General features: G+C 43.3%; 1 protein-coding gene across 1 annotated transcript; it reads left to right on the forward strand.

The window, feature by feature from the left end:
• The first annotated feature begins 10,957 nt into the window (after window positions 1-10,957).
• BEND7 (BEN domain containing 7) lies at window positions 10,958-99,324 on the forward strand. The gene is made up of 8 exons (XM_054715653.1): window positions 10,958-11,018; window positions 13,209-13,292; window positions 38,351-38,653; window positions 43,352-43,474; window positions 47,869-48,134; window positions 59,377-59,602; window positions 82,360-82,479; window positions 99,206-99,324. The coding sequence occupies exons 1-8, from the start codon at window positions 10,958-10,960 to the stop codon at window positions 99,322-99,324; spliced, it is 1,302 nt and encodes a 433-aa protein (XP_054571628.1).
• The last annotated feature ends 44,855 nt before the right edge of the window (window positions 99,325-144,179 follow it).

Raw genomic sequence — 144,179 nt, forward strand, 5'->3', positions numbered from 1 at the left:
AAGCCGTTAGTTGGACATCCCCTGAGGACTCCCAGGCTTCCAGAGGGATGTCTGACTGCCGGTTTAGGCCCGATCCCCCAGGAAGCAGGTCTAAGCTGTCAGTCGGACATCCCCTGAGAGGTCGCGGACTGTGAGAAGGCACAGGCTGGGCTGAGGGACCCCCTTGAGTGCATGAATTTTCATGCACTGGGCCTCTAGTTAGTTATAATGTTATAGAATGTTGGGTTTTACAGAAAGGACAACATTCCATGTCATCTGCATTATAATAAAATCCATAACCGTGTCATTTTAAATTTCTTGTCATTTGGAGACAGTTACTGTTTTGTTATAATGCATTTGGAAAAAATATTACATCTTCTGAAGAGTTCATGGAAAGGACTGGCAAGGAAAATCAGAAGATCATAAAGCAAGTTAGTGTATTTTTCTCCCTATATGATCACGCCGAAATTTGGCAATTCTTAATGAATGAATCATGGCAATGCATTTCTTTGAATAAATTCAATAAGACCGGTTTCAAATGGTGGTTTTATTGACCAAAAACTTTGACTGGAGTGTCATATTTTAAGAGTCCTGTCTGGACTCTGAAGACTTGTAGCCAGTAAGAGTGCCATGGAGAAAGCCTGGTATTTTGCTTGGTAGCCCTGAAAATGGATAGCGCTGGAGAGTCAGGCCCATACTCTGCCAGGCGGTTGGTCAGAGTGGAAGGGGAGCAACGAGGGCGCCTCTGCGTCCCTGCAGAACCCCCGCGCACTCTAGGCCATGACGAGTAGGAGGGCTGTTGAGATGGGCCTTGAAGCCTAGGGCGTGGCCCGGGGGGAGCCGCTGCAGGTGAGGAATTCACCTAACCCAGCAGATACTGCAGGCAGGCCTAACAGCAGCTGGATGGCTTGACTTCCCTGTCCTACGGGGCACATTGAGACTCAATCATGAAATTCTGGCAAAGGCGGTCAGTTACCATTCTTGTTGTGTTTATGCAAACAATCAGGCCAAATTGAATACAATAGATAAATTGGTCTTAATTTGGCTCTGCAATAAACATAGGGTGATTTTAAGGAGAAAAATTCTATTTCAATAGGAGTTATTAGAACTGAAATGTTTTCTTTCCCTTCCACCAGACCATTTGTTGTAACTCTTGCTGTTCTAATTGCTCAATAATACTAAATTTTATAATACAGTTTGTCTCTGCCAGGTCACAAGCCCACCTCCTTCTGTGCCCAGGCCTCATCGTCCCTCTGACAGACAGCAAGGATCTCTTGGCTCTGAAAGAAAACTTCGTCCCTCCTCAGCATGGAAGTAGCCAGAGGAGTCCACCGACTCCCACTTTCCTTGAGGGGATGTGTTAGGCAGTTAGTCAGACATGAGCAGAGCAAGGACTATGGGCCAACTGGAGAAGAAATAGATGGGGCCCTGAGACGTGCTTCTCACCACTCCAAATGCTCTGAAGCCAGAAATGAAAAAACCTCTATAGACTCCCTCTCCCTTCCTCTAAGAAAGCCAACAGGTTTTAGAACAGCTAATAGAGAGAATCAGTAATCCCTGAAGCCCCAGATGTTACTCCAGACCAGATCTCTGGACTGCCATTACAATCCCTCGGGTAATGAAGATGAAAAAGACTCAAGCTGCTGAACACCCTACTCTCTAGCTTTGAGTCTTCTATTGAATCCCCCACAAAGATAAAAATCACCTTGAGGATCAAGAGGTGGGGGTGGGGGGTGGGGAATGATGAGGAAAAGAAGACATTTTCTTAGGGGGAGACCAGCAGCTGGATTCTGTACCTAGTTATTAGTAGCCCTAATGCACATTCCTGTTAGCCTATAGCAGTGATGGGCAACCTTTTGAGCTTGGTATGTCAAACTTCGCCAAAAAACTGAGCATAACTCGGGTAGTGTGTCACTTTGAGGAAAAAACTAACTCCAAGACTCTAGTTGCAAATGTTTCATCCTCAGGAGCAGCAAACGTTTCATCCTCGGCATGCGGCCGCGTGTCATCAGAAATGGCTACGCGTGTCAGTGCTGACACGCGTGTCATAGGTTCGCCATCACTGGCCTATAGTCTAGTCACTGCCCCTTCCTTAATTATCTGGTCTTGCAAGACCTGTTTACCTAAATACTCACATTTTACAGAGGCCATAAACCATGAACAGTACACAACCCCCAGAGGGGGTTATCAGTGCTGGCGCCAGGCCAGGCCTTCAGGTGTGGTCTCACATCCCCCATCCCAACACACAGGGCTTTTTGCAAAGCCCTCGAAAGGTCCGGAAGTCTGATCCTTATTTGGGGGACAAGGAAACCAAAGGGTATAAAGAGAAAGCTTCCTCCATATTAGTTTGCTCAGGATTTGGAAACAGGCTCCCCTGAGTCACGGTACTAGTACATCTGGAAATAAATGGGGTTTTTCCTGTATCTCTGAGTACTCCTGTGTGTGTATTTTCCGGTCACCTGGTAAATTCTGTAACAATTCCATGTGAGGGGTACATTATGATCCCTCGTTTTCAGATAAAGAACACAAGGCATAAGGGAATAAATAACTGTTAGTTATCAATGTATTGCCTCTCAGCTCCAAACCCACCCCTCTTTGCCCTTTGTACTCTGGAGCAGGCGGGATGTTAGGCTGTGTCAGAGGGCACCAGAGGGACACTGCAAGGCTGCATCCCCAGGCAGACCCTCCCTTACAGGTTCTGACCCTCCAAGGTCTTTATTCAATGTGGGAGCCCAGATGCCAGCTTGGGGGAGTCCCAGCTACACCGTTGGCCACCCTCTCCTCACTGGTTACTGCTTCTGCAGACCAACGCTGGCCCCATTTCTTGAAAGTCTTTTGCTACCAGCCAGCTACCTGTCCTTCTAGTAGCCACAGCTTCTCTGAAAAGGACTGAATCCCAGCCTGGGGATGGGGGGTGGACCCTCCCCTCGTCCACAGGTCCTTTATTGTTCCTTCTCCCTCAGCCAAGCGGTAGAGGCTATACTATGCCTCTGTACCCCTTAGACACCTTTACGCCTTTTAGCACTAACCCCCTTTGTACTAGTTAACAATTCTTTCTATTAATCATCCCTGGATATAGTGCTGGGAGGGTAACTCATTTATATCAGTCCCTGAATTGCCCAAGATTGTGCCAGTAGGAAGCAATCATGCTGGGCTTCAAACCCAGGAAGTCTGATACCAGAGGACACACTCCAAACTATGTTGCTACACTGTCTTAAACATTTGGGATAAAATCCAGGCTGATTTCCCCTATGCCCTGGATACCTCTAATGGCACAGGAAGTATTCACCTACCTAGGAATTTCATTCATTGGCAAAAATGTGAATTTTGATAGCTAGGTAAGATACTCAATTTCATCTTCTCAAGTATGGCATGGAGTAATACCACATGACCCTAAATTTTAATATTTCAAATCACTTTTACATGCAGGATTTCACTGAAAGAACTTTGTAGAATTGATAAGGCATGCTATTATTTTTACAGATAAAGAAACTGAGACCCACAGATATTAAAATTTTGACTGAGTAGTTGCACTCATTTCCAAACTCCCAGCCAGAATTTGTCTATAATATAACTATCTTGCCTTGAGATTTAGTTAATCTGGAGACAATCTGACTAGGAGACTTAAACATGGATCTCCAAAACACCCACATCCTAATCCTTAGAGCCTGTGATATAACCTTATATGGAAAAGGGTCATTGTAGAAGTGATTAAATTAAGGATCTTGAGATGGGGAGATTATTCTGGATAATCAAGTGGGCCCTAAATGCCATTGTAAGAGTTCTTACGAGAGAAGCACAGGGAGACTTCACACGCATAGAGGAGGGGTATTGTGAAGAAAGAGGCAGAGATTGGAGTGATGTGGCCACAAGCCAAGGAATGCCTGCAGCCTCCAGAAGCTAAATGAAGCAAGGCAGAGAAAGAGGCAAGGAACGAATTCTTCTCTAGAGCCTCTGGTGATAGCACAGTTCTGCTACCACCTTGATTTTTTTTTTAATATATATTTTATTGATTTTTTACAGAGAGGAAGAGAGAGAGATAGAGAGTTAGAAACATCGATGAGAGAGAAACATCGATCAGCTGCCTCCTGCACACCCCCCACTGGGGATGTGCCCACAACCAAGGTACACGCCCCCGACCAGAATCGAACCTGGGACCCTTGAGTCCGCAGGCCGACGCTCTATCCACTAAGCCAAACTGATCTCGGATACTACCACCTTGATTTTGGCCCAGTGACAGTGATCTCTGACTTCTGGCTTCTAGAACTGTGAGAGAATAAATTTCTATTGTTTTAAACCACCAAGTTTGTGGTAATTTGTTATGGAAGCCTTAGGATACTATTACACTGACAAATTCAAGTTTTTTAAAAAAGTATGCAGGCCCTGGTCAGGTAGCTCCGTTAGTTAGTGTGTCATCCTGATACATCAAGTTTTCGGGTTCCATCCCCAGTCAGGGCACATACAAGAATCAACCAAGAAATGCATAAGTAAGTGGAACCAAAGATCAATGGTTTCTCTCTCTCTCTCTCTCTCTCTCTCTCTCTCTCTCTCTCCTCTCCCTCCCTCCCTCCATCCCTCCCCTCCCTCCCTTCTCTCTCTAAAAATTAAAAAAAATTAAAGTATGCAGATAGCCCTGGCTGGTGTGGCTAAATGGTTAGAGTGTCAGCCCGCACACTGAAGTCTCGGGTTCAGTTTCAGTTCCAGTCAAAGGTACATACCTGAGTTTCAGGTTCAATCCCCAGCCCTGGTTGAGATGCGTGCGGGAGGCAACCAATTGATGTGTGTCTCTTACATTGACGTCTCTCTCTCTCTCTCTCTCTCTCTCTCTCTGTCTCTCTCTCTTCTCTCTCTCTCTCTCTCTCTTTCTCCCTCCTCCTCCCTCCGTCCCTTCCATTCTCTCTAAAAATCAATGGAAAAAATATCCCCCGGTGAGGGCTAACAAAAAATAAAATAAAAAGAAGTATGCAGATAGAAAATAATTTATTGAACATGACATAAAACAATCTATAAGCCCAGCTTCATAAAAATTCAGAACTTTAAGAACATTGAGAATGAAAATACAAGTTACAGATTGGAAGAAGATGCAATACAAATATCCTACAAAGGACTTATATCCAGAACCCAGAATATAGAAAGAAATAACTTCAAATTAATAAAAAAGACCAACAATGTAAAAATTTTAAAGGGGCAAAAGACTTGAAAAGGCCCATTACAATGAGGATGAGCAATAATCAATAAGCATATGAAAATGTGCTTACCATCACTGGTGAATCGGGGCATCACATTAAAATCCCAAATGAGACAGTGATCTACCATTACACCCCTAGTGTAGCTGAAAATATGGAATAGCTGGAACTTTCATACACTGCTGGTGGGAGTGTAAATTGCCATAAGTACTTAAGAAAACTATTTGACAGTATCTTCTAAAGCTAAACATATATATACATATATATATATATATATATATATATATATATATACGCACACACACACACACACACACACACACACACTGAGTGGCCAGATTATGATGATCTCTGAATGCATAATAATCTGGCCACTCAGTGTACTTCTCTTGAGTACCTCATTTATTTGATATCAAAGATACTATAAATCGTGCACCTAATCAGTTTTCCCCTTTGCACTGGCTGATAGAAAGCTCAGGGCAAATAGGTGGTTGATCTCCAGCAAGAGTCTAGAATACTTTTGGTACCCATTTGAGATACAAATACACTGAGTGGCCAGATTATTATGCATTCATAGATCATAATAATCTGGCCACTCAGTGTATATATACAGTAAATATATATATACACACACATACATACATATATATATATATATATATATATATATATATATATATGCTATAATTCAGAAATTCCACTCATGAATATATAACAAGATTAAGTATGTTTATGTCCACCAAAAGAAATGAACTAAAATACACAAGGATATCCATCAACAAAATGAATGAAAGCTTGTGGTATATTTCTAGAATAAAACTATAGCAATGAAAAAGAATGAACTACTACTATACCCAACAACATGAATGACTCTCATAGACATAATTTGAACAAAAGAAACTCAACACAAAGTAGTACACACTGTATAATTCCATTTATATGAAGTTCAAGAACAGGCAAAACCAAACTATGGTGGTAGACATTAGAACTGTGGTTTCCTTGGGGAGTTATCTCCTGGGGGGGACCACAGGGGAGCCTGCTGGTGTGCTGGAAATGTTCCCTTTCTTAGGAGTAAAGGGGGTACATGGATGTGCACATAAGCAAAAGAAATTGATCGTGCTGTACACTTAAGATTTATGTTCTTTACAATATATAAGTTAGATCTTAATAAAAAAAGAACATTAAAAAGTTATGTTAAAGAAAGAACAGAAATGTATTAAGGTTAATGCATCACATTTAAGATAGTGAGAAAACCAGTGTGCCATTCAAGTTTTGTTTAAAAATCATCTTGTGAAAACTGATTTTCCTTATTTGCAAAACTGGAATATTAGTATCTAGCAACCTCATATAGTAATTAAACGAACGTATTAGGTAATGTATAAATATCCTCATGTTTCTTTAAGAATAGCCCCACATAAATATAAAGTAATATCATTTTGAAGCATTCCAAGATCTCATTTTTACTTATGTAATCTCATTATAAATACTGCTCCCTTTTTAAAAAATTACAAACACTGAAACCCATAAAGCAAATGAAAGTGAAAACTTGAGTTAGGCCAAAAACAAATTAATAAATTGGGACTAAAGTAGGGATAGCTATTCTTTCCACGAGCCTTATGATGGACTACTGTCATAAAACTGAAAAGTTAATATTTATAATTATTAAATCTCCCAGAAGGATACTAGAATCTACTTAGTAACAGGATTCTCATCTCCACAGACTCCAAAGATTTATAAACAGCCTCATGCCCAATAAATACCATACAGCTTATCTCCTCCATTTTGAGAGTTATTGACAAAACAATTAAACAATAATCTGGTTCAAATATCTATGGATCAAATCACAGAATTCTTTTAAATCTTAGCTGTCTAATATGGTAGCCATTAGACACGTGTGGCTATTTAGCACTTGAAATATGGCTAATCTGGCCCAGCCAGTGTGGCTCAGTGGGTTAGAGCATCATCTTGTGCACCAGAAGGTCTCTGGTTCAATTCCTGGTCAGGACACATACATGGGTTGCATGCACCCCTGCCCCAGTCGGCAACCAATCAATGTGTTTCTCTCTCTCTCTCTCTCCCCTCCTCCTCCTTCTTCCCTCCTCCCTCCCTCCCTTACACTCTCCCTGAAATCAATGGGAAAAAAAAAAAAAGAAACATGGCTAATCTGAATAGATGTATTCTCTAAGTATAAAATACACACCATTTTCAAGCCTTCATAACAGAAAAAGAATGTAAAAGATCTCATTAATATTTTATATTTATGACATGTCAAAATAATATTTTAAATATACTGATTAAGTAAGATATATTATTAAAATGAATTTAACCTGATTATAATTACTCTTTTTTAATGAGGCTAATAGAAAACTTTGAATTCCATATATGGCTTGGATTATATTTCTATTGGACAGATCTCTAAATAAAGGTAGAAATTTTCATAATGCTATTTCTTTCAAGACAGTTTTCAGAAAGAGAGTTTAAAGAATGAGGGTTAAGATTACTTAATGTTTTCTGGCCAAATTACCTGTCGTTGTCCAAGATTAAAACCTACATTGAAACTTTATCTACAATCAGCTGAGTTTTAGAATGGTCATATGATACAAAGTTTGGCTTACATGAAGTCACAGAATATTTGACATATATATTGACATGAATATTTAATAACATGCAAACCTACAGTTCTAAAACGTTTGAGGGCTTTGAACTATAGAAGCAGAGAAATGACCTTAGTACATCTTTTACAGGGCTTCCCAGACATCCCAACACAAAAACTAGATTCAATTACAAAAACAATACTGATATGGACTGAATTGTGTCCACCCAAAATTCACTTTGAAGCCCTTCTTCCCAATAGGATAGTATTTAGAAATGGGACCACTTGGAGGGAATTAGGTTTAGATAAAGTCATGAGGATGGGGCACTGATCATGGGATTAGTGTCTTTATCAAAAGAGAGAGATCAGAACTCTTTCTCTTTCTCTTTCTCTCTGCCATGTGAAGACACGATGAGAAGTGGCCATCTAAAAGCTAGGGAGGGAGCCCTCAGCAGAAACTGAAACTGCTAGAGCTTGATCTGGACCTTCGCACTTTCAGAACTATGAGAAAAGTAACTTCCTATTGCTTAAGCCACAGTCTATTGTGTTTTGTTATGACAGCTCAAGCAACTAATACAGATCCCTACCACTTGAAACAATCTTTTTTTATTAAATATCATAATTAACATTTACTTAATGCTTATTATGAATACAAACATTTTTGCTATAGTCAGGTAATGTGGTTTGCAAAATGTGGAGAATAAATAAATATCTGTTGATATGTATTCTCTATATGTCAATAGTGCAAACCTGACCCATGGCCTCTGGAAATCAACTGGCTCATAGACCATCTTTGGAGAGCCAGGAAAAAGATTCAAGGAAAATGATTATTACTTTAAAACATTACTAATTTGAAATATTTTCTTAACTATATCACAAATATTTTCTTCAGTAAATGAAATTCATATTCTCATTTGAACTGAAAATGCTAAGTTGTTAATATCTCCCCTAGGGATGTGCTTCTTGGTACGGCACCTTCAATCATTTCATCCTAGTTTAAGCACAATAAAAGCTCATTTATGCTCTAATGCATGAATGACCCTAAATGTTCCTCAATCAGCATAGTACTCAGCCTTATGGCTTTTGGAATAACATTTTTAAAAACATTACAAAAAAGGAAGAAAGAAAGAAAGAAAGAAAGAAAGAAAGAAAGAAAGGAAGGAAGGAAGAAAGAAAGAGAGAGAGAGAGAAAGCGAGTTTAAAGAATGAGGGTTAAGATTACTTAGAAAGAGTAAAGAGTCCCAGAACAAAAGAGCCTGGGGAACAAAATTCTATGCTTTTTTCTTTAGAAATATTCAAAACCTCTTCGAATTTTTAACTGCCTGATTTTAAAGAATGAAAGCAAAAAAAGAGGAAGAGAACCAAATAGGGTAATCCCTCCTACCCCCTTTCGGAGGTCTTCGAACTCCAAGAAATCTATACAACATTTTGCTTGTCCTATACATATTTTCTAGGGAAAAGGCCCTGAGCTTTGAATATAATCTCCAAGGAGACAGTGACCAAAAAGGTTAAGAACCTCCTGTTCAAGGGTTTGCTTTAAGGAACTGAAGGAACAGTTCCCGCGGCACCTAGCAGCATAGCACCTAAGACCTCAGGATGCGTACCAGGCCCAGCTTCTGCTCCTGGGTTGGCTACCTTGTTCCTTAGTTTGGTTTCCCAGTTTGTGTATGGTTTGCTAGTTGCCTTCAACTTCCCCCTTTCTCCCAGTTGTCCTACTCTGAATATCCCTGTTCACTACGTGGACCCTGAGTGGCTGTCTCATTTCAGTACCTACCCCATTTATCAACATACCCTTTCCCCTTATTCCCCTTTACTCTTTGGGGGCCGCCTGAATTTGCCACAGTGGTGGATGTGTTTGTTGTCCATTTCTTGACTCTCTGTATTTGGGTCTAGACATGATCAGTTTGGCCGGGTACTGTTAATGATCACTTTGGCTTGTTGTATCCTGTACTGCCATTCCCAGGTGGTGTAAAATTCTTCCCCATTCCCACCTTAAAGGTATTAGCTCCCCAGAAAAGAATATTATATAAAACTGCCAAAGCATTTCTGTTTATGCCAATGATTGTGGCACTATTACATCGAGTGGCAGCGTCCCATGCACCTGCCTTGCCGGTTTCTTCCCTAAGAGACAGTAGGGCGACCAAGTACCCAACACACTTTGCACTTCACCCTTCCACCCGCTCCAAGTTCTCTACTTAAATATAACTCTGGATTTTCCTACATCCCTCCTTGCATTGGGGTGAAGAATTGAAGCTCACTTTCTATACGCTTCTCACCAATAAATTCTAAAATCTCTTCGTTTCCTTGCAGAGCACAGATGGGTTAGTTTCCGGTACTTGTTTTTCCTAAAACTTGCCTAAAACCAGTGAGTCTCGCCCTTGGACATCCTGGATCTGAAGGCAAGGAGGGGCTGGCCAGGAGGATCCCAGACACCCAGGACTGTTTATAACAAGACCGACCCCAGGGAGCGGCAGCCACAGGCCGGCGAGCGGCAGCGCCACGACCCCTCGCGCCCCCCTCCCCAGCCCGCGCCGGCTTAAGGACCCCGGGGGAGCCGGCGGGGCCGGGCCGAGGGGGCCGCGGCCTCCGGCTCCGCCTCGGGGCGCGCGCGGCCAGGTGGGTGGGTGGGTGCGTGGCGGCGGCCCGGGCCCCGGGGATGGCCGCGGCCGCGCTCCGCCAGCAGGTGGCCCCGGGGTCCCGGCGGCGCCGCCCCCTCCCGGCGCCCCTCCTCCCGCGGGGGCGGTCAGCGCCCCGACCCGGCTCGCACCCGCCGCCGCCGCCGCCGCCGCCTCCGGCCCGCCCGCCGCGTCCCCGGGGCCGCGCTCGCCGTCGCCGCCGCCCCCGCCGCGCCCCGAGCTGCGCCCAGGCCGGCCCGCGGCGACACCCCGGGGCGCCCGCCGCCCCCGCCCCCAACTCGCTCCCCCACGGAAAGTTCGGCTCCGGCCGCGTTTTCCCCGGAGCCGGGAAGGAGCCGGGGTCGGGGGGCGTGCGGAGGGGGCCCGGGCGGCGGCCGGGAGGGGGGCAACTTCTCCCGGGAAAGCGCTTCCCGCCGAGCCCCGCGCGCCGCAGCCCCCGCGCGGGTTCCAGGCGGCTCTTCCCTTCCCCCGGCCTCCCCCCTGCGGATCCCGGAGACGGACCTTGGTCCCGGCGCCCCCGCCGCCGGTGACCCGCCGCCCGGCCGCAGCGCTGCCCCCGCACCATGGAGTTCTCCGAGAGGAAGAGGAGCAGGAAATCCCAGAGCTTCAAACTGCCCAGCGGAGGTGAGCGCGCCGGGCGGGCAAGGACGTGGCGCCGCGTCCACAGCCCCGCGCGGCCCGCGCCCCTGCCGGGCTCCGGGACCCCCGAGTTCCCGCCCGCGGGGGCCGCGGCCGCGCACCCCGGGAGGCGAGCAAAGTTGTCCGGGGGAGGCGGGAGGCTGTTATTCCAGGTAAACAAGTCGGAGGCCACTAAGGAAATTAGCAAACAATGACACTTGGGGAGCGGGGAGCCCTCTTTGGTATTCCACTCCCGCGGCCAGGCTGGGGGCTGGGGGCTGGGGGCGAACTGCCTTTCACCAGGCCGTGCGGACACCGGTCCCGACCAGTGATTGTGGGCTTGGGGTGTTTTTTTTACCCCCAAAGAGAAAAAGGAAGAGGGTGGAGGTGATTCTTTTAAGAACGAGCAAGAAGCTCAGGAGCCGTACAAACCCATACAAGAATTGTCGATTTCCGAAATCGTTCCAAATAACCGGACGTTATTTGAGTTGCAAAGGTATCTTAGAATAGATCACTTATCAGTCAGATAAGTATCATTAAAAAAAAAAAAACAAAAAAAAAACCACCAGTCAGTTCCTGATGATTTAACAGGTGTGCACCGCAGTGTCTGGGCTTGGCTGGTTTTATCAGGGGAGGGGAAAGTTGAATCCTGTCACCATTGAACAGTGTGTTCAGTTACTTGTTAGAGTCTTTATTTTCCTGATTTGACCTTCTTTAAAAAAAAATGGTCAGAACTTAAGAATAGATGTAACACATGTCTATGGAAATGCATCGTGTCACTTTAAATGAGAGAGAGGCAGGTGACTTTTTTTCATGGCAATGTCACAAGTCCTAATATTGAGTTTAGAACCACTCGGTTTAAATATCTTTGAATCAACTTGAGGCCAAAACCAAACCACAGAACCTGTCCATTTTTCCTTGGTTGCTTTGTCTAACTTTGGTATCAGAGTAGAGAGCAAGGCAATTGTTTTAACCATCTGGGGGAGGCACGTATAAGCTGGTGAAAATTAGAGGGCAATTGCAAGCTATCCTAACTATCATGTAAAGTCAATAAAGTTTGCTTTCAGTTGGTCTGAAAATGGTTTTCTTACAGATTTTGAAGATCTACTTGTATCTGTTTCCCCTGCTTTAGTTTGACGCTTCTTAATGAAATAGTTTTATGAATTCAAAATATTTGGCTCTGTCCTCTTTCTATGTACATTTTTTTTTCCTAGCAGTGTTGATTGCTCAGTCATTTGTACTTTAAAAATCTCTCCATGTATGATTGGCCTATTTGTCTGATTCATTCAGGAATGTAGGCTGCCTACTTATTTATGACCTCAGGGAACTTACTACTTTATCTTAAAAGTGAGAGTACTTCTGTAGACCTTGTCCTGTGAGGTTCAAGGCCATAAAAATAGCTGTTAAGAAGGAACATCTCTCTGCTTACCTAGTTGATCCTTGTGAAAGCACAGTAGCCTCTATAGAGAAACTTGTAAAGTATGGTATTTTAAAGTTGACTGACATAGCAAGTTTTTCTTCCTTTTTTTTTTCTTTTCCCCCCTAAATTATGGGTCTGATTCTTATCTCTGCAGGTGCTTTTTAGAAAATAAACTATTGCATATTAAAGCACAGTAGCTGAATGCAGAAGACTCACTTGTGTGAAAGATGTAAATCTTGCTTTCTTATTCCAATTATACTATATTTGAAATAACAAGTCAGTATTTTTCCAGTGTGATTGCCTCTAAGCTGCTTAAAGGTGGGGATTTTTCTGGGTAAACTGAGAGTACCAGGTAATTAAAGCATACTGTTATTCATATGCTCAGGAAAATGGGTTGTGGACATCCATTTGGAACCCTCCCCTGGCCTATGCTTGGGCATGGTTTTCTTCTCCCTGTAAACATCCTTGTCGTTGGAAAGAAAAGAAGCCTAGTAATTGGCATCTGTGGGCCAAATTTACTCTGAAAACCGTGTGGTCAAGCAAAGCTGTTTTCTAAAGTCAAAGTAATATTTCCAGTTTGTGTACTTCAGAGTAAGCAAAATTTTAGATATTATTAGTAACTACAAGTTCTGTGATTGACCGAGTTCTGGAAAATTATATCTGTAAAATAAAGTATAGATTACCCATCCTAGATAGAATGAGGTTCTAGTCTATATTGTTTATTCATATTGTGTAGGTCATTAGAATTCTAATTTTTGGTTGTTTTCTCATCCCAGATTATCACCATGAGGTATATAAGATGTCAGAATTCAGCAGTGATGTCAATGGGGAGGCCAAAGAGACACAACCCATTTTTTTAGGTAGGTTCTTAAGTCAGTTAATTCCTCAGTGAAACAAGGTGGCCGTTTGCAATTAGCGGGGGAACGGGGCTGTGCCCGAATGGGGAATGTCCGCCATTGCTTAATGTTATGCCATTCTTTTCAAGACCTTTTATTTTACAGATTGCCAATATATCCCTTATTAACATTGGTGGAAGTTGTAATTTCAGACATAAATGTTTATTAGTGTCTACACACAGCGCTAATTATCACTCACTTCCAGAGCCAGATGCTGACGGGGCAGTTTTGTCGCTCTGTGCTCACCCCATTTACATTGCATATTCGCTGGCACGCTTCACTGGCAATAGTTTGTGTAATTGGGGTATTACATCTTTGACATCTGGATAACAGAAATTCAATTTCCAGGAAGCCGCTATTTGTTTGGTTTCGCTCCTGCCTTGGGTGGGATAGAGGATTAATATGCTGTCTTATTATTATGTCCCTTCACCTTTGTGGCCTGGTTGCTAATCCTGCCATGACAAAATTAAATTAAATCTACAGTCAAAAAGCGCAAGGAAAATAAAAGTGTGATTGTCTGCCTAACCCCCTCTTGATAGTGCGAGTTATCATTGCGCAGCTCCTCATTTTCCTGGCTTTGTGTTCTTTTCATGACAACATCTGGGGTCAGAGACTGGCCATGCTTTGCTTTCACTGTCCTCATTCCTAGCTCAGCTCCGGGACAGAGAGCAAAAGCAGCATCTCTGAGACCTTTTGACAAATGTAGCTGCATGGTGAATGAGTAGGTAGCCCAAAATGTTGCCACTCTTTCCACGTGCAGTTTTTGGTACCTGGCATGTGCAGTTCCTTATCTGCAGACCTGGAGCCCAAAATTAGGATTCTGCCTCTAGGAGTGAAGGATCTGTAAAATCAGAGTGGAGAGTAAATGGTGGCATTTGGCTATGACCTTGCCCATCCTGGACGCCTCTCTACCGCTGGTAGGGAGAGGACTGGATGCTGCACAATAAGGAAGCAGAGAATGGGGGAAAGTGTGGGCAAGCGTGAATAAAAGCAAAGGTCAGAATAGGGGAGAGTTGACAGAGTTTAAGGAAGCAGATTGCTGCTCAGACCCAGGGTGATTAGTACTACAAATTAAAACAACGTGAAAGCCAGGTGGCATAGTGGTCTGTCGCCAGGATCTCTCTTTTTTGCTTTGAGGAAGAGAAAGGGTGGGTGACAAAGGACCGAGAAATCGAACTGACACTTAATAGAGGTAAAATAGGAGGGACATAGCATTTCTTACACGAGTGGTCATTGAAGGCACATGGATCTTTCCATCGAGGGAGAGAATATTACTGAGGCTAGCATTGCTCTCAGCACCTGTTTACTCTTAAGAGAACTAAAAACCAAAAGGTTAATAGTCAAGTGAAATGCTATGACCCAGAGAGAGAATATTCTGGAATTGTACTCTTTCCAGTTTCTTAAACTTAATCGGATGGAATTCTGTATTTTCGTTTCCCTCAACTTGATCGGTTGTAATTTTATATCTAGATACCACTCGATTTATCCATTTGAAACGAAGAATTTGCCTATTAGTAAAAAACTTACATTTATCATGAAAATGGAGCAGCATGACTTTGGTTTAGTATGCTCCAGTGAAGCAGGCTTCTCCCCCTGTCTGCTGTGTACTTGGCAAATAGTAAGGATGCTTTACAGTAGGTTAATTCTGGTTATGAGAGAGTGGAGGATGAAGAACAAGAAGATACTAGTGCTCAAAATTCAGTAAAATGTACACTCTTGAAGGGGGAGTAATTGCTGCTTTCATTTTTCCTACCTCGAGTCTAGGAAGATTTTTGCTACCCTGGTCAGTGACAGACCAGGGTTGGGATAAGCTTTCCAGATTGGGCAGGAAGGCCTCAGACATCAGGAGACGAAAGACGGAACAGCATGAAAGTGTGCCTGGGTTACTTTTCAGTCTTTCATTCATTCTGGGCAAGAATTGATATAGTTCCTAAGAACATTTTTATTTTATCTCCAGGTCAGTATTTTAAGTGGAAAAGCAAGTGATTATACAAGCATAATTTCTAGGGCAATTGGGAATAGTTATGGATAGCATGTAAAATTAAGAATTTTGTTGTGGACGTTGTTATAAAATGGACCTTTTTTTTAGTTTGTAATTACTCTTCTGAAAACATAGAGTTAAATCATGTTTGTTTTGTCAGTCACCAGCATCTATCCATAATATTACTTACTACGGTAAAGAGATCGGCGGGAGGTTTATGACATCCAAGGAAGTTTGTTAGCAAAACACCAGAAGAACTGTTTCACCCATAATGCAGCCCTAAAACATGGCCCTCAGGTTGCTGCTCAGCATTTTCCGTGTTCACACGTGTGTCACCCATGATTAAAGTCATGTCTTGGGAAAAGAGAGTGCTCAGAATTTTGCAGAGGTCCCCACAGGAAATCTATTTCTCTGCAATATCTTTAGGCTGTTGACTATGTAGGGTGTCCGACATGGGAGGACAACTCAGCAGTGGGAATAGCTGGGCTGTGTGCTTTGGGTATCACACATTTTAGTGTGATAGTAGGACTAGCATAAGTAAGTTCCTTTACCCTGAGCGCATTGACTTTGTCGAGCTGGCTGTGATGGACCATTGTAAAGATTTGAGCACTGTTTAGAGAACAACTTAATTCACTTTAATCAATTCAACAGGTGTTTGTAGGGGAAAACTGTGAACTGAGCACTTTTCTGAAATGGAAGTGGGTTTGGGGGTAACAAAATTAATGGATAGGACAGGGTCCCTGCTCTCAAGGATAAAAATTCAGTTGGGGAGATAGGACAAATTCAGGACACAGTGAAGGAACAAGACTAAGTAGTCCTAACACCTACAGTTGTTTGAGCACTTACTGTATGCACAGCCTTGAGTTGAGTACGTTATGAGAATGATGTCATTTCCTCTGAGAGCAAATCTGTAAGAGTCATTATCGTCCCGGTTTTGTCGATGAGACTTAGAGATGCTAGGTAGGCACTAGAGGTTTCAAATAGCAAATGCTATAGCCGGGATCCCCTGCAGGTCCGCCTGAGCTACAAACACCCCACTGTACTACCTTTCTGTGTGACGGATAATTGAATGACAGTTGTGAACCATTAAGGCAGCGGGCAAAGGCAGAGTTGGAAGGGAAGGATCCAGTTCCGGTTCTGGTGGAGAGTTACTGAGAAGCTAGACCTTGAACTGTGGAGAGATTTGGATGATGGGGATTTGGACAAGATTGCAGGTGGGAGGGGTGATGTGAGCCACAGCAGAGGATAAGGGTCATTATAACCAGACTTTCAGTGTGGGCTGCACTTTGCAGTTCAGATCCTGCTTTCATATCTGTCATCTCATGATTTTTACAGTGTTCTTGCAAGGTAGTTAGGGTGGGTGTTATCAGTCCTGCTACCCAGCAGAGGAAACAAGCTCAGAGTTAAAGTGAGTTGCTCATAAACAGCAGAACCTGGAGCAAACCCAAATCTCCTGTCCAAAGATCTGTTTCCTCCAGCAAGTTGAGCCAGGCAAGTTCAAGGATCATTGAAGAAACCTTAGCTGGTAGCAAGGCACTTTTAAAAAGTATTTTAATGAGGCAGTTAATGAACTTATTATTCAGAACAATAACAGAAACACTTAATAAAATCTCTTTGTTGACACTGAATGTTGTTGTTTTTTTATTGTAGTATATAAATTTGAACCGTATATTTTTCAAGTGTTCAATGTCAGTCATTTATTCATTTAACAAATATTTTTTTTGGTTGATCCTCATCCAAGGATATTTTTCCATTGATTTTTAGAGAGAGTGGAAGAGAAGGGGAGAGACAGAGACAGATAATATCGATGTGAGAGAGAGACACACACACATCAATTGGTTGCCTCCAGGGCCGGGGATCAATTGAACCTTGAATCCTTCCCTTTAGTCAGTGGGACAACTCTCTATCCACTGAGCCAAACTGGCGAGGGCGGCCTGTTCTTTTTACTATTTGGTTCAGCTCTACAACTTTCAGAAAATGAAGTGCAGGTGTAGTAGCCATGCCAAGTGAGCAGGGTTGAGATCTCTGAACTTTTTAAAAAAATACTTTTATTGATTTCAGAGAGGAAGGGAGACAGAGAGAGAAAAATATTGATGAGGCAGAATCATTGATGGGCTGCCTCCTGCACGTGCCCCCCACACTGGGGATCGAGCCCACAACTCGGTCATGTGCCCTGACCAGGAATCGAACCATGAACTCTGGTTCATAGGTCGATGCTCAACCACTGTGCCACGCCTGGCCAGGCTAGATCTCTGAACTTTTGAGTCTGTTTTCAGTGGCTTTCCTGAGAACAGCTGCCCCCTCAAGGGCCCCCAGAGTCTCCTCAGAAATGACACACTTGAAAAATTCCTTCCCACTTTCCCAAGTGAGAGAATTAGGCCCTGGTCACAGGGTGATTCTCCTTCCTGAGAAGTGGATGGGTCCGTGTTTGAGATGGGGAGCTCTCCCCCTAGAGCCCCCTTGCCTGGGTACCTTCCTGTTCTTGTTTGGCCTCAAAGGGCTTGGGAGCTGGGCCTCCTTCCAAGCTCTAATGTTTCCACTGTCTCTGTGGCCGGAGTTCTCGGAGTGGGAAGAAGCCTCCAATAAAATGAAGGCCCAAGCCTTAGCTGGGTTGCTTAGTCGGTTAGAACATCGTCCTGTACACCAAAGGATTGCAGGCCTGATCCCCGGTTGGGGTTACTGGAGGCAACGGATTGATGTTTCTCTCTCTCTCTCTCTCTCTTCTCTCTCTCTCTCTCTCTCTCTCTCTAAAATCGGCAAAAAACATATGCTCTGGAGAGGATTAAAAAAAAATGGAAGGTCCAATAGAGAGTAAAAGAAAGACACGCGCACACACACACCCCACGCCCGCAAAAAAGCACATCATTTGGAAATAAGAGTGTTTCTTCTCTGCTTCTCTCTAAAGCTCCACGCTCAGCACCATGGCCCACTATGTCCCCATGTCCCTGAGCTTTCATGTCAGTTCTCACCTTTTTTGGTGGTGGAGTGAAGGAGACAGTACAGTAAGAGTGGCTCTTGAGGTTAGGAATGTGGCCAATAATAGTAGGTGTCATTTATGGAGAGCTAGCTGTGTGTCAGGCACTATGTTACCAACTTCCTGTATGTTGTCCCATTAATTGTCCCAAGAAAGTTATTATCGTTTCCCATTTATGGATGAGGAATTTGAGGAGTTCACCTAGTTACTCAGTGACAGAACCAGGATAAAACCAGGGTTTGTCTGTCTCCAGAATCATGCCCTTAGCCCCATGAAATGCTTTGTTTAATGCACTCCCCTGTGGAACCCCCAATATGTTTAACAGGTAAAAGAGGGTGGGGCTGCTTGAAGCAGGTCGGGGAGACCCAGAGCACCTGGTGCCATGTCCCACATTCCCTGCCTCCCCATCCCTGCGGGCCTCTGCAGAACTTTTAGGGTGCCCTCATCACAATTTTAAAACCTCCATCTAGATTATTTCCAAAGTTTCCTGCAGCGCTAAAAGTATATCTGGTTGTACTATGGATCCAAAACATGGCTTCAAAACTATTCTAGGGTTAGCATACATTTTCTCCTTTCAAAAAAGGATGTAAGTCTTAATTTTTATGCCATCTGTTAACTTACTAACTAGTTACCTTGTAAATGCGAAGTCATGATAGCTCTCAATGTTTAGTTTTGCTTTATAAGTTTTTACTTTATTTGTTTAAAAGGCATTTAGAGCTCCAAGAGTGATTTTTATATACAATGTTGTTTTAAAGTTTGACTAATCTCAGAAAATTGCAGTACTCTTCATTATAAGACAACCTGAAAGTCCGTTGGATGTTGTTCAACACATAGACAGGCTGGCTTGGGTCCCTTTTCACTTTGCCTGTTTTTAAGAATAGGACCTATTGTTTTGGATTACTACCTGAGAATGCAATGAATTCACTCCTGGATGCAGGAGATACGAAAACATTTAATTCATAACTTATATTAACCAATGTAGTAAAAAAAATAAAGTCCCCCCCCCTTCACTCACACACACACACACACACACACACACACACACACACACACAGATTGCAAGCAAAGTGAAAGATGAGCCTCTTGAGGAAACTTCAGCACTGATGGCATCTTTGAACATACTAGTAAGTGCACAGATTCACGTGTTTCTGTAGTTACAGATGCAGACTTAGTCATTCTTAGATATTACTTACTGCCCAGAGTTTGGGAGGCATTTGCAGTTAGGCCTGTCTTACTATCACTTAGTTAATATCGCAACTACATCATAAGGTCTGTGTTATATCTGTTATAGCCGAGCTCAGAAATGGAAGTGATTTGCCCAAGGTCACACAGTAATTAGTTGTTACATCCAGTTCTTCACTCCTCACTTTGTCAGAGCTGCCTGCAGTCCTGACGCCTCCCTCCCCTTCTAACCAAGCGGACTGATCTTAATCATAACCCCTCATCTTCTCCTCAACAGAATGGGGAACCATAGATAGAGGTTCCATAGATAGGGGAACCATCGATAGAGGGAGAAGGGTGGACATGGGAAAGCCCCAGGACCCATTTGGGAAGAGAAAAACTGAGGTTTGTTTAACATCTGTTGTATGCTGGGCACTTCCCATTCTGTATCTTATTTACCCTTTGCACCAATTCTGAGAAGATATTGTTATGTTCATTTTCAGATGAAATGTCAGTTTGCCTAAGGTCAGATAGCTCGTAGCTAGGAGCCTGGATTTGGACTTGGCTTGCCACATTTCTTTGTACTTGGCCATACAGCCTTTGAGGAAGTGAAGTCCCACTCACCTCCCTCCTTTGCCGTTGGCTATTTCTAACCGTCTAGCCTTATTTCCCTCCTCCTCCTTACTAAAAAACAGTTGCTTATGCCCAACTGGTCTCTCATCACTCCTTCCTGACCATCTTTTCTGTTCTCACCTTGGTTCCTTTCACCATCGAAGTTTCTCCATACCAGTCTCCTCCCATGTCTTACCTCAGTCTGCACTTCATCGATTACAAACCTGTCTCTCCTATCAGTCTTTAAAGCCCAGTTCAAACATCACCCAGGAGCCTTTTCCAGTTATAAAGCATAGTAGAGAGAAGTCAGGTTTAAAGTCAGAAAACCTTGGTTGGGATCTCAGGTGAACATGTAATAAAACCTTGGACAAAAAACTCTTGAAGGTTTTATCTTCTATGATAGTAACATTGGCCCTACCCCCTCATCAGGTTTCCCTACAGCATATGGGAAATCCTATATGGTAAAACACTTTTTCAAAGTAGAAAATGCTATCTTCTTGTTATTATCCCCTTCTCTTTCTTCTTCTGAATAGGAAGGTATCAAGAAAAAGTTCAAATCTTCGTTACCTAAATGCATGAATATATTGGACTCTGTTGTATAGCATTCTGAAGATTTGTTTCAAAATATAATGTTATGTTGAGACTTTAATGACATTTAGTGAGCCAAACTAAAATGTGCTGTATTTAACTGGAAGAAGCTTTTTAAAGATACTCAACTAACATAGAAATTTGGGGTTTCTGATGTTGATTTGTGAGATTCAACTTGAAATCTTTTTGAAAGCCAGCTACATGTTGAAAAGCAAAATTGAAAAATAGCATATGCTCTGTCGGTTCAGAATTCTGCTATAATATTAAGGTGCTTAACATAATATTGGCCTGTTTATAACTTGATTTTGGCATTGTCTAGTTCTCCGGTCCACAGGAGGCAAGCATTTCTTAAATTTCCCACATTAATTTAAGAAAACAAAGCCATGCATTAACCAAGATAACTTGGCAGAAGTCACGTTTGTGTGGGAACAGTCTCTGCATACAGCTGCACGGAGTGGGGCCTGCTCCCCAAGGCAGTGTCTTGAGGGAAAGCTGTCTCCTTCTGTCTCTCATAAAGGCTGGTGTGGTTTAGCCCCACCCCATGATTGATACGTGTGATACATTGTGATAGTTTGCTTTTCCTCCACCAATTTTGACCAAAGCATTAAAAAATCCCCAAGAAGGACAGACTGTAAGGAGATATGTTAACAATTTAGCCTTCCTGGTTCCCATGGGAATATGGATTTTTACTTTTGGAAGAGAATAACATGGCCATCTATAAGATAAAATAAAGATTTGGGAACAGTGTGTTTTGCATCTTAAGGTTAAAAATAGATCTAGTAGTTTACATGGCAAGTCTGTTGTTCTTATAAGTCAGCAGATGATTCAAGAGAACAGTCCCTGGAAAGGTGTGTAACAGCAGTGGCAGGGGTGGGCTGTGGGTGGGGAGAGGAGCAGACGGGACCTGCAGTGGTTTATCTGGTTGCCTTTAGCTCCTGGTGCACGTGCACGACTCTGAGGGTTGCTCTCCTGCCTGAGCTTCTTGGTCGCCTGTGGCTTTCAGATTAGGACCCGGACTCGCAGGCATAACCTATAAGACGGTGCTTGCACTGCCGCCTGTCTGCTTGGAGCTTTCCTGTGACACTTCCCTTCTGCCCCCTGGGCTTCAGCCACACCTAACCTCTTTTCCTGCCCGCAGTGGCCCTCCTTCCTCTCTTTAGGCCGTCACTTTCTCACCTCAGTGGCTGCACATGCCACCTCCTCTGTTTGGATACCACACTTGCACCTTCCTCCCTCTCCTTTTCCTGGCCCTCTGTTAATCCCTAAAGCCTCCAAGTTGAGGTAATCTCCTCCAGGTAGTCTTCTCTGATTCCCTCTCATCTGCCCTTCCACAGCATCCTGAGCATGTCTCTCACAAAGTGACATACCTCTGTCACTGGGTTGGAAACTCCGTAGATCATCTCAGTGTCCACACTGCCCAGCACCATGTTGGTCACATAACAAACATCAACAGATGCTCAGTGAATGAGTGAGGAGTCCAACTTTCAATTTAAAACGAAGTGGCCAAGTCATCCACTTTTAAACTTTATCATCCAACGCTTATCCCTAAGCTCCCACCCTGGCTTTCAAGGTGAAAATTTATACATCCTCTTACTAGCTTACTGGACCTCACAAATCAGGAGTAAAATATGTCAACCCTGACAAGGGAATGTTTATTTTTCGTCACGTATTTTTTTCTTTTTCATTTGGTTAATGGCAGACCCTTTCTAAACTTGAGCTCTGAAATAGGATGCACCAATGTGCCCTTGTGTGCCAGCCCCGCTAGGGCCGGGCAGAGTCCCTGCACGAAGCGAAGGTGCCTCTGGACTGGCGCAGTGCTGTGACCCTGGCATCTGCTCTGCTGGTCTCTCCTGAGGACCCTTCATGTCCCTCAGGTCTTCGCTTGAATTCCTGTAGGGCAAGACCTTGAGTTTACTGTGTTCTTAGTGCACAATACTTGGCACAGAGTAGACTCCGAATAAGTAATTTTGAATAAATTAATGAGTACCATTTAAAACATGTTAAAATTGCCCTGGCTGGTGTGTCTTGATTTAACAATTTACTTCTATGGAAGAAGTTGATGCAACGTAATAGCCTATGACGTTGCTTGTATGGCTTGGTTGGTGGACTCTTGTCTCTAGCACCAAAAGGTTACCAGTTTGATTCTCCGTCGGGGCACATACTCGGTTTTTAGCTCAATCCCCAGTAGAGAGTGTATAGAAGGCAGTCAATCCATGTTCAGCTCTCACATCAATGTTTCTCTTTCTCTCTCCCTCTCCCTTCCTCTCTTAAAAAAAAAATCAGTAAAGATATTTTTTAAAAACCATATTAAAATGTAATTTGCCACCAGTTAGCTGATCTGAGCGGGATGGTCTGTTGAGTCGAGATAGTTTTGTGCAGGACTGTCACACATTGCAGGAGGTCTTGATTCCAGCCTCTGAGTATTGGCAGTACACACACACACACACAAATGTTGGGAGCACCCATCTAGTCATTGTGACAATCAGAAACACCCCTACATATGTGAGCTAGAGCGTGGTCCTTAGCAAGCCAAGGTTGTGGGGTCATTTAGCTTTGAATACAAAAAAAAACTATTGCATTGTCGTAGACCTGAGACCCTACCCTCATGTGTTGTCTCTCAGATGCCCATATGACTGGGAAACAAAGGAGAGATTGTGATGGATCAGTTGAACCCACAACCATACCCAAAAGAGACAGACCAAAGGGCACATTCCATTCATGGTCAGGTTATTGTGCCTCCTTTCTCTACAAGGACAGCTTATTACATGCACATTTGATCATATATTATAAAATCATTAAGAAATTTAGACAGATTTTATTTCAGTATTCCAGACAATCAGTATCCTTATATATAATAATCCATAAAATTATTTTTTTAGTATTGCCTGTTTTTTCCAAACGTGTACAAATATACTGTGCTATTTGAATTCCAAGGGTTTTACAATGTTTTTTTTACTTGGAAATCAAATTTTATATCTGAAAGGTTAATGGAGAAAACTAATTATGCTATCTGGTAACCAAATGTGTGATGAGACATTTGTCTCTGTAATTAACAGCAAGGAACTTTTATAGTTTCATAAAATTGAATGCTACATAGGATATTCTGTGAGCATTTGTTTGGACGAGGTGTCCAAAACAGAGATGTTTATGGGTGATATAAAGTTGAACCGAAATGTAATGCAGGTGTCTGTGCATCTCCCAGCATTTCTCATTGTTGAAATGGAAGCCAGAAGATTAATAACTTTAGTTTGTCATGATAAAATAAGTAATGTGTTCTTGGAACAGTGGTACAGCACATAAGTTACTCAGTAATTCCAAGAATTTATTCTGTTCCAGGAATAATATCTTTAACAATTTATTTCTATGGAAGAAGTTGATGCAACATAATAGCCTATGAAGTTGCTTGTATGGCTAATGGAATTATATCTCAAATACGACTTTATACCTACATATAAAATGTAAAGAACCCCTAAAAAATGCAAGGTCAAGGTACAACATAAAAGTAAAAAGTCAGGAGATGCAAAAGTTAAAGTTCTTCTGTTAACATTAATTCATCCTCATTGCACATATATAATTTTTCAATTACTAGCAAGACTTTAATGGGCACCTTAATAAGTACTGCATGAAATACGGTTCAGAAAAAGTTGCTACAGGAATGTTAGCTTCAGCATTCTATAAGTCTGCTGTTCCACTGTTTGCTCTGGAAGAGAGAACATGATGCCTGGAGCAACAGCAGATGTGTGGCCAGATCTGATGTCTTCCTCTGCTTTATGTTGGTCATTTTGGGCAAGCGACTTAGTCTTCTCATTTGTCAAATGGGTGAAACCACTTTCTATCTAGCCTCTTTGATGAACTAAGAAGACAATGATGAGACATGCTCCTTTGGGAAAGCTTTCATGAGAAGACATGATAAATATAGGCACCACGTGGCCTCTGCTTGCCACCACCACACAATTCCATGGAAATGAGAAATTCTTTCAGAGGTGTCACAGGTGTTGGTTTATGACTTGTGCATCATTGTTTTTTGCACATAGTTTTTTTTTTCTTTAGCTTCCCTCAACTGGCTTCCTGTCATATCTGATACTAGAATTAACTTATTCTTGTATTAATTTTGTAGTTATTTATTGAGTAGCCATTATTGAGTGGCAGGCTAGGATGATTTAAAGCCTACTAGGTTGTCATAAGAGAAAATTAAGGATTCTACGGGAACATGGAATGGGGGGCCTCCCTAGGCCTGGGGATTAATGGATATGACCCTTGAAAACATGACATTTAAGCCGAGTGTTGAAGGATAAGTCTGGGGGGTTGGGGCTGAGGATGTGTGTGAATCCAGGAAGTAAGACCACTTCTGAGACCTTGCTATACGTAAAGCAGAGCGCCCTCTGGCAGTCCATTCTAGTCACTAATTAGATTCGGGTTTAATTGTCATGAAGTAAGGCCTGGGTACTGGTGTTTTAAAGTTGTCCCCATGATCCAAATGTGCAGCCAGACCTGAGAGCCACTAATTTAGGATAAGGCGGGATGTGGCCAGAGCCAAGGCTGCAGAAAGAGGCGAGGGAGGCCTGATGCGGAGGGCCACTGGGAAAGCTGGATGAGGAGCAGGGCTCCATCCTGAGTTATTGGCATTCTGCTGAGGTAAGTCATGTACTGAGATTTGCATGTTTGAGAGATCACTCTGACTTCAGGGGGAAGCAACACTGAAGGCCTTTGGCAGTAGCCCCATCAAGTGATAATGGGAGAGTGGAGAGAAATGGAAGGATTCACAGTACTTCACAAGCTATAATAAACAGAACTCGGTGATTGTCTATGACAGGGGTCCTCAAACTACGGCCCGCGGGCCACAGGCGGCCCCGAGGACATTTATCCGGCCCGCCGGGTGTTTTTGCCGCCGCTGCCTGTCCTGCTTAGCAGCCCACTTAGCAGTGTGCATAGGAATTTGTTCATAGTTTTTTTTTTAAACTATAGTCCGGCCCTCCAACGGTCTGAGGGACAGTGAACTGGCCCCCTGTTTAAAAAGTTTGAGGACCCCTGGTCTATGAGAAGGAGAGGAGGAGACAGGTAAGTCCAGTGTTTCTGGCTTGGACAGCAGAGTAAGTGCTATTTATTAAGGCTTGTAAATGATTGTCATAAAATAAATTTTGAGCCTTGGCTGGGTGTCTCTGTTGGTGGAGTGTCGTCCTGTCCACTAACAGGTTTGATTCCCAGTCAGGGTACATCCTAGATTGTGGGTTCAATCGCTGGTCAGGGCACATACGGGAGGCAGCCAATCGATGTTTCTCTCTTTCTCTCTCTCTAAAATCAATACATATATCTTCGCATGAGAATTTTTAAAAAATACATTTTGAACATAATTTTAAGATTGCTTTTAAATGTCCAAGTGGGTTGTCCAGTAGGCAATTGGATGTACAGGCCTGAGCCCCGAAGTGGGGTCAGGACTAGAGTCCTCACATAGAGAAATAGTCACTGGAGCCAGAAGAGAGGACCCAGAAAGAGTGTGGAGGGCAGAGTCCTAAAAAACTTTGATATTTAAGGCAGTGCTTTTCACAACAGTTGTTGAACAATGTTTGGATTGATCCCAGTGTTTCCATAGTAAAATGATGATGCAGTAAATATCCTTGTACATATTTCTGTAGGATAAATTCCTCCAAGTGGGATTGCTGATTTTCTCTCCGAATAAGTTCCCCACCAACAACATATGAAAGTGACTATAACCCTACACTTTCACCAAAAATGGGCTTTATGAATCTACTAGAGGCCCGGTGCATGAAATTCATGCATGGGGGCGGGGGGGGGGGGTCCTCAGCCCAGCCTGCACCCTCTCCAATCTGGGACCCCTCGAGGGATGTCCGACTGCCCGTTTAGGCCCATTCCCGCTAAATGGGCAGTCAGACATCCCTCTCACAATCCAGGACTGCTGGCTCCCAACCGCTTGCCTGCCTGCCTGCCTGATTGCCCCTAACTGCTTCTGTCTGCCAGCCTGATCGACGCCTAACTGCTCCCCTGCCAGCCTGATTGCCCCTAACTGCCCTCCCCTGCAGGCCTGGGTCCCCCCCAACTGCCCTCCTCTGCCACCCAGTCACCCCTAACTGCCCTCCCCTGCAGGCCTGATTGCCCACAATTGCCCTCCCCTGCTGGCCATCTTGTGCCAGCCATCTTTGACTACATGGGGCGGCCATCTTGTGTGTTGGAATGATGGTCAATTTGCATATTACCTCTTTATTAGATAGGATGGTCTTTGCCAAATTAATAGACAAAGAATTATTTAATTTTTATTATATTAATAATTAGGGAGGTTAAGAGGTTTAAACTGCTTATCTATACATATAAAGAGGTAATATGCTAATTGCCATTACAGTGTGCCTGTAATGACAAATTGCATATTGATGTGTGCGCAGCAGGGGGTGGGCAGCTGGATCCAAGTTCCCAGGGGTCTGAGGAGAGTGCCTGACAGGAGCCCGGACTGCAAAGAAGGAAGAGGAAGCAGCCACAGGGAGCTCTTCCAATCCCCCTGCACGGACACCCTACCCCAGCCCCCGCACTCCTGGGGGACGGACGGACACCCTAACCCAGCCCCTGCACCCCTAGGGGGACGGGGAGGCTGACCATAGGGGGAGAAGACCCAGCCTAAAGGGTAGCTGCAGCCTGCACCTCAGACTCCTGATCTCTTCCCCACCACTCCTGCCAGGGGCACCCACAACAATAGCACGCCGGTGACCACCTGTCAGTGCCCCCGAGGCACCCGGGGCCGAGCACGCCTCTCCTCCCTACAACTCCAGACCTGGGTGGAGGCAGGCCTGAGCAGCCCCCCAGGGTCAAACCCTTCCCCCTGCCTCCCCGACAGCAGCAGTGCCATCTCTGCAGAAAGCGCGTTGAACCTCACTGGGGGCATGGCTAAACCCACCCTCCTAGCCCACCTGGCTCCGCCTGGCCTGGCCCCCACCCAGCCCCAGGAGATTGGAGCCCCGCCCTGAGCAGGTACAGCTTCGAAACAGCCACGTACAATTTAAAGAATGGCACCAAGCGGGAAGGTTTGACAGTTACTCCCCCTTCGGCCTCGCCGCCCCCCCTAGCGTCCCCCTAACTCCCTGCCTCCCCCCCAGCGCCTCCAGGGACGACCTTCACTACAGGGCTGCTGGCCAGAGCCCCCCCTCCAAGGCCTGTGGAACCCTCTGCAAAGCTTCGATAGCTACGGTCCCAGGAAACAATCATGCCCTCCTCCCCTAATCAGGTACCGGTGAGCTTAAAAATAACAATCCCTTCCTGTTTAGACATCACTTACTTGATGAAACATTTCTAGGTTTATTAGCTCAGAACCTGCTCATGACAACCCAGTGAGGTAGGCGGAGAAGAGATTACAATTCCTGTGGTATATGCGTATGTATTCAGAAATGAAGCTCAGAGAGGAAAAGTGTCAAGCCCAGTGGTTCCCAAGGTGCAGCACACACCCCACAGGGGGGCAATTTGATTTTAAGTGGGGGCAATTCGAGAATGAGTTAACAGTGAATTTTTTGCATTTTTTATGGTTCTAGGGGGCCTCATCTACAGTGTATCCTACATAATAAAAGGCTAATATGCACATGATGTAATGGTGGAATGACTGGTCACTATGATGCGTGCTGACCACCAGGGGGCAGACACTCAACACAGGAGCTGCCCCCTGGTGGTCATTGTGCTCCCACAGGGGGAGCGCCGCTCAGCCAGAAGCCGGGCTCATGGCTGGCGAGCACAGCGGCAGTGGTGGGAGCCTCTCCCAACTCCATGGCAGTGCTAAGGATGTCCGACTGATGGCTTAGGTCCACTAAGCCATCAGTCGGACATCCCCCAGGGCTCCCGGACTGCTAGAGGGCGCAGGCCAGGCTGAGAAACCCCACCCCCAAGTGCACGAATTCGTGCACTGGGCCTCTAGTTTCTCCGATAAATTACATGTTCATGTCCTTTGCCCATTTTTCCATTGTTAGTATTTGTCTTCTTTGATTTATAACACCTCTCCTCTATATTTGGGATTTTAACTCTTTGGCCCTGTTACTCCTGAACATTATTTGAAGTGGTGGCTTCTGACCTAGTCACTTAATGATGAGTTACACATGAAAGGAACATTCGGTAGGGCAACCATGTTATCCTATCTAATAAAGAGGGAATATGCTAATTGACCATCACTCCGTCACAAATATGGATGCACCCACAGCTGAGGCCAAGTTCCCATAAGGAGCCTTAACGAGCAATCAGCAGGGACCTGAAGCTATGCCCTCCTCCGCCTCCGTGGGGCTTGACAGGGGACCTCAGGCTGTGTCCCCCACCCAGCAGGGCTTGACAGGGGATCTCAGGCTGTGTCCCACACCTGACAGGGCACAAGGTGCGCTTCCCATCCTGGTGCTGGGTTATGGGACCTCAGGCTGCTCCCCCCGCCCCAGTGCCAGGCCGGGGGACCTCAGGCCACGCCCCCACCCAGCAGGGCTTGACAGGGGACCTCAAGGTGCACCCCCAGTGCTGGGCTTGATGGGGGACCTGAGGCTGCACCCCCCTGCTGGTGGGGCTTGATGGGGGACCTCAGGCTGCGACCCCCACCCAGCAGGGCTTGACAGGGGACCTCAAGGCATGCCCCCCGTCCTGGCACCAGGCCAAGGGACCTGAGGCTATGTCCCCTGCCCACTGGGGCTTGACAAGGTGGGACTGGCCGGGTCTGGATCTAGCCCAATGGGGGTGGGAGGGCGGGTCTGGGTTTCACGCGATTTTGAGGCACATGTGGGTAGGCAGGGACTTGACTCTGGGTCCCGTGGTGCGCCCCAGACTCTGATAGGAGGAAGATTTTCATATACATTTTACTAATTTTCTTTCATCTCTGACACTTTTATTATAGAGAAAGGGCAAATAGCAATATTAAATTATTTCCTTTAACCCCCTTTTAATGTGCACGAAGTTTGTGCACTGGGCCACTAGTAGTTATTATAAAATAAAAGTTAGTTGTTCATGATATAAGAACATTTGGAGGAGGGATAGTAGATACACTGAATTAGTTGGGTAGTTCTAGCTGTGTCATACCATTCTCTTATGAAAAACCTTCATTGATATCCTGTTATTTTTCAAGATAAAGTAAAATCATCAAAGTCCTTCTGTCTCTGACTTTGCCCATTCAATGCCTTTACTTCAACAAAACTTATTCACCATCACCCTCTTTGTTTTCCTCTGCCCTCAGTGTTACTCCCTTTTTCCAAAACTGCCCATGGAAATGCTGACCATCTTTTATTGACTAACTCACATCTTACCAGCTTCCTGAAGCAGGCTTTCATCCTCCCAGTTTAAATGCTCTCTTCCTCTCTGATTTCTGAAACACTCGTAATTTATGCAATGCCCAAGGAATTTATCATACATCCTCTTGATTTGCCTGTTTCATTATGGGAACAGGCACATGTGTTCCTAGAAAGTGTAGCTGGGGGACATTTAAAAGCCCAACTTAAAAGCAGCAGCCCTTTGCTGTCTCTGACAGTCCAGCCCACCCTTCCGTTGGCCAGTGCATCTCAACTGGCAGGTGTGTAACTGTGGTGCCCTGTGTTGTTTCATGGGCTACGGGAATCTGCACATCTTGGTGGGTAGAGAGCAGGGTATAATATTGGCATTAATTTTTAAAGGTAAAACAAAGACATCAAAGAAAATTAATTGTTCTTTATTCCCCTCTCAGGACGTTGCCCCCAGACTTTTCATGGATGTTTATTTTTCTTTAAAGTGTTCTTTGAGGAGCACATTTGAGAAGCAGGTTGACAGCCCATTTGAATCGCTGGTCCTTGATTCATTTCCAGGTATTTCTCTGCTCCTTTGGCCCTTAATACAGGTCTCAAAGTTTTTAGCCCCTTTTTGCTTTGAAGACCTATTTTTCAGCTAGGATCCATTCCCTCTTGTACCTGTCCTGGCCTGGCTTCACCTTCGTAGCCTGCTTAAAGAGCTCCAGCCTCCCGCTCTGGCAGCAGGCAGCCCATACTGGGTAAGCCTGCCCATGTGTTTGAAGAGAGGCATTGTATTCTTAGGATTATTTGTGCATTCATTTGTCTTCCATGTTAGACTGCAAACCCTGAAGGGGAGAGCCTGTGTTTCTTTTTCTTTTTTGTCATGGTATCTTATATTTAGTAATCCTCTCTAATAAAAGGGTAATATGCAAATTAACCATCACTCTGCTACATAAACCACGCCCATCAGCCAAGCCACGCCCACCAGCCAATCAGGGCGAGTATGCAAATTAACCCCAGCCAAGATGGCTACAGCCACAGAGAGCAAGGTTTCCCAGGTAACAGAGCAAGCCAAGCTTTCCGATAGCCGTTGCAGGCCTAAGCCTCCACTCAAGCTACAAAGTTTCAATTATAGAAGGTAAACAAATTCAAACAGAAATGGGGGCAGAACGGAGCTTTAGAGAGCAGGCCAGGGTTGCCGGCAGCAACAGGGGAAGCAAAGCTTTCCGCACACCCTAGCCGGGCCCAGGCCTCTGCTTAAGGCTACAAAGTTTCAATTGTAGAAGGTGAATTAACTGCAACAGAAATGGCTGCCGCCCCGGAGGGAGCAGCAGGCTTGGCTCTGCTCCAGGCTACAAAGTTTCAATTGTAGAAGGAAAATAAATTCCAGATACCAGGGCCTCTGCTTTGGTTGCCAGGGGGCGTGGCTGGCCTGCAAACCACCACAGGCCCCTCGCTCAGGCCGCCCCATGCCCCAAGGGAACCCCCACCCTGATCCGGGACACCCTTCAGGGCAAACCAGCTGGCCCTCACCCGTGCACCAGGCCTCTATCCTATCTAACAAAAGAGTAATATGCAGATTGACCATCACTCCAACACTAAGGTGACCAGATCGTCCCGCTTTTGGTGGGACAGTCCTGATTTTTAACAATTTGTCCCGCGTCCCACAGCGTTTTAAAAAAGTCCCTATTTTTGGAAAAATCGGGACTGTCCCGCCAAAAGCAGGACGATCTGGTCACCTTATCCAACACACAATATGTCTGTCCCCATGTGGTCAAAGATCCTGCCCCCATGTGGACACAAGATGGCCACCACAAGATGGCCAGCAGGGGAGGGCAGTTGGGAGGCACCCGGCCTGCAAGGGAGGGCAGTTGAGAGGGACCAGGCTTGCAAGGGAGGGCAGTTGAGAGGGACCAGGCTTGCAAGGGAGGGCAGTTGGAGGTGATCAACCCTGCAGGAGAGGGCAGTTAGGGGTGACCAGGCCGGCAGAGGAGGAAAGTTGGGGGCAAACAGGGTGGCAGGGGAGCAGTTAAGCATCAACCAGGCTGGCAGCGGAGTGGTTAGGGGGTGATCAGCTGGCAGGCAGAAGCGGTTAGGGGCAATCAGGAAGGCAGGCAGGCGAGCAGTTGGGAGCCAGCAGTCATGGATTGTAAGAGGGATGTCCGGCTGCCCGTTTAGGCCCGATCCCACCAGGATCGGGCCTAAACGGGCAGCCGGACATCCCTCTAGGAGTCCCAGATTGGAGAGGGTACAGGCTGGGCTGAGGGACAACCCACCTCCGTGCACGAATTTCGTGCACCGGGCTTCTAGTAGTACAATAAATATTGATTGAATGGATGAATGAACCGAATATTATCTAAATAGATTTGAAAGGAATTTGGTTGTCCTTTAAATAAAAATGCCATGTATATATTGGCCTACTTAATTATTCTCTAGCTATAACTTTCAGTTTAACAGTGCTCTCAAACACGTGGCAATAAATTCGCAGTCTAGATGCTCCTAATCATAGTATTTGGTCCAACGGACTAAATGATTCCTTAGCCACTTTTTTGCCTCTTTCATTCTCAGTGACATTTAGACTGTGTTGTGTAGTATACTTGGAATTCTTGAATGTATTGCAAGCACTGACTCAGGAATGTGTGTTCTAGCATGTTCTCTTCAGCAGAACTTTGCTCCTCTTCATTTATTGGGATTCTGCTTAACATTGCATTGGAAAAAAAGGTCTCACTTAGAAACCATTGCCCTGTTCTACAAACTAATGCTTTTCAGACCATTTTTGCTGAGTTAGAATCCTAGTCTTGTCTCTTAAAGCATGGCTGTTGCCCGTAAGGGCGGCCAGGTGGGTCCTTGATAGCATCTGTGTGTCAACATGGGTTTGGAATCAGCGCACCAACTCCAGGGCCTCTCATAGCGCGGAGTCTTCAAATTCCTTTGTTTGTAGACTCGTTGGCTGAGATTTCTAGTGAAGGCTGCTGCACAGGCAAGAAGACCCTGTCTCCTTTCTCCTACTCCTCCTCTTGCTATCATGCGACGGGCCGTAGTTCGGTTTCTACACCATGGCTCCATAATCAACTTCTAGTATTTGAGAGGAGATATTTGAACCATTTACTACAAGTCCTGATTATCTTAGTATTTCTCACTGGTACACTCAACTTTTTGTGCTTATTTTAGCATGTCAGTACCTGAAAAAAATGTAAGGAGTTTTAAAGCATTCTTTTTTTTTTTTTAAGTAGATTCACAGGTTGTGCAATCATCACCACTATCCATTTCCAGAACTTTTTCCTCATCCCAATCAGAAAAGCATTCTTATTGTCACTTCTGCACATCTTCTCGGGTGCTTCCACACAGTTTCTAGTATTTGTGAACCGGAAGGGTTCAGCTCTTGAAAATCATATGTTGCCCAGCCTCCTGCCTGGAAGCCAGTTTCAATCAGTTTTTTCCTTGTTGGTACAGAACACCGTCCTACCCATAATAACCCTTAGTATACTTGAAGATAATGAAGTCATTCAATAACTATTTATTCCTCAGTGAAACAACTCATTGCCTTTCATCTTTCCTTGTTCCTGTAATCTTTTTGTTGACTTTTTCATTATCTCCTTAAGATTCTCAGCAGCCTCTTTAAAATAATACAGAACCAGACATGATACTATAATAAAGTCGACCAATACTGAATATAGTGGAGGAATTGTCCCTTGGGTTTTTAAGATTCTGTCAGTCCTTCTGTTGAGGTGGGTTACCAAGTGTAAGTGTGGCGCCCCTAGGTGAAGGATTGGGTGTCGGGTCAGGAAAGCAACGAGTTGGAGATGATCTGTACTGACTAAGGCGATTGCTGCTTGTCACAGTGATAGGAAGTCAGGAGGGGGAGGTTGACTCTCTTTGCCAGCCTTGAAACAAATGAGGTCACAGCTTTTTAAATATTGAAATGGGGGTATTGAGCTCCTCATGTTGGATTAATAAGAAATCTGTATCTCCATATAAGATGTCTTTTCATCCCCTGAATTGTTAGTGACCCAGGGCCTCTCAGTTCAGAAACTAGCTACTACTGGTAGTAATAGCAGTAGCAACTACTACTGACAGTAGTTTTAGAGTGCTACTTCATCAGCAGCTTTAAGTACCACACAACTGTATTTCGAATTGCCTGCTCATTACTTAAAGTTTCCTTGTCAAAATTAGGCTCATTCTATCCTGCTCCCCTACAGTCCTTTTTTCCTAATTTTCTGACTGGTATTAGTATCCATCCGTCACCTCAGCTAGAAATGTTGGAGTTATCTTTAGTAGATTCTTACTCCTCACCACCCCAACCCCCAGCCCAGTGTCCAGTTAATCACCAGGTCTGCGTGATGAAATTTCTTAAGTGTCTCTCTCTCCAGTCCCACCCCCAGCATCCTGGTACAGACCTCACATCACTCATGTAACCTTTAACAGTGATGTTCTAACTGGTTTTCTCTCCTACACCACTTCACCGTAGTTTTGCCAGAATTGTTCATGTAAAGGATAGATCTGATTATTTACTATCCTTATATTAAAAGAGATAATGAATTTAAAATTACCCAGAGTAATAGGCCAATATCTCCAGTGTAAAATCACTCTTCCTTCGGCTGGCAGGTAAGGCCCTTAATGAGATGACCTTCCTGTATGTTTCAGCTTCATCACCTGCCACTGCCCCTTAAGAATCTTAAACTCCAGCCAAAACCGGTTTGGCTCAGTGGATAGAGTGTCGGCCTGCGGACTGAAAGGTCCCAGGTTCGATTCCGGTCAAGGGCATGTACCTTGGTTGCGGGCACATCCCCTGTGGGGGGTGTGCAGGAGGCAGCTGATTGATGTTTCTCTCTCATTGATGTTTCTAGCTTTCTATCCCTCTCCCTTCCTCTCTGTAAAAATTCAATAAAATATTAAAAAAAAAAAAAGAATCTTAAACTCCAGCGCACAGAACTGCAGGAAGAAGAGCAGGAGATGGTACAACTCTGTGGCATCGACTTCGGCAACTCCAAGCTTGCTCCTGGGGTGGGAAGAATGACGTTTTGGGGAGCCACCCTTCCCAGCCCCAAGGGAATGGGAGGTGAATAGCTTTCACACAGGGGCTGCCGGAAAGAAGGCTCCTCAGGGCAGGTCTGTCAGCTCTAGCAAGAAAGCAGAGTCCCCTGCAAATAGTCCGGCATTTTGCTCACTGGAGTTCTGGGAGCCACAGTTAAAGAGGTAGGGATCAGCAGGCTGGGAAAATCAGGCCCATTTCTCAGGATTAATATAAGTGGATTTAGGTAAAAGATGTTGAGAAATTTGGGTGCCTTTTAAATTGTACCAGATGAGCTTTGTATCTCAGGGGCCTAGAACGCGTTTAATAATTGTTTGTTGAACAATTTATTTCTGCTACTTCTTTACTCCATTCTATGAAGATACTGTTTGTTTATAACCTTATATTATATTGAATTCTATTAGATTCATTTCAGTTCTGGTCAGCCATTTCTTTTATTAACTTAAGAAAGGTTTACTGATGAATACCTACTATGCCTCAACACTAGATCATTTGTAAGGCAAAGATATGATGGCTGTTCTTCATGAGCCTTCTAAGAAGACATGCATAGCTGGACATAGATCTTTACATTCAGCCACTCACTTTTTGTATGTTGCCGTCTTTTTCTTTTATAATCCCAGACCATGAATAATCAAACATGTTCTGTGTGATATATCTTTCTCTCCTGGCCAAGTGAAGGGAGATCCTATATGATGACTTCTCTGTTACAAAACTCTGTATGTATTTAATAAATTCTTTGTGTGAAGGAAAGTGATCTGGTAGAGTCTTGAAATTTAGGGAAGGGTAGAATTCAGCCTGCAATCTTTTTTAGAACTTGTCCAAGGAGCACAGTTACTAACTCGCAACAGGATTTCAGTTAAGGTTGTTTTACCTATAAAGGGAGCCACATAGCGTAGATCCAGTTTAGTAAGATTTCTTTTTGTTGGCTTTTCTAGAAAGATTCCACCTCCTAGAGTTGAGTATAAGCAAAGACATAGAGAGGTGTGGAAAGACATCAGGAAAGTGCATAGATTTCTGTATGGAATCACGCTGCTTTGGATAGCCCACGGCCCCTAACAGCTTCCTCTCCCTGGCATTTATCCCCGGACGAGGTATTGACTAATTAGAACTGGAAAGACAGTAGAGGATGGCTAAGGCTTCAAATGTCAATCTCTTACATACCTCGCACCATTTTTTAAAAATCAAAGAACTTGGACTCCCTCAATTGAAAAACAAACACACAACTTAAGCTTCAGTAATACCGAACAGACCTGCCCAGGCCCCAGCCAGCATCTGGGGGCTGAACTTCTGCGGGCTCACTTACTCACCTGCGGTCAGTTTATGTGGGTGGACTCGGCTTTCTTGGTCATCCCTACTTACCATCTTCAGGTCTCCTTTCTGACCCTCTGCTCTTTCTGTCCCAAATATGCAAGGAGACCCTGCCAGAGCCCATGTACTCTCAGGCTCCAGGACCTGTCCCCACAGGTGGTATTTTCAGGGTTGCTCCCTGCTTCTTTGGCTAAAGGTAGGACAATTCAGTTATCCTAGAGATCATTCATACACATCCAGTTGTCCTGAGGGACACCAGCCTGTCTCCTCTAAGAAGCTGTCCCCCAGTAAGCCCTTCCTCCACCTTCCCCACATCTCTTCACTTTCCTCTCATTGGCATCTGCCTTTTTCTATTTTCTGCCCTCTAAAAGGTCCTCGCAGTCAGATAGACTGTGGCTCTCTGCGGAGTGAAGTCCGTCAGGGGGGCCTTGGCCGCTTCTGTCCTTCACAGCACCCTCTCTTCCTCCATGGTGCCCCAGGTCCCGATTTGTTGTTTGGTTTTTGTTTTTCCTTTGGAAGAAATGTTTTTAAACATTGCAGGGGCAGGCCACAGCCAGAACCTCCCTTTTCCACTTTTCCCTTCTTTCCTCCACTCAACCTGCATCAGGAATCTGGTCTTCCACAAAGTATGCAAAACTCACATTGTATTTTCAGTCTCGTGATTTTCAGAGGTATAACTTCTGGAACTAGGAGACTAAGGTCCTAACAAAGCAGATGTGCCCTTAGAAAGTTCCAGATTCCTCCGGACCCCTCCACCCCGGCAGTGCTTTATCATAGCATTCGATCACCTTTGCAAAGAGTGTATCCCTTGTGCTGGGATGTGCAGGGCTCCTGCGGAGAAGCAAGCTGGCACTGACCCAACCAGGGGGAGAGTGGCCTCGCCATGCAGCTCTTGCCAGGGAACCAGGAGGGAGGGGAGTGGCAGCCACCAGGCAGTGCCAGCCAAGACCGGTGTGCTGCAGCCTCTGGGGGGTGCATAACGTCCCTGATCTAGAAGATTGAGGACAAGACCCCTGCAGGAAAGAAGCTTCCTCTTGCTGCTAACTAGCCAGGAAAGTGTGTGCTTGGGTGCTGGAACTAACACCACGTTCGGCCTGTAGATTTCTCTGCCAGAATTCCTCCGGGAGCGCCTCCAGACACACCCTGTTCTGGACATCTCGAAGCGGTTGTAAATCCTGCTGGCTGCGTCCTTTAAATCGTGCTTGGTCATTCCCATAAAGTCTGGAACAGGATTTATTGTTCCTATACTGTGATCTTTACAGGTGTTTGATATAAAAATGGTTCTGTTACAAATTAAAGTATTTCTCCTCTCAAGCATATAGCAGCACATAACAATACTGTAAGTTTGGAAATCTATGTAATGTCTGTGTTCACCCATGATAGATATTAAAAGGAGAATTAATATTCTTATTGCCATTTTTAAAAAGGAAGATACTTATTTCCAAACAGTACATAAAAGTTTCCTTAAACCCCTGGGCAGCGCTGGGCTGAGTCCCCGTTCTAGGGGCATCTCCCCTGTGAGTTGGGCTGAGAAAGACAAAGCCTTCCTCCTGTGCCTCGATGTCTCTCTGCTCCTGCACTGTCACCTCTGAGGGCGATGTCTCCACCGACTGTGTCCTACGGGCACTGCTGTTGTGCCAACAGCCTCAGAAAGCTCTGCATCTCACCAAGTGCCACACATTCTCCCTGGCGTCTGCACCTGACTGCCGCCAGGTGGGCAGGCTGCCCGCAGGCGTGGCCCTTGCCAGGGGATGGCTGCAGCAGCTCCAAGGAGGGGATTTCAGGCTTGTAGTCCCATCCTCCCACCTTCTGCCTCAGCTGCTTTCTTACGATGCCGTCACCCAGAAAACGCTCCCAAGAAGGAATTTAAAGTGTGCCCCAGATGAAATGCACTCAGGATATCTTTTACCATAAGGAAATTTGTCCAGAAAGAGATTAAACTGAGATGCATCAGGAATATAATCGGTTTCTTCAGGCCATAGCCAATTTCTTTGCCTTTAATTTTTATGGATTATTTCGTGTCTAGAAGCTTGTATCTGGAAGCAGTAATCTTTGCCGTTTCCAGAGAAGGGGTGGTGGCGTTTTTGATAGTGGAGTATTTTTTCTTTTGCTAATTTACAGTGCTCTCTTTTGCCCTGTTCCCATTAGGAGGTGAAAGCATGGAAATTAAAAAACAAATTACAGGAATGAGAAGATTACTGAATGACAGCACTGGGAGGATCTATCAGCGTGTTGGCAAGGAAGGAGAGAAGTTAAAAGAAGAACCCCAGGATTTGGACTTGGTCTGGCCTCAGCGTTTGAACTCCTCTGCTGAGGCCCCACAGAGCCTCCACCCTTCTTCTCGGGGTGCTTGGAGTGAGTTCCCAGCCCAGAGCGGCCCGTTCTCAGGGCAGTCTGGCCCCCGCTCGAGAACCTTCCAGAGTCAGCCCCTCCCTGCTGGGAGCTCCAACGGTAGGTATGGCTGTTAACAGACATTCAGAATGCCCTTATGGGGGGCGGTCCGAATGTTGTTTTATTCCTAAATGTTCACTTAAGGTTTTCAGTAGGTTCTTGGCAACTGCAACTTTTAAGCATAAGAAATGAAATCAGTTTTACTATAGACTGATATAAACAAGAGATAAGTTCCTATGACCTATTTCTTATCACAAAAGCACCACCAAACTTGTAAATAAAGGCCCAAAACACTTCTAATATTAAACATTGAAGTAAATATAAGCTATTCCATACATTTAAGAAAGATTATTAAAAACAAGTAAGAGGGTTCTTTGCCAACCCCCTGACTACAGATCAGGGTCACCGGTGGCCAGAGCCCTTCCCAGCAGCTCAGGGCACAAAGCAAGGATTCAGGACACCATTGATCCTAGGGCCTCACACAGCCCACTCTCACTCAGACTAGGACAATGTCAACACGCCGGTGAACTTCAGGTGCTGCACATCTTTGAGATGTGGGTGGAAACAAGTCCCTGGAAAAACCCACACAGATACTGGGAGAACATGCCAACTCCACACAGATAGTGGCCCAGACCTGGAATCAATTTCTTTCTCATCAACATTATAAGAAAACTAGAGGCCCGGTGCACAAAACTCGTGCACATGGCTGGGAGGGGCGGGGGGAGAGGTTTATGCTGCAGCCGGACATCCTTAGTGCTGCCGCAGAGGTGGGAGAGATTCCCACCACTGCTGCTGCGCTAGCCAGCCTTGAGCCAGGCTTCTGGCTGACCGGCGCTCTCCTTGTGGGAGTGCACTGACCACCAGGGGGCAGCTCCTGCATTGAGCGTCTGCTCCCTGGTGGTCAGTGTGCATCATAGCGACCAGTCATTCCGCTGTTCGGTCGATTTGCATATTAGCCTTTTATTATATAGGATGGTCTTAGGTTGATTACCTCTGACCCACCCACCCACCCACGATCAGGGCCGGGGAGGGACGCAGGATGTTGGCTAGCCAGGGAGGGACCACAGGAGGGATCCAGGGCATGTCCGGCCCATCTCGCTCAGTCCAGGTCTGCCGGACCCCAGCAGCAAGCTAACCTACTGGTCAGAGAGTCTGCCCCCAGTGGTCAGTGCACGTCATAGCAACTGGTCAACTGGTCTACTGTCTGCCCCCTGGTTGTCAGTGCACATCATAGCAACTGGTCGACCTGTCAACAGTCTGCCCCCTAGATGTCAGTGCACGTCATAGCAAGCAGTTGAGCAGCCTTAGCATATCATTAGCATATTATGCTTTGGTTGGTTGAATGGATGACCAGACGACTAGACACTTAGCATATTAGGCTTTTATTATATAGGATGACATTCTTTGAGGACCTGCTGTACTTTAAGCCCTCCCTTAATCACCTGCCTTAGCTCTGTTATTTCAAAAGACAGGGAAGACATAGTGGAAAAGTTTCAGAGTATAGAATACCAGAATTGAGAAGCAGGGAAGACTGGGGGTTCTGTAGTAGAAGTGGTGATTTCTTAGTAGAGAATTTAGCCCATTGTTGATGGATCAATATTGTCACAAAAGACTGAACATTAGGGCAGAAAGAGCTCCCTTTTGTCATTAAAAGAAGCTTCCTGGTCATATGGTGTATTATTCATATATCCTCTTGCTGACATGGTTGCTTTTCTTCATTATCAGAGGAGTCATAGCTATAGGGAGGACTGATAACCTAACACCCTAGTACCTTCATTTTAACTTCACATTCCAGCTACTGAACCAAATGATTCATAGTTCATAACTTGTTTCATTAGAGTTGAAATGTAGCCCTTTAAAGTAACATTTTCTTAATTTAAATTTTTAATGGTTTACAAAAAAATCAAATGGGAGTGTTTCAAAGCTTAAGAGAAAAAAATGGGTGATTTTTTTCAGTTATGTTCATTTCTATCCATTGATATTGGATGTAACTTTTTCTATAAATTATTTATAGATGAGCAGTTCTATAGTTCAGTTCACACAAAGAAAACAAGAAAAAGTAATGCATTTTTCCTTTCCTTAATAAAGGATTTTTCCTCATCTATTATCCTTCAAGATTAAGAGAACTGTTTTGATTGTTGTTTTTTAAACACAATTTCCAGTAACCAGTTCAGATGCATGAAAAGCCACCCTGAGACACTGCTGATGAGATAGCAAGGGACCCCACGAGATGTACTGGTGTCTTCTGTTTCCCTCAATATTACATAAGTCAGTATCAGATTCACAGGCTGGCATGCTTCCAGGTTGGAGAGAGATGACTCTTGAAAGACTCCTCCATAAAAATAAAAAGGCAGTTCTCTTTCAAATTTGAAAATGATTTATAACACACTGAAAAGAGTTGGTTTGTCCTCTAAAAAGGATAAAGACAGTACTTAAAATAGTGACTAGGAATATTCTACAAGGCCCTCCTGATTCTTCAGCCATGGAAGAAACGAGAAGAGAAATAAGATGCCCTCAGGTGTGGATAGAGTTAGTACACCTCACATCAGTACATTTTGGGCTAACAGAGTTTGGTTTCCAGTACACAACAAGGAAGGTGCATTTACTATGGAAAATATGTTAAAAGCTGCAAACATAAATTCCCTCATATTCATTTGAAAATAGAGCTTTTGTGTTTATTTTCATATTATTATATATAACTGTGACTGGTATGTCATTAAAATTATTTGCAATTTTAAGGTGTTATAACATCTCACTTTGCTACAACTTTGAATGTAAATAATTGTGCTATTCCAAACATTAAGTTATCCTTTAAGTATTTCATGGTTTTGCTGTAGTGAATTTTTCTTTTGTATCCACATGTTATAGGATTTAACCTTTTGCACTCAGATGTCGAGTGTGACTCGACACGGTTAGCATCGGTAGCAGCTCGTATGTCAAGCCACACTCGACACGTAGTTTCTCCGCGGGGGGACGGGGGATTTTTGTCTATTTTTCCAGTATCTTTTCTTGTTTTCATTAGCATGAAAGGACAAGTAAAATGTAAATGCCATCTCAACTGATGCCAAAAAAGAAAAAATGAAAAACCGATAACGCATGTGAAATTTATTAGGAAACTAGTACATGATCTTGTTGGAGAATTCAGAGATGGTATACTAACTTCCAGGGGTAGATTATTATCCACTAACTTAGAGCAACGCTTAGATGGAAAGCTCCATATAATCACACCTCACCCTAACAAAAAACACAAAGATTGTGTTGTTTGTTCTAACAGAAAAATCAAAGGAGGAAGAAGAGAGAGACGATTTATATTTGCGAAACATGTGAATGTAAACCAGGTCTTCATGTGGGTGAATGTTTCAAAAAATATCACACCATGAAAAATTATAGAGATTAAAATTACTCTTTGAATGTATCAATAATTTGAAATATAAAAAAATCCAAATAAATAAGTTTGTATGAAAAGAAACTCCAGTTTTTTTTTGTGTGTGTTTTTTTTAAATATATTTTATTGATTTTTTTACAGAGAGGAAGAGAGAGGGATAGAGAGTTAGAAACATCGATGAGAGAGAAACATCGATCAGCTGCCCCTTGCACACCCCCCACTGGGGATGTGCCCGCAACCAAGGTACATGCCCTTGACCGGCATCGAACCTGGGACCCTTGAGTCAGCAGGCCGACGCTCTATCCACTGAGCCAAACCGGTTTCGGCGAAACTCCAGTTTTTTATTCTATTGCCGCGCTTTGTAAAATCTGGGGTATTTAAAAAATTAAATCTCGAGTAGAATAAAGGAATCGAGAAAAAAGCAAGCGAGTGCAAAGGGTTAAATTACATGTAGTGTATAATAAAAGATGTAACTGACCAAAACCTACCTTAGAACTTACCTCTTCCAACCATGAAAAACCCCGAAGTGATAGTAGTGTCTTACACAGTCCACTTTATGGTAGTGGGTTGGATACTGATGCAGCGGGAACACCACTGAAACAGTGGTTTTCCAAACGTTCCATTTTATTCTAAGGAGAATAAAAAATAATTTTTTTACTCCTAAGGGAAACAGAATAGGGTTGATATTTTAAGGAAATTGTATTAGATTTAAACAGTTAAAATAGTCTAAAATGAGGGAAATCTAAGAAATGGGAATGGAAAAAATATATAGGATCATTGCCTTTATTAAGATGGAGAAAAGCCAGTACAGGTTCAAATATCCTCCCATACTCTGCTCCCCTACTCTTCCCCACCCCCACACACCGCACTCAGAGAGGGCCTAAAAGTTTTAATGTGTTGACAGTTCTTAATTTTTGAAATAGCATGCTTAATACTAAGACTATTTTTTAATAGTTAGACACATTTAATTCTTAACCGGAACCTTTATAACACATGTAGCTACCAGGTTTTTTGTAAGGCGGTCCTCAGATCTAGATTTTTGTGCAGAATAGCGTGAGCATGTTTTAAGCTATTGTTATCTGAGATGAACTGGTGTGACAAGAGGGAGGCCTGCTGTGACAGCGCGTGGTATGCAGATGTTCCTGCGGCTCCACCACCCGTGAAACCGCAGGAACCTTATAATACAGAGAAGCCTGGATAATTAGATAAAGTCAGACCCCCAAATTTAAGGTGTGAAAATTATTGGGTAGATTTTCCTTAGGCGCAGTCTCGTAATTGCACAGGCTTCAAAGTCCTGTCGAGATGCCTTTTTTCTCTCTCTTTATAATTTTGGTATTGTTTGGAGTATGTCATTCTTTCCTTTCGTGCTTTAGGAGAACTTCCAGGGGTAAATTCATCAGTTGGATCAAACTGCTGCACTTGTAACTGCCAGTCAACATTGCAGGCCATTCTCCAAGAACTCAAGACCATGCGGAAATTAATGCAACTTCAAGCAGGTACAATGATTACACATCAGATCAAGTCCTCTGATTCTTAATGCCTGTCTGACATCTTCAGTTGGGATGTTTTTTATTGTGCTTTTATTGTTGAGTTCTTCCCTCTGCCGTCTTGCTATTATTTTTTAAGTATCCATTTTCTCAGCCTTTCTTCCAACCTATTTTCCTTTTAGAACATCTAACAAAATTTGTATTGCCAAGAATACGAATCCTTTACTTAGGCACATGTGCTCTGTATACCTCATCCCCTGATCTCCTAGCACCTCACCTGTCAGTTCATTACTTTTTTTTTTTTTTTTTTAGTTCATTATATTTTGAAACAGTTCTACATGAAGGTGGGCAGAGTTCTTCAGCTCATTGTCCGAATGTGAACGGACAGAGAGGTTCCGATCAGGAGAGAAAAGGAGCTGCCTTCTCTGGCCCCTTGAGGTGCTCAGTTTGGCGGCTGCCTGCATCTTGACCTCCACTCCTGCACAAGTCCCTTTGGGGCTTGGCCTGACAGTGTGGAAGCCACACGGTCCGGTAGGTGTGGAGGAGGCCTTTGGGAAGCATGGGCCCTGCTGCTGGCTTTTCTCCCTAACATTCGGGACATAGGAGCTCAGGCACGGCTTACCTTCTTCATTTACATGATGCCTTTTTTGTCCTCACTCCTCTGAGGCTGAAGAACTCCTGTGCGACTTCTCTGAGCCTCAGATTTCTCACCCGTCTCTGGACTACTAACCTCTCACTCTCAGGGTGGTTTTCAAAGGGAAATGAGATAGTAAATGAATTCAGTACGGCATGGCACGAGTGTAAGCAATTTGTTAGTGTTGTTATAAAGACCACAGAGTATTTTATAGAAGTCTAGATCTTGATGATAGCGGCTCTGTTTTCTAATCTTCACAATTAGGGGGGGAAAACAGAACTTTTTTGCTACAGGTACCAAAAATAATAGATCATTTCATTAAGCTTTTCCTCTGGTCAGGGAAAAGCTTAATGAAAGCTCCTTGGCCTTGGCCTAAAGCAGGAAATAGTACAGTCATGTGTGACTAGCATTCCCCTCCTTTCATTGTAAAGGTATTCATGAAGGTCATGGTTCAGAAATTGTACATGGTGCCTTTTAGTGAATTCTAGTAGAATTTTAATATTTAATGTATGGTTTTGATATTAAAAAGCTTACTAGTACTTAAGACATCTCAGTCACCCAAGATCACATAAAAGTAAGGTGAGCACCCAGCCCAGTGTGACCCAGTGTTTGAGCATTGGCCCACGCACCTAAGGGTTGCGGGTTTGATTCCTGGTCAAGGGGATGTACCTGGGCTGCAGATTTGATCCCTGGCCCCGGTTAGGGCACATGCGGAGGCAGCCAATGTGTCTCTTTGTCATCGATGTTTCTCGCTCTTCTCTCTCTCTCTCTTTTTTCCCCTCTCCCTCCCTTCCACTCTCTAAAAATCAATGCAAAGAATATCCTTGGGTGAGGATTAACAAAACAAATAACAACAAAAAATGTGTGCTGTGTGGCTAGAGTTTATTGCCTTTAAGAAAGATTTAAATTATATATATTTAGAAAGTTTTACATATTTAGAAAGTTTTACATTTACTTTAAGGTACTAGGATCAAGGATAAGATCTGGATGCAAGAAACTTTGGTTATGTCTAGACTTGCAAAAGGAGAAGAAAACTGATAGTCCCTGTGTTGAAACCAAAAATATTTTCACTTTTAATTTAGAATAGTGAGACTTGGAGAGGCGTGTGTTCTAGACTATCTTTATAATGGCTTTAATAGTCCACTTGACTTTGGGGAAAATTCAGAGAGAAGAGAGAAAAGTTCTCCACTCTGGCTTGCACATTAGAATTTCTTGAGGAGCTTTAGAAAAATCTCAGTGCGTGGGTACCACCCTGGAAATTCTGATTTGATTAGTCTGGGGTGGTAAGGCTGAGGCACTGACATTTTTTTCAAGCTCCAGGGTGATTCTAATGTACAGCCAAGGTCAAGAAACTATAAGCTCGAAGAATTAATGCATGGGTGATTAAAAACTTTTCAGTTTATATGCAGTGTAAGTAGTTTGTTTCCAACAGTTAAAAATTTCTTTATAGGCTGGAGATGAAAATATCAAATTTAAAGTGTAATTATTGTTTATTTGTAAGCTGATAGGAAATGATCTATATTTATTTGCATTTAAAGATCTTCAGTTTTCATTTGACATATTTATAGGTATATTTCTACAAAAAGGCAGGCATATTCTATGGTCACATTTAGTAAGCCATATTAACACATGAAAATTTCATATTTTTCCTTTAAATTTTCCATGAGAGTATTTTTAAATGGTTAACAGACATTACTTCTCAAAGTGCACCTGTAAAAACTATAATTACCATCCTTGTTTCTTTAAGTATATTTTCAGTATTAGTACTTAGTTCTTGTTCAGTGCTTTTTGTCTTTGGAACGCAAACTATTTCTGGATTTTACTCATTTGCTTGACGCGTGTAGGACTCTATTATTTCTATTTTTCAGCCGCATAAAACTGAGGTGTGGAGAAGTGGCCAGTCTGAACCAGTGTAGTGCTGTGGAGGTAGTTGATGTCTGTGAGGAAGGAGTCACAGGACCTGACAAGTGACTAGCAGGCTTTGCCCACATGCTTACTGGTACATGCGTACTGGTCATTCCAGACTATTCATTTGCTCAGACTTACCCAAGTGATTGTCCTTGTCCAGTCTTTGTCCATTTTAGTGCTAGCAACTGATCAGTTTAACTCCAAATGACAATTGAATATTCCTGAGACTGGCTTCCCAGAAAATATGGATATCTACACTTCAGTTGAAGTTCTGGAGTTCTCATTTATATAACAGCTAGAGGCCTGGTGCACGAAATTTGTGCAGAGGGAGAGGGGGAGTCCCTCAGCCCGGCCTGCACCCTCTCGCAATCTGGGACCACTGGCTTCTAACCACCTGCTTGTCCCCAACTGCCCCCCCTGTGCGTGGGTACCACCCTGGAAATTCTGATTTGATTAGTCTGGGGTGGTAAGGCTGAGGCACTGACATTTTTTTCAAGCTCCAGGGTGATTCTAATGTACAGCCAAGGTCAAGAAACTATAAACTCGAAGAATTAATGCATGGGTAATTAAAAACTTTTCAGTTTATATGCAGTGTAAGCCTGCTTGCCCCCAACTGCCCCCCCCCCGCCTGCCTGCCTGCCTGATAGCCCCTAACCACTAACCACTCACCTGCCTGCCTCATCGCCCCTAACCACTCGCCTGCCTGCCTCATTGTCCCTAACTGCCTCTGCCTGCCTGATAGCCCCTAACCACTAACCACTCACCTGCCTGCCTCATCGCCCCTAACCACTCGCCTGCCTGCCTCATTGTCCCTAACTGCCTCTGGCTGCCTGCCTCATCGCCCCTAACCATCACGCCTAATTGCTCGCCTGCCTGCCTCATCGCCCCTAACTGCTCACCTACCTGCCTGATCACCCCTAACCACCTCTGCCTTGGCCCCCGCCGCCACGGCTTTGTACAGAAGGACATCCGGAATGATGTCTGGAAGGTCATTTGGCTGTCCGGTCTAGACTAGTGGCCCGGTACACGAAACTCATGCACGGAGGGGGCTGTCCCTCAGCCCAGCCTGCACCCTCTCCAATCTGGGACCCCTCAGGATCAGGCCTAAACCGGCAGTCAGACATCTCCCTCGCAATCCGGGACCACTGGCTCCTAACTGCTCACCTGCAAGCCTGCTCACTCCCAACTGTCCCCCCCCCCTGCCGGCCTGATCACCCCCAACTGCCCCCACTCTACCAGCCTGCTCACCCCCAACTGCCCCCACTCTACCAGCCTGCTCACCCCCAACTGCACGCCCTGCTGGCCTGTTCGCCCCCAACTGCCCCCACCCTACCTGCCTGCTTGCTCCCAACTGCCCCCCCTGCTGGCCTACTCGCCCCCAACTTCCCCCCCCGCACCAGCCTGATCACCCCCAACTGCCCTCCCCTCCTGGCCTGATCACCCCTAACCACCTCTGCCTTGGCCCCGCCACCATGGCATTGTCCAGAAGGTCTCCTGTAAGGTCTCCCTGTCTAATTAGCATATAACCCTTTTATTAGTATAGATGCCATATGATTTGTAAAATCATGCTCAGATGTTTCCTCATAGCTCATCATTGAACCCAGCAGTAGCAGTACGATCCGATTATTCACCAGCATCTGCAGCAGAGTTCTCTCTTGGGTGTTTTTCTGCTTGTAGAACTTTAAGGTGCTCCAGAGCCTTTATTTGGTAAAGCCAGGTCCTGCGTGCTTTATGTGGTGTGCTTCATCCTTGAGTGAGCCCCGTTAAAGTCTCAGCCAGTGGAGCATGCAGATAGACGGGTGATACATTTTCCTAAGTTGGACACAAGTGCCTGTACCATGTTTTTGTTTATTGTTCACAGTTGGAACCCCAAACCGACAACAACCCCCAATTTCCCTTATATGCTCCCAGCGAACTGCTGTCTCACGCAAGAGAAATAAAAAGAAAAAAGTGCCCCCAAAGACTGTTGAACCTCTTCCTGTGAAGCAGAAGCCCAGTGTGTTAGAGACTGAGAAGAAGACAGGTGTGGCCTCAGAGCAGGCGGCCCTGCAGGCAGCTGAGCGCACTTCCACGGGGGAGAACCACGTCCTAGGATTTGGCATTGTTCTGGAATCACCTTCCTCAGATGTAAGTTGATGTTTTCTGGCTGCTGACGCTAATGTGATATAACTGTTAGGAATTTTCTCAAATACTACGCTTTCCCCTTAACTCATGCTGCCCAGGCAAACTGGGAAAAACTTGCAGAATACATGTGGGAAAGAGGAAAGGAAGACAATGAATAATTTCCTTGCCTAGAATTTTCTCTTCGGAAAATCTTATGCCTTATTTATTTAAACATGTTTTCATTCTGTACCTCTGAAAGAAGGGTGAGGGAGTAATCTACTCACTAATTTCTTTAACATTTTTAATTTTAAAGTGGCCATTTTCAATTTCCTCAGTGTGGAGCTAAAAGAACATAATTAAATCCTTTGTAGATGGGCATAAATGAACCAGACCTTACAGATAAGGTCACACCTTTCTAGAAACACAAACTAATAATAAAAAAGGAGCAGTAGTGCTAATTCTATTTTATAGATGCAAGCGGCACTGCTAATTAGGCTGCAGTGCCATGCCATTTACTCTGTGTAATGATAGGTTAATGCTCTGCAAAGGTTTCCTATTTTAATATCATAGCCAGAATATTGTTACAAGTCCAAAATGTTGGATGACATCTGAGATATCTATCTGACTTGCCATTTTATATTCAATGACCATAAACTAATTTTGTTAATAGTGTGCTAAATGTGCAATTGCATACTCTCTTTGTAATATCTAAGAACATTGGTGTTTCCAACCCCAACTTATTGGGAGAGTTCTTAAAATAAACAAGAGTGAGTGATCTATTATTATCAGATTGCATAGAATGAGAATCCTGCTGAGAACTCCCACAGGCGTATATGGGATTGGAGTTTGGCCCCACCTTTTAAGTAAGAAATAAATTGCTGTTTTTAAAAAGTGTTCTCTTTCACATTGCACAGGAAGACAGTTTGCTAGCATGTATCCATGTTGGGTCTTAATAAAGCGGAGGTGGGGGGGCAACAAAAATCATCTTGTGACTTTTTTAGAGTAGAAAATCATTCGAACTTTTATTCAGTCCTCAGTGTCAGAGGTTTTTTGTTTATGAGCACATGCTATATTTGTTAAGAAATTTTTCTAGACTAAAACTTAATTTTAAAATATTAATGATGATAATGTTATACTCTGGACCAGTCAGCTGCTTTGATTAGAGCATACTGTTTTGAAACTAAAGCTCTGGTCAAAACCCATGTAGATCACATATTTGGAAACAGAGGTACATTATTCCATAACACAAAATATATTCAATCATAAGTTTTCTTATTACCTTTATTTTTTAGCATTCTTTTCTGATAGGCTTTGATGTATCAAGAGCAGTCAATTAAGTTGTATAAATCATCTCCTAATGCTAATAACTGAACCTTCTCCTTTTTTAATATTTATGCTCCAAATGTACTTCAGGGATAAATTGAGGACTAGCTGATAAAGGCCTTATGTACATTGGTGAAATCGAGTTTTTATCTTTATCAGTATTATCATTTTATTTATATGCCACATAAATATAATTTGCTTTTTATTTATAATTTTTTTTGCTAATAAGAGCAATTAAATTTAATAATGCACACTTAGAATTGTCCATGAAAACTTAGGTGCGCATTACCTTGATGAAAGAATAACATACTTGTAAAGAAAAGCAAAATTAGCCCTGACTGGTTTGGCTCAGTGGATAGGGCGTCGGCCTGCAGACTAAAAGGTCCCAGGTTCGATTCCAGTCTAGGGCATGTACCTTGGTTGCGGGCACATCCCTGGTAGGAGGTGTGCAGGAAGCAGCTGATCAATGTTTCTCTCTCATAGATGTTTCTAACTCCCCCTCTACGTTCCTCTCTGTAAAAAAAAAAAAAAAAATCAACAACATATATTTTTTTAAAAAGAAAAACAAATATATATATATTAGAGGCCCGGTGCACGAATTCGTGCATGGGTGGGGTCCATTGGGGTGGCCTGTGGGGATCCGGCCGAAACCCACAATCCAATGCCGCCTACAGCTCCTATCTGCTGCTCCTGCTCATCCTGTCCCTACTGCGCCTGCCACAGGCTCATGCCCAATCGGGAGAGGCTTGCACCACTGCAGCAGCGCTCGCCAGCCATGAGCCCTGCCTCTGGCACCCTCTGGAGGGGAGTGACTCTTTGACATCCCCCAAGGGGTCCCAGATTACAAGAGGGCGCAGGCCAGGTCAAGGGACCCCACCGATGCACGATTGGGGCCAGGGAGGGATGTGGGAGGTTGGCCAGCCTGGGAGGGGCTGTGGAAGGACTTCAGGGTGTGTCTGGCTCATCTCACTCAGTCCTAATCGGCCGTACCCCAGCAGCAAGCTAACCTACCAGTAGGAGCGTCTGCCCCCTGGTGGTCAGTGCACATCACAGCAAGGTGTTGAGCGGCCTTAGCATATCATTAGCATATTTTATTTTGATTGGTTGAACAGTCAAGAGGTCACTGGATGACCGGACACTTAGCATATTAGGCTTTTATTATATGCGATATTTCATTTATATATATATATATACACACACACACACACACACACACACACACACACACATATATATAAATATTAGAGGCCCGGTGCACGAAAATCGTGAACTGGGGGGGGGGGGGGTCCCTCAGCCCGGCCTGCGCCCTCTCACAGTCCAGGACCCCTTGGGGGGTGTCTGACTGCTGGCTTAGGCCCACTCCCGCCTAAGCCAGCAGGTGGACATCCCCCGAGGGGTCCTTAACGCAATCTCGGAGGTAGGAGGGGCTCCCGTCACCACCGCTGCACTCGCCAGCTATGAGCCCGACTTCTGACTAAGCGGTGCTCCCCCTGTGGGAGCGCACTGACCACCAGGGGCAGCTCCTGCATTGAGCATCTGCCCCCTGGTGGTCAGTGAGCGTCATAGCGACCGGTCGTTCTGCCATTTGGTCAAATTGCATATTAGCTTTTTACTATATAGGATGGATATTACATTATTCAGCTAAGCCATTGTTCAACAGAAACGCACTGCACCTGTGCAATGAGTCCCATCAGTGGATAAAGAAATTCTGTCCACAGATAGTGCTCAGTGGCATTCATGGTTGGAGGAGATTAACTCCCTTTGGTGTTGGGACCATCAATGCTAAGGCATCCGAACTTAGTGCCTCTTAGTCTTACTATTTCTTAGCCATGAACCTTTTAAAATTTGGTGAAAGTCCAGAGGAAAAAAACAATTATATAATAATCTTACAGGAATCTTTCTATAAAACAGATTGGAGAAAATATAATTAGATATATATAAGTGGGTGGGAAATGTGCATTTAAAGATGGACTCTGAAAAGTACACAGCATTGGGAGAAGTAGATCCAAAGTGGTAGCAGATGATGATATAAAAGTAGGGCAGGGCCAGATAGTGAAGGGCATATAATGTCTTGCCAATGCCCGTGGTCTTAATCTCATGGGCATAGGGAACTATTGCAAGTTTCAAGCAGAGACAGAATCATACCTGTGTTTCAGAATGGGAAGTGGAACAACGTTGTGGATGGAGAGAAGATACTAGACACAAAGAGACCAGAGGCAGGTAATTACGGTCAGCCAGGCAAGAGATTGGGAGGGTCAGTACCCAAGCAGTGAGCCTGAAGAGGAAACATGAGAGACATTTAGGAGCTACCCGTCTTGGTAACTCAGTAGGAAGTAACCCCCAGTTTCTGTCTTGGAAAACTGGGTTGCTTACATGCTTACTGGATGGTCCTGACTTCTTTCATTGAGATAGGGAAAGAAAGCAGAAGCAGCCTTCCGCTCTGCCTGGGAAGTAAAAGTTTGGAGCGCAGGAGAAAGATTAGAGCTAGAAGCAATGAAATACGACACATAAAGCCTATGCTTTATTACCTTTTTAAGTGTAAAAAATACTGTACATTTTTTAAAATTAATAATGTATTAAGTTTTTTATGCTGTGACTTTTAGAGTGACCCAAATATAAATTTGTATCTCTATGCACAAACACAAACCTAAGCACACATGTGGGGCCTTAGACGGTTGCAGACAGTGATAATGATTATCTGTGTTCAAAGGTAGAAAAAACAGTGAGCTCTAATCACAGCCAACTGCAGTGTCAATGCCTCAGTCTTGGGAACACTAAATGATATAGAGTATGTGGGAAAATCCTATTGCTGTGCCTTGCGTATAAAAGGTACTTAGTAAATGTTACTTAGTCTACAGGTGATGAAACATCTGCATTTGCATTAAGCACAATATCTATCTATATAAAAGGCTAATACGCAAAGTGTCCCCTTGGGAGTTTGACTGGGAGACCAAGAGTTTGATCGCTTGCTATGACGTGTGCTGACCACCAGGGGTCGGCACGGAACCATGGAAGGCCCCGGCCAGCAGCCCTGATTGTCGGTCAGACCTAGGGCCCCTACCTGTGCACGAATTTCATGCACTGGGCCTCTAGTATAAAATAAACATATGAAACTTTGGGTCTAGGACTTGGCTTTAATTTAGAACCCTCCCCTCAATTTAACTCCCATTTTTAATTCTTTCCTTGTTACCACCCTCCCCCTCCCCCTCCCCCCAACCCCCAAAGGCACCAATATAATTTCAGCAGTCCTTCCTTCTAGAACTTTCTATACTGGTTTGTAATATTTGTTTACTATCCTTTGCTAAATAATTTCTCACATTTCTTCCTTACTCTGAGACATGATTATTATAGATAAGGACACCGTGTCATAAAAGACTTAAAGCACAAGTTCACACGTCCAGAAGGGTGGAGCTGGTTCTCAAACCCAGGTCTGCAGTGAGCCCTTATCTGAGTGAGACTCAGGCACCTGCCCTAGCACATTTCTTGTACATGCCCAACACTTAGTAGCTGTTCACGGGATGATTGCTACACGAAGGGGAACTGGAAGGTTAGACTACAACTGTGTATTCTCTTTACTTAGGAGTTTCTGGGTAGGAGAACTTAATGGTTAAGGGTACAGCCTCTGAGATCAGGCTCCCTGGGCTAGAAGCTCAGCTGTGTGACCCTGAGCAAGCACACCTACCTTCACCTTCCTCAGCTTTCCCTCCATAAAATGGGCATAGTGATACTGCTGACCTTATAGAGTTGGCCTGTTGGAAGAGTTAAATGAAGTAATCTATGTAAAATTCTTTGAATAGTACCTGGTAAATTTCAAGCTCCCAGTAAATACTGATTCTTTTTAAACTTTAGTAGTCCTAGCTAAGTATCTTTAGAGGGATGAGTATAAATATTTGTTAAGTAAATTTATGTTTACATATAAATGAACAACTATACATGAACAAATTGTGTTTTTTTAAAATGAACGGCCAGAAATGTTTCTCTTTGGGGGCAGGATTATGTGACCCATATTAATTAGCTCATTAAACAAAATTGAAACCTAAATTATACCAACACAAAAGCAGAAACCCCAAACCAAATTTTAGATTTAAGTATAATAATTAATTCTTTTTTGACGCATGTAGTACAACCCAATAATCTAGTGGTATTCAGACAAGACAGTTGTGAATTTTTTACAGTTCCTTTTTTTCCTGCTTAGTTGGATATATTGGTTTGTGATTTTTAGGGCAGATGTACATGGCTTAGGTTTGTTCCATTGTTGTTGCTTCTTGTTTGGCTTGTTTTTTGGCTTTGGTGAAACACTAGGATCAGTGTTTTTAAATACTTTTAAATGTTTTTTAAAAACATAAAAAACACTTTTCTATTTTTTGTAACAATGAATATTTTCCAGTAAATCCTAAATTATACAAAAGTTATCAGAGGATAAATCTAAAGACAGCCATCAATTTAAGATATTTTTGTTAGTGTTTCTTTTATGTCATTATTAAGTAATTTAAAATGCATTGGTGCTTTCAATAGAAGTGACTTCTGAATTCAGAATCTGTTTTCTTAACTTCTTCTTAGCACAATAAATAAAGCAATTCACTGGGAACTAGTAAAGCAAATCAACCAGGCAAGCCATTTTTAAATTTATTCAGTGACACATTGAATTAAGGCAGTATATGCTTGTTAGTGTAAGTTCCAGCCTAGACTGCCTGGGTTCGAATCCTTACCTCATTACTTATTAGTTGGGTAATTTTTATAAGTTACCTAATGTCTCTAAACTTTAGTTTTTGCATCTGAAAGTTGGGGATAATAATAGTAGCCACTTCATAGGATGAGAGTTAAGTTAGGAAACCCGTGGAATGTGTGTTACTAGGGCCTGGAATATAGTAAGTAGCAAATAGTAAGCCAGTCTGAAACTTGCCTAGCTGGCCTGCCAAGTATGCAAACTATTGTGTCTAATTTATTAACTTACAATTGAAAATCTGGGGCTAGTGCCCACTCTGAATATTCATACATTTATTTTTACTCTTTTAACCTGTGATCACATAAAGCTTTTTACATATCTTATTAAAATTTGGTATCGATAATCCTACCTAATAAAGAGGGAATATGCTAATTGACCATCACACCCTCACAAAGATGGTGGCAGCCGCAGCCAATAAGGAGGGAATATGCTAATTGACTGTCACTCCCACAAAGATGGCGGTGCCCACAGCCACAAGATGGCGGCACCCAGTACCCTCAGCCCCCACCAGGGCAGCAGGCACACGGCATAGCTGGGCCCGCCCCTAGGCAGGTCCAGCCGCTCCACGCGCCTGCCTCCGGAGTCCTCCAGTCCCCTCAGCCCCCCAGCCGCCCAGGGCTGGCCTGAGGCACAGGCAAGCCTCGGATGTCAGCTGCCCAGCCGCCCAGGGCCGCCCAAGGCTCAGGTAACCAGGGCCGGCCGAGGCTTGCGCTGCCGGCAGTGGCAGCAGCAGAGGTGTGATGGGGGCGTCACCCTCCCCTGATCGCCGGGTTGCCTCCCACCCCTGAGGGCTCCTGGACTGTGAGAAGGGGGCAGGCCGGGCTGAGGGACCCACCTCCAGTGCATGAATTTTCATGTATCAGGCCTCTAGTACCTTATATAAAAAGCCTGTATCAGAAATGTTCCCTCTGTGATTAACTTGTATAATTTCTTTCAAATTATTTTACATATTTTTCTTTAGATTATACAGGGAAGTCACATGATATTCTCAGAGGGCCTTAAGGAAGAAAAAATTTAATTTACCTGGTCAGAGGATCTCTTATCCACAGTAGGTTTTGACCCAAACTACAGTTGCCAACCCCCCACATAGTAAAAAATCCACATGTAACTCTTGACTTCCCCAGAATTTAACTACACAGTTGTTTCTCAGTACCTGAGGGGGACTGGTTCCAGGACCCCCTGTGGATACCAAAACCCACAGATACTCAAGTCCCCTATGTAAAATGGCAGAGAACAATACATGCGGTAAGCTCTTCACATCCTAGGACTCCCAACCATAGATCAAAAACAGTACAGGGATTTGTGAAAAAAAAATCCATGTGTAAGTTGACCCGCACAGTTTCAAACCCTGATATTCAAGGGTCATCTTACTTCTAAGCAGAGGGAGACCACAACTGAAATGGAAAGAGAAACAAGATAATTAATGTTCACAAACCTGGGTCCAGGAGCATTTTCAAGAGTCCTTATGACTACATGCAGTTTTTGCCTCCAGAACTTCACTCAGTGTCAAAATGTAATGCCACTGGATAAGGAAAATTCAACATGTGATACATTATTGTGCTGAGTGGCTGAGGTACATGGGATGCATGAGAATCCAAATTTATAGTGGGAATTCAGACTCTTAGCTCTTAAAATAATGACTATAAGTGTCATAAATTATGCCCCACACTTTGGATGTCACCATTCAAAGATCTTAAGTACTCAATAGAATATAGTGAAACTTATTACTTCAGTAATGAATAGAGTCTGAAAATTGGTGTGCTAACTATCTGTCTTCATGGGAGTATCAAATAGTGGTTCTGTCCAAGGAAGTCTAGTTTTTAAAAGGATATTCATTTGGAATGCTGGTTTCCGTCATAGCCATGATTAGTAAGCAGAGAGAGCTCATTTAAACTAGAGACAGTAAACAAAAAAGAGATTCAAAGATACAATTAAAGAGTTTAGCCTGTTTTTAAATATATATACAAAGATGTGGGTCATTAGATCGTATTAATCCACTGTGTGGTTATATTTATAAAATGGAGAAAATAAAAAGATTTCATGTGAAAATTTGAGATTATCTTTTCATCATTATCTCAGAAAGCGAAGCTATTTTTAAGAAATTGGTTTGCATTGTGTTGTGTTGTAGATATAATGTTAGTGTTCATTCACCGCCAGCTAAGAAATCTGCATAAGAGAAAGGACCTGAAGAGCAAGAAGGGGGCAGAGATTCGTCACCTTTGCTCTGGCTGCTGCTGGCTGCTGCCTCAACTAGCAAAACTGACTCCCTTATACAGGGTGCATAACGGGGCGAGTTCATGTTCCTTGATCTGGAAAGAATGCTGCAAAAAACATTTTTCTGGCAATAGAAAGTGGAACAGGAAGCATTGACAACTTCTGTTTTGGGATAGTGTCTCAGAAATCAAAATACTATTATGATCTCACAGGGAGTCTCTTGGCTCCATAGAAACTTCCAGATATTTAGATTTAGGACTCACAGCAGATGGCAGAATCAGCAACCATATCTCTGCCCCCTAAATCCTATATCCAGGGCCTGATGAAATGCTATCCTGTCCCCTCCTGTACTCCTTCACTCCTCACCAGTCAAATGCTGCCTAATGCTCTGTACCTCTCGCATACGTAGCACTTAGCACTTTCTACTTTGCAGGCAGGGTAGGTATTTGTGTATGTGTCTCATCTGCTGAGTCCGACCTTAAACTCCTTACACACGGAGGGTGCTCAATAAATAGATACTGATTCAGGCAGGTCCGTGTTCTCTGGGTACTCTGCTCTGAGTTAGTGCAGGTACTATTAGGAAAGGACTGGGATACTGAACCACGATTCAGACTTTCAAACCCACTTCTTCATTTATACAGGGATAAAAAATTGCTAAATACTAGTCACTTTGAGTGAATTTCTACATAGCTTTTTTTGTGTGTTCTAACAAATATCTATCAGGCACTAACTGGAGGGTTGGCAGTCCGAATACAAAAGAGTGCACAGTCTGATGAGACACACAAACTCCCAACTAGATGGATGCAGTGTGGAAAGGGCCATAAACATAGCGCATAGGAACTACTGTAAGTGCGCGGAGAAGGGAGTGGCTAGTTCTGCCTGGTGGCTAGGAAACCAAGTCCTACAAGGTGAGTCGCAGGGGAGGTTCTGGGAGTCCCAGAGGTCAGGTGGCTGAGTGTTCAGAGCCTGTGTGATGGTTTCAGAGTCACGGGAATGAGACAGGTTGGCATCTTTCCATTCCCTCTTGCAAATTTAAGAGCGTCTGTTTCTCCCTAGACACTCAAATAGTTGGGAGTAGCTATTCCTACAAAGTAGGCAGGGATTCTTTTTTTTTTTTTTTTTTCATGGCTTTCAGATGATACAGAAGCACTTAGCAAAAATCTGCAATCAGTTCATTTGAAATTTGCAGCCATAGAATGTGCAAAATACAAGTCTGCTTATGAACAAAACTTCGTCTGAGATTATGGTGGTAAAATTCTCTCAACCCTAATATTTCTACGTTGAATCATTTGACACATGTGCACCGCGTGCCTGGGGTGTGCCAGCTTCTGCTCGAGGAGTCGGGGTCCAGCCCCAGCTCCCATCTGCCTCCTCTTCGGCCTTTACCAGAAGCAAGATGCACAAGTCGGGAAACGGTCGGACGGCGCCGTCTTCACAGTGATCTTGACCAAGCATTCAGAAACCAGACGCTGAGTGGCAGTGAAGCTGAGAAATGAGGTGTCTTCCTGGAGGACGCAGTCGGGAATTCCGTTTGGGAGGGGCAGGGCCCACACCCCTTCCCACATCATCTGAATAATTGAAGCCCTTCTCTGCTCCCTCTTTACTCTGACCATAACGTGCTAGGCCTTTTGAAAAGCAGTAGGACAAACAGAAATAATAATTCCAACTTTTCTCTCCAGGAGAAGACATAATCCCAAATCCTCGTGTTTCTAATATGATTTAGAAAAATCTAAAGTAGTGCCAGGTTTGCAAAGTGATAAATATGATAACTGAGAATAAGCTTTTCTAATACATGTTACTTGAGATTTCCTTCTGACCTTTTTTTAAAGGAGAGTTTACCAGTTGCATTTCTTCATATTAAAGTTATTTTAAAGTCACGTTATGACCAACAGATTATGACTAATGAGTTTTTATCCATTGGACAAGAGTTTATTGAGTGCTTACTATGTGCCAAGCCCTACAGATACAAAGTTGGAGTTCCAGGCATCCGGAAGGACCACAGTCTAATAAATAATTTTAATACAGTGTAATAAATACAATTATGTAAGCGTGTCAGATAATTAGCAGTGACAAAGAACACACAGCCACCTCCTTGGGAAGGAAGGAGTTAGGAAAGGTTTTGAAAAGGAAATGATGTGAACGAGTGTAAAGATGAAAGGCGCGTTATAAACATTCATGTCGTGGTGGCAGAGAACGTGTTCTTAGTGTCTGAGCATATTCAGTAGAGTCTAAGTTGAAAGGCACCGTGTAGATCTTCCGGTCCAGTGTCCCAGTCACGGAACCCCTGACAGGGAAGCAGTGTGACTGATGCATTCGTTTTCCATTGGTGCTCTGGCTATAGCTTCACACTCCTTCCAAAACTAGGGGTCGGGTAGATTTAAACTGCCTGGGGCACCTGTCTATCATTTACATTTATTTCATATATTAGTTTACATGAGTTTTCATTGGAGAGAAATGACACAGTTCTGTAGCTAAAAGCTATTGGCCTAGTACAAAGAGCATGGGACATATGGGAGAGTCTCTTATTTGTGTCCTTAGCAAATGAAATTCAGTTGTTTCATGTAGGAGAAAGTGATCTGTCAACTGTAAGGCACTGAGTATATTTAAATTATTTTAAGTCATTTGGGCCTGAGTTCCTTCCTTTAAAAAAATGAGGGTGTTTCACCCAGAAGTCTCAAGTCCCCTGTAGCTCTAGAATTATGTGATTTGTGACTACCTGGCTTTCCCTTGGCTAAATCTAAAGACAAGAATGCTTTTTCAGTGTACTCCTTCCATTGCTTTTGACAAGACGTAACATTGAAATTAAAGCATCTTGTTTTGTGAATTATAACTAGTAATTGGTTTTGTAAATTGCAAATACCGACACACAAAGCTGAGATGAGACTGTGTGGTTCATAGGCTATGGACATTGTAATGGCTAGTAATGCTTATTTGTTGCACATATGCCCAAAGTCACATGCTTCAAATCTTGCTTTTAATAAAATATTTATGTTCTTTTGGTAGCCAGAAGTGCAACTTGCTGAAGGCTTTGATGTGTTTATGCCTAAATCTCAGCTGGACTCTATATTGTCAAACTACACTCGCTCAGGAAGCCTTCTGTTTAGAAAACTGGTGTGTGCGTTTTTTGATGACAAGACTTTGGCTAACTCCTTACCCAATGGGAAGAGGAAAAGAGGACTCAATGACAACCGGAAAGGACTAGACCAAAATATTGTGGGTGCAATAAAAGGTTGGTCTGCATCATTTCATTTTATGGGTTCTTTGTTGAGCTTTGTTTCATTCCATAAAGATGCAGCTGAAACTGTAGTAGACTAAGTAGAGGCTCATTTAATAGGCCGTTGGCAATTTACCCACTGGCATGGTTTTTGAGTGTGAGCTCTGTAACTCACCACTCTAAATACCACTAGAATTTGGTAATGTTCTAGTGATGTTCATCTGTTAAAATAACAATTTAAGAACTAGTGTAATCTGCTGCAGAACTAAAAAGAAGTTGATTCTTAATTGATTTTTAAAATGAAGATTTTTTCCTCTCAGTAATTTCTAACTAAGAACTTCATCAAATTTCACCTTAAATTTTTAATTGTAAATAAGAATAAAGCTATGATTATTTTTGAAAATAAAGTAAAACTGTTGTCTCCAAAGGTCAGAAGTTGCTTTTAGAAGGTCATTGCTTCCAAAGACATTTTAAATGTAAATGAACCCACTATGAAACCAAACTCTGTGCGTCTCTACACACTCCTGGTCTCCTCTGCTCTCCTGGCTTTGTGACATGGAGTCATGCCAGGTACATGCAAAGAAGACCATGGGTGTCTTCCCTTCAGCCCCTGTGAACATGTGTCTGAATTCCACCGCATTACAATAGCCATGCAGGTGCATGTATGAGTCGATACTCATTTATATCCAGAACCATATCCTAGACCTATTTCTTAATTTTAAAATGTTCTTGCTTACGGCTCTGATAAATGTTATTTTAGGTAATAGAAGTATATAAGTGTTATTTTTTAAAGGAATGTAAATGAATTCTCAACTATAAACACAACTACCATGAAAATGGAATTGTGCATCAGGCCTTAATGATGACTAGAATCACTGCCTCAGTTCCTGCATTTTTGGCTTGTGGACTGGGACTGGATGCAGAGGCCCTTTCCTCCCCACCCCTGGGCCCGTTATTCTGCAAAATGAGCAAAGTAATTTAATAGTACTGAAGGATACTTGGAAACCTACAATGAACTTCACAAAGTAATAAGATTTTTAAATGGAGTCAGCAAGTTCCAGACACCTTTTGTTATGGCCAGAAGGACATAAGCCTTCATTAACAGAAAATTTTTCATTCTCCAACAGAATTTTTTTCACTTAGAAGTGATAGTTGAGTTGTACTAAGTAAGAAAAACTACAGAAATATCACAATCGGAGTCATTTCTGAAAAGAATGATTTGGCCTGAAGTGACACTAAAAAGATTGCAGGCTTTGGGAGTGGTGAGCAGGACTTGAGGAGGTGAAGATTTAACGTGGCTGCGGGAGACAGGAAGGTCAAGGCTGGTGCTGTTTTCATTGCTGAAACTTTGAAACACTGAATTGGAGCCAGGATTTGTTTTAATTTTTTTTTTGGGGGGGGGGACAGTATATTAAGATTATAAAAGTGTTTGGAAATTGGGAAACATAAATGACCATGTTCCAATTTAACAATAGCAGAGTTACCCTAATAATAGATGGTGATGAAATATATCATTACTAATAGACTAATATGGGTTAATACTACTGTTTTCAAGCTAACTGGACATCACACAGTAGTTTAAAAATGTGTATTATAAACTGAAATAGAGAAGATGCCTTAATTTTCTTCACAGCCCTACTCGTTAGCTAGAAATAAATATGGCAATGAGGTTTCTGCTCCCTTTGCATAATAAAAGTTATTCAAATCAAAGAACTTAAAGTTTCTATACACTTCTTATATTGTTGAATTAAATTTGCATTAAAATTATTTTAGAACAACAAAGTAACTATGAAATAGGCAGAAATCTACCCATAAGCCACCAACAACCTAAGTTAACAAATATATATTCATTTGTTTCCTTGCAGTGATTATTCATAGACATTTTTTTTGTTTTTCCCTGATTACAAAAATAATACATGTTTGTAAAAATTCCAAACCATAAAAAAAGCTATGGAAAGCTGAAAGGCCTCCATAATTTCACCCTGCAGAGGTTACTGTGTACTTTCCTACAATCTTTATTTAAAGTATATAGTTTGTCTTTCTTATAAGAACATTCTCTTTGTACTTACTGGTCAGCTAGCATTCTCACCTGATTGATTCTGATTATTTCTTGTAAGTATCTTGAGGACAAGCTTTGTCTTAAGTATTTTTTATTACTTGTTGCACTTGACTGAGCTTTGTATAGAGTAGGATTTCTGAAAATACACATCAGGTGAGTGGATAGAAAGGATTTTATTTTTCATCTTGATTTTAGCCTAAATTTATTGACCTATTGGGTCTAGCACTCAACATGTATCCTTTTGTCTTCTCACAACTCATTCGTAATGATCAACACCAAAACATTGTTATAAATTTCTACCGGTTAATAAATTGTCATGAAAGAAAAAAAAAAAAAATAGAAACCAAAATTGAATATAAACTTGAATACATTTCTCTTAATTCCCTAATACTTTTTTCCTTTACATATTATACTTAAAAGTTTATTAACCTACATATTGTAATATAAAGTGATTTTTGGAAGTAGCTATTAATTGAAGGTCTTTTAGAATAATTATATTCCGTTTTTCTTGCTATTAGTAGAGAGAAAAAGAAAAATTTATTTCCCTAACCCAGGTCTTTTGAACCCGAGCAAACTGGGAAAGTGATAAAATCATTTCTTTCTACATAATAGTGACAAGGCTACTTGTGTTACTACTGCAGACTTTGAAAAGATTTTGCAAATATTAAATATTCAGTCTTCCTTTCTCTGTCTTTTGAGATAATGCACCAATACTGTATTAATGTGAAACATTCTACAACATAGGAATATACGAAGACTGGTAGATTTTATAAAATCTGAGAAATAAAAATAACAGTGGAGCCTGGATTTTCTTTCAAAGTGATTAGGTTGCCTAAGACAGCAATGGGAAAAGAAGTGAATGGAAACCTCTAAAATGCTTATAAATAGGAACAGAAATGGACTGAAAAAGAAAAGAATTTATTGTGTAATAAATATAGAGCTCTCTGTAGTGATAATTAATATTCCCCATGACAGTATCTTGAAAATAAAATAGAATCCTCTTTGTAGAGATCACACTTTTCACATAGTCTCATCTGTTTTATGATGGCTAACAGATATTGGTAATTCATTAAAAATTCATTTGTAGGTATGACCCAAGGATCCTTAATGAGTAGTACACCTTTGAGTTCAACTGGGAAGAAGCAATGTATGCTCTTATTAAGTGGAGTCTGAAGTCTTAGTGCTGAGGATAGTTTAGCATCTTTGATTTAATTGGGAATTGTTTTACAGCCAGAAAACAGAGGGGAGGTTAGTGCCCTGTTATGCTCTACTCACTTCATGCTGTACCTGCTGAAGACCATCTGATTCTTGATATCATTTACCAGGAGACCACGAGTTAGAGCCACCTAAATAGTGATGGAATCATTGGATCTCTGAATGCTCTGCAGAAAATAGAGTTACTGCAAAGCCATTTTTAGAACGTGGGTTATGATTTTTAGTTCAGCTTCATAGACATTAGCTGAGAAAGTTTTATTAGTATCAAACTACATTAGATTCTTAAATCCTCTTACATTCAACGGAAGTTACATATGCTTGTCAAGTTAAAGAACTGGTCAACTGCTCTTTATTTTACTCCAGGCAACACACACCTGCTATACACACTGCTGTTCTCCTGGGGAGCGGTCAGTATGATGGTCTGCCAAGGCACACACCAGGCATCAGAGCAGCCCTGGGAGGGAGCACTCCTTGGATGGTGTACTCCAAAACTGAACTGTGCTCTGACAAGACTAGAGGCCCGATGCACAAAACTTGTGCATGGGTAGGGTCCCTTAGGCCTGGCTGGAGATCAGGGCCGATCTGTGGGGCTACCCGGTGGGGTGATCTGGGGGCAGCACCGGCCCACCCGCTGGCTGGCCCCACCCCCCGATTGCCCCGCCGCCATTGGTCGCCTCCCTTTGTGGAGCAGGGCAATCGGAGGACAGGGAGGCCAACTGGCACCCGCATTGGCTGGCCTGGGGCCTGTGGGCTGGGGGCAGCTCCTGCGTTGAGCATCTTCCCCCTGGTGGTCAGTGCGCATCAGAGCAACTGGTTGTTCTGCTGGTCTTTCTGCCGTTCAGTTGATTTGCACATTAGGGTTTTATTATATAGGATTAGAAAGCACTGACTACAGTTTACTTCCCTTCCCCCTTCATATAGGCTCTGCTGAACTGACCACCAAAACCTCTCATTTCATTTCAGCATCTCTCAAGACTTACAGAGCCCATTTTGTCACTTTAGAAAATCTTTCTTTTTTATTTTGACTGCCTATCATTGTTCATTTCCTTGGATTTAATCAAGAAAAGTGAATAGCTTTTTTCTATCTTAATCTCACATAGACCTAAATTAATTTGGTTGGGGTATAATTTACATCTGACTTGTTATTTCTTGATAGTAACTTCTGGGTTTTCTCAGAACTCTCTGTAAGAACGAGGCTGAAATATCATCTTGCATTTGAATATCCTTACAGTGTTGATTTTATTTTCACTTACAGGAGAGGAAACTAAGACTATGAGAAATTAAACTTACTTTAATTAACTTAAACAGCCAGTACGTGGTAGAGCCAGAATTTAACCCCAGGCCTCTCTGACCCTAAAGCCACTGTCGCATGTTTCATTCCTTTTAGGAGTATTTGAAAAGGAAGGAAGGAATCCCAATTTTAAATTTCTGTCTTAAAATTTAGCATTTTGGATTCCTTAGAAATTTCACTAGAAGACTGTCATATTACTTACTTAAAACAACCAGTCAATTGTTGTATATGCAGAGCATACTCAAAGTGAATTTGAGGGTAAAGTACAGCCATGCCTTAACTTATTCACTAGCTTCCAGGGCAGGTCTTTCCTTGAAGACAGTGAGAATCAGGCCCATCTTGCAGGGAGGAAAACAGAAGTGTGACCCCTTCCCTCAGGAAGGAGACACTTCGGAGACTAGGACACAGAACCACAAAGAAAGAGCTTGGACGTCACACTGCATCTAAGTAGTCTTTCAAAGGATGTAAATTAAATTCTAGTTTAATTGTTTGGCAGTTGGAACCCATTGATGAATGCTCTAATTCAAAAATCCTTTTGGAAGATGAATAATCACTGTCAACTCATCTGCTCATATTTTTACATATCAGATCAGCTTCAAACAGGATAGAGCTGCCTAGTATATAACAACAAAATAATATATAACAATGTACAATGACATCAGACACATAGCTTGTCTCTCAGCTCTGTTTATAACTCCTGCCCAGTGGTGGTTGTTTTTATCTTCCCACTTTTCATGTGGCCCAGTGACAGAGAGGTGATGTTGACTCTTGGCCATTCTATACGAAGAGCATATGTTCAATCCCTTCACAGCAGCTTTCATATTCTAGTGTGCATCAGTGAGGTCTTGGTTCAAAACTCAGATTTTTAGGTTGCATCCTTAGAGAGTTATTTCATAGGTAATCCCCAGAAATCTGGCTTGAACAAGCAGCTGCAGGTGACTGACACGCGTGTTCAGACCACCCTGGAGAAGCACTGCCACCCCAGCTCCTGATCCTGACAGCCCATTCGGGCAGCGTGCGATAGCCCTCCTGTGAAACTCTTCCTTACGCTGTTCCTTAAGGGCACCCCATTTTCTGAAGGCTGCCCTACTTCTCTCCTGGAACAAAGGGGAAAATAGCACGTGTCAGCGGCCCTCATCCTTTGAAGCTCTGGGGCTTAAAATGATTTTTTCTGTCATGTCACAAAGGGTCCTGGCTTCAGACTTGCCCGCAGTGCCTCTCCAGGACTTGACTGGGACTGCCTGCTTCACCATGCTGGAAGGAAGGCGTTCCAGACGTCAGCACGACTTGAACGGACGAATCACCAAACAAACGCCGTGTTGTTTTCTTTATGGCCTTATCATTGCAGCCTTGAAAAAAATGTAGTCTCCACTCTAGGCCAGTTCTCCGCCAGTCTCCCTGATTGCGTATTTGAAACCAAGTTTCTTCACCACCGAGCAGTGTGATACAGAAGACGTGGTCTTTGCTGCTTTTCCAATACTGGATGAGTCATGAAAACACCGAAGTGTTTGCAGGACTTCCATTGACCTTGCAAACTTAAAAATCCTCAGCAGGCATGAAGTTTCTGTCACAACACTAATGTGTACTGTCCACTCACTGTGAGGGAGGAACTAGTGGCATAAAGGCAAATAGGACGTGGCCCCTGACCTTAAGGAATGTGCATTCTCTAGACCGTCATCAATGAGCTACAACATAGAAGCATACTCCCAGGTAGGAAAACAACATGTCAGGTGCCCAGTGTGGAATGAGAGGAAAGCATAGAGGATGTAAATCCCTCAGGAGAAGACCTCAGGAATAAGTGACATGTAGACCAGACCTTAAAGGGGGAGCAGTGTATCAAATGCAAAGAAAACGGAAAAGGCTTAACCATGGAATAAGTTTAATGATGCTTAAATTAAATAAAGCATTGGGTGAAAGCCTTTTGCCCCACAACTGTTTAACGTCTTTTCTTAGTGATAGAGTTTGAGTCCTCAGCAACTGTTTACCTTCAGATACTTAAATTCGTGAATATAAATGCCAATGAAATGGATGCAAATACAGTTTATACTCAGGGATTTTCAACCAGAGCTGTGCTTCTTAAAGTTGCTTCTGAAAGTTTCCTAGGCCCCATCCCAGACCTAAAGAATCAGACCCTTGGAATTAGGGCCACAGCAAGTCAAAAGATTGTTAGAGATCCATCTTCTTGGTACATAAGGAACAAATGGAAATGTAGAGAAATATGTTAAGAAGAAGGATATGGCTTTTCTTGATCTTTCTTTAGCCTGTCATATAATGGATGGGATCCAGTTGTGGATTAACTTGCAAGGATTCAACTTAATTCCCATTTACTGAATTCTTAGAAAACCTGGGTTTTAACACCACTGTCAGAGTTGACAAAAACAGCTTTCTGTCAAAAGAGAGATGTTTCTGCCCTGCTGGGTTTGGTCAGTGGTTAGAGCGTCGGCCTGCTCACTGAAGAGTCTCAGGTTCAATTCCTGGTCAAGGGCACATACTTGGGTTGCAGGTTTGAGCCCCAGCCCCAGTTGGGACATGTGAGGGAGGCAACCAGTTGATGTGTCTCACATCGATGCTTTCTCTCTCTCTCTCTCTCTCTCTCCCCCTCCCTCCCTCTTTCACTCTCTCTAAAAATCAATGGAAAAGATACCCTGGGGGGCGAGGGGCGGAGGGGGGATTAACAGAGAGAGAGAGCCATTTCTGTAGCACAGAGGACAGGGCTAGCATGACTGCATTCCACATGACGGCACTCTTCCCCTTGTTGATATTGTTGGTTTGCAAATTTATTATGACAGTTTTCTGGCAGATGCCAGCAAAATGTCCTAAGGAAGGGACACCTTTATGAATGGCACCATATGGGCTAGCCATGGCCATGAACATAGAAAGCAGTGTTTTCTGCACAGCCCATCTCGTTCTTCTTTAAATCCCTGAATTGTTTGGCTGATCTGAGATGCTCACCAGCATCTTGAGGTAATGCCACATGTCTTATTTTCTTTTTCATTGCAGGGAAGCAGAATTGTATAGTATGTCTAGAATTGGCTACATTACATTCTTCATAGCTTTTCTCCTGGACCTATAGTTGGTACCATTAATCTGGCAAATGTTTCCATTCCATGAACAATTATTGACTATCTCATACAAGGTATGCATCAAAAATCTGAGAGACTCAAGAACTGAACTTGGCTTATGTTTTTTGCCCCAAAGGTGCATATACAAATGATCAGGGGATGTTTGTAGTCACTGTAGTACTATTGGCTAATGATGAACCCACAAAAAAAAAAGGATGTATGTCAGCTTCTATTAAGGAAATACCTTAAAAATCCATAGCCCTCCATTTAATATTAAACTGACAGTTGCATCGATTTTGGCTGCCTTTAAGACATCTTTGAATAAGAGCAAGCGTGGCTGCATCTGTCAGCTTAAAAACACCTATAGAGAGAGGTGCTGCCTCTTAGAATTAGTCAGGTTTTCCCACTGACTGCCCTACAGTCAAGTCGTCTGTTCCATGGACTGCATTTCCAGGTCCTTCCTTCATCTGGCTCTTGGTTAGATTTTGACACCTCTCCAAGGCCAACTCCTGGTTTTACTCAGAACCTCAGTTAGCGTCCCCTTATCAGCCCTGCCCTTTGGCACAAGTAAGTTCAGTATTGGTTAGTTTAAGTAGATCCTTCCCCACACCTCTTTATCACCACAGGCACTATTTTAAATCAGCTTGTTAGGTACAACTAAGTGGGGACAAATCCCAATTAGAAATGTAGACAGAAGTGAGGAGTAAATGAGATGGTTGCCAGTGGGGACTAAGACACGCAGGACATTCCAACTTAATCACAGGGCTTGGGGCCTGTCCTGGCCTCTTTCCAAGGAACTGCTGTGGTCCTTCTTACCCACACACACAATGCATCACCTGGAAGGTGGATGGGGCTTCTGACACTGACACCCCTTGCAACCACATTCTTTCTGACAAAGACATCAACATTCTCCTATTTGTAACTTTGAAAGCTCAGAATCAGCATCAATGCCTTTTTTTCATTTACTGCTACTCCTGCTTAATAACGCTGCCCTGTCAGTTCTCTGTGTCCTTCCTTGCTCATTCATTACTCTTCAGCTTCTCTCACACCTCCTAGTCCAGCTGTGCATCACCTTGTCCCTGAAGTTCTGCAAAACAGTTTTTCTTTTTTGAGATGTAATTGACTTATAACATTACATTAGTTTCAGGTGTATATCGTGACTTGGTATTTGTGTATATTGCAAAATGATCAGCACAGTATGTCTAACCAACGTCCATCACCATAAAACACTCTATCCTCCCTGCCCTTCATTTTTCCCTTCCAAACCTCACTGTAAACTAAGAGCCAAGTAACATTTGTAAAACAAAACTTTGTGACCTTTTTCTACTTAACTCCTCTTGGCCCACTCAATCAAGCCCAAACTTGGGCCTTTTCTAGACTTCACATAACTGGATTTCTCTCTCCTTGGAACTACCCGGTGAACCAGCCCAGCGTTGACACTATTCCTCAAGCATCACATACTCCTTTGAGACTTGGAGTTATGCTGTATTCCCAGGACTACAATGCTCACCTCTCTTTGTAGACAAATCCAACTCATTCTTTATGGTCCAGCCCAAGTCTCATGACCTCTACCATGAGACTTACCCCAGTTACCCTAGACTGCATTGATTTCCCCCTTCTCCACATTTCTATAGTACGTTACTTGTACACAGTCCAGCAAATAAGTCTTGATTAAATTGCTTTGCTATTGGTGGCTTATATGGAGGAGGATTACATCATTTGTTTCCCAAACCAGGACACTTTTGAGAGTGACAATGATGCTGTTAATCATTTCACTAGGAAAATAGGCATTTCCAACTGTCCTGAATAAATCAAGATATATGGTCATCCTAGTTACGTTTGGACATCTTGTCTTTCCAACAAGACTGTAAGCTTTTATGGGGCAGAGTCGATGGTCTATATTTGATTTGCTTATTCCTTGGCACATAAAACGGTGCCACTCACAGAACTAATGGTTAAGAAATACAGGAGGGATGCCCAGCCAGTGTAGCTCAGTGGTTGAGCATCGACCTATGATCCAGGAGGTCATCGTTCAATTCCCAGTCATGGCACATGCCAGGGTTGTGAGCTCAATCCCCAGTAGGGGGTGTGCAGGAGGCAGCCAATCAATGGTTCTCTCTCATCATTGATGTTTCTATCTCTCCCTCTCCCCTCCTCTCTCTGAAATCAATAAAAAACATTTTAAATAAATACAGGAAGGAGAGATGGGGGGAATCAAGCAATCAATTTACCTTCACTGAAAAAGGTGGTTTCTTAAAAATCAAAAGTCCACTCCACTCCACTGATACATGCAGGATACAAATACCAAGATAGCCACACAACTTCTCCACAACAAGTTGGAAGAAGGCAGCTGAAATCAAGCAGGCAGAATAGAAGTTTGAAGATTTGAAGAGACACAGCAACAGAAATCAAGTGATGCACAGCATTTCAGGGTGGTACAAATCTCGACAAATAATATCAAGGGGATCCACATATAAACCCAATTTGTATTCAGTAGGGGGTCTAAAAGCACTGATTGTTAGTTATAAAAGAGGAACATACACAACATGCAATATGGAAGTTTATCATGCATTTGTTCTGAAAGTAATCATCTTCACAAGGTTCAAGTATAATAATTGCATTGTGGGATTCTTATTTAAACCCAATAATAAAATCATAAGCAGGTTTAATGTGCCATTTCCTGTTTTTACCATCTCAAGACTTGATACATTGGTATTCTTATCCATCCTTGTGTTTTTTTAAACATCATAGCAACTTTGTGCCTCAAAGAGAGAGTATCAAAGAAATGTTTGAGAACTTTTTTATAATCAGACTCAAAATATGAGCCCAAAATTTTCCTAGAGCTGATCTCAATTAGAAGGGAGTTGCCACCATTAAAAAAGAACAGAAAACAAAATCCTTCTTGTGAGGCGTCAGCCTGTTCCCAACGCTCGGCATCTTCACTCGGATGGTGGCAGGGATGGGATGAGTGTGTTGACCGGATGACCGGATTCTCATAGGCAGGACACCCATCACCACCGCTGCTCTCCTGACTCATCATTCTTATTCTTCCAACCTTGGCCATCTCTGAATTGGGGTAGTTGTGAGGGACAGGATGGTACCTGAACTTCCTGACTGTCATAGCTTACTCTGGTACTGTGGCTATTACTTCCAGACTTCTGGCTAGTGGATGAACGCAGTACCTCACGGAATGACTTGGAAAGTTCATATACCAAGAAACTCTAGCTTGAAAAGCTGAGAGAAAAGCCCAGTACTTCCTCGTCCATTTATATAAAGAACCGATAGAAACAGATGTATTCTATAAAGCAGTGCTTTGCAAAGAGGAGTGTTAGTATACGTGTGGTTTTATGCCACTTCCCTAATAACTATCTGAGTTGATGATTCCCAATCTTTTCAGTTTTATTTCACTTGAGCCTCAGTTACTGGTCTGTAAAATAAATGAGTTGTACTATGTCCAAGATGCCTTCCAAGTAGAATTTCTATCAATCTCTGAAGCATGTCTCTTTGCCAGAAAAAGGGGTAAAGAATAAGGTACCATTACATCAGAGCTTGTTGTTGCCCAGTTCTTAATATTTAGCACATACAATTTATCCCCATGAAATATACCAAACATTTAGATAACCATATGTTGTAACTCATCTGGCCAAAAGAAAGTGCCCATCATGTTCCTAATAGCTGTATTATAAATAAGCTCTGCTGTGGGCTTTCGTAAATCGAAGAAAATTAAAATTAACTTTATTTAATTTGAGAAACCACTGAAGGCACTTGGTTTTAGACAGAGGTGCCATTGTACTAAAAACCGAACAAAGGAAGGCAGGGATGTTGTTCTTTCCCTCCAGACGACTCTGGCCTCAAATACTTGAGAATCTCTGTGATTAAACAAGATCATTCAAACCTCCAAGTCCCACTAGTTTGGGGACAGTGAAAGGAGCATTGTAGGATATGGACTTACTCCTGACTCTGCCATTTAAGATCTTGAAACATTACCTTCTCTTGGAAAAAAAAAGAAAAGGAAAAGAAAAAGAAGAAGAAAAAAAACACAGGGTGGCTTGGCTAAATTTTAAAGTCTCTTCCAGTTCAGAGATTCTGTGTTCAATAATTTTTGTCCTGATTCTCAAAAGTAAACCGATAGAATGAAATAAATATGACTAGGAATCAATTGTATGGATCTTTAGGGCCTTTTTCATTACAACAACCAACTGGAAGTGACAGCCCCGTACAGAGATCGGCACTTGTACTCGATGGTCATCATGGTCAGCTTTTACTCAACTTGACCAGCTGACTGCCCTGCAGTCCTTCTGCGTACATAATTCAGTAGGGTATTCTAAAGAACACTCTTGTGTGTATTACTGTATTTCCTTTCCTTTTAATTTAAAGATTTCAGTTTAGATGCATTCGTTGATGAACTCTGCTAAATCTTATTGTTAAATCAAACCTGAAATGAACTTCAGGGCTCAGTATAGTTCAAGACCTATGGCTGTTTACCAAAGAAATTCTTTCTCCCATCCTTTCAAGTCAAGACACAGCAGAAGAGTTTCTCGGGTTTCTTCTTTCACGAACCACACCTCTGTGCTGCCTATTGTGTGCCAGCCAGGAACAAGGGAGCGGGGATCTCTGCCCCTGTTGAGTTCATGGTCGAGATGATCAGTAGATGTTATTATTTAAAAACCACTGGTTAACAAACTCAGGGAGACCTTGACTCAAAAGGCCACATTTCGGGTGAGACCTGAAGGATGATGGCCTCATGTCTTCACCCTTCTGACCCCAGCTCTCTTAAAGATAGCTGTTGGTGCTTCTCCTAGCAGAGAGTGTATGTAAGACATACACTTGACATCTGGTCAGTATCGACATTTTCACAGCATCATCCTGGGAGAAATTTCCTGATTTGTTCAGACACTGGTTGAAGAATGACACTTGTCCCCGTTAGCAGTCATCTTTAGGTCAGAAGTGGAAACTATATTCCTCTTCATCTTGAGTATGTTGGAGACATTTTCCAGGATCCATTTTCTTTCCACCTTACTACTGGGATTTAAAGCAGATGTTGTATTTGCTTCATACCTACCTTCCTTTGTGGTGGTTGTTTTGGGTAAGAATCAAAATGTTCCTGTACCATCTATTCCCTTTCTCCTTCTTGCTCCAGAGTAACCTGAAGTTGATGTGAAACTTTCCCATTTGTATTTTTCTATTTCACTAAATATAAATCACATTTACTATTATTTTGTGAATTTATGAATGTACATACTAGTACACACCCTCATGCTGTACTTTTGCAACTTGGTGTCCTTTTAATCAAGATTTATTCATACAAATAAAGCAATTTCTTTCTCCAGTCTTCTGTGAAGAGAGTTAGGTTGCCTCTCCTTTTTCACAATTACCTGTGGCAGCAGTGCAGTCATCTTCGTGTCTGCTGGGCCCAGATGTGACAACCTCTAGGGGACACACCGGGAGTGGAACTGAGCCACACGGTACACGCATCTTCAGCTTCAGTAGGCTTTGCCAAATGGCTCTCTAAAGTGACCAATATCATTCATCATCCACCAGCAATGTATAAGAAATCCTGTTTTTCCTCATTCTTGCCAACATCTGGTGTTAACAGACTTTAATTTTTGCCAGTCTAATATCAAATGGGCCCTCAGTGGTGGGTTCCCTGATTATTAATGAAGTTGAGCATTATTTCATATGTATTACTATTCGGTTAGTTTCCTCTGTGAATTTCCACCCTTTCCCAACTTTTCCATTAGATTGTTGTTTTCTTATTGATTTATATAGATTATTTTTTCAGTTCTACATGTTGCTAATATCTTATTTTTCAACTTGTGAAAACTTTGCATATGACGTCTGTTTTTCATACCAAAGTTCAGTGTAAAAGTTAGGTTATTTTATGCTTTGTGATATTTATGTGCTTGTTTTAAGAAAGTCTCCCTACCCCAGTTATATAATGGTATTCTCTTAAATTTTTTCTAACAATTTTAAAGTTTTATAGTTTATTACTTTTGCATAAACTGTGAGGGGAGGATTTAATATATGTTTCTCTGTGGGTAGTTGATCATTCTAACACCATCCCTTTTTTTTACATGAATTTTAATTTCACTTCTGTTATATATTGAGCTCGCATTTCACATCTTGACACTTGGTCTGTTACCTAACTCAGCCAATACTACACAGTTTTCATGAGACTGGCACTGTAATAATTCTTAATGTCTTATCGGTCGTGTCCTCCTTTCTTCTTTCCAGCCTCCTCTGCTTCCTCTGCTCTAGTTTTCTTTTCCCTCAGTACAACTTTAGTAATTACTTGAATGAGGGTCTCTGGTATATTCTTTCCATTTTTGCCCTGAAAACTTCTTTATTTCACCCTCACTATTGAATGCTGCGGAGTTTAGTTGGGTAATTCTAGATTGAGGACTTTTTTCAGAGCAATTTGAAAATATTCCACTGTTTTCTGGATTTCGTTGCTGTTGTGAATCTATCAGTGTGTTATTCTTTTGTAGATAATCTGTTTTTTCTTTGTAGTTGCCTTTAATAGTTCTCTGCCTTTGGCATTCTCTAGTTTCTTTATTTTACGTTTAGATATATCTTCGTTTTTATTCATCTGCTTGGTTGTTGTGCTGCTTGAAACCAAGGATTCATGACTTACCTATTCTGGTAACTTTTCATCTACTATCTCTTCAAATTTTGCCTTTCCTCCATTATTTCGCTCCCTCTGAAACATCCATTAGTTAGAGACATTTTTATTCCATCTTTCATGTCTCTTAATTTGATTGTTATATTTTCCATCTCTCCATCTCTTAGTACTACATTCTGGGTAATTCTTCAGATCTCTCTCCCTTTTCTATTCAGTGATATTAATGTATTGACTAACCTGTTCTTTTACTTTTTAAAGTTCAGTTACTACATTTTTAATTTCTATAAGTTCTTTTTTAAATCAGCCTCGTTGTTTTCTTAATGACCCAAGTTCTTTAATATCTTCCATCATTTTAAACATACTTACTTTGTAATTCCATTGCCTTAAGTTATTGGGGGTTTAATCCTGATTTTCTTGGGTCGGCCGACTCTTGCCTATAGCGGATTTTTTCTTTATGTGCTGCACTATTTTCACATATGAGCTCATCTGCAGTGGGCCTGTGTTTGTTCCGTTTGCCATGAGAAGCTGTTGGGGCCAGTTTGTAGAAGAAATTCTGTATTTCCTTTTGTCTGGAGCCCAGAGCTATCAACAGCACTGCTTATGTTCCTTTATGCAGGGCATGTAATTCCTAATTCCAAGCCTATGCGAGGTCCAGGCCAAGCATTAGAATTTTCCAAGGAAACCTTTCCTCCCTCCAAAGACCAGACAGAGCTCCCTGTACTGGTGGGTAGATGGTTCCCTTTTCACTGTGGTGCAGCCTTTCCAGGCTCTCAGCTCATGCAGAGGCTTCGGTTCTAACCTCCCCATGCAGGCCCAGGACCTCCTTCTCTCTTCCCCTACAGGTGCAAGAACCTGAGCTTCCCAGCTATTGAGACTGCCTCTCTCCGTACCCCTCAGGGCAGCCACACCCTAGAACATCCTCCTCCTCTCCCACTCTTCGTCTCACCTCCCCTCTTCCTTGGTTTCAGCGCAGCCACCACTTTATCCAACAGCTTTCCCCACACACCGCCCCCACCAGGAGTGGCCTCGTGCCCTGCCCTGTGCGTCCCGTACCCACTTCTGTAAGAGCAGCTTCCCTTTGCACTCCTCTTGACTTCTTTTGCCTTCATCCTCCATTTCACGCGAAGTCTTTTGAGGACAAGGGACTGTCTGCTCACTGGTGTCTGCTGGGTGCTGGGTAGATACTTCTCGCATGAGTGCATGTTGTTTTTATAATAAAAAAGTAGGGTTCAGGTGCTAGATGTGAAGCACCCCAGTCTCTGTGTGAGGTCAGAAGGCATCATCCACTGGCATTGCTCTTCATAAGAACAACACAAGCAGGTGAGATGAACCCTACACTGAAGTAATTGCACCTCAACAGATCCTTTGAGGCTGTGTCTCAGGATGTGCCCTGGAGATCTGTGTGCACAGAGCCGGCCACAGGAAAGCACAGGGACTTATCGGGGCCCACTCGGTACTAGGGGACCGGGCATTAGAGTGGTGGTCACTGATAGGCCATCGATGCTGGAATAAGAATCAGGCTTAAAAAAAAATAATCAGACTATACTTGAACCCCTGTAAAATGCTCTCTTCAAGAAGCAGGGTGTCACTCCGGTTCCCTTAGGAAACAGGACATCTGTGAGGCTGACATGGAAACCGCAGGCATGGCGGCTGCTTGGGTTTCAGCTCAGCCACCCCTTAAGCAACCTGCTAAGTTCTTCCTTCCAGCACCTTGATTCCAAAAAGTGGGAGAACTGGGTGATGATATCCAATGTTTCAGATGTTAGAAAGATAATCAACCCCATTCCACATTAATTAATTGTCATCCTAGTTTATTTATCAGTCTGCCTATGCTCTGCATCCCTGCCTCACCAGCCTCGGCCAGTCCCTCTGGCTCCCGACTGCTCTCCGCACATGTGCCTCACCCTCTCCTCACCGGCTGGCTTCCTCCACTTTGCTTCTGCCCCCACATAGTCTTGGTTTGCACAAGGTGTCGGGGCTGCTCACGGCATCACACCGCAGCTCTCCTGCCCATCCTCTCCCTGCTTGCTCCTCTGAGGAGGATGCCAGAGGGTCCTCATCCTCGGGGCAGTCTATGGCCTGGCCTTCCTGAGCTCAAATGCCCGTCTCTGCTGCACTCAGGCTGTGGCTTGGAGGGCACTGGTGTGAAACATTCCTGCCAGGATGGCAGCAGGACCAGGGATGGGCAGTTTCCCATAGGCACCCTTGAGCGGGGGCAGCCCCACACCATTCGGCAGCCTCTGATTCTCACCAAGCAACCTGCTAAGTTCTTCCTTCCAGCACCTTGATTCCAAAAAGTGGGAGAACTGGGTGATGATATCCAATGTTTCAGATGTTAGAGAGATAATCAACCCCATTCCACATCAATTAATTGTCATCCTAGTTTATCTCTTGCAGGTTTAGTTGTTGTGAGCTGGTTTCTAGGCTTGAGCCCCTGCTTCTCTGATAAAGTCCAATTTTTGGACCCGCACAGCTGAGAGCCGGTCCCTAGGTCAGTAACAATTGCACCAAGAAAGGGAGCACATTAAGGCCTTGCACTGGAGCCAGACTTATTCTAGCTCTTTCCTTTCTCTCCTAGTGCCTGGAGTGCCAGGTTCATTGTAATTTTAATAAATTATGAGAATGGATGTCAAGCCTATAATGTATAAGTTTCAGCTCTAACCGTGAAATAGGGGAATGAAGCACCATGATATCATCAAAGAAAATATATACTCTATTAGAACCATATAAAATTTGGACCAGAGTCATCATCTCAAGCTGAAAATACCCACACAGCATCCCTCTGCCTTCCTGGCCACAGGCCCTGCCCCGTTAATTGGAGGGGAGGCCGTCTTCGCTCGTTGCCAGCCACGCTCTGTCTCATGCAGTCGAAAGTCACACCAATGTTCACAACTTTCTTTCACATGCAAGTATTACCTTAGCTATTGGTTTGCTTATATTTAGAATTCAATCATTTTCCTTTTGCAGAATCTGCGTGCTCATTTGCAACGTAAAATTAATGTTTCACTTACGTGGAAAATAACCCCTGTGAGCTGTGCCATCTTAGGCCAGTTATGTAACCTGCTCTACCTTGATTTTTTTTATCAGTCGTACAGGATCACTAAACCTCCTCCATCGGGTTCCTGTGAGGATTAAATGAGATAAATAGAAAGTGCTTGGCTTAAGGGACCTTTCAAATCACAGCTTTAGAAGAGTGAAAGGAAAGAGGGAGGTGTGGGAGGGGTGCTATCTTCCATGCCCTCCATGTGAGGAGGTGGAAACCAAGCGCCTGTAGGGAGCCTAGTCTCCCCCTCCTCCGTCCCAGGGTTCCCTCTCCTTCACTCACCCCAGCCACAGGACTCGACTGCAACTGCAGACAGATCTTTCTCACTGGTCCCTAGTCCCCCTCAAGCTCTGGGAGTTCAGCTGATCTAATGACGACCCAGCTTTCAGTTCTGCCGGATGGCAACCTGACTTTCACTTGTCTATTGGACCGGAAGTTAAAACTGAGTCATCAGATCAGAAGTTGGGCACTCACTCTGGCCAGAGTTTTTCCTTATTAGAGGATTTCACGGTGAAATTAAAGCTCTGCTGTGTACTCCAGCCCCTTTAAATGTCTGTATGATCCAATGACTCCCTTTAAAAATCCATACCATATTCTGCTTTTCCCAGCCTAGAGAGCCAGACAAATCTGATAGAGTCCTCAAGGAACTGTGTGAACACACAGCTGTTGGGGGAACCCGGCCAGTCTGCTCTGTTCTCAGCGTGTTGCATTCAGACATGCCATACTCTGCTGTGTTCATTGATGATTATGATAAATGCCACATTCCTAGGGATGGAAGGATCTGCTCAGCCACCACTAGCCTGTTCATTATTTATATACAGTTAAAGAGCATGGCTCAATTGAATGCAAACATCTGAGAAAAGTCATTATTCATGTACAGATCAAATTGAACATTTGTCATTTCTCCAGTGATTTAACATATTCTTTGTGCCTTGGGACCTCAAATTATATTAAGCAGAGTGGATGCTTTAACTCTTTTTAGATTAATTGTTGGCCTTCATCCACTTGTTCAGATTACTTGGACTTGTCTGAAATTAGCCCTTGCTTCCCCTTAATACGTAAAATAGGAAAGGAAGAAAATTTCTTTTTAGGACCTATTGCATTCTAAGGATGAATGCAAATTGTTCTACTATGATTCTTAATGAGCCACTATTAACATAGTAGGAACCCCAGTACATTAATGCAATACCTCTTTTCACATCATTACTCCTAATGGAACTGTTACCAGGATAATAGCTTGACCTTTAGCTATAGAATCAGATAGCAAAAATATATTCTGCTTACTCGATACTGCTATTCACATAGCATATTGAGCGTTTTCGGGTCAATACAATCACAATATTTTGGCCTAAGGCCTCATCTGCACTTGCAACAGAATAGGATTTCTTCTTCGGCAGATAGGTTCCAGTTAAAAGTCGCTTTAAGTATGAATGTAACCCAAGAAATAGAATGTCAGTGACAGACCCAGTGGAAATATTTGTTGTGCAGGTGTTTTCCAGGAAGCCTTATGCTGTGCCTTCAGTGATCTCAGACACAGACACAGGAGGCAGAGACTTCCTGGTTTCTTTTTATTGAAACTGGATGGGTTTTAACTGAAGAGAAAACCAGAAATGGTTGCCTTTCTAGGAGTGACAGGACACCTGAGCTCAAGATTAGATTCAAAAGATCTATTGGAAGCTCCTCACAGCGTGGGAGCAGCATTCCAGGTGTCCCTCTGGTTCTCCTAAACCCGGTGGTTGACACACACATTGTGGCTGGGAGTCGTTTTGATGTGGGCATAACCCAAATCTACTAATGGGTGCTAATTTGGACACCTGCATTTCACAATCTAAGGAAAGGGGTTGCTATGGAAATTAATTAAATAATATTACAAGGGGGGAGATGTTTATCTGCTAAGACAGTGTATTCAGTTCTTTCAGTGGTACACACTTCCATATAAACGAATAGGGTGCTAAATACAAATCAAATGTTTATTGAGTTCTTAGTACAAAAGTACTGTTGTAGGTGTTTTGGGGGTCCAAAATCAGTGAAGACCCTGAGGCGTCTATAACCCGGTGTGGGAGATTCAAAACAATACCACCCCCGAGGTATTGTTCCTTCTGTGTATCTCCCATCCCACATCTCATATACCGGGCAGCCTGGGTGATAGTTTCCCTGATCTTTAATTCTGCTTCCTAACCATCACTCCTCCTCTACTCAGTTGGGCTGGACTGGGCTGGGTCCTTTCCTCTAAGGTTTTCACCACAGCTACATCTCTCCCTCGCACTCCCCCGTCGCCCTGCCATCTTGGAAAACTTCACCGTTCACGTGAAAGGTCCATCCGACGCCCCAGCCAGCAGTATGCAGACCTCACCCACAGTGATGTTCCCCTCCACTTCATTCACCTCGACTACGTCTCAGCCCCGCCCGTGAGCACACCTTAGCACTCCCATCCAGCACTGCTCGCTGCCACACTTACACTCAGCACCGCCCTCCCAATGGCCCTTACTCCACGGCACCGCCTTGCCAACCCTGTTGATGTTTCCACTCCATGGTCTCTAGATTTTTCCAAGCCTGTGAGCCTCTTTCCGGCTTCACTGCTTTCCCCGGGTTTGCGCGGGAAGCGGAGTGAGGAAAGGTGAGCTCATTCATTCCAGGTGGCAGCACATCTTCAGGTGCTTTGTGTCCCTGCGCTTCTGCCAAGACTACCCAGCTAGACTCCAACCCAAGAGCAGCCCTACCATCCGGTGGCTCCGCTCCCGAAGAGGAGCTGCAGAGTGCCCTGGGGAAAACCGCCTGCCCCTACAGGCTGTTGCCAACACCACAGGCCTGCGTGGTGTCCTCACGTCCTCGGTCTGCTGCTTTCCGACTTCTGTTCTTCTCAAAGGCAACCCAAGACTTCCCCCACACTCTCCGTTCCCCACACCGTACATGCAAGGAGGTCCTGGGAGCGATTACTCCAGCCTGTAGCCACTTCTCAACCTGCCCGTCTCCCCTTCCTCTGGGGTCAGAGGGAGAAGCCCCTCCTGTTCGAGGGCGACCCTCCATTCCTAGCCTGACCCGTCCCCTCTGATTGTCCCCTTTTTCCTGGAGCCTGTCTTCCCGCTCAACATTGCTTTTCCGTCCGCCTGCAAACATGCTCAGCTCTCCCGGCCCTCAGCCCTCCTCCGCTGGCAGCCCTTCTTCTCTTCCTTCCTCCACTGAACCCCGTTTTTTGAGAGTGTCCTCTGTGGCCACCCCACCATTCCTTGATGACCTCGGTGGACACGTCCCAAGCCTCCCTTCCTGGCCCTTCCTCTGCATTAAACTGTGGGTCCTCCTCTGTCGGCACCACTCGCTGGCTGTACGGGACCCCTCCTGGGTCTCCAGACTCTGGCCCATCCTGGGTTCCTTCATGGACTTAATCTCCATTCAACCACTGGGGTTCTCGCTGGCTCTGGGCTTGGCCCAGCGCTCTGTTCACTCCACAGGCTCTCCCTGGCCACTGTTTTTGCTCTCATTTTAACTACCACTTGTATGTTTGTGCCTGTCCAACTGGCACCAGCCTGGACCCTCCCCTGAGCTGTAGGCTTCTGTATAGGGACGGGTACCCAAACTCAACATGTCCCAATCCGAGCCTAACGCATCTGCCTCTGCCCTCACAAACCTCCCTTTCTTCTATAGTTGCCAGGTCATGTGATTGAGCAGAAATGCCTGTTCTATATACAGTTCCAGTCACCTGTCCTTTACTCACGCAGCCCTAACTGACGCTGCAGTAGCTTCCTCAAAGGGATCCTCCTCTCTCTCCCAGATCCATCCTCCCGCTGCCACCCAGCTCCTCCCGCCCGACTGGGTTCTTTTCATTTGTGTGTGGATTTTTCCTTCTTTCAAATTATTTTCTTAGGATAAATTTCTAGGAGTAAGATTTCCAATGCAAAAGTGTTAACAGTTTTATGCCTCTCATTACATATTACCATCTTATTTCCAAAAGGCTTTTGCCAGCTTATGCCAACAGTGATGTTTGAATAGGCCAGGCCCGCACAATTTTATCTATATTAAGTATTAGCTTTGTAACATTGCTCTTCTCATTTAGTAGGTATAAAATGTGTTTTGCAATTTGGGAGCTTACATATTTGTTGAACGTCTTTCCTAATGCTAAATACACTGTCCGTTAACTATAGAGACTTTTGAAGTTGCTCTTTTATTTGAGTGAGCGCTTTGTATGGTGGTAGATATTGAACCTTTTCAGTCACATTTAGTGCAATTAGCTTTTCTCATTCTAATGTGATGTTTATTTCCTAGTCAATAGAAATTTTATAGTTTTACAGAGTAGTTGAATCTATCAACATTTTCCTTTGTCATTTCTTTTTAAAAGAAGCCTTTAAAACATTAAAATTACCAACATTTTAAATATGTTTTTATTGATTTCAGAGAGGAAGGGAGAGGGAGAGAGATAGAAACATCAATAATGAGAGAGAACCTTTGATCGGCTGGGGATTGAGCCCGCAACCCAGGCACATGCCTTGACCAGGAATCGAATGGTGACCTCCTAGTTCATAGGTCAACCCCTGAGCCACGCCAGCCGGGCCACATAGTGTAAATACCAAGCGGGCAGTGTGCTGTGAGTACATACTTGGTCGTGACCTACAGAGAGGAGAGCATGTTGGGAAGCGCCCAGGAATGACATGCGGAGCGGCAGCGTCCACGCCAGCTCCTGTCTGTGCAGTCACACGCTGGGCGGCTTTAGTAAGATAATGCCTGGCCTCCCTTTCGTCCTGTCCTATGGCTCTCCATAGTTTCTTTTGTGCTTAATAGATAGCTCTTTCCTAGAAGCCAATAGAATATTGCAAGAGTTGACTCAGTATAGAATTGGAACTTTCATTGAGATACAACTGCATTCTGCCCAGCCGGTGTGCTCAGTAGGTGGAGCGTCGGCCCTTGCGCCAGGAGGTCACAGGCTCTCTCATCGGTATTTCTATCTCTCCCTCTCCCGCGTCTCTCTGAAATCAATAAAAATTTATTAAAAAGAAAAAAGATGCAATTGCATTCTATTTATTCTGAGAACTGATTTAGTAGGAATAACCATGAGAGCATCATCCTTTTTGTGTAATTTTGCATAAGATTTTGAATTAATTAAAAAGTGAAATATTTTAATACAGTTGTTGAATTTTGTCATGGGGCCAGAGGATCCATGGGAAGCGGTTTCTCTGCTCATAAGACATATATACAGGGAGATGGAGCGCTTTCCATAAGGCACTTTAGAAAAGGCACTTCCCTAAAAACTACTCACTGTGCAGAGCTGGTTTCATTTTGAAGCCCAGTGCATTTTATAGTCAGGGCCCTGCCAAGCTCCACCCCCACCACAGGGAAGTAATATGGATAGTGAAGCTATCTAGTGCAGAACCCATGTCTTTTAGCAAGATATATATATATATGTTTTTTCTTCTTGGGATATATTTCTGTTTCGGATCTGCCTGTTTTATTTGTTGAAGCATTTAACAATATTTCACATTTTCTTTCAGTCTTCACAGAAAAGTACTGTACTGCTAATCATGTGGATAAACTTCCTGGCCCGAGAGACTGGGTACAGATTCTACAGGATCAAATTAAACTGGCCAGAAGAAGGTTAAAAAGAGGCTCAGGTATGAATGCGCTGCAAGAAAATAGTTACAGAAGCCCTTTATTGAATTCCCAGGCATTGCAAAGCGCAAGCTTTGCTCTCGGGTGCTCCGCTGTCCCTTGTCTTTTGAAGGAGATGCGCTGCATAACGTGCTGTGGGTTTGTTTTTTAAAGTCTTATTCAAATGAGTTTTGAAACTCACCTGAAGATTAAATAGTGAAAATATATCAGGCCATTCACTCTGAATAGTACAAAGGGAAAGGATTGCTAACCTCATCTGTGGGCTTACATTCTATGGAGAAAGTGAGTCTCTGTTGTGATTTGCTTCCATTGCCTATTGATTTTTGTTTGTTTGAATCTGCCTAACTTCATAAAATGTACTATTTATTTCAGGTAAAAAAAAAAAACACACACACACACAGTAATCATTCCACCTGAAACACCACATGAAATAGAGATTTTAAATCAAATATTTATTTATTTAAAAAAATTTTTTTAATCTGGGCTTGGTGATTCTGGAATTTCTTCCAGGAAAAGTGAACACACGTTGAATTATGACTATTCAGTCATTTGAAGTCTCAGCCTCCCCAGTGACAGAGGGCCAGGTTAGCGGTGAGGAGTCCCTTTTAGGTCAGTTTTCTACTATCACATAAAAATAATCATCTCCAGGCGGTCGCAAACCTCTCTATTTTTTTTAATCCTGATCAAACTTCAGTGTCTGCCCCGCTCAGAGCCACCTGTGCTCTGCGGCTCGAGTCTGAGACGGGCCTGAGGTGCTGACATGTTACAGGCTGGGTGGCATGGGATCCATGAGCAAGCAGTACAGTGCGTGAGGCTGTGTCGCTCACCGACCCTAACGCATGTGAACTCACAGTGAGCGGTAGTCACGGTGACCGGTGACCGGCCGGTGGAGGAGCGCAGCTGACGGCCTCGGGGAGCTCCTGGCACAGGCTGGGAAGACCCAGGCAGCATCAGTGAGACACGTGGGCGCCCAGGGACTAAGTGATTTCCAGTATGAAAAACCTGACAGCTCTTTTCTCTGAAAGTCGCTACTAGGACTCTAAAATGTTCAGCTGCAGGTCACCTCTGTAAGCTCTACCTGAGCATCCCTGACCTACCTATGATAGAGTTATATAAGCAATTTACAAAGCGCTAGGTCCCAAGGTCATGTCTGAAAAAGAAAATATTTAGCTTTGGATGATTTTTTTTATTAAAAATCTCCCCTTCATCTTTTTCTTTTATATTTCGTTGATGCTCTTTTTATAAAGAGCAATAGACGACAACTAATTTTTTTTTCCCTCCGTGCCATGGAGTGACAGCTCCCACTGGCGCAGTCCCAGGAAGAGGATGCACGCACGGGTTTTCTTGGAGCACCAGCTACCAAATCCTGGCCCCGCTGCCTGGGGAGGGCCTGTGAAAGTGCTATGACTACTAATATTTTTAATTGGCAAAAATATGTATTATCATATCAGGTAATAAGTCATAATGGGATCAGAAGATTTGGTTACCAGCTCTGGGCACGTCCCTCCATCTTTCTCATCCTCAGTGTCCCTCTCATGAAGTGGACATGAAAATAAAGCCTGCCTCAGAGTTGGGAGGCTCAGACACATGGTGTACACGAATGTCTTTACAAATGAAGCTAGTGTGGCTTCTCTGAGATGGTCTGCGTCATACACGGCAGTGCCTGGCAGCGGTGGAGGTCGCTGAGGAAGTCATAGCCCGGGCCCCTCGCATCCCAGGTGGGGACCAGCAGCCTGCGTGCCTGAGCGGCTTTGCTGTACCACTGCTGTCCCAGCGTAATTATTAATAAAGCCCCTTTCACTCTCAAAGGCTTCAGACTTGGATAAATGATCTGGTCTTCCTCCCCGGTCCCTCCGTGTTCCCTGCCTTCTCCTCCTTCATTACAACTCATCTCAGAGCATGATAGAGTGGGAAGAACCGGTCTGAAGTCCTAGCTCTGAGCTGCCATTTACAAATTCCTGGAACTTTTGGACAAATTTTTCAACCACTGGCAGCCCTGCATTCTTCATTTATGTAACAAGGCTAACAGCTACCTCAGGGGTGTTTTCAGAGATAGAATTAGACAGTGTAAGTATTGCCAGTAACAGAGCACTGACACATAATGATACTCAAAAAATGTTCGTGACCTTATCTTCCTTCCCGTTGCCAACCAAAAGCAAAACAACTCCTCTATCCTTGCCACTTCTTAAAACCACTACCTTCTCTTTCTCCCAGTATTGTTGGTCAGAGTTCTTCCACATAGATTTGCATCCCTGAGTGGGCTCCCCCATCCCAGTTCACTTTAGAATCCATTGCCCTTTGCCTTCTGACCTCATCTTCTACGTGAGCTCTTGCTGCATTCACATCCCAGTGACCAGATTTCACTCTATTTATGTTAACACTCCGACTTAACCTCCATCTTCATTTTTACTCTGTGGAACCTCATCCTTCTGGAAGCTCTCTGCCCTTGGATTCTGTGACTTCACTCTCTTTGTTTCTCCTCCACATTTTCTGGCAATGCCTTCCGTCTCCTTCACTGCCTCTCCTTCACCCGTCTCCTAAAGCCAGCATTCCCAAGCTTCTGTCCTTCTTACTTTTCTCACTCTAAATCCTCACTCCTGACTTGAACTGTTCCTGCATTAGTGGCTCTCAGGTGTGCAGCCCCGGACATGGCCATGGCCCGAGACCCTAGACCTCATTCTCTGCCTCAGCTAATGAAATCTGGTCTTACCTGCCCCAACTAAAGGCTTCTCCTAGTTTCCTGTCCCCCGGAGTAAAATCCCCTTCTACATGCCACCCCCTGCCCTCAGTGAGGCAGACAAGGCTCTTCTTAGTCACCAGCCGCATCTGCAGACGCTCCCTGTTCTGAAATATGCTAGGTTTTCCAACTCACGCTTTTTTTTTTTTAATGTATTTTATTGATTTTTTACAGAGAGGAAGGGAGAGAGAGATAGAGAGTTAGAAACATCGATGAGAGAGAAACATCGATCAGCTGCCTCCTGCACACCCCCCACTGGGGATGTGCCCGCAACCAAGGTACATGCCCTTGACCGGAATCGAACCTGGGACCCTTCAGTCCGCAGGCTGATGCTCTATCTACCGATCCAAACCGGCTAGGGCCCAACTCACGCCTTCCCTCTGCCTGTCCTAGCAGCAGTTCTCCCTGGAGCCTTCACGGGCAGTGCAGCCCTTTAGTCTTCTGCCACCGGAGGAGTCACCCACCTGCTTGTTGCAGTGACCATGAGAGCCTCAGGAGCACAGATGGCTTCTGAGTCATGTTCCTGTCCCAAGCGTTGTGGGGCCCAGCCTGGAACCAACAAATGAACCAGCGAATCAATCGGTGGGAAAGAAGGAAAAATAGTCCACGGCAAAAAGTCTTACTGTTTAGCTCATCTAGTTAGTTCCTGTGAGATCCTGGAGAATGTTCTTTCATCAGTTCCTTCCTTGAGGTTCAAATACTTACCCCGAAACCCCCAGGACAGCACCGTCCCTGAGCTCTGTTCTCTGGAACAAGATCCTTAGGGCCTCTTAGGATACGCCTGTGGCCGCTCACATGGTTGTCCCAGAGTGCCCTTTCTTCCTCCTCCTCAAGCCCTTTCTCGTATTTCCTTCTCTGCATCCCCATCTTCGGAGTTCCCTCCTAATCTCCTCTCTTCTCCCTTCCTCCCCCAAAGGTGGAGTCTTGTGTCATGCTGCCTGACCTCACCAGGGGAGGTTAACTGAGTAACACTATATCCGCTCCTGTCAGCAGGGTCTCTTATGCCTTCTTATGCTAAAGGCCTCCAGCCTCAGCCTTGGCCACCTCACAAAGCCCCTTGTATTACTTTATTTTTTTTTTTATATATTTTTATTGATCTCAGAGAGAGGAAGGGTGAGGGAGCGATAGAAACATTGATGAGAGAGAAACATCCATCGGCTGACTTCCCCATACTCCCCACTGGGGATTGAGCCTGCAACCCAGGCATGTGCCCCATTCGGGAATTGAACTGAGACCTTCTGCTTCATAGGTCGGTGCTCAACCACTGAGCCACACCAGCCAGGCTCTTTGTATTACTTTAGCCCCTTTAGATTTCAGGCTCCAGGAAAGGATTGGGGTGAAAAATCATGTTTTACAGTAAATGACAAGTGTTATCAAAGACAATTGCCCAATCATTTTACACAGTGAGTAAAGCTTAAGCACTAATACCATACTGAGTGCTGTGTCTCTTCTGTTTTATATCCCAAATCGTATTTCAAGTGTGTAGCCTGAGCGGTGTGGTTGCTAGTATTAAGTTGGTCTTGTGTTGCCTAAATTCTGCCTTGGCAATCTTGACTGTTGGGTATGTAAGAACTTCCATTTGTCTATTGATTTGCAGGCGATGATTGTTGATCCCCCTAAAAGGATATTAATATTCAGGTTTGAGAGAGATCTAAAGTTGTCATAGTGAAGAGACCTAAATTTAATACTCGGCCCAAAGGAAAGGCAAAGGGCCAAAGCAGCAAGAACCAGCTACCCTTTGGTTCTCCACACCCCACCCCACCTGTGCCACCAACTTCCAGTCTGAGGTGGGCTAGCACATTCCTCCACTCAGAATCCACAGAAGCGTGCCGGTCCCTTCTTGTCTCACATGGGCTGGTAGGGTAAATGGAAAACGGAGAAATGCTTGGAGCTCCTTGGGGGCTTGAGGGAAAAGAACTTTAAGTCCAGAATGCTGATGCTACTAACCTGGTGCTGCAGAGAAACCCAGAGAGAGGAAGGAGAGGGCTTTGTGGACAAAACGTGTGCCCATGGCTGGAGGTGATTACAAGTCCCTGAAGGACCTGAAACATTGAAGACAAATGGCGGGGAGACTGTTGAGTGTCTGCTGAGTGTACTGGAGAGGCCTTTTCTCAAAGACACAGAAACGGCCTTCGTGACAGTGGGCCATGTGACTGAAATAGGAAGATCCGTTTAAATTCTCTTTCCCCATACTATATATTTTATACATAAACACACCTTTTTTTCCTATTTCAGATGCTAAGACAAATTATTATGAGTTCTGCTCTCCATTCCCTTCCCCGCTTCCCCCCAACAAACACACATGTACACAGTAGGGACTTTTTTCCCCATTCCTGTTTCTCTGTCCCACAAACTGACCAGTGACCACACTTCTCAACCAACTCCGTATTTGTATTAGTGAATCACATGGCACAGGCTCATTTCCACACACCCATGCCCGCTTCTACAGAATGGGTCCCAAACCGTAGACTGTTCCCAGCCCTTCCCTTCTGGGGAGCCTTGCACGTGCCCAGAACATTGTGTGGCCTGCTCTGTAGTTCTCATCACATTTGATTTTGGACATTTTCACTTTGACCGGTGGGTTTGGATGCTAACAGAACCTCTCTAGCAGGTGCCACCTGGCTGGGTGGCTCAGTTGGTTGGAGCATCGTCCTGTTCACCTAAAGATTGCCAGTTTGATTCCTAGTCAGGGCACATACCCAGATTTCTAGTTCAATCCCCGGTTGGGGTATATGGGAGGCAACCAACTGATGTTTGCCTCTCTCTTTCTCTCTTTCTCTCTCCCTTACTCTCTCTCTAAAATAAATTTTTTAAAAAAAAAAAACATATCCTCGGGTGAGGATTTTTTTAAAAATGTGGAAAGTGTCTACAGAATCCAACCCTGACACACAGACCAGCCCAGCCCATCAGCAGTGACCTGCCAGATAGGTTTGTCTCCCCATTTTTTCACATCCTGTGACACTTCATTCTCCTCAAGCAACAAAGTGGGACCCCAGCAGATGGGAACTAGAGCCACTGTCAGGCTGATAGGAACTCAGAGGCTTCCCAAAAATATTACTTGTTCTCCCGCTTTTGGTCTTGATTATTTTTGGTCCAAATAATAATCCAAACAGTGTCTCATAGATATTCCACAATTTTAACCTTTTTTTTTTTTTATCATATTTGGCTCAATTCCTGGAATTAGATACAGACTCCACCTGGGCAAGCTAATCAGCTCACTGTTCAAGAAAGCTCGCACTGCCCTAGCCGGTGTTCTCAGTGGTTAGAGCATCAGCCGGCACAGAAAAGGGTCAGGTTCAATTTCTGGTCAAGGGCATGTACCTGGGTTGCAGGTTCAATCCCCAGCCTTGGTCAGGGAGCATGAGAGAGGCAACCAATGTCTCTCCCACATCGATTTCTCTCTCTCTCTCTCTCTCTCTCTCTCTCTCTCTCTCTCTCTCTCTCTCTCTCTCTCTTCTCTCTCTCTCTCTCTCCCTCTCTCTCTCTCTCTCTCTCTCTCTCTCTCTCTCTCTCTCTCTCTCTCTCTCTCTCTCCCCCTTCTTCCTCCCTCCCTTCCACTCACTCTAAAAATCAATGGAAAAATTATCCTCAGGTGGGGCTTAACAACAACAAAAAAAGAGGAAGAAGGCTCGAACTGCCTCTTGAAAAAGTGCCCCATGCAGATCTGAAAGGTTGTTATATGAAGCCAAACAGAAATTCATTTGGGGCTCTCATTACATGTAATAATTTTTTTCTATAACTGGAATGTTTCCTTTCGTGGTATGGATTTTTATCATTTTCATTAGATTATTTCCTCAGAGCTGAAATTGCAATTGTGTGTGTGTGTTAGATCTAAGAGTAAAACTGTCACTGCTATTGCATTTTTATTGGACTTTCTCAATCTTTTCCAAATTTTACAATTTGACTGTCACTAGGAAAGAAAGATGGTGAGGTCATTGTTGTTGACAGATGTTATAATTAATTTGAGTAACACAGTCATGTTCTTCCTCCATGACCCTGTGCCCTGTTCATGCAGCTGGTATATACCAACTTATACATGTTTTTGTTTACATATATTCTGTTCTTCCTAAAACACATAATTGCACAGGCCTGCTTTTTCAAAGTGAGGGTAACTTAATTACAAAGGGAAGATCAACTCATACCTAAAACCGATTTTTGTTATAACTAAATGAAAAGGTATTGTACATGGAAAGAGGAGAAAATTACTCAAGTATAAAATGAACTGAAACTTGAAGATTTAAAAATTAACTCATAGTCATATATGCAATATATGTTTGGATGATTAATAGCAAAGAGATTAAGAGTCCAAGTATAAACCTGAGTCAAATCCTTGGCAGTGTCACTTACTAGCTATGTCACCTTAGGTACATTTCTTACCCTCTCTGTCTCAGTGTCATTTGTTAAAATGGACATAATAACAGACCTGCCTTGTGGGGTTTTCTAAGGGTTAGATGACTCAATGTATGTCAAGTGCTCAGTAAATGGAAAGCATCTAAAAATGATGATGGCTAGCATTGCTATTATTATTATTGCTGGAGAATCATTTAAATCCTAGACAATGAGTCCAGCCGGTGTTGCTCAATGGTTGAGCGTCGACCTATGAACCAGGAGGTCACAGTTCAATTCCTGGTCAGGTCATGTAGAAGCCGGCTAATCAGTGACTCTCTCTCATCATTAATGTTTCTATCTCTCTCCCTCTCCCTCTTCCTTTCTGAAATCAATAAAAATATACTTTAAAAAATGTTTAGTCCTAGACAATGAAAATATTATCATGTGGTTCATCTACCTATCAAATCCAATCAAACTAATTAGAAGAAAATATCTTCTAAATATAAAAATAACATATTTGTTATTTATTTTTTAAACATACAGAATAATTGTAAAAACCCAAAGAACAAAATTTTAAATACCTATAAGCTTTTCATTCAGAGAAACACTACTAATATTTTAGTTTGTCCTGTATTTTATCTATAAATCTATATACAAAATTTTATTCTTACCATTTGTCTTATTGCTTGACTTGAATGTTTTTGTTGTTAAATATTCATCTGCAACATAATTTTTAGGGATTTCTACTCTTTTCCAACCAAAATTGGTCTTGATTAGTCTTTCTCTTCTCAGTGTTTTTTCTTTGTGGTGGATTGGGCAGGTCGGCAGACAGTGGGTCACTGAGTCAGTGTGTCTCAGTCTGAGGACAAGATGTGAGAGAGTGGACTAGGGTGGAATTCTTTGAACCCTGGTTGTGTTTAAAGCAACAGCAACAAAACACAAGAACATAGGACTAGCTTGCTTCCCAACTGAGCATTACCAGGTGATACAAATGCAGCCCTCATTTGACGAGCCTCACATGCACACATGCAGGGAACTCCCCACGGAGCCACTAGCCCTGGGACAAGGAGCACTGCTGAAATTATGCAGATGGCCATGATGACATGTTTTGACCTGTCCTGTAGCATGCTGGGGAGACAGACAAGCCCTTCAGTTCTCGGGAGACATATGGGCACCTGTGTTTAGGTTTAGTGGAAGGTTTTCTGTGACTGAAGGATCTACCTTTGGAAAATTCATAAGGAGATTGAAGTATATCAGAGATGAGCAAAGGTCTGCATTTTAAAACAGAAGTGATGGCTCTTTTAAAGAAGTGCTTATTCCTTCTGATTTTCTTCATGACTGAATTGATGCCAACTTAGATTGCCAGCTCCACAGTCTGAATTCCCAGTGATCTCCAAAGAAAGAGTCATTCTCAAGATTCCCTAAGCCCGCCCCACAGGGTGGTTCTGGAAATGACAAGCAAACATCTACCGCAAGAATTCACTAACCTCATGCATCATATGTCCACAATTCACCCCCAAATCTGGGTGGATCTGTAAGCCAATGTAAATAAGCGAAAAGCACTGAAATCATCAATGATTGATAGAATAAGCTTCATAAGCTATAAAAAATATTTGATACAGGAAAATTGATTTTATTTCATCTTTTTAATACCTTATTTAAATATTGGTACTAAAATCCGTAATGTGAACTGGCTGGAGCTGGAAAGGGAAAAGAAAGGTGAAACTCCTATGCATCCTAGCAGTGGAGATTTTAAATTGTGTGACTGTATTGGTGAAATGGATGTGCTCCCTGAAACTAATGAGATTTGTGTTTTATGTTTGTAACCAGCAGAGGTAGCTGACGGTGATGAAAGACTGGACAGCATCTCTCTACCACCAACAGGTAAAACACATTTACATTTTCATCACCCGCTGGAAAATACAGCACAGGAAAATATTTGCATTGAAAATGTTTTTAACGTTAGAGATGCAGATGCTTGAGCAGAATGCTTCTGTAACAGACCCAGACTACAATCAGAGGTGCTCAGTGCCCTGTGTTCAGACATATTTGTCACAGTGACTATGAAAAGCCCCATTTCTCTCACAGTTTTATATTCTTACAAACCTCAGAACAGCGAGTCCTAAGAAATTAGTGTCACAAGATTTTGCCTCCCAAAACCTTTGGACATTCAAAAATATTTTAACATGATATGACATTTCCTTTTAGAACAGGGATCACCAGTTTTATGATGAAATCCATGTCCATTCTGTCCTCTCCCACCTGCTCCAAAGGGCTTTGAGCGGCAGGCAGTCACAACGCTTCACACAGTGGGCGCCTAGTGAATGTCGTGTTGTAACTGAGTGACTGAATACGCCAGTGCATCTGGCATGGGTGTCACTTTACCCGTGTTATAACCAGATCGCCCCAATGCAACATTTCACTGAAGCCTCTGCTACAATATCAAGCCATAGACATAATTCTGACCACATTATTTCACTCTCAAGTGATATCCTTCTGACCCTGGTCTCCTGCCTCTGCATCAGTTCATACCTGAGAGCCAGAGGGACAGGTGTCTAATCCACAGGCCATGTGGCAAACAATGTATTCCTCAGCTGGCCTCATGACTCTATTGCCTGCCCTCAAAAGAATGCATGAAGATTTTCTGCCCACAAAACCCAGCTGCCCCAAAAATCCTCTGAACTCCGTGTTTTCTCCTCTAGATGTGGGCTGGTAAGTTTTAACCTTTTGCACTCGGATGTCGAGTGTGACTCGACACGGTTAGCATTAGAATAAAGGAATTGAGAAAAAAGCAAGCGAGTGCAAAGGGTTAAATGGAAATCAGCAAATATGAATGGAGTAGCTAGTCCGTGTAAGCACACCACCAGGTCATGTGTTCATTGATAGCACTTAACCCTGAGATGACAACCAAGAGTTCACAGGTGTGGGACAGACATATGTCAGAGAACATTGGAGTAGCGAGAGAGCTCAACCATGTAAATAACACAGTGCTTTCTGCCATTGAGTAGCTAAGCAACAGGTCAATGGGCAAATGACAAAGGACCTGCTTATATCAAGTTTTACCATATAATCATTACATAAAGGGGATTTCTCTTCAGTAGAATGGCCCTCTAGGTCTTTTCACTAGACTCTTGACAGACATTTAACAAACTACTAAACAGCATGATAAAAAGAAATACTGTTTATCATTTAGAAAAGGGGGAACAGGGTTGGCTATGTTTCCACATTTATGAATTAAGAGAATGGAAATGCATGATCTCTACTGTTCCTTCCCATCTGTCCTCCGAATATCAGAACAACTCAGAATAGCCGTGCGCTTATCACCCCTGGCCCATTCCCAGAAGACGCAACTAATAATAATGAAACTGTGCCGTTCGGGAGGCCCCTTGGAGGAATACCATGCTGCTCTGGTTGTGCTGTCCAGGTTCCTCCCACTCCAGCCCATTGCCCCAGGGCATTTGCCCTGCCTATCCTCACTGTCATCGGACACAGTGGGCTTTTAAAAATTGCTATTACTTGAAAACCATTCCCTTTGTGTTTCCATACCTGAAGATGGAGGCAGAGAGAAGTTTCAGATGAGAAAATTGAACACGGGATGGTAGAACCCCTCACGGAACTGAAAAGAGTTTCAAGGACCCTGAGAGTGAAGGAACGTTAGAGATCATCTAGTCCCATGCCTCCTTTTTATCCAGTCCTTTTATTTTACAGGTAAAACAGCCTGAGGCCCAGAAACACTAAATGACTTTCTCAAGGTCTCACAGCTGTTGATGGCCTCTCGACTCCCAGTCATTACACCGCATAGCTTTCTTACACCTAAGCCAAAGCCCGCTTTCCTCGGCATGTTTCTTAAAGATCCCAAGAGTTGATGGATGTGCTAATCCCTTCAGGATTCCATCTCACTGTCCCATAGTCTCCACAATTAAAATGTCCACCGTAAGTCCCCCGAAGTCCACTGCAGATTCAAACTCATGGAATTCTTTCTGGAATACTGCCCAGCGCTGTGAGGTCATAAGGAAGACAGGAGTAGAATGGCCCTCTAGGTCTTTTCACTAGACTCTTGACAGACATTTAACAAACTACTAAACAGCATGATAAAAAGAAATACTGTTTATCATTTAGAAAAGGGGGAACAGAATTCCCAGATTGGTGCCCAAAATCTGTAGTAATGAAATTAAATAATTTTGGTTAGAGTAGCCTGTCTCTTGATTGCCACCGAAGTAAAATCCCAGTCTGGTGGCTTCTCTGAATACCAGGCTATTACTAACCTCTCCCTCCTTGCGTGCACCCCAGGAGACCCCACCTTACTTGTACAGGCGCTTCTTCCTGGGGCGTGAGGCTCACTGGCCAGACTTCCTTTATTGTGTTTATCTGAGCTGTTAAAGATTTAACAATGCTTCTATTAACTTCAGGTCTTTTTTTCTTCCAAATTCATGTATATTGAGGAGGGTAGAGGAGAGTGTAAATGTATGAATCAGAATCTAGCAGGTCAGGGTTATAGTCTGGCAGCCAAATGACATTTGTTTCAATCCATTTCATTTAAGCAAACTTGTGTGTCTAGACTTAACAAAAATGGATAGAGATTTTATAGTGGAGAAACATTTTCTTAATTTCTTTTCCCTCAACCCTGTCAGTGAGCATTTTGGAGCAGCTCCCAGGAATCAGCACTGCGTTAGGTTGTGGTGAACAAACACCCGCCCTCAGAGCCCCGCCCACTGTGACGGGCAGAGGCCAGCCACCTGCAGCCAGGTGTGGAGAGTGTGGCTGATGATGGCAAAAACCTTCCAGGACTTGGGGACAATTTGTGGTGGGAAAAAAGAGCATAGAGAAAGTAAAATCGTAACAGTGCTTTCTAAAATGTGATAAGGAGGCTTCTGAATTTGAAATAGAGTAGTGCAGAGCTCAGCTGGGCCTACCAGTCTTTGTCATCAATTGGCATTCCTTTACATACGTTTTAAACATTAATAAAGAAAAGTGTAAGGGAGAAAATGTAAATTAATTTTACCACCCAGAGACCATCATTATTGGGTATTTTTCCCCCCAGACTTTTCTCTATATTTGATTTAGCCAGTGGAGATCAAATATATAAAATTTTGTTTCCTGAGTTGGATTTTTTTAACCTAATAAGCACTTTTAATTTTAATTGAAAAATTACGATTTTTCATACACATTACGTATTTGAATATAGCTGCATGATCATCTGCTTTACAGGTAAATCCTACTTATTTGGCTCTTTTCTGTTACTGGACAACATATGGACATTCTCTAAGTGACACACATTCAAGAGCTTCCTTGCAAATATAATCATTAGAAATTTCTAATGGCTACAATTGTTTATTTAGCACAACTACAGTCTTGGAACACAGACACCTCACCAACACCGTTCTTCACGTATACAAACTACCTCCAGCCATGTCATAGGGACGTGTACAACTGCCTTCAGAGGAGTGCTCCCTTCACTTTCTTTCTCTGTTGTAGGTAATATATTTGACACCAGGAGAGAAAACAAGGAAGACACAGAGCCAGATTTCACTGCCTAGACTTTCATTTAGTGACAATGCTCATTAGCATACGCACCTCTTCCCTTTGAATTTCCTCAAAGATCCACATTAGCATTTCAGTGTACTGCAGAGTGTGAGTGTTCTGTGAAGTTTACCTGTCCTGTTTGAGTAGTTTTGATGTACTATCTTTGTCAACTGTGATAAGCAAGCCTCCAATTTGGTATAAGATTTTTAAAAATCATTCCTAAAGTTGATTTATCACCCTTGAAGTCCAACATCTGATCCAGTTCATTGTCCATTAAAAATAAGCAGCTCTCTCTTCCCTGTTTTTGTCCATAACCTCAATGTGAATACTTGGAGTTTCGAAGCATACGGTATTTATTTTAACATAAATTGCTTAGATGCTATATAAAGGAGAATGGCAATTTCCAGTACTGAAAAGGGAGCAATTGTTAAAATTAATTAGACCTTCATCAGCTTAAAAGATGAAAAAGAAGTTTTGGGAGACAGGATAGCCCTACTCTGTTAGATGAAATCATTTGTGACATCAGTTCCCCCAAAATAACCATTTATAACTGAACTAGAGGCCCGATGCACGAAATTCGTGCAAGGGGCTTGGTCCTCGCAGCCCCGGCTGCCTCGGCCCTCGCAGTCCCGGCTTCATCCAAGAGGTTGTTCTGCTGTTTGGTCTAATTAGCATATTAGCTCTTCATTATATAGGATAAGGGCAAGTGATATGTGAATTCCTAGGAAAGAAAAACCTTTTAGGAGGTGGTATTCACACAGTGACAAAGTAACTCACTGAAAGGTGAGAAACTCAAAGTAAGCAGTTATCTACTTGATATCTACCAGCTGTTTTGACAGATGGTTTTAGCTGAGTGAGTGGTTCAGTGTTTTGGCAACCCGCCACACACTTATTTCATTAATGTTACGTATTTTATTTGGTTCCTAGTACCCTTACACTCCACTTTATATAAATCCAACAAATGAAAATCTGGATTCATTTTAGAGATATCATGCCATGTGCATATTTGTTTTACGGAAATATTTGCGTCTGGATTCCTTTCTCTCATAAGATGGTGAATTTAAAATACCATTTTATTTAGAAACACTGCATTTACACCTCATTTATTTCATAAAGCAAATTACCTTGGAACTTTGGCACTTGACCCAAAGGCCAAAACTTGAAAGAAATGTGAACTAGAAACACCAAACCCCAGGGCGGGGGAAATTACCGTGCTACTGTTTAATGCATTTCCCTAGCACTTATTTTATTGAGTCAGAGAGTGTTAGAGCTCAGAGTTATTGTAGATGTCCCTTATTAGTAGGACTATGGGAGGCAGCTGGGGAGTGAGGGTTATGGTTGCCCAGAGCCAGGTAACCCATCATTGGCCTGCCCAGGCCTAGCACCTAAATGCCTTACTCCCCTGTCCAAGGTACTGGTGCCACATCACACTGAACAGCTAAGCCTGAGCGAGGAGGGAGCTCTGGGATGAATCTGTTTTCCCCTGAAGACCAGCTCATTAACCAACAGTGGCAGGAAGCTGGTGCTAGGTGTGGCTTGTGGCATCCATCCAACTGCTAGACAGCTCATCTCATATATGTGTGTCTTTTGTTCGTCGTCTTTTTGGAGGTTCAGAGTGGTTGTTTCCATCACACCCTTAGTTAGCCTTTTACATGCGAGGCGAGCTGGTAATCACTCCCCTGAAACCAGCCCCTCTGATCACCAAGGCTGTGAGATACTGTGAACAGGGCTTTTGTTTTTCTGCAACATATGTTTTCAAACTGGTCTGCTGCCTCTCAGAAGAAAGTATTTCTCAAGGGAATTGAAAGATTAATTAGTGCCCTTTCAGCTCTATTACAACACGATGACTGTGTTGCTAATAGAGGTAGAAACATCCACCTTCCCACTGTGGCATCTGTTAAGTATACACCACGAGCGTTCGGAGCACGTCCTTCCAAGACCGGGCGACAGCGTGGAGTGTTCACCCCTTGAGGAGGGTGGGGACTGTTCAACTCACGAGTATGTGCAATGGATCCCCAAATTGGAAATACATATCATACAACTGCAAGAGTGAAATCATATTTTGTAAATTAAAATTGTATTTGTGTTTACTTACTGTGACTACTGTTCGGACTTTATTCAGAAATCCTTTCTATAGGCTTTCTTAGCAAAAACAAATTATTCCATATCTATGAATAATGTCTCAATCTTCTGTATATATGTTTTATTAATATGTAAATATTTAGATTTTTTAAAATTACTATGTTCTTTAAAAAAGTTCAACACAAGGCTAGTGGTGAGAATGGTGTATGACATCGTGTTGTGATATCAATCCCCAAGACGCTCTTTATGCCCATTCTGGAAGGATACAATAAATTACTTTAATTGAAAGTGCCTGTTTCATGCCTGTGTGCCATTCCTCCCGTGATTATGAAGAGGAGTCGATGCTAGTCATTAATTAAAAGGTATTTATTAATATTCTGGTGATCTTACCCAAGAAGTTTTATCTCCTTCTGAAGGAGATAAATTTTTAAGAATAAACTAAATTGCTACCAGAACGATCATCTTCGAACGTGGTGAGCCACGGGCTCTGCCCAGCAGCCAGATCAGTGGCTGCAGCAAGTCCCCCAGTAACACTTACGCATTAAGCACTGATATGCTTGAAGCCTCATTTTACATGAATTAGGTAGCTTTATAATCTGCACTTTAAAGGTAAGCCCTGCTTCTATGGAAACAACACATCAGAAGGACAAGTCAATCTTCTCCCATACAAAGTGGCTGTTAAAACATAAATGCTTTATGCCCAGCCAGCATTGCTCAGTGGTTGAGCATCGACCTATGAACCAGGAGGTCATGGTTCGATTCCCAGTCAGGGCACATGCCTGGATTCTGGGCTCGATCTCCAGTGTGGGGCGTGCAGGAGGCAGCCGATCAATGATTCTCTCTCATCATTGATGTTTCTATCTCCCTTTCCCTCTCCCTTCCTCTCTCTGAAATCAATAAAAAAATATATTAAAAAACAAACAGAAAGGCTTTAGTTTTCTTCTCTGAACACAGGAGGGTGCTACTCCTCCCTGGTACCTGCCCCTCCTACATCCCACAGGCTTTCCCAGCTCCCCTGCCTAGACTAGAGCACTCCCAGGTGTGGGGTGGTGGGGAGGAACAGCTACCTAAGCGAGCAGCTGGGTTGCAGAAGAGGGTTGCAGTGTGCCTTGCTTGCAAAAGTAGGAAATCTAAATAAACTATAGCCAGTCTTTCCCGTACCTGCACCTGTGGAGGCTGGGAGCCTGGCACCAGCCTGCCACTCCTACCACAGTGTCCCCCAGGCTTCATGTGGCCCTGTGTGCCATGAATTATCTGTAAGGGGCCCACTTCACATTACGTGGCCCAAGGTCCCTGGGATATGCCCTTGCTCCCACACACTGGTGTTCTCTGAGCTGCCTGGCTGACAGCCCCAAAGGGCTCTGGAATCAGTGTGAGGAAGTGCTGGAGCTGACACACAGGTCTCTGCCTGGGGAACCGCGGGGTGTTACTTGGCTAAGACCGGGAACACTGGGCGGAGCGATTTGGAGGATGACATGCAAGTTCAGGTTCAGATGTTATTCCGTTCATTCAGTCAGCAAGCGTTTGAACACTCGGGGTATGCATGGCACTGGCTAGGGGCTGGTACAGCAGGCACGGAGCTCATTCTGACGATCACTCACGAACGACTATGACCCCCGGAAACACCCTCGTGTAAGGCACGTTGTGTTCCTGAACTAGAGAAGGGAACTTAAACGTGGAAGCTTTGTCCCAAACTAGAGGCAATCAAGATTTGAAGCACTATTCATTCCGTATAATTCAAGTCTCAACTAAATCTCATCATCTCCAGGGGATTCGTGACTATCAGCTCACAAGTAACCACCAGTCTCCACCATCTAGTCACAGTGACCCTCGCCACTCTCTGAAATTGTCTTGCTATTTATGTGGTTTTTATCATCCATTTTTCCTCTGGAATCTAAGCCTCGGGATGTCAGGGCTCTTATCTGTAAGGCCATTAAGATTTCAGGCCCTGGGGAAAGCACATTTCAGGACGCCCCCTCTCCCTCTGCCCCAGCAAGAGTGGACTGAGACAGATGGGGAGCATTAGTGACTACACGACTCCCTTTTCCTTCCTGTAGTCTTGGATCACATGCACTTCCATTGTCCCTACATCACCACTCTTCATAAATGGCGGCGAAATTGTGTCAGTGGACCCACCAAAGAGATGCTGGATGGCTCCGAGAGAATTGATAACTAATGATCTAAAGCTAAAGCAACACTTTGAATTGACACCAATCAATACCTCTGCATTTTGTAACTGCAGAAGCATGAAACTGATCATGCCTCCTAAAATATATATACTGTATATTACATACATATGTATATTTGTTTATTTATGCCCATTTTGTTATCAGTGAAATTAAAAGAATGTAGAAGAGTTAATGAAAAGGCCAAAGAGTGATCTAGGAATGGAGCCCGGTGGGAAAACCCACAGTGTGATGTAATTTGCTCCTATTGATATCCCAGACACACTGGATACTCCAGGGCCGTTTAAATTGGGGCAGGGGCTGCCTTTTTTTTTTTTTTTTTTAATCTGTTAATGCTGAGAAATTGGAGGATATTTTTAACCTAAATTTTGAAGCTAAGTGGCTTTAGATGATTCCTTTAAAATACTTTCTAAAAATGAAACAGATGCGAATGTGTTAAATGGGGGAGCTGGTCAGAAACCAGCCCTCTCGACTTCCAGGTGTGCCTTCTCTCCACCACGCTGCTCTGCAGATTGAAAATGTGAAGGGCCCTCAATGTGAATATGGAGAGAAAAATCAATTTTACAAAGGAAATCGAGTGACCTAAATTGGTTCAATGAAGTGGGAGGCCAATTGCACATCTGGTAGAAAAACTACTTTCTGCTGTACTTTAGCAATGGAGAGAGAAAGGGAATAATAAATGACACTCTGCATATCACTGAGTTTAGCATCCTCCAAAAGTGATGGATTTCTAACCAATGGATAGGGAATGTCAGAAGTGACTCGATTAACAACCCCACGCTAACCCCACCCCCATCTTGTGATGAGCACAGTAACATTGCACCGTCCTTAGGAGAAATGTTTCACTGGGTGAAGCAATGCCACCTTCCTCCACTCCCACCTGTCACTGACGCTCCCTGTAACATGTACCTACAGCTGTGGGGAGCCCTTAAAACTGTGCTCGTTGCCCTAGCCTGTGCGGCTGAACGGTTAGAGCATCCACCAGCACACCGAAGGGTCCTGGGTTTCATTCCTGGTCAAGGGCTCATCGTGCCTGAATTGCAGGTTCACTCCCTGGCCCCGTCAGGGTGTGTGGGAGAGGTAACCAATCAATGTCTCTCTCTTACATCCATTTCCTCTCTCCGCCCTCTCTCACTCTCTCTGAAAATCAATGGAAAACATGTCCTCCGGTGAGGATTAACACAAAAAACAAAGATTGTGTTTGTTTCTGTGGTTTAAGTCATGTACTGTTCAAGTGTGTTTATCCCATCCACCTCCTTTTGGTGCTCCTGGGAGCTGTCTTTCCCTTGCTTTGTCCCAGTGGGACTGGCTCACCAGTTAGGGCGGAGTGGGCGTATTTTAAATGTTAGACTGACTCCTGGACACTGGCTGTTGACCATACTAAAGGCAGAAGCCGAAATGCACCTTGATTATGCCGAGGCTTGCATCATAACACACAGCTTTAGAAAATGAACAAACTCTCAAAGACCAAGAAATTACTTTTAATTGGAAAATACCCAATAACTTAGGAGGTGAGAAGGAGGAGGTGGTGGAAGTTGATGAAATTAGTCTGAATTCATTTGAAAAACTGAATGCAGAAGAAAAGCCAGAATATAGAAAGAACTTTTACAATTCAAAAACAAAATCCCTGGCCGGTGTGGCTCAGTTGGTTGGAGCGTCCTCCAGTGTGCCAGAAGGTCAAGGTTTGACTCCTGGTCAGGGCATATACCAGGTTGTGGGTTTGATCCCCTGTCAGGGTGCATACAGGAGGCAACTGATCAATAGATATATCTCTCTTACATCTCTTTCTCTCTCTCTCCGTTCCTATCTAAAATCAATTTTTAAAAAAACACTAAATACACACACACACACACAACCCAATTTAAAAGTGGGTAAGCCCTAGCCGGTGTGACTCAGTTGGTTGGAATGTTGTCCTATACACCGAAAGGTCACAGTTTCAATTCCAAGTCAGAACACATACCCTGGTTGCGGGTTTGATCCCTGGTCAGGGTGCTCATGGTTCGTACCACAGGCAACCAATCAATGTTTCTCTCTCCTCCTTTCCTCTACTAGTATGTCTAAAATCAGAGGATTTTTTTTTTAAGTAAGATGTGCCCGGCTGGTGTGGCTCAGTAACTGAGTGTAGATCTATGAACCAGGAGGTCACGGTTCAATTTCTGGTCAGGGTACATGCCCTGATTGTGAGCTCCATCCTCAGTGTGGGGCATGCAGAAGGCAGCCAATCAGTGATTCTCTCTCATCATTGATGTTTCTATCCCTCTCCTTTCCTCTCTGAAATAAAAAGTGTGTTAAAAAAATAAGCTGCTTTTAAAAAATAAATAAAATTGGGCAAAAGATGAGAACAGCATCTTCTTCAAAAATATAAAAATGTTCAATAGGCTAAAAAGCATATGAAAAGATAGCATCATAAGTCATTAGGGAAATGCAAGTCAAAATCACAATGAGATACCACTTTAAACCTACAAAGATGCAATAGTCAAAATGCCAGACAATAAGGAGCATTGGTGACAATGTGGAGAAATTGGACCCTCAATATTGCTTTTCCCTTTGGAAAAGATTGACAGTTCCTCTAGAGTTACCATCTGACCTAGCAATTACACTCCTAGGTATATACCCAAGAGAACTGAAAACACCTGCACACAAAGACTTGCACACAAATGTTCAGAGCAGCATTATTCATAATAGCCAAAAAGTAGAAACAACTTGAATACCCATCAACTGATGAATGAATAAACAAATGTGGCATATCCACACAATATTATTCAGCAATAAAAATGAAGTACTGATACATGCTAACATGGATGAACCTTGAAAACATTATGCTAAGTGAAAGAAACTAGATACAAAAGTCATATTCTATTATTGTATTTCTGTGAAATGTCTAAAATAGGCAAATACATAGAAACAGTAGGTAATTAATAGTTGCCTAGGGCCAAGAGGGGGAGCAGTAATGAGGAGTGATGGCTAATGGATGCAGGGTTTCTCATTGAAATGATGACAATGTTCTAAAATTAGATAGTGGTGATGGCTGCACAACTCTGTGAATATATAATCTCTTTAAAGTGATTACTAAATAGCCCTAGCTGGTTTGGCTCAGTGAATAGAGCATTGGCCTGTGAACTAAAGGGTCCTGGGTTCGATTTCGGTCAAGGGCACATGCCCAGGGTTGCAGGCTTGATCCCCAGTGGGGGTCGTACAGGAGGCAACCGATGGATGATTCTCATCATTGATGTTTCTCTCTCTCTGTCCCTCTCCCTTCCTCTCTGAAATAAATAAAAATATATTTTAAAAATAAATAATAAAGTGATTATTAAATAATAATAATAGCATTAGACACTTCTACCTTACTCTATATGTGTTAATTAATTCCAGATGTTTAAAGGATTTAAGTAAAACAAGTCATAAAAATACTAGAAATTTAAATTAATATTTATAATAAGCCTGAGGAGATAAAGGATTTCCCAAAAATAGTACCATAGGAAGCAATTATCAAGTAAAAATTAATTCATTTTATTAACTAAAACTTTTAAATCATACTTCAAAAATTTTACAAAATTAAATAGCAAATGGAAAAATAAGAAAAGTATTTGTAGAAAAAATGGATTTTAAGAAAGCATATACTTAGTACAAAGTACATATCCAACTCATAAATCAAATGGCCAATAAACATTAAAATACTAAAATTAAACCCAAAATATCAAATATTTGTGTTACACAATTGGCAAAAATGGAAAGAAAAGTATCAGCAGTGTTTCTTCTGGTGAACAGTATTGATAGGCGTGTTAATGGTATAATATTTCTGAGGGCAGTTTGGCAATACAAATAAAATTTAACACCTTTGACCCAGCAATTCTACTTGAAGGAATTTATCTGAAAGAAATAAAGATTTGCCCGAAGATTAAGCCACAGGGTGTTCATCACAACATAGTTTAAATGGTTAAAAAAATTAATGCATATATCCAAAAATATTTAAAATTATACTACATCCTTAAAGTGGAATACTATGCAGCCATTTTAAGTAGTGTACATTGAGATCCACAGTCAATTAATTGGAAAAAGCAGGTCACAATAATATGGACTGCAGGATTTTTTTTTCTAATATACATACTCCTAGAAAAGACTCTAAGAGAACACACACCAAAATGTTTGATGATGGCTACCTCTCAATGGTGAGATTATGGTTACTTTAAAATTTTTTTCCTGTTTTTTACTTAAATTAATTTTTCTGTGATGAACATGTGCTGCTTTTGCAATGAGGAAGTTATTTTTAAATTTTTTAATAATGTAGAAGAATATTTAATGGCATGGAGAAATGTTCATGATATATTTATTGCAAAATACTAGTATGTTCAACCTGATTGGATTTTTTAAATTTCAGAAACATATTTATTTTTATAAAGTTGGATTTAATTGTAATTGTAACTACAAACACTGACAAACTGCAGTCCGAAAAATATATACCAAAAGCCACCAACAGTTCTAAAGAGGTATAGATGGTGTGTTAAACATCAGCCTGGCCAATTTTGTAAAAGAAATATTTGTATGCATGCACAGAGAAAAAGAATAGAAAGTTGTTAACAATAGTTATCTCTGACTTTAAAAGATTATTGATGTACATTTTTTAAATTGAACATATGCCATTTTCAAAATAAATAAAGGTAAAGGAAGAAAAAGGCTTAGTGGTCTACATATTTGCATATATATAATGCTCCCCTCTTACGTACTCTTAGGAATACCTGAAATATCGATGTAAACTCTTATGATACAGGCTTCTGAAATATCACGTAAGTGCCAGTGAAAACTTCAGCTAGTTATTCCAGTAACACATACATCCTCATTACTCCAGTAACATGTACCTCCTCATTACTCCAATAACATGTAACCCCTTGTTGCTTCAATAATATATACCTTGGACCTATTTACAGGACTCTGGAGGTTAATGCTTTACTTTGAAGGGCAAAACAATCATTCTGAAGCTTGACAGAAAAAGTAGAAAAAGGATATCCTCTCTGTAGCTTGAAAGGAAACTGGGTGCTTTATAAAAAATGTATTAGTTGCAAGACCAGAAGAAATCCATCTGAGGTATAAGTGCACTTGACACATCAGTTCAAAACACAATTCCGTCAGGGCCAAGCGATCTGGAGAGAATGACCACCCCGGAAACATAAAACACCGGGTGGGTTGCTCTAACAAATGAGTGCAAGAACCTAAGCAGTCAGGGTGATAGTCTGTCCTCCCGCAGGCTTATGCACCTGCGCAGTTCTGCACTGACCTCACAGGTAATGTACTTCGGAAAACTGACCTGTGGCCATCAAGCCCACATGCTGTGACAGCTCTGAGAAAACCTGCTAACACGTGGGGGACACGTGCATGCCAGGCACAGTGCTAACACCTTAACATACAGTTCAACTCATATAATCTTCAAAATATCCTAAGAAGTAGATACTATTATCCTCATTAACAGAGGAGAAAAAGAGGCAACTTGTTCCAGCTCACATAATTAAGGAGCAGATTTTAGGCAAGATTAGAACCCAGGACGTGTGACCCCCTGCTCCCACTTTCCGTGGAGAGAAGTGTTCACAATAACCCCAATGAGTGTTTGGGGTTACAAGGCTCTTTCTACTTAGTATGCACAAAAACATTCAACCAGGAATAATAGCACATACTCATTGAGTGCCTCTAATGAGCCAGGACCTGTCCTTGGTATTGTGCGGATAGTGATTCAGTTGAGCCCCATTATAATCCTGGAAGCACTCTGATCAGCCCCACTTGACAGATGCGGAGACCGAGTTACAGAGAGCTTAACTGACTTGCCCAAAGTCACATAGCTAATAAGTGGCAGAGCCAGGACCCAAACCCAGACACCCTGACCCAGAAGCTGTGCTTCTCATCTCTGTGCCATAGGAGGTCCTTCCACGTGAATGTGTTGGGACGCTGTTCTATGTCAGGCCTTGTAAGCGTTTACTTGAACCATCTCATTTGAAATATCTCCAACCACTGCCAGAAAGAGGCTGGGAAGTAGCTGTTGTTATCTTCTACCTGACACTGGTTTTTATCAAAGCGTTTCCAAGAGAACATACAGAATGGATAAAAGATGGAGTTTTGCCATCTGAATGGCCAGAGTTTAAATACTGTCGCTACCATTTGCTCAGCTCTGGTATCTTTTTATTCCTGATTTCCTCTCACTTTCCACTGTCCATCAGTTCACCAAAAGAATTCGAGGAGACTTAAATGGAACTCAAACCATCCCCAGAATAATGAAAGCCACTGAGCTCACTGAGAGCCCCCACTTCAGTGTGGAGGTATTTGCTGCAGGTGGCAGGGCTGGAAGAGCTGGAAGGAGGTGATGCCAAAAACCAGTGGCCCTCAAAGTGTGGGCCTCAGATAGGCAGCATTAGCACCATGTGGGAACTTGTTACAGACGCAAAATCTCCAGCCCTGCCCTGGACCTGCTGGCCCAGAAGCTCTGGGGTGGGACCTGGGTCTTTTAAGCTCTGCAGGTTGTCCTGATGCCGAGTGAAGACTGGGACTTAACAGCCCTTGAACACCTGGGAGATACACAGGACCCGAACCTCAGAGCCCTCAAGTTACTTGTGGCTGATGAGGACCATGTGTGAATTCACTCCTGTTGTGCAAAGTGCTGAGGTCCCAGAAAACCTCAGTGTTTGTGGATTCCGAAGAAATAACCTGTAAGACTGGCTGTGAAAGAAATGGGTTTATTGGGACTTACGTGCGCACCAGTGGTGGCCTACCAGTGAGGTTTACCCCCGCACCAGCTGCCACCAGTGAAGTTGTTCCATTAAGACTCATCTGAGATTCGGAGAGGAAAATGGCGACGGAATAGAGTCGGGTTTGGAGTCTGTTCCTGGGGCGGAGAGTCGGAGCAGCAGAGGCTCGCAGAGGGAGTGTATGTGGGCAAGCCAAGGGACAGCTAAACTCCAGGAGAAGGCGGGGGAGTGCTGGGCAGTGTTCCTCTGACCGCGCAGCACCCACAGGGGCTGGGTCCCCTCCTGGAGCTGCGGGCTCGCCGGGCGCCTCGCCATCTTGCAAGGAAAGGAGGATTTTAGTGGAAACCTGACTTTCCGCGACAACTGCAAACACTGAACTGCTGGGAGCACCAGACCACCGGTCCCCTATCAGCGCAAACATTTGGATTCAAAGAAACTCTTCACTGCACCACGGAAAGGTCAGATTTTGTCTGAAATAAGCTGCGGTTTCTGATCCCCGCGGTGGGTGAGGGAGGCGCTGGGTGAGGGAAGCGTGGCAGCCGCAGGACCGGCAGGAACCGGGAGGTCTGTGCCTAGAAAAATCAGCGGCAGTTGGAACTGCCGTGATCCGTGAATGAGGAGGGGGGTCTTCTGAGCTGCTAACAGAAGTGACCTCTTGAAAGCAACTCATTTTAATCTGACGAGGAGGGTCAGACTAAGAATTTTCAAAGGAGTGCAGGCTCCTTAGTCTGGGGCACAGACCCACGGTCCGCACACCTGGGCTCTTTCTGACTCTGATTGCTAAGCCCAATACATAGAAAAACCCAGGTGGAAACCCTGAAAGACTGCAGGGGGAAGGTGTTTTTTCGGAACCTGGGGCCAGAGCTGCGTGTGACCATCAGAGAGGCAGCTCTGAGGCGCACATCTCCACAAACCAGTAGTGAGTGCCATAGAAGGGGAAAAAAAAAAAAAGAAAAAAGAGCTAGAGAGGCCCGGAAGTCAATTCAGAAACACTGCCACCCAGGGGCTGAAACGCTAATTGTCTCTGGTGTAATCAAAAATAAATACGAGAAATTAAGATAGGGCTGGCTTAAAAAGCAGGACTGGCTTCCAACACTGAGGAGCCCTGGAATGAAGCTGAACTGAAATACCGCCCAGACTGGGAAAAAGGCGTACCAAACAGAATAATAGAGGAAGTGAATGACAGCCGCTACTGCACATTTTAGTCTTCCTATTTTTTAATTTTCAATTCTTTTTTCAATTTTTTAAATTTTTTATTCTCATATTTTTTTATTTTCATTTTTTGCATCTTTTACTTAAGAAACTAATATTTTTTTCTTTTTCCTCACTTGATTTTCACCTTTTTAATTATTACATTTTTATTTTCAATCAGCACTATTATTACTATTATTTTACTTTTTTTTTTTTTTTTTTAATGTCATTTGATTTTCTCTTTCTTTTATTTTTGGATTAGTGTCCTACATTCGATTTGCATCTTTCCCTTACAATCGCTTTACCCTATCTCAAAGCTAACATTATGCCATCACTCTCCTAACCTTTCCCCTTTTGGTCCCAGTTTATCTTAACCCTTTCTGGCTTTAGATTTTCCCTACTTTTTCAGTTTACTCCCTGCTAAAACTTCACCCTACTTATATATCTAATTCCCAACCCCCTGCTCCAAATCCATACAAACCTCTCTCTACGCTACCTTTAAAAAATTATTTTTCTCTCGGGCCTTTTGTTGTTGTTTGCTTGAATGTTGATTAGATTGAATTTTTATGCTTTTTTATGAGATTGTTTAGATTATTCTTTTTGTTGGTTTGGTTGGTTCTTTTGTTTGCTTTGTTTTTGTTTGTTTTTTACTTTTGTTTTCCTTTGCCTCACTTGATATTAGCTGCTGTTGCAGTTTGTATTAATCTCCAGGCTCGTGTTGCTGGAATTTGCTGGGAATAGTGGTTGTTCTAGTGGAGTTTACTCCCCATATATATAGTTTGCTCCCCTTTTCTCTCTTAGTATCATTCTTGTCTCTCTTACTTTTTTTTTCTTTTCTTTTTCTTTTCTGTTATTTCTTTTCTTTCTTTCTGCTCTTTTCCCAAGTTCAGATTCACACTCTTTGTTGTTGTTTTTTTTTTTTCTTCGTTGTTGTTCTTTCTTTTTACTCTCCCTCTTCCACTCCTATTCCCCAATTTGTCTTTCTCTGGTGGTTACCTTTATTGGAGGTTATTAATATCGTGAATACAATTCTGTTCAGTGCCTTGTCTGTTGTGCCTGGTTGTGTTGTATTTTATACCTTTAAATCAACGCCAGAGAGAGAAATCTATATAACCAGACATCCGGAGAAGAGAGACCATGGGGAGACAAAGAAACAGCCCCCACAGGAAAGAAAAGCAGGCATCACCAGAAAAGGAAGTAAACGATTTAGAGGCAAACAACCTATCAGAGAAAGAATTCAGAGAAATGGTCATAAAGTGGCTGAAAAGGATGGAAGACAAATTCGACAATATGAGTAAGAACCAAGAAGAAATGAAGAAGAACCAAGAAGAAATGAAAAGTGACATCGCTGCTGTAAAGAACTCAATAGAAAGCATCAAGAGTAGACTAGATGAAGCAGAGGACCGCATAAGTGAGCTAGAAGACAAGATGGAAAAAAAATACCCAATTACAACAGCTTCTAGAAACAAAAATTAGAAAGATTGAGGAGAGCGTAAGGGAACTTCAGGACAATACAAAACAAAACAACATCAGGATAATAGGGGTGCCAGAAGGAAAGGAAACTGAGCAAGGAATAGAAAACCTGTTTGAAGAAATAATAACAGAAAACTTCCCTGATATAGGGAAGAAAAAACCCACACAAATCCAAGAAGCTCACAGAGTTCCAAGCAAAATGAACCCCAAAAGACCGACGCCAAGGCACATTATAGTTAAGTTGGCAAACACCAACGACAAAGTAAGAATCTTACAAGCGGCCAGAGAGAGACAGACAGTTACATACAAAGGAACCCCCATCAGACTAGCAACTGATTTCTCAACAGAAACTCATCAGGCCAGAAGGGAATGGAATGAAATATACCAAGTCATGCAAAGGAAGGGTCTAAATCCAAGAATACTGTACCCAGCAAGGCTATCAATCAAAATTGAAGGTGAAATCAGGAGCTTCAGAGACAAAAAAGGACTAAGGGAGTTTATCACCACCAAACCAGCAATGAAAGAAATGCTAAAGGGTCTGCTGTAAAAAAAAGAAAGAAATAGGAAGCAAAGAAGGTACACAGGGGTATAGAATAAAAATGGCGTCAAATAAGTACCTATCAATAATAACTTTAAATGTAAATGGATTGAATGCCCCAATCAAAAGACACAGGGTAACAGACTGGATAAGAAAACAAAACCCAGATATCTGCTGTCTACAGGAAACCCACCTCAAAAAAAAGGATGCATACAGACTGAAAGTAAAGGGATGGAAAAAGGTTTTCCAGGCAAATGGAAATGAAAAAAAAGCTGGGGTTGCAATACTTATATCTGACAAATTAGATCTCAAAGTGAAGGACATAACAAGAGATAATGAAGGCCACTTCATAATACTAAAGGGAGAAATCCAACAAGAAGAAATAACTTTGGTAAACATATATGCACCCAATACAGGAGCACCAAGATACATTAAAAAACTCCTGGAAGATATCAAAGGAGAGATTGACAGTAATACAATCATAGTAGGAGACGTCAATACCCCACTATCACCATTGGACAAATCCTCTAAACAAAAAATCAGCAAAGAAACATCAATCCTAAATGACTCACTAGAACAGATGGAATTAATCGACATCTTCAGAACATTTCACCCCAAAGCCACAGAATATACATTCTTCTCAAGTGCACATGGGTCATTTTCAAAGATAGACCATATGTTAGGACATAGGCAAAGTCTCTCCAAATTCAAGAAGATAGAAATCATATCAAGTATCTTCTCAGATCACAGTGGCATAAAACTGGAAATCAACTACAATAAAAACAACCCAAAGAAATCAAACACTTGGAGACTAAACAGCATGTTATTAAACCATGACTGGGTTACCAAAGACATCAAGGAAGAAATAAAAAACATCATGGCAACAAATGACAATGAAAACACAACAATCCAAAATCTATGGGACACAATGAAAGCAGTCCTGAGAGGGAAGTTCATAGCTCTACAAGCCTACTTCAAAAAACAAGAAACAATGGTAATAAATTACCTAACCCAACAACTCAAAGAGTTAGAGAGAGAGCAACAAGATAAGCCCAGTGTAAGCAGAAGGAAAGAAATAATAAAGATCAGAGCGGAGATAAACGACATAGAGACCAAAGATACAATACAAAAGATCAACAAAACCAAGAGCTGGTTCTTTGAAAGGATAAACAAGATTGATGGACCTCTAGCCAGGCTCACCAAGAAGCAAAGAGAGAGGACCCAAATAAACAAAATCAGAAATGAAAGAGGTGAAATAACAACAGACCCCGACGAAATACAAAGGATTGTTACAAAATACTACGAACAACTCTATTCCAACAAACTGGACAACCTAGAGGAAATCAACATATTCCTAGAAAAATACAACCTTCCAAAACTCAATCAGGAAGATTCTAAACAGCTCAACATGCCAGTAACTATGGAAGAAATTGAAGCAGTCATCAAAAAGCTTCCGGCAAACAAAAGCCCGGGGCCAGATGGCTTCACAGGAGAGTTTTATCAAACTTTCAAGGAAGAACTAAAACCTATCCTCCTCAGACTATTCCAAAAAATTCAAGAGGAAGGAACACTTCCAGGCTCCTTCTATGAAGCCAGCATCACCCTAATACCAAAACCAGATAAAGACAACTCAATGAAAGAGAATTATAGGCCAATATCCCTCATGAACATTGATGCCAAAATCCTCAACAAAATTCTAGCAAATCGGCTCCAGCAGTACATCAGAAAGATCATACACCATGACCAAGTAGGATTTATTCCAGGAATGCAAGGATGGTACAATATCCGCAAATCAATAAACGTGATACATCACATAAACAAATTGAGAGATAAAAATCACATAGTCATATCAATAGATGCAGAAAAAGCATTTGACAAAATCCAACACCCTTTCTTGATAAAAACTCTCAACAAGGTGGGAATAGAAGGCTCATACCTCAACATAATAAAAGCTATTTATGATAAACCCACAGCAAACATCATACTCAATGGGCAAAAACTAAAACCATTTCCCCTAAGAACAGGAACAAGACAGGGATGCCCACTCTCACCACTCCTGTTTGACATAGTACTGGAAGTATTAGCTATCGCAATTAGGCAAGAAGAAGAAATAAGAGGCATCCAAATTGGAAAAGAAGAAGTGAAGCTGTCCTTATTTGCAGATGACATGATATTGTACATAAAAAACCCAAAAGATTCCATCAAAAAACTAATAGACTTAATAAATGAATTCGGCAATGTAGCGGGATACAAAATTAACGCCAAGAAATCTATGGCTTTTCTATACACCAATAATGAACTTACAGAAAGAGAGACTAAAAAAGCAATCCCATTTACCATCGCACCAAAAAAATTAAGATACCTAGGAATAAACTTAACTAAGGAGGTAAAAGACCTATACGCAGAAAACTACAGGACACTGAAAAAAGAGATAGAGGAAGACGTAAACAGATGGAAGAACATACCATGTTCCTGGATTGGTATAATCAACATCATCAAAATGTCCATACTACCCAAAGCAATCTACAGATTCAATGCACTCCCCATCAAAATACCAACAGCATATTTCACAGACCTAGAAAGAACTCTCCAAAAATTCATCTGGAATAAAAAAAGACCCCGACTAGCCTCAGCAATCCTCAGAAAGAAGAATAAAGTAGGTGGGATCTCAATACCAGATTTCAAGCTGTATTACAAAGCCACTGTTCTCAAAACAGCCTGGTACTGGCATAAGAACAGACATATTGATCAATGGAACAGAATAGAGAACCCAGATATCGACCCAAACCACTATGCTCAATTAATATTTGACAAAGGAGGCATGAACATACAATGGAGTCAAGACAGTCTCTTCAATAAATGGTGTTGGGAAAACTGGACAGATACATGCAAAAAAATGAAACTAGATCACCAACTTACACCATACACAAAAATAAACTCAAAATGGATACAGGACTTAAACATAAGACGGGAAACCATAAAAATACTAGAGGAATCCACAGGCAACAAAATCTCAGACATATGCCACAAGAACTTCTTCACTGACACTGCCCCTAGGGCAATGGAAGCTAAAGAGAAAATTAACAAATGGGACTACATCAAAATAAAAAGCTTTTTTACAGCAAAAGAAACCATCAACAAAACAACAAGAAAGCCCACTGCATGGGAAAACATATTTGCAAATGCTATCACTGATAAAGGTTTAATCTCCAACATCTACAGGCAGCTTATGCAACTCAATAAGAGGAAGATAAATGATCCAATAAAAAAATGGGCAACAGACCTAAACAGAATATTTTCAAAAGAAGACAGAAGGAAGGCCAAGAGACACATGAAAACATGTTCAAAGTCACTTATTATCCGAGAGATGCAAATCAAAACAACAATGAGGTACCATCTCACACCTGTCAGAATGGCTATCATCAACAAATCAACAAACAACAAGTGTTGGCGAGGATGCGGAGAAAAAGGAACCCTCGTGCACTGCTGGTGGGAATGCAGACTGGTGCAGCCACTGTGGAGAACAGTATGGAGTTTCCTCAAAAAACTGAAAATGGAACTCCCATTTGACCCAGTAATCCCACTCCTGGGAATATATCCGAAGAAACTAGAAACACCAATCAGAAAGGATATATGCACCACTATGTTCATAGCCGCACAATTTACAATAGCTAAGATTTGGAAACAGCCTAGGTGCCCATCAGCAGATGACTGGATCGGAAAACTGTGGTACATCTACACAATGGAATACTATGCTGCCATAAAAAAGAAGGAATTCTCATCATTTGCAGCAACCTGGATGGAATTGGAGAACATTATGCTAAGTGAAATAAGCCAGTCAATGAAAGAAAAATACCACATGATCTCACTCATTTAGGGATAGTAAAGAACATTATAAAGTGGTGAACAAAAAGATAGATACAGAGACAGTAAAGCATCAAACAGACTTTCAAAGTACAGGGGGAAAGTTTGGGAAAGGTGGGGGAGTTATGAAATCAAACGAAGGACTTGTATGCATGCATATAAGCATAAACAATGGACGCAAAACTCTGGGGGGGGGAGGGCATGTGTGGATGTGTGGGTGTGGGGTGGGGGGGGGTAATAGTAAGATATGTACACATATAATACCTCAATAAAAATATTAAAAAAAAAAAAAAAAAAAAAAGACTCATCTGACCTGCAGGTGGGTCACACTGGGGGTGGCCAGCGGTTGCTTTTGTTTTGCAGCCCCCCCCCCCCCCGACTTTCCCAACACAAGGTTCTATAGAGTACGGAACACAGAGGAAAACAGGGCATGCAGGGGGAGGGGAACGTGCCGGAGATGGAAACACTAGCTGTCTGCAATCCAGGCTCAGTTAGAAGCAGCTTCTCTTTGGCCTGGATTGTAAACAGCCAGGTTCCCAAGGTCTCACAGTCCACTTACAGAGGGCCTTCACTGTCTCCCATGTTCCCAATGACCTTGCAGCTCCCTTCAGGAATCAGAGCAGATCCAAAGCTTTGCCTGTGATAGCATCACTTCCCCTTACATTCTGCGGGGCGAGGACTGGGTGGCATTACAGAAGTACTGGAAATGCCAGGACCCCAGTGACCCATGGAAGTAGGGCGAGTGTGGGAACAAGGACAGTTGGTGTTGGCTGTGGGGAACAGTGGAGACCCAGCCCGCTTTTTACTGGCTGCTGGGCTGAGGCCCTAGAGGGCAGAGAGGAGTTAGAGGCAGAAACTGACGCCGGAATTTTCTCTCCCTTAATTTTCTCTCCCTTAAGCCACATAATCAGCCTGTCGACGCCGGAATTTTCTCTCCCTTAATTTTCTCTCCCTTAAGCCACATAATCAGCCTGTCACTCCCTTCCCCAAATCCTTCTCCGAGGCTGTGTTCTTCCAGGCCTTCCTTTGTATGGTTGCCCTAGAAAGTCACATAACCCACTCAGTGCTTGATCAGCCCTCCACCCTCCAGAAGGACCCTGAGGGCTGTGACCATTATGGCCCAGGAGGTCAGGCAGCACCAGCTGAAGAAGAAATCAAAACCACAAGATTCAAAAGACATTAAATAAACCGACAACTATTTACTGGGCACCTACTATGTAGAAGGCCTTGTACCAGGACTAAACGAACCTACATATGGTCACTGCTTTCAAGGGGTCAGTGAGGAGACAAGACAAAACCCACCACAATTACAGCAGCAATACAAGCTCCAGGAACTCTGCACAAGAGGCCACAAGGCGCCACACGGAGTCTGGCCAAAAGATGAACGGACAATCAACAAAATTCGGAGTTCGGAGATGGACACACGTTGGAAGATTTTGTGGAGGAGGAGGGACCCAAACTGAGTCTTGGAGGATGGAGAGGACTTGCACAGATTGAGAAGAGGGGGGTAGTCACCCCTGCGAAGCGGCCAGTGCCAGGAGGAGGCTAGGTGCGAGAAAGGGCAACACGTGCCGTTCTCAGAAGTCTGCTGTCTCCGAGGGCAGGAAGTTTGGCCGGGGTCGTAGGCATGGGGAGAGATGAGGCTTGGAGCCCAGTGGTCAAAAACCTTGAAAGCTGCACTATGGAATTCTGGAATTTATTCTATAGGCCAGAGTTTCCCAAAGTGTAAGTATTTCTCAGAATATTTTCTTGGTAGAATTTTAATAGGTATTATTGGACTAAATGGAGTCTGGTACCAATTCCAACATGGAGAAGGGGTTTCTCCAAACCAACAAGAAATTCTTAGACAGGAGCATTCAGTTAACTTCTAACACTGGCTATCCGGAGTTAGCATCCGGTTCCACAGGTTAAGGGCTCAGTCCTCCAAGAATGTCCGCCTACCCCTCACTTCAGGTGCCAATTGCAAGCCTCGGTTGTCACCTGTGCTTCTGACTGACAAATTGTAAGTCAGGGATTCCCAAGACCCCCTCCTCGGGTTGAATTAATTGACTACAGTGGCTCAGAGACCTCAGAGAAATCGTTTACTTACTAGGTTACTGATTATAACTCAGAAACAGCCAGACTAAAGAGCTGGCTAGGGCAGGGTGTGGGGAAAGGGCGAGCAGCTTCCATTTTCTCTCTGAAACAGGAATTTTAGGGGAATATAGGCAGGCTTAGGGAATTTTTAGAATTGGGGTCCATGGAAAAACACAGGGTTACAGACTGGGAAAAAATACATTCCCATAACACAAGGAAGCCAGGTGCAGTTACATTTCCATAAGACAGGAGAACTGGAAGTAGCGAAAAAAGGTCTATATTTACAAAATAAAGAAGGAGGAAGAAAGCCCAGAGGGAATAGGAGGACAATGAGGGAGGAGGGCCTCAGGAGTTACTATAGTACCCAATTCAAAGGGAACATTGACCAATCAGAGGGGATATCAGGGCACAGGAACTGCAGCCTTTATAAACTGTGGAAACAGGAAGTTGGTGGAACCCTTCCCCGCTCCCCACGTGGGAGTCCTTTCTGTGGGGCTCTTTCCCTCTCCCCACATGAAAGTCTGTACTTGTTCTTCAATAAATCTCCACCTTTGCTCTACTACCCTCTGTCTGTGGATTCATTCTTCGACTCCGACGGACAAAGAATCCAGGTTCCAGTCCAAAAATTCCGTATCATCTCCAGGTGCGCTACCCTCCTGAATCTCCACCTGTTCCTCAACCCAGCAGCTCGCCCTTCAAACCCTGTCCTTTGGGGGTTTTGTGGAGGCTTCCTTACATAGGCCTGAGTGATTCATCAGGGGTGGGGGATGTCGGGCCTGAGGGTGTATAAGGCCCTCCAAATCATTGGGTCTGGCCCGGCCAAGGCATTTAAGGGTGAATTAATTAAATGTTTGACCATAGCAGGTAATTTTTAAGTTGACAATTTTGTATGGCCCGAGAATGATGTTATAAATATCCAAATGGCCCTTGGCAGAAAAAAGGTCCCCCACCCCTGGATTAAATCCTTGGTCACTGGTGATGGATTTATTCTCCTGCCCCTCTCCCTCAGGAGGTCAGGGAGGTGGTACTGAAAGTCCCAACCCTCCAGTCACTTGGCTGTTCTCACGGCAACCACCCCCCCATCCAGAGTGCTTTCCAAAATCCATTTATTAACTTAACAAACAACACCTCTGTTGTTCCCAACACTTAGGAAATTTCAAAGGGTTTGGGGAGTTCTGAGCCAGAAACATGGGCAAAAACCAAATATATACAGGCATACCTCACAGATAGTGTGGATTTGTTTCCAGAAAACCACAATAAAGCAAATATCTCCATAAAGCAAGTCACAGGAATTTTTTGATTTCCCATGTATATAAAAGTCGTTTACACTATACTGTAGTCTATTAAGTGTACAATAGCATTATGTCTTTTTTAAAATAAATTTTTACTGTCCTGGCTGGTTTGGCTCAGTGTATAGAGCGTCAGCCTGCGGACAGAAGGGTCCCGGATTCGATTCTGGTCAGGGGCACATCCCCAGGTTGTGGGCTTGATCCCTATAGGGGGTGTGCAGGAGGCAGCCAATCAATGACCCTCTCTCATCATTGATGTTTCTATCTCTCTCCCCCCTCCCTTGCTCTCTTAAATAAAAATAATATATTTTTATTGATATTGAGAGAGAGAGGAAGGAAGAGAGAGAAAAACATCAGTTGGCTGCCTCCTGCATGCCCCCTACTTGGACATCAAGCCCTCAGTCAGGGCATGTCCCCTGACCTAGAATCAAAACCACAACCTTTCAGTGCACAGGATGACACCCAACCAACTGAGCCACACTGGCCAAGGTGTATTATGTCCTTAAAAAGTACATACCTTAATTAAAAATATTTTAATATACATAAAATTATCAAGCTATAAAAAATACTTTATTGCTAAAAACAAACAAACAAACAAACAAACCGCTATCGCCTGAACCTCCAGTGAGCTGTAACCTTTTTGCTGGTGGAGGGTCTTACCTTTAATTTGTAAAAACACAATATATGTGAAGCACAATAAAACAAGGTATGCTTGTATTTCTTATTGTAGATCACAATATCACAAGACAAAAGAGTTTGTAATCTCAGAGGTCTTAGACATTCTGATTGGACAGTTTCACAGGTGTCTTTCCTGTAGGAATTCTTGAATTGTGACTCCCCAAGTGGCAGATGTTGGATGCTGTGTTTTCCAAACTTATTTTAAACAGAACCCTTTTTCAAGGCTGCACACCTGAAGAATAAAGCCCCACCATGTCGTCTACATATTTTCCCACTGGAAAAATATTATTCTCAAGATGAGCTTTCACAAGCAAGTCAGGTACAATTTATCGTACTCTGAATGTTAACAAATTCTGGAGATGCAAAGCTGATAGCATATGTATAAATAATTTGACTCAACATTGTAAACATTAATTCAATGCTTTAAAAAAAAAAAAAAGAAGAACCTTGTTTCTCGGAATTGTTATACTACTTCTCTCCTTCTGGATTTTTTATTGGTTCACTGGTGCCAATAGAAATGAGTTCTAAAACTTATTAGCCCTGAGAAAGACTTTGTCATCAAATAAATCTAAAGTTAGGTGTGCTTTCAATTTTGTTTAAAGGTGAGATATTTTTTCCAACTATGCCTCGTTTCCCAAAGAAAGCTTGGTGTCTTTTGTATTCTAAAACACGCCTGCTTCTGTGATTTCAAAGGGCTGCAGAACCAATTCTGTTTGTAACTGACCAATTTCAGCTCCCGAGAAAGACCCATGGAGGAAGTGGTATGTGAATAAGATCTGAACAGAGCATATTATTAGATCTCAACAAGAATCAATAGAATCTAATGTCGTTTTCCTTGCATTGCATCAATAAAGCAACATTGTTAGGAGGCATTATAATCTTGCCTTCTCTTGGTTTGAAATCTTGTGTTTTTTTTGTTGTGGTGGTGGTATTGATTTACTTGCTTCGGGGTTGTCTGTCCTAAGACCTAATTTGTTTGGTTTTTCAATGCATCGTCACTGTAACCAGAACTGAAGGCTCCAAACACTTAGGGAGATAAATATGTGTTATTTTTGTGACCTCTGCTTTACCAATAAAATTTAACCTGGAAAGATTACATGGCCTCAGTCATACACTCAGCCGCATTTGGAAGGTTGATACACCGTTCTACCTTGAGCCTTAAAGAGGAATCTGGCTCAACCCTTATTCCCATGCTCGTGAAATTGAGGCCAGTTGGGTAAAGAGCTGTTATGGGCTGAATTGCCTGCCCTGCCCCACCTCCCCCAAAATTCATGTTGATGCCCTAACTCCCAGTACCTCAGGATTTGGAGGTAGGGTCTTTAAAAAGGTAATGAAGTTAAATGAGCTCAGTGGGGTGGGCCCTAATCCAACACGACTGCTGTCCTTATAAGAAGGGGGCTTTGGGCACAGACATGTCCAGGAGGAGATGTGGAGAGCAGAGTCAGTATAACTAACTCCAGCTTGTGTTTCAACCTTGTCATCTGAACACATAGAAGTCTGGGCCAGCAGCCAAGTCCTGGGCTGCCAGCAAAAGGGAGCCAACCACAGGTTCAAGGGATAACGATGACCAAGTCTCTTCGCGCACATTGCCAAATATTTTGATTTGGACTTCGAGGGCTAGTCTCAGAGACCACAAGGTAATCTAACAAGTGCAGATGAGGGATAAAGATAAAAGTGAAACGAAGAACAGTGACACTTGCCATTCAGCCTCCTGTGGATGAGCCACGCTGACAGCTCATAAGCCTGGCTGGGTGGCCATTGGTTATTCTGGGGCCATGCTGTCTGGAGCTGGTTCCGCAGCCTTCCTTGCAAAATGTGGACCCCTGGACACTGAGGCTTCTGTGACTCCGAGTGCTCAGTAACTACCGCTCTGCCCGGACCAGAGGACATGTGAGACCCTTAGACTTTTGGTTCGTTAACCCCCAACAGTTGTGTGTATGTGTTCTGTGTTTGTAATTTGGATTAAACCTGCAAGTAATAAAGTTGACAGCATAGTCACCTGTGTTGGCTAACTATTGTTACTTGGTGTCGGGAACCTAGAGGACCTCCTAGGGTCCCGGCCTCCATCAGACACCCCTGATATCATCTGGGGGTCAGGACATCGAGTGACTCATAGGAAAGACTATATTCACTGCCAGCGTGCTCATGACAGGAAGTCGGTGTGAAAACACAGGAGAAGACGGCCATCTACAAGCCAAAGAGAGAAACCTGGACAGATCCTTCCTCCACAGCCCTCAGAAGGAACCAACTCTACTCACACCTGGATCTTGGATTTCCAGCCACCGGAATTGTGAGAAAATAAATTTCTGTTGTTTGAGCTGCCCAGTCTGTGGGGCTTTGTTACGGTGGCTGCAGCGGACGAATGCAGGGGCTCCACGCCACTTTACCGATGAAGAGTTAGGGACCCGGTCCCGACATACAGGCCCCCGCCCGTGACGGTGCTTGTGAGGCTCCCTGTGCTGGAGCCAGAAACCCAGACACGCCCATGCCAGGGTTTGGTGCTCAGAAGCCTCAGGTGTATCTTGGGCAGGTTGGAGGAACCGGGGATCTGAAGCTTCAGTTTCTCCTCAGTCGGGGCTGCCTCCCCCCGCAAATCTTAATGAGAGATTTGGAATTTGAGCCTTTGGTCAGCTGGTCTGGGGTTGGGTTGACACCCTACTTTTCTCCCCCCAGTTCTCTCGCTGGGGAAAGTTTCTCCCGGGAAATGTTTTCTCAGGTCCTGATTCCCAGAGGTTGCCCCCACCCAGGCCCTCTGCTCTGACACCCAGTGGCTTTGTGGAAAAGGCCCCTGTTCTTGTGAAGCTCAAGGCCAGGCTGCTCTCTGTCCCGGGGAGCAGTCCTGCCTCTTTCTGGGGGCCCTGACTCGGGTCTTTTTCTGAGGGAGGAACAGAGAGGAATAAGGCGCTGTGCTAAGTGCTCACCAGGCCTCACTAAACTTCACAGCCTCCCTGAGGGAAGATAGTATCACCTCCATTTGCTACATGGAGAAACTGAGGCGTGTACACAGCTCACAAGGGGGCCGGGGGGGGGGGGAATAGAATCCATTACAGTAATCCTCCTTACCCATACTTTTGCATTCTGTGGTTTCAGTTACCTGCTGTCAATTGTGGTCTGAAAATATTAAATGGAAAATTCCAGAAATAAAAAACCCATAAATTTTAAATTGTATGGCATTTTGAGTGGTGGGATGAAACCTTGTGCTGTGCTGTTCTGTCCCCCTCACTATGCGAATCATCCCATGTCTAGTACATCCATGCTGTGAGATAGATAGCTGGTGAGACGCTTAGTAGTCACTCAGCTATCAGATCAATGATGAGAGAGAGAGAGACCTCATTCATATAACTTTTATTACAGTTTATTTTTATAATTGTTCTATTTTATTATTAGTTGTTAAACTCCTACAGTGGCTAATTTATAAGTTAAATTTTATCATAGGTATGTACAGGAAAAAACATAGTATATGTAGTATAGATAGGGTTCGGTACAATTCGGAACTATATATATAAGGTTTGGTTTCAAGCATCCACTGGGCATCAGGGAACATATCCAGGGCTCAGAACATCTTGTCTCTGGGAGCTTCAGAGTTCAGTCACCGAGGTGGCTGAGTGCTGTCCATGGGGCTGCCGAACAGTGGCACTCAGAGGGTGGTCTGTGCAGGAGGCCCTGAAAGGCTGGGTCACTGCTCCATGAAGATGAACACAGAGGTGAGAGTGGGCATTCGGGAGCATCTATACCAATGTAACACCTATGTTATGTTGGTAGAAACCAATACTCAAAAAGGAGATGAGCCTGCATTCATACATCTTTTTTATACAGTAATTTCACGTTTCTCATCACACATCATACCCCGTGACAAATAAGGACAAACCGGTCCTTCACCACATAGTTTAAGAAGCGCCGGCCAGAGGCCAGCATAAACTGACTGAGGAGACATCAAGAGAATGGAGAGGAACAGAGCCCACGCGTATGGACTGAAGGTTTGCCCATCCCCACCCCCCCTTGACCTTCAGTGTGATGGAATTTGGAGGTGGGGTCTTTGGGAGGAATTTAAGTCTAGATGTGGTTCTGAAGGTAAGGGCCCCATAATGGGATTAGTGTCATTCAATGAAGAGGAAAAAAAGACCAGAGCTTTCCCTCTCCATCATGTGGAACACAATGAGAAGGTGGCCGTCAGCAAGCCAGGAATAGAGTCCTCACCAGGAACAGAATCAGCCAGCACCTTAATCTGAGAGTTCCAGCCTCCAGAACTGTGAGCAGTAAATGTGTGTTGTTTGAGCCCTTCAGTCTATGGTGTGCTGTTACGGCACTCAAAGGAACTGAGACCCTGGTGCTGCTTCTGACAACCCAAGGAGCTGCGGCTTGGGCAAAGCGTCCTGCTGTCCGGTGTCCCTCCACTGGCAGCATTTCTTCATTTCGGGTCTTCGTCAAAATTGGCCTCTGTCCCCTCGACAGGACAACTCACAAACCTGCCCCTATAAGGGGCTGTGTTTAAAGGTAGGTCCCAGGGCACATCGCACCACGTTTTCCTCCTAGTGCCTGGCGTGGCGGCCACAGCCTGCCCTCGGGCCTTCTTGTGCTGGTTTCCATCTCAAGAAGGAAGGGCTGGAGCTCAGGGTCCCTTTCCTCCCAGGAAGCTGGGCCCACCTCCAGGCGAGGTCGCTTTTGGACACTCTTCTACTCCTTCCTTTGCAACTTAAAGCTCCTTAGAACAATCGTTTCCTCTTCTTCGATGTAAATGATGCGTTTCATTCTTCCACAGTTGTATAATAAGATTTGTATTAAGAAAAAGACCGTTTTCACTAGTATACAGTGCAATCCATTTGCTGCTCTTTTAGAACAAGGTCCAGAGGCTTTCAAAGTTGAACAACCATCCCAGCTCATCACAATAAACCTCACCCTGCAGCTCTGGCCCTTCCTTCTCAGTTATATTGAGAGAAACAGGTCAGAGAGGACAGCAGGCCTTAGAGGCAGCGGGTGTAGGAGGACAGCAGGAGCCTGGCCCTGCCCCTGACTAAGGTGACCCTGGGCAAGTCCATGAACTGCCCTGTACCTGGCCCCCCATAGGATTTGGAGCTCAGTGACCCCACACTTATTCTTTTTTTAAAAAATAAACGAATATCTGTTTATTTTGGTTATTTTAGAGAGAGAAGAAGGGAGAGAGAGATAGAAACGCTGATGAGCAAGAAACATCGATTGCCCCCTACTTGGGATCGAGCCTGCAACCGGGGCAGGTGCCCTGACTGGGAATCGAACTGGTGGCCTTGTGGTGCATGGGACAGCACTCAACTACCTAAGCCACACTGGCCGGGTGACCCCACACTTCTTGAGGCAGTCACTTTCAACAGTGCCCCTCCTGTCCCATAGGTAACCAGACAAGCAGCCAGATGGCCTGAAAGGAACCACCCTCTCCACACCCCACCCCCCCCCCCACCCCACCGCCCCGTCCTCCCTGTTCATCATTCAGGCTGTCCTGTTAAATAGAAAAGTAGACGCAGGATAAGCCACAGAGAGAAGGAAGAGACCCCATGACGAACAGCCAGTTCCTAGAGAGAACCTTACCCCCCCACACCCAGGGTGGGCCAGGTGAGTGTGGCTTCAGCCTCCTGGAGTTTGCCAGGAAGCCCTGCACTCAGGTCCCCAAGGCTGCACCTGGCCTCCACCCGCCCACTTCTCTTTCCTGCCCAACAAGTGCTGGTGGTTTCCGTCAGCCTTGTGCTACTCCCCTTCCTAGAGTGCCCTTCCTCTTCCTCCTTCCTGCCCTGCCCCTCCCCTGCATCCCTGCCCACGCCTCCTCTGATGGCCCCGTCTTCATGCCCCTATCCCGCAATCCCTCCTCGAGATTTATATAGCATTTACAGTGGACAAAGCACGTTCGTTGAATCCTCACAATATCGCTGATTTATTGGCTACTGAAAAAGTCACCGGCGCTGGGAGCTGAGTGTAACTTTTGCACTGTCTTCCCAGTGCCACTGTCACCAGCATGGCCCCCTGCCGAGGGGCGTGGCTAGGGAATATCACCTGCTGTACGTACATACAGCACCCCCTGTGAGCCTCGCCACCCCTGTGAGGCAGAGGTAACTCCCTTTTTATAAACGTGGAAAGCAAGGCTCACTTGGATGCTGGGTGCAGACTGGATGCCCTGGTGGGTCAACCAGTCTTAAAAAGAAGCAAGCACAGGTGGTCACGTGCTGGCAGGCTCAGCCCTGGACCTGTGTGACCCCACAGCCCCTCTCATCCACCACGCCTCCTGCTGGGACCCCACCCCTTGCCCCAGGTGGTCTGGGCTCTAGGATGCTCCGGCAGTTAGGGAAGGTGGCACCTGGAATTCTTTGTGGTGCCCAGTGCGGGGGACAGACCAGGAGAACCAGCTCTCCACCCAGGCGCAGCAGAAGGCTTGCTCTGCCCCTAGAGAGCAGATCAGAGGCAGCTGCCAGGCATCTGATTCGGCCCCAAGGAAGTGTGCAGGGGCATCAGGTTGGGTTGGGTTGGCCCAGTGACTTGGGTCTGGAGACAGCTGAGGACTCTGACGAGTCAGTCCTGCCTCAAATGCCAGTAGGGCCCCATGAAGCATCCTTTTGCATTCGCTCCCGCACTTGACAGTGGCCCAGAGGACAACATCCAGAGCTTCTGGGGCCCACTGCCTGCTCTCAGGCTGCTGGGGAGCGGCGCATTCAGAAACCATGACAGGCCCTCTCTGTGCTCCAGGCTTTTAATCTCCTTAATTGAAATTGATTGGTCTCTTGAGAGGCAGCTCTGCATTGGCCCTCCGCATGTGATCAACTTCTGCTTCTTTCTTTTAAAAGACCAATTGCCACACCCGGGCATCTAATCTTCTCCCTGAATCCCCGGCCCCTTCCTGACCAGGAGCAAAATCAAAAACAGGCACACTTACAAAAACAACTTAGGAAATAAACACACTGATAAAAATGAGAGAATATTCTAGTCCCATTGTGGCTTAGCATTATACAAAAGGCTGGTCAAAACCCCATTACCAAGGAAAGATGTAATCAGATGGGGAAGGAGCCCTGGGAGGGGGAGGGGAGTGTGTGCCTTCTGAAGCTCACAGATAAATAGCCTTGGCTGCAGCATATCTAAGAACCAGCTGCAAAAAGATAAAATGGGAAGAAAAGTGAAAGCCCTTCTTAAGTTAAAAGCAAGCCAAACATTGAGAGAATTGTTTGAGCATCCTGATTTGTGTTCATCCAGACAGCACAGCAGTCACCCCTAGGTGGCTGAAGCTGGTTTACAAACCGGTTTGGCAGGTCATATCTCTCAGTGGAGCTTCTGATAGGGCACCTTACTTAACCCGACTAATCACAGATCCTGGAAATATCCCTCTGGGGACTCTCCTGTGTGCGGGTCGTCTCACCAACTGGGCACTGGGCTTAAAAGCGGCTATGCTGGGCAGGCTCGGGCCACCTCCTGGCTTCCAAGCCTGGACTCTGTCCTGCACTGGCTGTGCGGGATGGCACCAAGACACCGAAGCACCTTAGAGGTAAGCAAGCACAGCACTGACAAATCAAGTAATCGTTCTGACTGACAAACTCCTTCTAAGGACATCTTGCTGCCTGGCCTACTAAAAGTCAAGTGGAAGGGAATGCCATTTGGCACAAGGATTACTTTAAAGTAAAGGCAACAGAGATCAACAAGATGCAAGAAGAGTTTTCTTCCCTCCCCTTTTTGACCTAAAAGTAGGACATGAATTTCCCTTGTGAAAGTCTCCTCTCCTATACAAGGAAGAGGAGAGAGACTCATCACCAAGATGAGAGTAGTTGCTGAGATGAGTTTGCATAAACAGGCCTTACTAAATTAACCTTTATTTTCCATTAGTTCCTCATATATATTCTAATTGCTTAACCACAATGTATCATCCTTGAAACCCAAACCCCCTTTCCTTTGTTAAACATCCTATATAATAAAAGGCTAATATGCAAATCGACCGAACAGCGGAACAACCGGTTGCTATGACGTGCACTGACCACCAGGGGGCAGACCTCAAGCAGGAGCTGTCCCCTGGTGGTCAATGTGCTCCCTCAGGGGGAGCACTGCTCAGCCAGAAGCCAGGCTCACAGCTGCCGAGCGCAGCAGCGGTGGCAGGAGCCTCTCCCACCTTCGCGGCAGCACTAAGGATTTCCAACTGATGGCTTAGGCCTGCTCCCCACAGGGACATCCCCCAGACTGCAAGAGGGCTCAGGCCGGGCTGAGGGACACACCCCCTCCCCGAATGCATGAATTTTGTGCACCAGGCCTCTAGTAGTATATAAACCCCCAAGTTGAAAGTGGCTCTTAGTCTCCACTTTCCCTAGCAGTAGAATCTGATGTAACAGTGAAGGAGAGGGTGAGCTCTATAAAAATAAGGGCCATCTCTGTCTCAGTCATCATGGAACTAGTATCTAAGGTTGTCTAACACATAATAAGCTCTCAACAAATCGATGGATGGATAGATGTTGGATGAAATAGGAGTGAAGCAACTGCATGGTGTAAAAGGTACAATTACAGCTTAGTGAACACAGGCTCTCGTAAAATACCACCAGGACACCCTGTTGATAAGACAAAGCTCTTGGCGATGAGAGAGGTCACTACTTGGCAGTCTTGACAGTGTGTCCAAGTGGAGCAGATAAAGTCAGGATATTCATTTGGTTTAAGGTAAGTGTTTCAGTGTGAGGTGGATTAGGATTTGGTAGATCTCATGATACAATCCTTCAGGATTTGGGGTACTGCAAGTTGAGGTAACAGCCATTTGATGCTATCTATTTACAAGTATTTGTGTGACAATAAAATCACGGTGGCAAAGACAGTGGAACAAATCACATAGTGAAGACTGTAGAGTAGTAGTCATGTAAATGCAGACTAAGTAAGCTATGTGGGCACCCATTGTTTCAGTCCTCAGGCTAATGAGACATTAAATAATGTCTCCTTCCACTCTATGACATGCACAGGAAGGAAACCATGTTTGTCCACACGAGGACAGGAAATCTAAGTGGGCTCTAGGATAGGTGTGGTGGCTAATCTCTGCTTATTCAGGGCTGATGCATGCTGAGCCATCCAAGGCAGAGGTAATTCAGCTGTGCCTTAGCCTTTGATATTCTCTGACAATAGCCCGAGAGACAGGATTAGCTACATAACTTGCAGAGCCCAGTGCAAAATGAAAATGCAGGACCCCTTGTTCAAACACTAAGAATCTCAGAGTTTGGCAGTTCCTCAAAAAGCTAAACATAAAATTACCATGTGACCCAGAAATACAACTCTTAGGGATATACCTAAAAGAATTGAAAACAGGGACTTGAATAGATATTTGCATACCCATGCTTATTGCAACATTATTCACAATGGCCAAAAGGTGGAAACAGCTTAAGTGTCCTTCAATGCAAGAATGGATAAACAAAATGTGGTCTATATATACAATGGATTATTACTGATCCATAAAAAGGAATGAAGTTCTGTCACGTGATACAACATGGATGAACTTTGAAAGCATTATGCTAAGAGAAGTAAACTTAACACAAAAGGACAAATATTGTACGATTTCGCTTATATTAAATATCTAGAATAGGCAAATGCATACACAGAAAGTACATTAGCGGTTACCAGGGGCTGAGGGAAGAAGGGAATAGAGGAGTATTACTTAATGGGTTTAGAGTTTATATTTGGGGTGAAGATAAAGTTTTGGAAATAGTGATGATGGTTGTACAATATTGTAAATGGAATTAATGCCACTAAATTGTACACTTTAAAATGGCAAACTTTATAATGTGTGTTTCATTTTTAATTATGGTAAAATACTGTCATATATTTTTACCACAATACAAAAACTATTAAGAAAAATTCAGAATTTCACGAGGGTTGCAGCAGAGCAGTGACCAAGTACAGGGCCCTTCTGAGCACAGGGTTCTGTGTGATGCCAGCTCTGATGAGAGGACAGAAACGCTCAAGTTTAGGTGGCATGCCACATTCTGGAAACCAAGAGTGCTACTGGGTCACTGAAGACCTACTGAAAATGCCCAGGATCCAGGATCTACTCGGTGCTCCACAAGAATGGTAAACATCGGAAGCCCTCAGCCTGCTGCTGCCACTAGAGCCCTCCCTGGCCTTCTAAAGGTCAAGTCTAGAATCCAGATCCAAAGCTCAGGAGACTTCCCAATGTCAGCCCTGGAGGTTGCATTGTGAGTGGGATGTTTTTCCTCCTACCTCTTCCCTTGGTTATGTAACGTTAACCCTCTGGCGCTGTTTACAGGGCAGAGGGGTGCAGAGGAGCCGTAATCTACCCTGAGTCACTTGGCTGACAATTAGGAGAGCAGTCTCCACTGCTTTCCTCACCTGGCATTCATTGTGCACACTACTCCCCTCCCCCTATTCCTTCTGTTTTTTTCCCTGACTGGGCCACCTTCACTCTCTAGCATGCTCGGTGGCTGATAGGTGGGGAGTCATGGAGTCCTGCAGGAGGGCACTGGAGGGACAAAGGTGAGGGATGCGAGGGTGACAGATACAACTTTGGAGCCCAACCAGTAGCCAAGAAGGACGTCTGGCCTTGTCGTCCAATTCAAGCAGAGTCTACAAACAACATGTATAAGGCACCAATGAGAAATGGGAAGGTAACAGAAAGGTGAGCAAGGTATAGCCCTGCCCTAAGAAACCTAATGAAGTCAGATTGCTTGCCACCATTGTCACCCACACCTTAGGTTATCGGCCCTTCATCTGGGGTTTCGTTAGCAGAAAGAATGCCTTACTTGTGAGAAAAACCAAACACAGGTGGCACAGGTGAGCTTTCTGAACCCTGAGGCCACCTCCTGTTATTCCTGCTCACTGGTGGCCTTAAGCTCTTCTGCCTCTGGATAGCCACTCAACCGGAGGGTGGGAACTGGGCTTACTGGCAGAGGATACAGCCCAAACAAGACATCTCTCATTAAAGTCATACATAGTCATCTGGTTCCAACCCTGCCTACAGTTAGTGGTAGGATTCCCTAGCCGCCCCAAATCCTCTGTCATCATTTTAGGGACATCGCAGGAAAACATCTCATGGGTACTGGTGAGCCCCTCACAACCATGTGGCACACACTACTTTCTCCAACTGGAACTCTGGTTCTCTACAAGGATATGTACTGCCCCCACCTCTAAAGGCCTGGAGGACCCAGGAAGGTACCTCACGCCAGTCCTGTCATCTGTTCACGCATGTGCAGCCAAGCAGAGGGTGCTCTGCAGTGCCCTGGACGTCGACACAGCCCACCTACTTATATGTTATCCCTAAAGAAGAGAGAAGCATGAATTACCCCTCAACCCTTGCCAATGTTGGGACATTGAGTAGGTATCCAAGCACTCCTAAATTCTTTAAGGAATGTCTGGGATGACGATGGCTGGCCTTGCTATGTTAGAAATTGCACTTCAGGGCCCTCCAGGTACACCGAGATGAGGCCTGAATCCTGGAGATTTAAGTTTGGTCTGCAATGGCCGACATATTAGAAGGGTAGGGCCTGGGGGTGTCACAGCAGAGAAATACCAATATATTTTCAGACCTCCTCTTAGAGCATCCGTAAGTTATAGCTTCAGATGAACGAGCCTGATTGGGGAGACTGGAGCATAAAACTGCACCATGCTCCAACTACATTTGTCAGAGGGTTTTAGAGTCAAACCATTCTTTCAATTAGATACTGAACAGACCTGCTTTTTCTAAATATTTTTCAAATCAAAAGACACTATCTTTGGAAAATATGCTGAAATAGCTCCCCCCATGGAGAGGGTCCCCACCACCATCCCCTGCTTTCAAATCCCCACCATTCTCAAGAAGCTTCCTTTGCAAAAATGTACCCTTAATAACAAAAGCTAACATGTACTGGACATGGTCTGTGTGTCAGGCATGGCCTCATGATCTCACTTGTTTGTCACGACAACTCTGTAAGAGAAGAATTGTTATTATTCGCTCTGCTTTACAAATGAGGGACATGTGCAGGGAAATTAAATGACTTCCCAACATCATGGAGCTGGTTAGTGGTGGGGCCAAGATGCTTTTTTCTCTACATCTGTCAGGATCCACACCCCAGTTTTAATTCAGAGGAGCCATTGGGTAGGCATCAAGCCTAGTCACGATAGGCTTATCAGTAATAATAGCAGCCAATATCTGAGAACCTACTATGTGCCAGGGGCTTTACATATGTTCTTTCATTATACCACTTGCCAAGGTATATATTTGTCCCCATTTTATAGATGAGGATCCTGAGGCTCAGAGACTTTGAGCAATATCCTGACACTATAAGGGAGTCACTGACAACTTGGGTTCTGGAATCTCACTGCCCGAGTTCAAATCTTGACTTCACTACTTTTAACTGTGTGACCTCGGGCAAATTATTTAATCTCTCTATATCTCCATTTCCCCATTTTTTCAATAAAACAATGATGATACTTATCTCATAGGATTGCTATGAGGATTCAATAACGTAGTACATCTCAGGTGCTTAGACCTGTCCCTAATACACAGTCATAGTTCAGTAAAGGAGAGCTATCTTCATTAGTCCAAGGCCAATGCTTTTTTCATTCAACTATTTTGTCTCTCAATCTTTACTGAGAGATAAGAATAAATTACACATTAAGCCCAACTGGCATGGCCCATGGTTGAGCATTGACCCATGAACCAGGAGGTTGTGGTTCGATTCCTGGTCAGGGCGGTTACGGGCTTGATCCCCAGTTGGGGTGTGCAGGAGGCAGCTGATCAGTGATTTTCTCTCATCATTGATATTTCTATCTTTCTCTCCCTCTTCCTCTCTGAAATCAATGAAAATATTTTTTAAAAAAATAAACAAGATTATTTTTCTGTAAGGTGGGAAGTCATGGAGTCCTGCATAAAATGCTTAGATCAAGGAAGATATTGGTAATAGTTCAAACCCATCTATCTCTATTACAAGCTTACCTGAATGTTCTCCTGGCAGGGGCCCCAATGAAACAAAGGCCCAAAGGAAAAGCAAGATTCATGGCGAATATGAGGTATGTTTAAACCTCTCCTTCTTCCATCTCATCTTCTTCCTCCTTTGGCTCCAAGGGTAAATTCATATTTTTTGGCCTTGCAAGGACAAATTTGCTGTCAACACCCCCACTCATTACGTTTTCGTGAACTAGTCCCTTGTGTTGAAAGGTCTAGAAGTCAGAGTCTGAAGATCTGGACTTGATTCCTGTGACCAGGCATAAGTTTCTTAATCTTTGAGTTTCTATTTTGTCAACTGTGAAAAACAATGAGTGTAAGGACCAAATTAATAATGTGCATTATGATATAAGATGCTTTGCAAACCGTAAATCACAGTGCATGGGAGAAATCATGTCCCTTTCATTGGCCTGGTGGGGACTCTTGGGTCATGGCATTTCCAGCAGTCACATGCAGATGTCACCACAGGCTTCTTGAACATATTCCTTAAGAAGCTGCCTAGAATGTCACCTTCCTTAGGTGAAGGGTAAGTACCAAAGAAGAGGCATATATCACTCTGAAAATGCCCAATCAGCCTGCTCCAGAGTAGCAAGCAGAGAGTTAAGAACAGAAAAATTTATCATTTAGTACCTTGTCACAGGAACATGGACTCTGTGAACTGAGCTGTTTTCAATGGCAAGATCAGCTGGGCCATGTTTGGGGTCCATGTTAACACCAGAGCATCCATGACAATGGACAGTGTGGGAGAAAGAAGACAGTATTTGAGAGCAGCTCATCCAGCCAAGGCCTGGAGTGATGGTGCTGAGAGGGCAAACCCAAGGGTGCAAAGGAGGGAAGGACAACCCAGAGAGGAGGGGGGGGGGAAGAGGAAAGAGCCTAAGAAACATGCCACAGCATGCCAGACCCTGGAGAGAGAATGCCACAGCCTTCTAGAAACCAAAATAGCCCCCCCACTACACCTTTATGATCCTCCCAAATTGCTTTTTCAAACACTCATAGAACCCAAACAGTCCATGAAAATGTGCACCAATCCTGCTGTCAGACTGGCTGTTGGGTGTATTAGACTCACTACCTAGAGCACAGACCCACCTTCCCCCTGAAATGCACCTAAGAGGGCAGCCTGCATGATCCCTTGGTTTACACAGAAGTTAACCAATTGTACAAACACAACCCTGGCCTGAATCAGATAAAGGCAAAACCAAGTGTGCAACTTACTAGCCCATTTGTGTAAATGGCCACTAACCGGTCAAAGTGTTTAGACACTACGGCCACTCTCACAGCCTGTTACTACTAGTATATTACCATTGCCATGGCCTTGAGCACTGGGGATTAGAGTTTAATCCATACTTATGGGCAGCACAAAGACCAGAAAAGCTACAGAGCTGTTCTAAAAACATCAGGTGACAAAAAGTTTTCAGCATCCAGAATTTAACTACAGGAATGTGTGCCCACCTTCCTGCATTTCTTATCTCTGGGTAACACCACTGTCCATCTTTTTGCCCTGCCAACTTTATGACTTAATTCTCTGTATTAAATCTCTCTCTGGAGGAGAAACCAAGATGGCGGCATAGGTAAAACCTGAACTTGCTGCCTCACGCAACAACTTCAAAACTACAACTAAAAGACAAAACGGACATCATCCAGAATCACAGGAAGGCTGGCTAGGTGGAAAGTCTAAAACTAGAAGGGAAGTGAAAAGCACACTGAGACTCAGAGGAGCTGCGGAAGTAAAGTGCAGAGGTATGGAGGAGCACACGCAGAGAGGGCTAGCAACTGAGTATGTGGCTGATTTTTTCAATCTGGAGGGCAACACAAGCTCCCGACTGCTCTGAACTCCAGTTCCAAGTGAGACTCTGAGGGCCCAGACTCATACGGGGAGAAACTGGACTGTCTGGAATTGGGAAGAACTCAAGGGCGGATTTCTCTCAAAGGTGCTTGCAGCGATTACCAAGGGACACTGACATCCAGGGGCCTCTTAAGGCAGGGCTGACGGGAAGCCATTGCTGTTTGCTCCACCCTGAGACTCCACCCCATCCAAGCTGTGCACAGAGGCATTTGCATATGAATGGCCTGGTCCTTTGAAATCTAAACTTACCTAACAAGCTGCAGCTGAGTCAGTGAGACCCAGAACATCCAAAAGAAGGCCCAAGGCCCTGCAGCACCTTGTATTGCTTCACAGCTGGGCCTCATCTGGGCACCTCCAAAACCCAAACAAAGAAGAGGAATCTGCAGATGTCTCTGTAGCTCCTACTGGGTAGCCTAAGGCAGAGGCTAAATTAGCACCTCCTTGGAGATCCAAGAGCCAGTGTACCCAGGGGTCAGAGTAGGACCATCCAGACTACAACTCCTCAGATCCATAAGGGACACACTCAGGGGCCAGACTCAATGAGCACCAAAGCCCCACTGAAGCAAGTCTTGCCTCATAAGGGTGTCTCCAGCACAGAAGTTCTCCCATCGTAGACACAGCTGATCCTCACAGCCAATTGGCCTGGAGGTCAATTTCTCCCAGTGATACCAACAACAATCAAGGCTTAACTACAACAAGACTGTGCACACAGCCCACAAAAGGGTGCACCAAGAGTGTCCACCTCAGGTAACTGGGGAGGCTGAGCCACTGGGCCCTATAGGACACCTAGCACACAAAGCCACTCTATCAACTCAGGGAAGCAGCCAAAATGTGGAGACAAAGAAACAGGTCACAAATGAAAGAAGTGCAGGAAAACAAACGACTGGATATAGAGTTCAAAACAACAGTTATAAGGTTTTACAAGAATATGAAAAAGGACCAACTAGAAATTAAGCATACACTGACTGAAATTAAAAATAATATACAGAAATCCAACAGCAGACTAGAGGATCGCAAGAATCAAGTCAAAGATTTGAAATACAAAGAAGCAAAAAACACCCAACCAGAACAGCAAAAAGAAAAAAGAATCCAAAAATATGAAGACAGTGTAAGGAGCCTCTGGGACAACTTCAAGTGTACCAACATCCAAATTATGGGGGTGCCAGAAGAAGAGAGAGAGCAAGATACTGAAAACCTATTTGAAGAAATAATGACAGAAAACTTCCCCCACCTGGTGAAAGAAATAGACTTACAAGTCCAGGAAGTGCACAGAACCCCAAACAAAAGGAATACAAAGAGGACCACACCAAGACACATCATAATTAAAATGCCAAAAGCAAAAGACAAAGAGAGAATAGGGGTGTGGGGGTTGCGGGAAGAGACTGGACAAAAATCATACACCTATGGATGAGGACAGTGGGGGGGGGGTAAGGGCAGAGGGTGGGGTGGGAACTGGGTGGAGGGGAGCTATGCGGTGGGGGAGGGGAGGGAAGAGGAACAATTGTAGTAATCTGAACAATAAAGATTTATTTAAAAAAAGTAAACTTACATATATACTGTCATCTGTTTTTTTCTTTTTCTTTTTAAAAAAATATATTTTATTGATTTTTTACAGAGAGGAACAGAGAGGGAAAGAGAGTTAGAAACATCGATGAGAGAGAAACATCAATCAGCTGCCTCCTGCACACCTCTTACTGGGGATGTGCCCGCAACCGAGGTACATGCCCTTGACTAGAATTGAACCCGGGACCCTTCAGTCCACAGGCCGATGCTCTATTCACTGAGCCAAACCAGCCAGGGCTGTTTTTTTCTTTTGAGTGCATCTGATCTTCATCCTCCTTTGCTATGTCAGACCTTTACCATCTCCCCTTTTATGTTTTTGTTTTTACAAATTATCCCTGTTTATGCTGTAAGTTTTTTTGGTGATCTTACAGTGTTGTGGTCTTACGTTCGTTGTTTCAGGTAGAATAACTCCCTTGAGTTTTTCCTACAATGGAGGTTTTTCTGGTGATAAAATTCCTCAGTTTCTGTATGTCTGGGAATGTCTTTATTTCTCTTTCATATTTAAAGAATAATTTTGTTGGATATATTATTCATGGTTGGTAATTTCTCATTTTCAGATGTTTTTTGGTTCCACTCTCTTCTTGCTTGTAGAGTTTCTGCTGAGCAGTCAGATGAAATTCTGATGGGTTTTTCATTGTAGGTTACTTCCTTCTTTCCCCTGGCTGCTTTGAGAATTTTTCCTTTGTCATTAATTTTTGATAGTTTTAATACCAAGTGCCTTGGAAAGGGCCTCTTTGAATTCAGGTAACTAAGTGTTCTGTTTGCTTCTTGGATTCAAGGGTCTAATTCTTTCCATAGATTTGGGAAGTTCTCATCCACTATTTGTTTGCATAGATTTCACATTCCCTGCTCCCTCTCTTGCTCCTCTGCAATGCCTGTAATTCTAATATTGGTTTTTCTGATGGAGTCAGATAGTTCTCATAGAGCTTTTTCATTTTTCTTTATGCTCAGTTCTCTCTCATCTTCCTTCTGTGTCATTTCTAGATTCCTATCTTCGATATCACTAATTCTTTCCTCCATCAGGTTGATTATGTTTTCTATGCTCAGCAGTTCATTCTTAATCTTTTAAAAAATATTTTATTGATTTTTTTACAGAGAGGAAGGGAGAGGGATAGAGAGTTAGAAACATGGATGAGAGAGAAACATTGATCAGCTGCCTCCTGCACACTCCCTACTGGGGATGTGCCTGCAACCAAGGTACATGCCCTTGACCAGAATCGAACCTGGGACCCTTCAGTTGCAGGCTGATGCTCTATCCACTGAGCCAAACCAGTTAGGGCTACTCTTAATCTCTTTAATTGCATGCTTCACTTCCAGGATTTCTGATTGGCTTCTTTAAAGTTCCAATCTCATTGGTAAAGTACTCATTTTGTTCCTTGATTTGTTTTCTGAGTTCATTGAATTGCCTGTCTATATTTTCTCGCATCTCATTGAATATTTTCAGAACTGCAATCTTGAAATCTCTGTCATTTATATCACATATTTCCATGTCGTCCAGCTTGTTTTCTGGGGATTTTTCATTTTATTCCATTAGTTATCTCCTCTCTGCTTATATCTCAGTCTTTCCCCATGGAGTAATTCCTCCTCCCTCTTTTTATGACTGTCTTCAATCCTAAAAAATCCTCCTTTTCATTTTTCATTGTTCATCCTCATTACTATGGTTATTCATGGTATTTGCTATACTCCTTGCCTACACATTTTTTTCATTTTTTTATTAAGGTATTATATGTTTACATATCTTAACATTTCCAGTAGATGGCACTGAATCGCAATATTTTTTACTTCTATGATCTCCCAGTCTTGACCTCCAGGGCTTCCATAAGACAGTACAGACATTATGCTTGTTGGGGAGCGGTGGGGGGTGTTTTGCCCTCACCATAATGGTGACTCTTGAAAGCAAGTTTAGAAGGAACAGAATAGGTGAAGCAGCAAATTGCAGTAAGTATGCAGGATATTCCTTAGCACTCACTGTATTCAAGTTCACTGGAAACTATTGACAATGGCAATGGCCATGTGCACTTTATCACAGTTGATGGTGGGTAGAGCTGTTGAGTGGTCACTCTGGATCAACTTTGTTTGCATCTATGAAAAGTCTTCCACTGAAAAACTTCTGTGTTATGTTTCATCCCACATTTCTCAACCTTCTCTCCAAGGATGAAAGACATAGGACATGTCTTGCTAAAGTCCTGACCCAGTGTGTTTAATACTTTGGTTCCAATTTACTGGTTTAGCCATAGAAAGAAATTTAATACATCTTACATTAACACAATTATACCTTAGAAAGATTAATTTGTCATTAGTGTGTAGGATGTATTAGGGAGGTGGATAGGGATGTGAGGAAGCAATTACAAGGAGACTGCTTGCCAGTATTTGTGCAGTTGACAATGTTTGTTGAAACTATAAGATTCTACAGAGAGACAGAGGAGAAGGAGGAGGTGAGGCAAGGCTTTCAAATATATCAGCCAGAAGGTCATTGGCAGTCTTGGGGTTGAGGCGGAAACTAGACTATAGGAGGTTAAGGAAAGAGCAGGTGGGAAGGAAATGGAGACAACAGGTATAAACTTCTCTTTTAATCAGATTGATATGAAGAGAAAGGAAGAGACAAGATGATGGCATGAGTGGGAAGGAGGATTTTTTAGGATTGAAGACAGTCATAAAAAGAGGGGGGAGGAATTACTCCATGGGGAAAGACAGATATAAGCAGAGAGGAGATAACTAATGGAATAGAATCCAGTGAGGGTGGAAGGGAACACTATGAAGAGCATAAGCACAAGGCAGAGGGAACCCTGAAATGAAGGAGGATTTGTTTCTGAGACGAAATATGACAGTGTAAATGAAGAGTCATAAATATGTTGATGTAAAGTGAAAGTGTATTGAAATAGGTCACTTCAGGTGCTCTCAAATTTTTTAAGGCAAGGCAAATCTGAGGGTGAGGAGTGGAGTGAGCAGGAGAGTCAATTAACTACCCATTCTGGTAGCTTAATTTTGCACTTGCTTTTTGGTGCCCTTACACTCTTGACTTTCCACTGTGTCCAGTTTGCTGAACCCTACCTCTGGGAAATCCAATCACCGTTTATGTTGCTCTGTGCACACACCAGCAGCTGCATGACACTAAAAGGAAAATCACGTAGTCAGGCCAAGCATGCCTTTTAAAATTTCTAGTCCTAGCTGGAATATCAATATTGCCATCCATTCCCAGGGCCCATTCCCCACAGCTGCTGCTTTGGAAATCACAGAGAGAAAAATGAATCTGTAGTTGAATCAAGTGGAGATCATTTTAGATCATGAGTGTTTCAGATATTCTCCTTGGGGCTCTTGGTAATAGAATGTTTAAAAAAAATAAAAATAATGCTTTAGAAATATTACATATATATATAATATATTAATATTTAAAGATTGAAAACCCTGGCCGGAAGGCTCAGCTGGTTGGAGCTTCATCCCTTGCACCGAAAGGTTGTGGGTTCGATTCCCAGTCAGGCCACATGCCTAGGTTGTGGGTTTGACCCCAGTTGGGGTGAGTATGGGAGGCAACTGATCGATGTTTCTCATTTCTTCCTTCCTTCCTTCCTTCCTTCCTTCCTTCCTTCCTTCCTTCCTTCCTTCCTTTCTTCCTTCCTTTCTCTCTCTCTCTCTCTCTCTCTCTCTCTCTCTCTCTCTCTCCCCTCTCTCTCTCTCTTTAAAAATCAATAAAAACATCCTTGGTGAGGGTTTGAAAAAATGAGTGAAGATGATACACTAAAGTATTTATTTACTCATTTAACAAATATATATTGAGCACTGTTCCCAGTGCTCAGGGAAATAAATTCTGCCTTCATGGACATTATGTTTTACTGAGGTGAACAGACAATAAGTAATAATAATAATAATAATAATAACAACAACAATAATGCAGAACTATGAACAAAAATAAGGCAGAGTAAGAGTATAGAGCGTGCTGGAGAAGTGACAGTACTTATCTCAAGACGGTAGTGTTACAGCTGATTTATATATTTTTCTTTGTGTCTTTCTCTACTTTCCAAATTATTTCCAATAAATATGCATTCCTTCTGTAATTAGAAAAAATAAAATAATTTGGAGAGGTGTTCTATTAAGTGGCAAGGACAGATTATCAGCCTTCTTTTACTTTCTACCTAGTTCTTTTTTGACAAAGGTCTCTTTGGTTTGTTGTTTAGTTATCCACTGTATATAAGGTGTGATTTTCATGGGAGAACAAGAAGGAAAAAGAGCAGGTGGATTTACCACTTTTTCTTTATTTACCTTAGCCTGTAAGCAAAGTGCAAGGAATCAAAGGCCGACCAGCTAGCTCTTGGGAAGAAATGATTTGGCAGAGTGCTAAGTAATAGCTCTGGCAGCTGCGGTCCCACCTGGTCCCACTCCTCTGTGGTTACCTTTTTACTGTGTCCCACCACAGTGAAAAGGGAACCTCTGGGATTGTCAGAAAATCCACTGCCTCTTCCATGGCCACTGGTTGACAGGCCCTGCCAGCAGGGCCCTGGTACCTGCCTATGTTACTCACCACCTGAAGGACATCTGCAGCCCCTGGCTCAGAGCTCAGGTAACTGAGCCTGTTGCACCTGTCTGTAACTTGATTAGCAGTTATCAAGTTCATAGAACAAAGTCATGTAAGGGTGATAAATGAATAAGAAGCAACTTTGGAATTCAGCATAGAGAATCTTGGGGATTGAAACCGACTGTAGGCTGGTGTTTTTAGAGAAACACTCCCTGGATATGCCTAGGGATAAAGATCTTGGTGTTAGGGGAGATGTTGGAGAGAGATGCTGGGGACATATATGCAAGTTCCGTAGGTTCTTAGAAGTTAATGCTATTATATCTCTGGGTATCACTTATTAGTATGTGCAGATGTCCTTGGTTCATCCTGTTTTTATTCAATGTTTTAGGATGCTCTACAGAAAATTATCTCCACACCTAGTAGGTTATCAAATAGAAAGCTTTTCATTCCATAATTAGAGATAAGGATGAAAATGTAAAATTCCATGCTATGGATGCCAAACTTAATATGACCTGGTTCCAGCCCTCAGGGGATCAGTGTGATAAGAGGTCAGGCCAGATGCTTAGAGAGTGTAGAGAAGGGGCAATATATCGTAAAATATATGTAACATAAAAGCTGTTACTTAATTACTTTTGTTGTTGTTGTTAATCCTCACCTGATGATATTTTTTCCATTGATTTTTAGAGAGAGTAGAGGGAGGGAGGGAGAGAGAGAGAGAGGGAGAAACATTGATGTGAGAGAGACACATCAATTGGTTGTCTCCTGCATTTGCCCCAACCTGGGCCAGGGATCGAACCTGCAACTCAGGTACGTGCCCTTGACTGGGAGTCAAACCCTCAACCCTGTGGTTCATTGGCCGATGCTCTAACCATTGAACAACAACCAGGGCACTTAATTACTTTTTAAAATGTACAATTTAGTGGCATTAATTATATTTACAATGTACAACCATCACAACTATTTTGTCATAATATATGTATAACATAAAAGTTGTCATCTAATCATTTTTTAAAGCATATAATTTGGTGGTATTCGTTACATTCAGAGTGTTGTGTAAGCATCCCATTGCCACTATTTCCAAATTTTTATCACCCAAACATAAACTTGGTATCCATTAAGCAGTAACTCCCCATTCCCTCCTCCCCCAGCTTAGGGTAACCTCAAATCTACTTGCTGTCTCTGTGAATTTGCCTATTCTGCATATGTCATGTAAATGGAATCCTACAGTATATGTTTCTTTATGTTTGGTTATTTTACTTATGGTAATATTTTCAAGGTCAATCCATGGTGTAGCATATATTAGAATTTAGTTCTGTTTATGGCTAAATAACATTCCATTGAATGTATGTAGCACAGCCCAGGCTGGTGTGGCTCAGTTGGTTGGGGCATTGTCCCATATACCAAAAGGTATCAGGTTCAATTCCTGGTCAGGGCACATACCCAGGTTGCAGGGTCAATCCCTGGTCAGGGCGAGTTTGGGAGGCAACCAATTGATATTTCTCTCTCACATCAATGTTTCTCTTTCTCTCTCTTCCCCTCCCTCTTCCTAAGATCAATAAAAAATTAAAAAAATAAAGGTGGAAGATCCAAAGATAGGTGTTTTTTTGTGTGAAATATATAGAACATTTTGTTTACCTATTCATCTGTTGGTGGATACTTGGATTGTTTCTGTTTTTTGGCTATTGTAAAAAATGCTGCAGTGAACATTGAAGTACAGTATCTATTTAGGTTCCTGTTTTCAATTCTTTTGGGTATAAACATAGGAGTGGAATTGTGGGATTATATGGTAATTCTGTTTGGCTTTTTGAGGAACCACCCAACTGTTTTTCATAGTAGTTGCATCATTTTATATTTTTACCACCAATTTACCTGGGTTCCAATTTTTTCACATCCTTGCCAACATTTATTATTGTCTTTCTGATTATAGTTAACCTAGTGGGTGTGAGGTGGTTTCTTATTGTGGTTTTGATTTCTCTAATGACTAATGATGTTGAGCATTCTTGCTTATTGGACATTGATGTATCTTCTTTGGATAAATGTCTACTCAAGCCTTTTGCCCATTTTTCAATTGGATTATTATTTTTTTGTTAAATTGTAGGAGTTTTTTTTTTTTTAACATACATTCTGGATATTAATTCTTTATCAGACATCTGATCTGCAGATTTTTTTCTCCCTTTTTTGGGGTTGCCTTTTCATTCTCTTGATAGAAAGATATACACAAGCTTTGATGTGCACAAGCTCTACCTCCCTCTTGTAAGGATTTTTGTGATGACACCCAATAATCCAGAAGAATCTCTCCATTGCAAGATTCTTAATTTAATCACATCGGCAAAGTCTGTTTCTTTGCCATGTAAGGTAATGTATTCCCTGTTCTGACGATAGAACGTAGTTGAGCCATTATTCTGTCTACCACAATCCATTAAAAAAAATGTCAACAAGGTCAGAAAGTTAGAATGTGTTTATGCAAAAAGGTGAAAACAAGCAACTTTGGGAAAAAAACAACCTGCCCTGTGTGCAGCTTTCACTTAAGGCTTCTGCTCTGTATCCCTCCTTTTTCTCTGCCAGGAATGTCCTTTTCTGGGTTATTTAGCTTCTCTTTTCATTCTTGAAATGGGACTAGTTATCCTTCCTCTTTTCCTCACATACGTCTTAAGGGTGAGAGATAAATAGAACCAGTTTGGTGCTTTTTATCATCTCTGTGAACTAGAAGTTCCCAATATCAAATCCTTTTGGGAAAATGTTAGGAAAATAGGATCACCTGAGTCTAAATGCTGGCCCAGCAAGTTGGAAGCTGTGTGAGCTTAAGCCCATTAATTAACTTCTCTGGTCTGGTCACTAATTTCCTTGTTTGTAAAATAGGATTGATAATGTTTGCACCTTAAAGATTGTTATGAGGGTTATATGAATTTTAAACAAGGAAAGCACTTAGAATAGCGCTGGGCATATAGGAAGCATTCAATAAAAATAATTTTTTAATTGTGGTAAAATATACATACATTTTACAATTTTAAGCATTTAGGTGTATAGTTCAGGGCCTTAAGTACATTCACATTGTTGTGCAACCATACCCACTGTCCATCTTCAGAACTTTTTCAATTTCCCAAACTGTATACCTGTAAAGCAATAACTCTTCATCATCCTCTCCTCCCAGCTTCTAGCAATCACCATTCTATGAATTTGACTATTCTAGGTTCCTCATATAAGTGGAATCATAGGATAGTTGTCCTTCTGTGACTGGCTTATTTCATATAGCATAATGTCCTCAAGGTTCTTCCATGTTGTAGTATGTGCCAGAATTTCCTTCCCTTTTAGAGCTGAATAATATTCCATTGCACGTATATAGAATGTTTTGTTTATCCATTCATCTGTCAATGGACATTTGGGTTGTTTCCATGTTTCAGCTACTGTCAATAATGCTACTCTGCACATGAAAGTACAAATATCGGTTCAGGTTTCTGCTTTCACTTCTTTTGGGTATATACCCAGAAGTGAGATTACTGGATCATATGGTAATTCTATGTTTAATATTTGAGGAACCATCATACTGTTCTTCACAGCAGCTATAGCATCATCCTCATGGCTTTAAACACTACGTACAAGCTGATGAATTCCAGCTTTATACCTACAGCTCTATGCCCTGTCTGAGCTGTATATAGTTGTATACAATTGCCTACTTGGCCTTATCAATTAGAGATGTTTCACAGACCTGATGAGGTTAAACATGTCCCTTAATGAATTGTGTACTCAGCCTACTTCTCTTCATCTTTGGGAAGTGGCACTAACAAAGCACCTCGTTGCTCAGCTAGAAAACTTCAAGCAGGATCAGCTACATAGTTTGCCAGGCCCAGGGCAGAAGGACGATGTGGAGCCCCAGCAGGATCAGGGAAGGCAATGCCCCTTCCCACAGGTCTATTGCCCACAGAGGACAAACCAAGGGATGGTAGCCTCTGTGCTGGGGTGCTCAGTACTGGATCCAGGGAGCCTGAGAGCCCCTCACCGAGGTCACTGCCAATTTAGGGCGGGGACAGCTGTTGCACTGGTCACAGATCCATGAAGCTGGCTCTACCTTCAGCTATTCCTTGATTCTCTCTTTCCCTCACCTTTCACATTCACTTTGTTAGCAAGACCTGTGAGTTCTACCTCTGAAATAGATCTCAACTCTTTACATCTCTATCTCTACTGCCATTGCCTACATCAAGCCCCCATCACCTCTCTCTCCTACAAAACCACCCAGCTGGTCTCTTTCACTCACACTTGCCCTCTCCCACCACATTCCACACTAAAGCCAGAGTAATGATTTCCAAAAATAAACCAGTCCATGCTTACTATCCAGTTTTATTTTTTTTTATTTTTAAAAAGTATTTTTTATTGATTTTTTTATAGAGAGGAAAGGAGAGGTATAGAGTTAGAAACATCGATCAGCTGCCTCCTGCACACCCCCTACTGGGGATGTGCCCGCAACCAAGGTACATGCCCTTGACCGGAATAGAACTTGGGACCCTTCAGTCCGCAGGCCGATGCTCTATCCACTGAGCCAAACCGGTTAAGGATACTATCCAGTTTTAAGACATTCATGGGCTCCTCGCCACACTTAGAATAAGATGCCACCTTCTTGACATGCCATTGAGCCTCAACCTACTTCCCTGACATACTGCTTTTTTTTTTTTTTTTTAATCCTCAACTGAGGATATTTTCCCATTGATTTTTTAGAGAGAGTGGAAGGGAGGGAAAAGGGGGAGAGGGAGAGATGTGAGAGATTCACGTACTTCCCACGTGCACCCTGACCCTGGCTGGGGATTGAGCCTACAACTGTGCCCTTGACTGGGAATTGAACCCTTGACCCTTGGGTCCATGGGCTAATGCTCTAAACACTGAGCAAAACTGCTGGGGCCTTACATACTTCTTAGCCCTGCCCTCTCTTCTGTTCTTCTCTGGGCATGGTGTCCTGCTTTCTACAAGGTGAAAAGGCCAAACCTTCAGGGCAGGGTTTTTCAACCTGGGCACCATTGACATTTTGAATAATTCTTTGCATAAGGGTTTGTCCTGTGCCCTGTGGAATGTTTAGCAGCATCCCTGGATGCTACTATTAAATGCCAGTAGCACCACCCTGAACCACCAAAATGTGGCCACCAAAAAGTCTGCAGACACTGCCAAATGTTTGCTGGGGCACCCCGTCCATGTTCTTCAGAACACTTCCTTGGAGCTTAGGGCACTGGTCCTTCCCTCTGGTAGATTGCTGCCCCACACCCCCTCCACCACCTTCCCACACCTAGCACTTTCTTGTCTTTCAAATATATCAATATAAATGTCATCTTCCCTGACCCACCAATATAAAGTAGCCACTGGGTCATATTCTTGTCTATTTTAACTCACTGTATAAACACTCACCAATCTCTGATGTCTCTTTTGGTTAATTATGTATTTGTTTATTTTACCCCCCACCCCACAATGCCAGCTCTTTGAGGGCAATAATTTCCATAGTTTTGTTGAATACTATATTCCTAATACCTAGAATGGAACCTGGCACACAGTAGGTGCTCAGCAAATACTAGTATTTGATGAATGAATTCACAACACTTTGAACCCTGCATCTTGTTTCTGTGTCCTTATTAGGCCATTTCCATTGACTTCTAGCTCTTCTTCTTTCCTTTTTATAGCCTCCACTTTCCCTTTCTTAGCCCCAATTTCTGCCCCCTTTTTCCTCTCTCTTCATCATACCACAAGTGGTATTTCTCTACATTAATTTGATTTAATTTCTCATAACAGAAATACAGGGTAGACAAGCATGACACAGATAGTCTTGGCAACATGGAACCTGAGTAGCAGGATCTGATGGTCTGGGCTCTTTGCACTCTACAGAACGGGAGGGTCTCCCAGGACAGAGGATCCCAGGATAACAGGACCCAGAGAAGACAGCCCTGGTGGGAGTTCAGGAGGGCCTCTCACTCTGTCACTTGTCTTTCCTTTACTCTGAGGGTTGGCGTCAATCTTCTCTCCTATGCCTCTCAGTTCATTGCTGCCATCAACACCTCCATAAGCTTTATTGAAGAAATCAGGCAGATTGAGCTAAAATGTCTTTATCCCAAACTCCAACCTCTGGGGAGAGGATTCCTTGGTTCACGTGGGGGAGGAAGTTGTCATTACTGAGTATCTACCATGTGCCAGGCACTCTCTAGGTGCCA

This window comes from Eptesicus fuscus, chromosome 5, assembly GCF_027574615.1.
Source record: "Eptesicus fuscus isolate TK198812 chromosome 5, DD_ASM_mEF_20220401, whole genome shotgun sequence".
Lineage (NCBI taxonomy): Eukaryota > Metazoa > Chordata > Mammalia > Chiroptera > Vespertilionidae > Eptesicus > Eptesicus fuscus.

What these genes read in the sequence shown, in the direction of transcription:
- BEND7 (XM_054715653.1), top strand. Translation starts at nt 10,958, where the DNA reads ATGGAGTTCTCCGAGAGGAAGAGGAGCAGGAAATCCCAGAGCTTCAAA. An exon ending in CTTCAAACTGCCCAGCGGAG is followed by an intron (nt 11,019 to 13,208) that starts GTGAGCGCGCCG and finishes TTCTCATCCCAG; the next exon opens with ATTATCACCATGAGGTATAT. An exon ending in CCCTGCTGGGAGCTCCAACG is followed by an intron (nt 38,654 to 43,351) that starts GTAGGTATGGCT and finishes TTCGTGCTTTAG; the next exon opens with GAGAACTTCCAGGGGTAAAT.